Here is a 120,271-nt window from a genome sequence, read left to right as displayed (position 1 = left end):
CTTTCATTTTTTAACACAGCCCCCAAATACGTCTGGTGCCAGTTCTTACAGGTGCTGTTTTCTACTGTTTTATTTCTTGTGGACTTTTTCCTCAAAGGGAAAAAAGTTTTAAGTCAACTCAAATATACAACAAAAGACACATTGCCTTGTTTTATTTCAGCATTTAACCTTTTTGAATTATGCAAGAAAGTGCCACTTCCTTATTGGATGAATTTGTTTTTGGTAGGAGATTAAGCAATGGTGTCTGCATATGCAATACTACTGAATGGATATACTTGTCATGTTTGAATTGCAAACACAACCTCAACTGTGGGAACGAGGATGGTGCTCTGTGCAAAAGTTGTTTCAGGTTATTTTCCAAAAAAAAAAAAAATTTAATGGCAATACTTGAAGAAGTAAAGCAAAGACATTTATTTTTGTTTCCAAATTAATTTGAAGGCTTCTTTAAATAAGACATCTTGGTTTTGAGTCCTATTTCTCTGTTATGACATTTAACTTGAATAAAAACTGATTTAATTCAATTCATTGATGGAACACTAATGTGTAGCAATTAAGTTTCACAGTGCTTGGAGAGTGTTCTGGTTTCTTTTTTCAAAAGCAAAGAAAACATTAAAGCTTACAAAATTTCAGGATATAGTATTTCGGTCACATATTCCTAATATAGTTCTTTTATTACTCTGAAGTCCTGTGTGAATTCCCAGACTGCAATAGGTACCCATAATCAAATAAAAATGCAGATACATCCCAAAGTAAAAATGGGCTATTTTAAGACTACCCACTAATTTAGTGTCCATACTATTTGACCCTAATAAAAACTTTAGATGAGGGGACATATACAATATCTTGAAATTTCACAAAAATTAATATTTTCTTGGACTGGGCATCCATATTTTACATTTTTTTCCCTTAATGATAGGGTTGAGAACCAGCAGACTGGAAGGTGAAATGGTTCCACGGCCCCATCCTCAGCATCTATCTATCTGGGGAGAACAAAGGGAAACCTTGACTAGGGGACCTATTTTGCACATAAAAAACACTAGGAAGATTGAAAAAAATACATATATCCAGGCCCTGTCTGCCAGAGATTCTGCTTTACTTAGGCATCTGTATTTTTTATTTATTTATTTTTTATTTTTTTAATTTATTTTTTATTTATTTTTTTTGGGGGGTACACCAAGTTCAAGCGTCTGTTTTTATACACATATCCCCGTATTCCCTCCCTTCCTTGACTCCCCCCAGGCATCTGTATTTTTTATTTTATTTATTTATTTTTTTAGGCATCTGTATTTTTTAAATTCCACAAATGGTTCTCAAGTGCAGCCAAGGTTGAGAACTACTATCTAGGTAAAAATGTTTCATTTTTTTCCCCCTTATGGGCTGAATAAAATAAGTTACTCAATAAAAGAATTAAGTAGTGGTAAATAATATCAACAAGAAATTAAAAGATTTTCCCAATGGGAAAATCAAGAAACTATACAATGGATCTGTGTATCTAGAAATGTGAAAGAGTGAAGTATAATCAGTTCTTAGATATACTTCACAAGTTATCTTTAATGTAATGATGTTTGCAAATGATCTCATCAAGCCCAAAGGTAAAGAGATGACTGGCATTACCCTCATCACTGGTTTCCTATCTAAAGGTGATGAAATATCCAATAGCTTTTGCTGGTGTGAAGAAAATAAAAACAGATGGGGAAAAGTTTTTATCATGCTTTTAAGTAAGTACATTTCAAAATATTTTGCCTTTAAAAGTTAAGAGTCCCTTGGCTTCTCCTGTAACATACTTCACTTTTCGTTGGCATTAATACAAGTACTTTGGGGAGAAGGCTGACAAGTTAGAAAATGAAGTTTATAAATTCTCTGTGGATTTCATTTTTCTGGTCTATTCATAGCTTGATTAGCGTGAATAGTTAAGAAACTCCTGTAGCAAAATAAAATATTATACTTCACAATATATAAAGCAGCTGGCTAAATAATGCCACTTGTGTGACAACCTGAATTTTTATCATTGAAACTCTTATAACCAAAGTCACATCCTTTACATAATATTTATTTTGTATAGGATTTATCCACATACAATGACGTCAGCTTTAAAACAATTGACTGTTATTTGTATAAACTCATCTTATAAAATAGGTTAATACACAACACACCTCAGTGATTTAAGCTTATACTCTAGGAGTCAGAAAATCTTATTCTAACTCCTATTTTTGCCATTGTTTCACTGGGTTGTCTTAGGTAGGTTGCTTTACTGTTCTGTGCCTCAATTTCTTTACCTTTCATGTGATAAACGTCCTATTTCATAGATACATAAAGAATAACAAAAATTATTAAATACTTTGCAAATATAAAATGCTATATAAATGATAAATAGTAATACTGATCCACTCTAATATAAAATAACATAGAACTTTCCATTTATAATCTAAAGTTTGGTCCTCCAGTACCTACTGTTATCACCTTCCCAGTGAAACACATCTTATGCTATACTATTTTTAGTGGTTTTTCCATAGTTTAATTTTAGGACTCCAAATATATATAACCAATATGAGTGGAAATTCCAATACATCTTAGTGTGACTTGGCAAAGTAAATTTAATGAATTGAGTTGAGTTCATAAGTAACTGAAACACTAAACTTTTCATCCATTAAGCAGTAACTTGGCCACATAAATGCAGTAACTGTGTGTGTTCACCACTCAGACATACAATATTGAAAAATTTGTTTTTAAAAAGGTCTTAAGATATGATAACTAGAGAAGGAACCTTGTGAAGATGCGATTTGCTGCTCTAAGAGACCCTATGTTTACCAGCTTATAAGTGCAGGTAATAGAAGGAGTAATGAAGTGAGACTGTAATGCTCAGAGGGAATTTAAAAAATGACCCAGTCCAGGGTTTCCAGTGCTGGACTCCTGAACTCTGCAGAAGTGTCTTGGGAAAGGCCTGTAGGGAGCTTCAACCAGAGCGGCTCTGTAGAGTTTCCTTTAAATGTTGATCTTCTCTATGAAACAATTCATTTGAAGAAAGGGTCTCTTGGGTAAAAAAAAAAATCTTTTAATCCACTAACCTACTCTATTTTGCTTCCTTCAGACACTAGGCACAACTCAGTGGTGCTTTACTTTTCAAAACTTCATCCTGTCAACCAGATACTCTTGAGGACCACAGCCTTAGAAAGGTGTTCAGAAGCTGATAAAACAGCATTCTTGTAAGAGCAAACTTTGGTCTAACCAACTTCCATTATTTTCCTAACATTAAAAAAAAAATTTTGGCATAAATAAAGCTTATATTAACAGATTATACCCCTATGTAACATTTTCCCACATTTAAGAGCTGAAGAATTCAGTTTTCTTAGAAACCATTAATAGTTTCACTCTAGAAAAGAATTGGTCTCTGAAGTCTTAGATAAACATGATATGATACTGGAGTTATTATTTACAACTTACAAACATGTCATGAATGTTCTTTTATGATAAAATGATAGAACAGATGCGCTGTATAGCTTGGTGAATTTGATAGCTGTTTTGTGGGGACTGCTTGATGCTTGTTATAAACAGTTATGAGAAAGCATTATTTCTAGTAAGGCTCTACAAGTGCTGGTGGCACTGTGTTCAGTGGACCTTGCTGACATTCATGCTGATGTTTGCATGCAGAAGACAGTAGCATCAAAGAACATTTAGATCATAGACTAAAGTGCGTTAGAGTATTCACATGCAAGCACAACTTCGTTTCTATAAGTAAAGCTCAAATCAGGCATTTTTTCTATTGGCTCCAATGATTAAAAATCAGATTACAATTCTGAAAGATGTTATCATCCTCTGGTGAGACTAAAGAATGACAAGTGTTCCCTCCTTCATTTGGAACAATTTAATTGTTAAGACTCCTGATTCAGGAATGGTCATGGTGGGAGACAATGAACTCAACGCACATTATCCAGTCTTGAAGCAATTGGAAATTTACCATCAGGAGAATCTTGAAAAAATTCTCAGAATTAAGTACCATAAAACAAAGTGGTTATTCATCTATTTATAAAAAAAATTTAAAGAAATTAACCATTTTGGCCCACAAATTGCTATTCAGAACAATCATTAATTAAAGAATAAGATAAAATAACATTAAATGTATCTTGAGGTATGTCATGGCAGTTAAAAATACAGTATAATACATGGAGCCTCTATCAAAATTAAATTAAAACAAGCTTAATTGGGATAACTTGCCAAGACCTTTATGAAGGACATTTCCTTACTTGTGGTATTTAGATTTTATCTTTACAACTAAAATAATGCATCTCCAATCTGACTGTAATTTTGGAATGTTTCATAATTCATATAGGGGAGGAGCTAAAACTTAACTTTGTATTCTAGTAGAAAAATTTGTTTTGAAAACATAAAAACAAGCAAAAATGCTTAAAGAACTTAGGAGAATAACATATTCAAATAGTTTTATATATAAAACTTACAAATAAATAATGAAAACATCAACAGGTCCTGTAGGGACATTACTTAGCACTATTTGAATAACTCTAGTAGTTCAAGATATTATATGTTGTTGAAGATGATTAAATTCTCCTTCTTTCATATTTTCTAATTCTCATAGGCTTCTTTTTATAATTATTGCAGATTGGTGAGGTTTGACTTCACTTCTTCACCATTTTAGGGGACAATACAGGGAGAGACAGTTGAAAGAGGACTGTTTAAAATCAAAACCTGTCCAATCACCAGTCCCACCACTTAAACTTTCTGACCTTAATTTCCTCATTTGTAAATCAGAGACAGTACTATTTACCTTGCGGTGGGAACATGTGTGAAAGAGCACTTTATAAATAATATAGCAGTATATAAATGTAGGAAATTACTCTTAAGAACTGGTAAGAACCTTCAGTTTTCTTTTTTCTTTTTTTTTTTCCCTTTAGAGAAGAAGAGAGCTATATAGACAGATCTTCAAAAACTACCTTGACAGTATTAGTTTCTTGCTTTAAGAAAATGATGTCTGTATATAATCTCTGGTCAGCTTCTATTTAGAGATTTTTTAAAAAATACTACAGAATAATTTTTAACTTAATGACAAATGTTTCAAATATGAACGATTTCAAACATTTTAAATTTGTCTTCTGCCATAATTCTAAAACATTTAGGATATTGGAATAATGATAGGTCATTTTAGGTCTGAAGTTAATAGAAAGACTAATTAGTTTAGTCAGGTAGGGTGCCAGACCTTTAGATGTGCTCTTACCTGGTTCCCTGTGAATATTCAATAGTGGTAGTTTACATGTTTTTGAAACATCTTGAAATTATCTTATATAAAGTTTGGTTGTGGTAAATTTATTTTAAATATTTTCTTTGAAAAAAGTTCGCTAAGTAGATCTTCCCAATATTAAAAAAAAAGGTATCTCTGTAATAAAAGTAAGACGGTTAATTGTTCATACATCATGCCAACTCAAGCTAGGTCTTTTTTTCCAGTGCAGCAACAGATTTTAGGGCAACAAAGTTCAGAATGGATACAATGGCCTGTTCAGAAAGCATGCAGATGGTATCAGGTCATTTACTTTTAAGTCAGTCTGATAATTTGTTAACCAGACTCTGACCATGGGAAGAGAGATATAGGAAGTCACTGTAAGTTGCAGATATGCCAGGTCTGTTGGTTCACATCCCAGCTACCTGATGTTGGGCTTTATTTCCTTTTCTTCTTCTTCTTCTTCACTGTCATCAACCTGTTGTATGACCAGATCAGCAGACCCATCCTCTACAATCTCCACGTATGATCTATTCTCATCTTCACCCAAGTGCCATCTGGAATCCTTATCTCCATCTGATGGGGACATAAGATGCTGTTCAGCTTCCAAATCAATGGGGAGGCTGTCTATGCCAACTTCAGCAAGGCACTCATTACAGAGTCTGTAGCGCCTGGTTCCTTCCTGTACCACTTGACCCGTTAGATCAGTCACATGACGTTTGCATTTTCTGCAGATAAGTTTGCATGCCTGGTGAATCTGTGTAGAGATTTAAATGGTGATAAAAAAAAAGATTTTTCAAAAGCAGGGCAGTTTGATATTCTAAGTACCAGATCATAAATTTAAGATGTTCAAAGCCAAGCATTAATATTAAATTAACATCTAGTTATTAGGAAAAGATCACAGGTTTCGGTGATAAATTAATATCACAGAAATATTAAACACCAGCTTTCTCTAAATAGTCTCTACTATGTTTTTATGATTAATATTACATACTTAATAATTCCACATGTCCCTTAATCCAACAGTATTTTTATATCTGAGGTAACAAGGGACACATTCCCAGAACAATACAATAATAATTGCAAACACTTAGTATCTGCCATATACTATTCTAAGGACTTTACATATCTTAATTCAGGGGAAAATTCTCATTTCATATGAATATTAATATTTTTGTTATTTTGCTAGAGAAAGAAAAAAATTTTGTCCCAAACTTAAATTTATCAAAAAACATTTTTTGATATAAGGGTTATTGCCACTTTTACTAATGAAAGATCTAACAGCCAGAAGACTGGGCTACAAATTGGAAGGCGTGGGCTCCAGTCCTGCTTGTGCCATTTACTAATCTTGTCCTTTACTAACCATGTATCTTGAAGCAAGTAATTTAAAACATTATAAACCTGCTTCCAGGGTGACTGTCAAAATATTTAACAACTGCTAAGGTACGGGCACCACCCAAACAGAATAGAAGCCTGACTCTCAGAATGGACACTGGTTATAAACAACCACTATGGGGGTTCTGCTACGTATCAGTCTGTTATTACTACCTGCTCCCTTATTACTAATGGGAATACAACTCAGGTTGTGTGGACCAAATGAGTTAATGTGTGTGGAATGCTTTAGAAGAAGTTGTAATTGATGAATAATTATATATTATAGTTAGTAATAAATAACTTTGTTCAGAATGATAGATTATAGATTCTAATCTAAAAATTATTACACATAACTAACTATATAATGCTGAATTAATGTTTATGGCATATTCATTTAGATGAAGTCAGAATGGTATGAAAGCGGGCCACCAAACACAAATAGTCAAAAAACCCAAGAAAACTAAAGCAGCCTGGTAAAATATCTAAGAAAATGTATGGGACTTCCACTCATTACAATTATCTTCTGCGTAATCACTGACATATTAGTCAGTAAATGTTGAAAATACATAATTTGAGTGTACCTTTATTTCTCCTGAGATAATATCAGTATTATGGTTATCATATATATCGTTTTTTTCTTAAAATTATATTCCACAAACTTTTTTTTAAAGTTTTTATTTATTCATTTATTTATTTTATTTCTTTTTTTTTTTGGCTGTGTTGGGTCTTTGTTGCTGCACGCAGGCTTTCTCTAATTGTGGCGAGTGGGGGCTACTCTTTGTTGCAGTGCACGGGCTTCTCAATGCAGTGGCTTCTCTTGTTGCAGAGCACAGGCTGTAGGCTCATGGGCTTCAGTAGTTGCGGCACATGTGCTCAGTAGTTGTGGTTCGCAGGCTCTAGAGCTCAGGTTCACTAGTTGTGGCACACAGGCTTAGCTGCTCTGCGGCATGTGAGATCTTCCCAGACCAGGGAGCGAACCTGTGTCCCCTGATTGGCAGGCGGATTCTTAACCACTGTGCCACCAGGGAAGTCCCTATCATTGTTTTTATTACAAAGTTCTGACACAGATTCATGTTCCTCCCCCTCCAAATCCAATACAACAATTATGAAAACAAAGAAACTAAGTGAAACACTGTAATGTTAAAATTAAAAATATCATCATGAACTCATAATTTTAAAAATATATATCTTCTACCTCAGAAACAATCTAAAAAAGGATGCCCTAATAACAATGAGCACCTTGGGTGTCCAAATTTTGGTTTCTAATTTCATTCCCCACTAAAAGGTACCAAAGCTCCTTTGAGAAATGGCTGATTCCAGTTTTGTGGCAGGGGGAGTACAAGATGAGTCTAGGGCTCTTTTTGAAATTTAATGGAGTTGTGACAAAAGATCATAAGAGCCAGCTTCAAGGGTCCCCACTGCAAAATTGGAAAGTCTGAGTGTCAAAAAGAATGATAATTGTTATGGATCCAAACACAAGGAACCAATGAAAATTCATGAAACCATATGCTATTTAAAAAAACGAAGCCAGAAAAAATCTCATATATCATTTGAGGCTACTATTAAATCAACTCTTTACTTTGAAAATTGGTAATTAAAGGGAAATAATTAAACATTTATCTTGCTTCTCCTGTAGGAACTCTATTTCAAAGTAGCCAAATAGCCCTGGGTAATGAAGGAAAGCTTTATTTTATAGAATTTCAGCTAATAATATAGAAGGAAGGATAAAATTAGTAAATCATTCCACAACTCCAAGTAAAATTAATAATTTGGACAGAGATCACCAATTATTAATTGGTATTAATACTATTAAATGAATGGCTCATGGGGAAATGGGTAGTCATATAATACCAACATACTTACACAGTGATTCCTTTCTAATTACAACACAATGGTGGGATCACAGTATCATCACCCTAATCCAGTGATCAACTGTAACAATGTGAATGATGGGTCCACCAGATATTATGTGTCTCCTAATGTTACACAATATGAAATATACAATTTTGTCCTTGATAAAAGTATTTAACTTGCATCCACTAAGCCTTTAGATAAAACTTCTAGTTTTCAGAAAATGCAGGGGGGATAGAAGAACACGCTAAATGACACCATGTAGAAGCAAGCAGAGAAATCCAGAGGTAGGATATTTTGTAAAACAATTGGCTCAATATCTTCAGTAAGTCAATGTTATTTTAAAAAGGTGGGGGGGGGGTGCAGGGAGGGAACTGTGCTAGCTTAAAAACATCTTTAAGGGACAAAACAATGAGATGAGTTCTGGATTGGATTCTGGCTTGGACAAACCAGCTATAAAAGGTATTTCAAATCTATGGGTAGATTTGAAATTAACTGTATAACACATAAAATTTTATTGAGGTGGAAAGGTAGAGCTTATTCACTAAAGAAAGCAGCACATATAGAATGATATCATTTTGGTAAAAAAACCATAAATACACATGATAAGGTGTTAAGAATGGTAATATCTCGGTGGTAAAAATATGGTATTTTTATTTTCTTATTCTTATGTCTATTTTCTTAGCTTTTATAATGCATATTTATTGCTTTTGTAATAATAAAAGGTTATTTTAACTTTTAAAAATTTAGCTTCAGAGATTAATGAAGGCAGAGAGTTTGTCTGTTTTGTTCACTGCTGTATACCTAGCACTTAGAAAAGGGTCTGGCACACAGTAGGTGCTCAATATATATTTGTTGAATGAATAACCAGAAAGTAATGCATCAAGTGATCACTGCCCTTCAAAATTAAAAGCAGCTCATGTAAATGGAATAAAAGTATGAGTAATAGAACACAGATTTTGGAAAAAATTTTTGCTCTAATGTCACTACCTTATTAAACCACCAGAGCACTGAACAGAAAATTCCCTGAGATTTTTCTGACTGTTGACAGTTCAGTCCCCAACTGAGAATCGCTCTATTGCCCACCTCACGCGCTTCCTTGAGGAGACCAGAGAAACAGGAGAGACACTAGAAAGAGGGTGTAGTTGAGAGACGTCAGACAGCAGAAGTTAGACTGACAATCTACCAGATAAGCATTTAAGAATCACTAGTAGATGCTGAGTATCTCAAGTGGTGATTCTGACACAGACATTTAAAACATTTTAAAAGTTTACATTGTCGGGACTTCCCTGGTAGCTCAGTGGTTAAGAATCCCCTGCCAATGCAGGGGACACAAGTTCGATCCCTGCTCCAGGAAGATCCCACATGCTACAGAGCAATTAAGCCTGTGTGCCACAACTACCTGAGCCTGTGCTCTAGAGCCCATGGGCCACAACTACTGAAGCCCGCACGCCTAGAGCCCATGCTCTGTAACAAGAGAAGCCACTGCAATGAGAAGCCTGCAAAACGCAACAAAGAGTAACCCCCTCTCCCCACAACTAGAGAAAGCCTGCTCATAGCAACAAAGACGCAACACAGCCAAATAAATAAATAAATAAACTTATATGGAAAAAAAAAAGTTTACATTGTCTTTGGTTCTGAAAAGACCGAGATATAAAAATATTAGATTTTAAGTGAATGGAAATGGATATTCAAAAGAATATCTTTTACTTCAAGGTTTCAAAGGAGACTACAAACCTATTTTTAAAAATATATAAAATTATGCATTATGTGCAAAGTAAAAACATTAAGTTGGAAAAATTGTTTAATGTTGCAGAGTTCTGTGAAAAGATTTTTTCCTCAGTGAACTAGATTACCCTAAAGCAGATAAATGCACGTATTTCCTAAGAAGCAAAATGATGAAAAATCATATACATACTGTTCGAAAATGGCTACTTAGATGGTCTAGCCGGCTAAACCTTTTCCCACAAGCTTGACAGGGATAGGGCCTTTCTCCTGTGTGACAACGAAGGTGGCGCTTGAGGTCTGCCTTCCGCTTTACCACATGTGTGCAGTATGGGCACTTGAACCTCATCCTGGGCAGGTCGTCTGTCAAGAGACAGTTTGATTAAATCACTGGAAGGTTCATAATCGCAGTTCTAATAACATCAAGAATCCAAAAGGGGCTGATGAGTCCAATCTTGGAAAGGTAGGTGACGAGGAGAAGGAAGAAATTTTATAAAGACTAGATTGTCAATTGTAATCCTAAGTGAAGAACCATAACTTCAGGATTTGATATATTTACAAAGTCTGGGTAGATTTAGACTGTCTCACTCATCTTTTTATTTAATGGCATAGACTCACTAGATTTTAAAAGTAAAGCAGTAGTAGCAGATTTTAAAATTACAGACACAATCCCAAAGTATTTAACTTGTTTTATTTACACGTATTTATCCCCCTGCTCTTACTTTTCTTTTTTAAATTTTTTTTTTTATCATTCCACCTGGGCAGGATTCTGACTTAGAAGTGTTTAGTCATAATCCCACAGATGGTAGCTTCGCCCCACTGGCTCCTCAGCCAAGCACAGACACCAAATGTCTGAACCCCCTTGCTCTTACTTTTCATACAGTTGTACTGCTTTTCTTTTAAAGGTGAAAAAGTTTCAAGGATCTTTAATTTTTTGTTTTAAAACTCATACGTATTCAAAATGTTAGATGTGGTTGGAGGCAAACCTCATCAATTTAACCACAGTTAAATTCAGCTGTTCATTATTGAAGTTAGATTGAAATAGCCTAGAATTACGTGAGTGCAAAGCCCAAGAAAGGATTATAACTTTTTTGCTCTTCTAAAATGCAAGAAAGATCTCCCATTTTTCCTCTGTTATTTCTGTCTGCCTTGGTCAATGGTAGAGCTCCTCAGGATTTTCAGTAAGCTCTACAATGTGATACAGTTTCATGTATTTTCATGTTAGTCTCCTACAGGAAAATGTGATTAGTAAAAAATCAACTTGCCATTATTTTTAAATATGTTATCTACAACCAAATTATTTTCTAAAATGTATATGACAACCAGGGAAATGTGAATATTGATTGGCTTTTAGTGATATTAAGGACTTGTTAGTTTTGTTTAGGTTTGATAATAATGGTACTGTAGTTTTTTTTCTAAGACTATATTTTAGGGACACACTCTGAAATATGTTTACAGATGAAAACATATGATGTCCGAGATTTGCTTAAAAATGGGAGGGGTTGGAGGCAGAGATACAGATGAAATAAGATTGGTCATGAGTGGGACTGAGTAATGGGTGCGTGGGGGTTAATTATACTATTCTCTTTACTTTTATTTAGAGTTGGAATTTTTCTAAAATTAAAAAATTTAAATATGTAATCTAAATCTTATACTCTGCAAGAGTTTAATTTTATCATACTTTTCCTTTAAATTCACATGTAAACTATTAAGCAAATTTGCTAACATTAATTGGGGGGCATACTGGATACTATGCATTTCTAATCCCTGTTCTCTACTTTGAAACTATCAGCCTACATAATATCTCTGCATTTTACTACCATAAAAATGAGATGCCTCATGGTGTTGCAGAGTTATAGTATCAATGTTATGTGTTATATGTTAAGTTTTTTAAAATTATGTATTTATATCTTAATAAAATCAGATTTAGTTTAATTTCTTTTAGATACTGAGTCTGTGAACCTTTGCCAATATGTATGGTTGCTCTATTTAACTTTTCTGTATAAAAATACTCCTCCTGAGTGAATACTCAGAAAAAAAAGTAAGCTATTTGAAGTGAAAATATGATGTATAACTGAATCACTTTGCTGTACACCTGAAACTAATACAACATTGTTAATCAACTATGCTCCAATATAAAATTTTAAAAAATAAAATTAAAATATGTGTCTTAAGGATTGAACCATTTACAAAAGAGCTTTAAACATTTAACAGTAATCTAATCATCCACAGAGAAGCAGGTTTGGAAAATTATGGGTTTCTGACCCTCAGAACTCTATTGTTTTGACTTCATTAAATGTATCCAATATTATGTTTTAAAATTTGTGTTTTATGCATAGCTTTCATTAGAGAAGTATGACTTTAAAAAAATCACTTGTTTCTACTGCCTATAACACCAAAAAGTAAGGGCATGGATTGATTTATATCAGAGTCTTGGGGCATTGATTCTCTTTTTGGGTACCTGGAAAACTTCTTGATGTGACATCAGATCCTTGACCGTACTGATAGCCAACAGGAGTAGAGTCCACCTCCACATCCATTTGTGCCTGTTCTTCAGACTGGGAAATGTGGCCGGAAGAATCAGATGTTCGTGCTTCACGTTTGCTTGACTTATAATGAGCCATTTCAGAAGGCTGTGACAACCTCAAATGTTTGGACTTTTTAATGGAATCTTTCCTTTGTTCATGCTTGGCCAGAGGCTGTTGAGTATTCCTTTGGGAGGCAGGATGGTAATTATACTTACTCCAAGATTTCCCACTTATTACACCTGTTCCTTGATCTGGGCTTAGGTGAGAACGTGGAGAACTGCTTTCATCCTGCCAGCTGCCACTATAAAAAGAGGAGCGTTCTATACCATTAGAACTGGCATCTTTATCGGAGAGGCTGAAATAGCGATCCTTTTCTTTTTCACTAATGTCCAACGAAGACTTAATAAAGGTCTTACATACACTAATGACATCAGTCATCTGAAGGAAGCTAGCAGCTGACATCACTTCTATGACATTCTGACCCGTGAGAGAAAGCTTGCCGGAATAGACAAAGTCCAGGATAACTGTAAAAGTGTCAGGGGAGAAAGCCTGAAATGTCGCTGTGGTTGGCTGACTTGTCTCCTTGGAGTTCTGAGAAAGAAGCATTTTAAAGTAGCCGCTACTAGCAAATAATACATTTCGATGGGCTTTAAAGACCTTCCCTTCAACCAGAATACTGCAGTCACAAAATACATCCTGCCTGCGCTGCTCATTCAGTTGTTGCAGGAGGTGAGACTGATGAGAGGAGATCTCCATTCTAAAGAGGAAAAAACACAGTAGTTACCAAAATCAGAGTAACACTGCTTCTCTGAGTCAAGAAAAATGACAGTCAGAAACCTCTGTCCTTTTTCCATTAAAAACACTTTCTCCTTACAGAATGTCATCTCCAAGACACAGAAAATAAATTTCAGGCTATCGTGTAATACTCTACTCTTAGTTTTTAAATTTTTAGACAATTATTTGTTCAGTCACTGAACCTGATTGAGCATCTTCTATAAATCAGGCTTTCTGCTATATGGTGAACTTAGGCGTGATTCTTGCCTCCATGTAGTTTTTAATCTAGAGGCGGGTATCAGCATTAAACAAATACTCATATGAAGTTATAAACGACAAGTTAAGTGCTAAGATAGCGTGCTCTTAGTATAAAAATGTGAACTAGTTTAGATTGGGATGGAGAGGGTTAGGGAATACCTCTCTGCGAAGTCACATTTAAGCTGAGACCTCAAAGGTGACCAGGAAATAGCCAGGTGAAGAATGGAGAAGATTTCTGACTCCAGCAAAATGGTGGTCTAGAAAGTGCTGAAACTTTCCTGTCACAAATCTCCAGACATGCTGGCTAAAATATAGCCAAAACTTTAAACCTGTATGGCTGAGCTTGCAAGAAAGAGTAAGAAATCCCTAGATATCAGTGGAGAGGATGCAGAGCTGGGGCAGCAACATAGGTTCTGGTTTTTTTTTTATCAGTAACAGAAATTGGAACCCTCTAAATGTTCAACCTCAATGAAAAAGGACTAGTAAACTTTGCCCCTAAGTCCAGGGAAAAGGCAAAGAAAGTTTGTTTTTACAGGGCCCTCGCTGGGGAAAAAAAGTCCCTAGGTAAGATATCAAATGCAAGGTTGTGCTGTGTGAGGTTCTGGAATCCACATTCATTTTACCTGTTTGGTGCGGGGAAACCTCCAGCTGAAAAATTAACGTGAGGATTAGTCTGGGCTGATGGTGTCGGTGGGGACACCTTGCAGAAGCAAATGCCAAACTGCTCAAGAGGGAAGCTCTTAGAACCCAAGGTGGGTGGGAAATAAACTGTTAAACTGAACTCAAAGTCATTCCCCTCTCTATACAGAGTGGATCATTTTCAATATGGTACCACCATGATGTGTAATATCTCCTATCTTAAAAACTTCCCTTGATTTCACACCTACTTCTGGCTACTACTCCATTTTTCTGCTCCCTTCACACAAAGGTCACTGCAAGAGTTTTTTGTCTTGGTTTTTTCATTTGCTGTCTTCACTTCTCCCATTCTAATCAGGTTTTTATCTCCATCCATCAAAATCCATTTTTTGAAAGGTCGTTAGTAACCTGCACGTTGTCAAATCTAATGGTCACTTATTTGTCCTCATTTTACTGACACAGTGGATCACTCTTTTAATCCTGAAACACTCTTTGCACTTACTTGGCTGCCAGGACACCACTTCTTCATGGTTCTTCTCCTACTGCTCACTCCTCAGTCTCCTTTCCTGGTTCTTCCTTGTCTAATCTCTAAGTGCTTTGGGATTTAGAACATGCTACCTCCCAAAGATGGCACCTTGGCACAGTGAATATTTTGAACTGAAGGAGTCTGAGTTAACAGCAGAAGCAGAAAGGTCACTCTGACACCCCCTCCCTTCTCCACTGCAAGAGAACACAAAACCCTCAGGTGAGAGGTGTCCTCCCTACGCCCAAAGGAAAGGAGCCTCCTTATCTCAGAAGACAGAGGGATGCTGTGAAGAATCTGAACAAACAGGCTTTGCTGAGTGCTTGCCAGTTTACTAAATGTACCTCTTACTTCTTAATCTACCCCATTCTTCCACGACCGTCCACTCTTCACCAAGCCTCGCATAAAAATACTCAGGTCTGTCTCTTTGGGTCCTCATTTCCTTATGAAGCCTTTTGTGTCACGTAAAACTTATACTGAGTAAAACCGTATGCATTTCTGCTGCTGATCTGTTAGCTTAATTTTCAGACACGGCCAGGAGGGAGGTCAAGGAACATTTTTCCTCCCCTATAGCTGGAATGCCCCAAGCCCTAGGGCTCAGACCCCTCCTCTACTTATATCATTCCTTAGGTGAACCCATCCAGTCTTTGTTTTAAATACCATTTTTGAGCTTATAACTCACAAATTTACATATCTAGCCCCTGACCTCTTCCCTGAACCTCAGCCTCAAATATCTGTTTATCTGCATCTCTGCTTAAACATTAATAGGCATCCTGAGCTCAACATATCCAAAACCACACTCTGCATTCATCCTCATCCTTTTTTTAAAAAAAAAAATTTATTTATTTATTTGGTTGCACTGGGTCTTAGTTGCGGCAGGCAGGCTGCTTAGTTGTGGCTCCAGAGCTCCTTAGTTGTGGCACACAGGCTCCTTAGTTGCAGCATGCAAACTCTTAGTTGTGGCATGCATGTGGGATCTAGTTCCCTGACCAGGGATTGAACCCAGGCCCCCTGCATTGGGAGCTCAGAGTCTTAACCACTGTGCCACCAGGGAAGTCCCCATCCTCATCTTAAATCTGCCTTCCTATAGTCTTATCCATCTCAGGAAATGGTAGCTCCATTCAACTTATTCAGACCGAAAACATCAAGTCATCTTTGATTCTGTGTTGTCAGCTTTACCTTCAAAACAAAATCCAAAATCCTACCACTTCTGTCCACTACTGCTGGTACCACTCCAACGCATCACTTATTATTAATAGCCTCCTAATTAATCTTGTAACGTCAGTCTAGTCTGAATACAGCAGCCAGAGTGACGCTTCTAAAACATAAGTGAAATCATGTTACCCCTCTGCACAAAACCCTCAAAGGTTCCCTATCCAACCCCAGGTCTACTCATGACCTGAAAGGCTCTACACGATCTGCATCCTGCCCCTCCCAGTATGTCTCGGCCCGAATCTCTTCCGCTCCACCCCTTACACACCACATTCCAGCTCCAAAGACCTCTGCTTGTTCCCAAACATTCAAGGCATGTTCCTGCCATGCAGCCTTATACTTGCTATTCCTTCTGTTTGGAAATTCTTCCCCCAAATATACACATAGCTCACATTCTCACATTTTCTAGGTCTCTGCTCAAATGTCACCTTATCAGAGAGGCATTCCTTTACCATTCTATGTAAGCACCTCCTCCCACTCTCTATCCTCTTATTTGTTTACTCTCTGTTTTCCCTACTAGATTTAAGGTCCAAGAGAGCAGAGAGTTTGCCTATTTTGTTTACGTATATATCCCCAGCTCCTTGAACAGCACTTGAGCACACAAGAGATGCTCAACCAATGCTGTTGAATGAATAGGTCAAAAATATTAAAAGATACAAGGAAATTGTTCTTTATAAAGAAGAATCAGCAGGCATAACAAGCAGGGAATTAGAACCCCAGGAATTTGAGAGAAATAAAACTAAAATCTAATAGGCTATTAAATAAGTATGTTTAAAATGATCAAAGATAAAAGGTAATGTAGACTAATATAGTTAGAAGACATATCTCCCATCCCTGTTAAATGAGAACATGCTGCCTATGCTCTAGACTCAACCCTTAGCCATGCACCATCAGACACTTTCCACCTCATTAAATTATTGTAGTATAATTACATACAATAAACTGGATATTTGAAGTGTTACAATTTGATGAATTGAAGCTATAAAAAACAAGAGAACATACTGCATATTTCCATTCATGTATAATTTGACAGTGCACATAGCTATGGATGCTTTGTTATGCAATTGTGAAAAATGTAAGCTCCTTGAGTCTCTATCTCTTCTGAAGGTAACGTGGGATACAAAACATATCTCCTTCACATGGATGCTGTGAGAAATAATGATAAAAGAAATGTGTGAAAATTCATTTTTAAGCCTAAATAAAACATTGAAGGGCAAAAAAAAAGGTAATGTAGACTAACATATAGTTATGAGCACAGACACTGGAACCAGATAGCTTGACTGGAATTCTAGCTCTATCACTTAATAGCTGTGTGAATTTGGGCAATGCATTTAACCTTTGTATCGCTGTTTCCTTATCTGTAAAGTGGAACCAAAAATAGCACTTATTTCATAGGATTATTGTGAGGACTGAATGAGTTGATGTATACACAGCACTCAAAACAATGTTTGGCATGTAGTAAGTACTTCACACGTTAGCTATTCTCCTTTTACTTTATTATTATTATCCAGAAAAAAAAGAAAAAAAAAAAGACGTAGGTTTGAAGAGGAATCGAATGAATTTAACATATGAAAAATGTAAGTAATGAAATTAAAACACCTCGTGCTGCAAGATGAGTGCCCCATCTGCAGCCTCATGTCCACATTCCTGGCAGGAAGAAAACGAAAAGACAAAAAGGCAATTACCGGCCCAGTCTATCTTCTTTTTTATGAGAGAGAAAAAAAAGTTTTTCCAGATGCCACATCAAAGGGACTTACACTTGCAACTCAATGGCCAGAATCATGTTGCCTAGTTTTTAGGTGTGCACTCCCACTAATGGTATATATCTATTTCTACTTCTCAATTCTTGCCAACACTTAATATTATCAGACTTTTAAATTTTGCCAATCTTATGGATATGCAATGGTATGCTATTGCTTTTATTTGTATGGACTGAAGAACTTTTAATGTTTGTTGACCATGATTAAGTGAATTTCCTTGCCCATTACAATGCTGTTAAGTAATATAGCATAACAACTAACCACAAAAACAATGTTGTACAATAATAAGTATTTATTTAGCTCAGTGCCTGTGGATTGGATGGGGCAGCTTGTCTGAAGTGGCTGTGTTATTACATGGTCTTACTTCTTCCTCCTGGGACTAGTGGACCAGTCTGGGCAATTTCTTCTCATGACAATGGCTGAAGTACAAAAGCCCATGTGGAAATACATGAGGTCTCTTAAGGCTTAGGCTTGTAACTGCCACACTGTCACATGTACCACATTCTAATATAGTAAAGCAAATCACGTGACCAAATCTAAAGTCAATGGGGAAAAGAAATATCCTCTGGTCTGTTAGTGGGAAGAACTGCAAAGTCATACAACAAAGGGTGTGAATGTTGGTAGGGGGTGACAAACTGGGGCCAATAATGCTATGTACACAATATCCTTTCTTATTTTTAAAATGGGGTTATCTTTTTCTTATTGATTTATAGGTATACTTTATATATCCAACATACTAATCCTTTATCAGTTATATGCCTTGCAGATATCTTCTCTCATCTGTGGTTTGTCTTTTTAACTCCATTAAAGGTAGTTTTCATTAAAAAGCAGCTTTCCGTTTTAATATAGTCAAATTTATCAATCTGTTAAAGTGTTTTCTCTTTCTTATTTAAGAAATCCCTGTCTCAAGGACATAAAGATATTTTTTAAAGTTCTGTTTTTCACTTTTAGGGCTTTAATCTACTGTTGATTTTGCATATGGTATTCTAATTTTTTTCATATAGATAACCAATCCTTCTGGCACTACTTATTGAACAGTGAATCCTTTCCCCACTAATTTGTAATACTACCTCTGTTATACATCTAGTTTCCATAAATTCATGGATCTATTTCTGAGCTCTCTGTTCAGTTTAATTTGTCTATCTCTCTGCACCGATACTTCGCAGCTTTAATTACTAAAACCCTAAAATGAGTTCCCCCACCTAGGCCCTCTTCAAATAACATAAAAAAAAATTCTGATTGTCTCTTTGTTCTTCTATATAAAGATTAGGACAAGCTTATTAAGTTTCGCTTAAAAAATATCCTATAGGGAGTTTTTATGAAATTGAACTTATAGATTAATTTGTGGGAGAACTCACATCTTTATAATACTGAGTCTTACCATCCATGAACATGACAGAATTCACCACTCATTTAGGTCTTCTTTCATATTCTTTAGTAATGTTTCCTTATTTTCTTTAAGATCTTTCATGTTTTTTGTTAGATTTATTTCTGTTGCTTATAGGTTTTATTGGTATAGTGAATGAGATAGTAGGCTTCATTCATCTGCTGAATGAAAATGCTAAAATTTTACCATTAAGAATGATGTTTAGTTTAGGTGTTTGATGGGTATCCTTTTGTTAAAAATTGTTACTGTTGGACTTCCTAGGTGGCGCAGTGGTTAAGAATCTGCCTGCCAATGCAGGGGACACGGGTTCCATCCCTGCTCCAGGAAGATCCCACATGCTGTGGAGCAACTAAGCCCACAAGCCACAACTACTGAGCCCCCGTGCCACAACTACTGAAGCCCGTGTGCCTAGAGCCCATGCTCTGCAACAAGAGAAGCCATCGTAATGAGGAGCCTGCACACCACAATGAAGAGTAGCCTCCACTCGCCACAACTAGAGGAAGCCTGTGGGCAGCAACGAAGATCAAACACAGCCAGTAAATAAATTAATTAAAAAAAAGTTACTGTAAATGAGTGCTAAATTGTATTAAATGCTTATTCTGTAGTTATATGCTTTTTTCTCTTAATCTGGGTCTTAGTTGCCTAGGGCTGCTATAACAAAATACCATAAACTGGGTGACTTAAAACAATAAATATATATACATTGCCTCACAGTCTGGAGGCTAGATATGTGAAATCAAAGTGTCAGCAGGGCCATGCTCCCTCTGAAACCTTTAAGAAAGGAATCCTTCTTTGCTTTTCCTTACCTTCTGGTGGCCCCAAATGTTCCTTGGCTTATGGCAGCATAACCCCAATCTTTGCCTCTGTCTTCACAGGGCTATCTTCTCCCTGTGTGTCTTGGTGTCTTCCTAAGATCTCTCCTTGTATCATCAAGATGTCTTTTTTTTTTTTTTTTTTTTGGCACACGGGCTTAGTTGCTCCACGGCATGTGGGATCTTCCTGGAGCTGGGATCGAACCCGTGATCTCTGCATTGGCAGGCGGATTCTTAACCACTGCGCCACCTAGGAAGCCCCTAAGATGTCTTCTTATAAGGACCCTAGTCACTTTGAATTAAGAGCCATACTGCAGTATGACCTCATCTTAATTAATTACACCTGCAACAACCCTATTTCCAAATAAGGTACTGCAGATACAACATATCTTTTGGGGGGAACGCAATTCAACCAAGAACAGTCTATTAAAATGATATATTACATTCATGGATTTTTTTGGATGTTGAATGATCTTTGCATTCCCAGGATACACTAACCCAGTCTTTACTTTTATTTTTCTGCTTATTCAGAGCCTAAAAAGATAAATTCTCTGCTTTTTCAATTCTCCAATAATATTAGGTTAAACTGGGTAGTGGGTTGAATACCATCCCCTCAAAATTCATGTCTACCTAGAACCTCAGAATGTAACCTAGTTTGGAAAGAATTTCTCTGCAGATATAGTTAGGATGAGGTCATACTGGATTCGGGTGGGCCCTAAATCCAATGACTGGTGTCCTTTTAATAAGAGGAGAGGACGCATAAATACACACAGGAAAGAAAGCCACATGAAGTTAAGAGGTAGAGACTTGAGTCATGCAACCACAAGTCAAGGAATACCTGCAACCACGAGAAGCTGGCAGGATTCTCTAGAGCCTTCAGAGGGAGCGTGGTCCTGCTGACACTGATTTCTGACTTCCAGCCTCCAGACTGAGAGGATAAATTTCAGTTGTTTTAAGCCACCCAGTCTGTGGTACTTTGTTGCAGCAGCCCTAGGAATCTAATACAAACTGCACGAAATTGCCAATATCCAACTGTTTTTGACCAATAAAAACAGTAATTTCACTTAGTTGACCTAAAATTTTGATTACAGTGAATTGGTAAAAGGGAAAAATATTTATTTGAATATTAACAGAAGAAGCAGTAACTATTTAAAAGCTATTTTTTCTTTTTCTTTTTTTGATTCACCAATTGTTTTTGTTTTTTATTTTTTTAATAAATTTATTTATTTATTCATTTATTTATTTATTGGCTGAGTTGGGTCTTCGTTGCTGGGCACAGGCTTTCTCTAGTTGCAGCGAGAGGGGGCTACTCTTCATTGTGGTGTATGGGCTTCTCACTGCGATGGCTCCTCTTGTGGAGCACGGGCTCTAGGCTTGCCGGCTTCAGTAGTTCCTCAATAGTTGTGGCTCGTGGGCTCTAGAGCGCAGTCTCAGTAGTTGTGGCGCACGGGCTTAGCTGCTCCGAGGCATGTGGGATCTTCCTGGACCAGGGATCGAACCCATGTCCCCTGCATTGGCAGGTGGATTCTTAACCACTGCGCCACCAGGGAAGTCACTAAAAGCTGTTATTCTAATTGTTTCAGTGGACGCTTTTGTTTACCAGCCTCTTATGTAACTTCCCTTCAGTTTACTCATTATTCTATTACTACTACTCCCCCTATACACTCAATACCTTTTTCTGGTAATAGCTCCACAACTTTTCTTAAGAGGATCACCCCTTCACTTCTTTGGTTCTTTTTTTGTTTGTTTGTTTTTTGGCACACGGGCTTAGTTGCTCCGTGGCATGTGGGATCTTCCTGGAGCAGGGATCGAACCTGTGTCCCCTGCATTGGCAGGCAGATTCTTAACCACTGCGCCACCTAGGAAGCCCACTTCTTTGGTTCTTATGGTTTGGGAAATACTGACTCGACTGATCACTCCAGAGGTCAACTTATGATCTCGACCTTGCAAATCAGAGCACCGCATTTCACGGCCAGTTATCGGTTTGGGGATGGACACATCAAACAAGACCAGAAAAGGAGGTTCAATCAAAGCAAATCTTAGTGTTTTTTATTGGAGCAATTAGAAAAGAAGACCGCTCTTATGAGGATGTGAGCCTGGAGCTATAATAGATTTTCTGCCACCATGAGGAGAGAGCCTACATGAGAAAGGACCAACACTGAGGGAAGCAGAGCAGAGAAACAGAAAGGTCAGATCCCATCGACACCATTTTTCCCTAGACCAGAGGTTGGTCTTTTTTTTTTTTTTTTGGCTGCGCATGGTGGCATGTGGGATCTTAGTTTCCTGACCAGGGAGAACCTGTGTCCCCTGCATTGGAAGCATGCAGTTTAACCACTGGACCGCCAGGGAAGTCCTGGTTATTTGTTTCTGTAAAGGGCCAGATAGGCAATATTTTAGGGCTTGCGGGTGTGAGAATGTGATTTATAGTAAATATATATTTTGGACTTTGTCCATGGTTCCTGGATCACAGCTTTTCAAAAGCCTTGAAATTTCCTAAGCAGTAAGAGCAATGAGAACATCTTTTGTTATAATATTTGGTCTTTTGTCCTCAGTTCCTGAAACTGCATCAGAGCCATAAAGGTGAAATGGACATCCTGTCACTTATAACAAGCCCCTTTCAACCATAACTGAGCTTATGTTAATAAGGTGACTTTTGGAAGTCCTCTAACGAATGGGGGGGCAAGGCTGCCAGGGAAACCAATCAGTGGATTAGATTAATTAGATTGGAGCGTTGGAACTTTCAGGCCCACCTCTTCCTCTGAAAAGGAGAGAAGGGGCTACAGGTTGAATCAATCACCAATGACCAATGATTTAATCAACTGTGCCTATGTAACGAAGCCTGCATAAACACCGAAAAGAACAGAAGCTCCTGGATTCAGCATCTTGCCCTATGTATCCCTTCATCCGGCTGTTGATTCACATCCTTTAACACCCTCTGTAATGAACGAGTAGTCTAGTAAGTAAACTGGTTTCCTGAGTTCTGTTAGCCGCTCTAGCAAATTAATCAAGGAGGGGGTCCCAGGAACCTCTGGTTTATAGCCAGCGGGTCAGAAGCACAGGTAACAACCCGACTTGTGATTGGCATCTGAAATGGTGGCAGTCTTGTGGGACTAGGCTCTTAAGCTGTGGAATCTGATGCTACCTCCAGGTAGACAGTGCCAGAATTGAGGTGTGTTAGTGCTGAGAGAATTGCTTGGTTTGGGGGAAAATCCACACATGGTAGTGGGCCCTAGATCTCTCTCAGAACTACTCACCTTCACCACTTATATTGCTCAAGTCAGAGCACAAAAGCATCTAGATAATATGAGAAGGAATGGGCACGGTTGTGTTTCAATAAAGCTTTATTTACAAAAAAAGACACGGGCTCCTTTTGCCAACCCCAGCCCTAGACGCAGTCATGCCTTAAGCTATATTTATCTTTGGACTTTCCAGTTACTTGAGCCAATAGATGTCCTTTTCCTTAAGCCAATTTGAGTTGGCTTTCCTTTGAATTTGTAACCAAAGAATCCCAATTTATGTTATAGCTGAAGATTCTGAATTCTTTGATAACTTTCATCTAACTATTAGTGCAACTTTTCTTTAAAATCCATTCTTAACCCTGAAAGGAATCAAAGTTGGCTTCATAGAGGCAAGACTAATTGATGTCCAAGTCATTGCCAGTTCTTTTTCAGACATAAGAGTGTTACATAAACACTAATTCTATTCTTGAAAGATTTAAGAAAAAGTTAATTCCTTGGGGGGAAACAGATTTTCTTTTTCAGTTTAAGTTTCAATAAGAATTCGCTTTCCTGGCAATTTGTAGACATTTGAAGTGAGCATCAGTATTGTTAAGAGTTGCAAACAGCAGTCACTACGTACAAATTTAAACAGGCTCCTCACTGAGAGTTGATAGGGAGTGGGAGGACGTTAACAGAGAAAGGAAAGTGGAAAATTCTCTTTTTCTGACTGCAGAGACTTGAGCACTGCCTTTGACAAGCAGAAAAAACAACGGAGGACCTCTGAAAAGGCTGAGAGCTGTGGGGAATGACTTCAGCAATGGACTATGTCAAAGGACAGTCACACGACTCTTCCCTAAAGTGAAATACCCCAAGCTGGCTGCTGAATTCCTAGTGCTACATACTCTTGAAAATGTAATTTCAAGATAGGATTGAGAGTGAGTCCCAGGGGCTTAATGAACAGATTCCAATAAATAAAAGGGAAAAGGCAATTCACACACACACACACACACACACACACACACAGCCAGGTAACACACATAATGTCAGGGAGAAGAAAGAGAACAATCAAGGATGACTGCAAGCTTTATGGCCTGAGTACTGGCAAAAGGGACTTGCCATTTGTTGAAATGGGAAAGACTAGGAGAGAAACAGGTTTTAGGGGCTGGTATCTGGAGCTCAGTTTTGGACATGTTAAGTTTAACATGTCCTGTTATTTATCCAATAAGAGATAAAGACTGGGCAGCTGGATATGTCAGCAGAGTTAAGGAACTAGGTCCGGGCTGGGGATATAGGATCGGGAATCATCAGCATATAGATGGTATTTACAGTCATGAGATTAGATGTGATTCCCAAAGGAGGAGGCTACACAGAACAGAAATGAGTCCTTGGCACTCCAACATTCAGAGAACAAAGAGATGAAGAGGACCAAGAAAAGATACCTGAGAGGAACGCCAGAAGGATACATCCTAGAGGTGAAGAAAATGTTTCAAGGAAGAAGGGGTGATCAACTCTGTTAGTTTTGGTAAGATGAGGACGAAAAGTTGACCACTGGATTTATCAGTGGAGGGTGTGTGTGTGTGTGTGTGTGTGTTAGGGTGGGTTTAAGGGAAAATGGGATGAGAGAAACAAGCACACACAATGCTGTAAAGGGAAAGAGAATAAGGGAGAAAGGGATTGTAAGGGAAAGTGGGATCAAGGCTGAAGAAGAATTTGAATATTTTGGAAAGAAAAAAAAAATAACAAGAAATAAACTTCCAGATAAAGCAGGAAGGGACTGAGAACACATTAAAATGGTTACCATTAGAGAGGATTAGTAAGGGAGGGAGGAGAGGGTACCCTCTTTGCAACAGGGAGAGAGAGTGAGAAACTGTACAGATATCTAAGAGAAGGGGGTGGCATTGGGAGCTCATTACAGATGCCTTTGATCTCTAAGTAAAATATCACTATTTGTGAAAATGATGAAGATGGGGAAATCTGGTAGAATTACAGTAGTTAAATATAAAAATTATATCTGATTTTTAATCTACTCTGACTTATACTTTTCACTCAAATCACAAGATTAAAGTATCACAACATAAGCTAAGCTTAAACCATAGTAGATAATAAATATTCAGTAGATTTGCATTGGTGAAACTGTTTCATTGCTAGACTACAGCAATTGACAGGCAGGAGAAGTTGCCATTTTTCCTTAACCTACCCATCTATGGCTGAATAAGTTTGTTCTTTGCTCTTGTCAGGAAGCAGGGCTTTCACAACTAAGGCGACAGATTTTGGTTTCTGTACTGATCATTTTTACCTATTGCTTAGCTATCTAAGCCAACAACTGCCCTTTTGTACTCCACTCTGTTCTGATGGCTAGAGTCTGGGGCTGAGTGTCTGCAACCTCACGACCCAGGATCTTTCATCAGTTAACTTTCTGTGGGATATGCTAAATGGGTCACAATGGATATCAGAAGACAGAGGAAGAGAGACATCTTCAGCTTCTAGCTCTCACAGTTGCTGGTGTTTGTTGGAAACAGCAGCAGGATGGGATGATTCTGGACAGCAGCTCAGGCAGATGCAGAACCTTTTTGGTGGTTCCAGTTCTGACTGAGGTGGCAACTCTTCAGCAGATCTAAGACTGACTGTGTCTCTAAAGGTGCAGCAGGCAGTATATGCTTGTGGGCTCTGCTTTAATGGCTGGTGAACTCGAAGTCTTTGGGATTAGCAGCTTGTGATCTCTGAGTATCATTTCTTTCTTTCTTTTTGTTCCTCTAGCCCCCATGCTCGTTTGTGCTCTTCTAGGCCTTCCCACACCCCTGTATTGGGTTGGCCAAAAAGTTCATTCGGGTTTCTTCCATTGGATGTTACAGAAAAACCCAAACGACCTTTTTGGCCAACCCAATAATTTCCTGTATTATATTATCTCTGTCTGGAATATCTAGAATGACTCCCATTTTCTAGATAGGACTATATAATATTGGCGACAGAAAAGGTTCCAGGAAATAGACCCTCCAAAACAGGATTTGGGGATTGGTTTGCCGACTGAACTTGAACAGAGTGATCCCATGTGGATCCAGTGGAAAATGGAAATGTAGTAGCACTATGATTACCTACCTTACTACCTGTGTTTGCTTAGGATGAAGTCCTATTGAAGGCAATGCTTTGGGAGATGAAGTGCCTGCTGCATTTGATCACCACGACAGCAGTCATGACTACAAGGACTCAGGAGGCTAGCTGCTTCTGACTGTCCTGGAGCACTTATAGGAAGGAAATGACAAGCTCCAGTCTTTAAACTCAGCTGCAGTCACCATTACAGAACCAGAGAACTTTGACGATGGCCCTAAAGAAAGCTCTTTGTGAAGGCACAGGGCGCATACTGCTAAAAATTAGACCCCAAATATAATTGTGTGGGTTGCAAAACGACAACATAAGTTGTTTTTACATCCTGACCGAGTCTCTTATGTGATAGGCATTGATTGTGGAGGAGACCTTGAGACTTGGAATGGGGACATTTGAATATATTCAGACAATCTGAGAACCCTGAACCTCTAAATTCCCATGAACCTCCCTTGCCAGGGAAGCAGCAGCTCCTTCTTTGTCTGAGGAAACTAGCTTTCCCCTTCTTTCTTTCTTTCTTTTTAAAAATATTTATTTATTTATTTTGGCTGCACTGGGTCTTGCAGCAGGCAGGATCTTCATTGTGGCATGCGGGATCTTTTAGTTGCGGCAAGCGGGCTTCTTAGTTGCAGCATGCATGCGGGACCCAGTTCCCCGACCAGGGATTGAACCCAGGCCCCTTGCACTGGGAGCGCAGAGTCTTACGCACTGGACCGCAAGGGAAGTCCCTGCTTTCATTGTAGCCCAGAGCAAGAAAAGGTCCCGCAGAAGGTCCAGGCTAGAGTATAAGCTGCTCTGCTACATAGGCCTTAGGACCTAGCAACTCCAATGGTGTTAGAGGTCTGTGGCAAACAGGGGATGCTGTATAGAGCCTCTGGCAAGCCCCAGTAGGGGAATTATAGTCCTTAGAATTTGAGGGGAAAAATCCATGACCTCTTGTATTAGTCAGGGTTCTCCAGAGAAACAGAACCAATAGGATGAACATACATATAAAAAGAGATTTATTATAAGGAACTGGCTCACACGACTATGGAAGCTAACAAGTCCTAAGGCCTGCAATTGGCAAGCAGGAGACCCGGAGGAATTGATGGCATAGTTCCAGTCCAAGCTCGACGGCCTGAGAACCAGGACAGCCAATGGTGTAAGTTCCAGTCCAAAGGCTGGCAGGCTCGAGACCTAGAAAGAGCCAACGTTTCAGTTCAAGTCCAAAATCAGGAAACAAAACCAATGTCCCAGCTCAAGGCAGTCAGGCAGGAGGAAACACTCTCTTATTCGGGGGGAAGATCAGCCTTTTGTTCTATTGAGGCCTTCAGGTGACTGGAGGAGGCCCATCCGCATCAGGGAGGGCAAGCTGCTTTAGTCAGACTATCAATGGAAGTGTTAAGCTCATCCAAAATCGTTCTCGCAAAGACACCCAAAATAACGTTTGACCAAACTACTGGGCACACCATAGACCAGCCAAGCTGGCACATAAAATTAACCATCACACCCCTCTGGCAGGTATAACCATTCTGCTTTTGGAAAGACCTTTTGGAATGCTACCTACCAGGCACTCTTAGAGCTTGATGACTAACCACGGGGCAGCGAGTGGCCGTGCCTGAGCTGCCTTTCACGGGTGTTACTGACATACAAAGTTACACATTTGGGCACGTGCAGCTGCCCTCCACTATAAAGAGGAAGTGTTATGTACAGCATTGGACTGAAGAGGTCCTGAGTCCACAAGTAAGTCCATGAGCAGGCGGCAGAGTTCCTACAGCGCCTACTCTAGAACACTGCTGCCTTTCCTCAGCTCCCACATATGCACCCGTGGTGAGTTCCCTACAAGTTGACTGAGGAAGAAAAAGTTAAGGCCTGATTTAGAGACGGTTTTGCACAATATGCGGGCACCAGCTGGAAGTGGCTAGTTGAAACATCACAACTGCCATCAGGAGTGTCCCTGAAAGATTTTGGGAATGAAAATCTCCCCAGTAGTTGTCCACTCTGCATGGACAAAGAGATAGACAGAGGTATGATTTTACCCTGATTCGTGTACAACGGCTAACAAGTTGGCCAGACAGCCAAGGATTTAGAAAGAACCAGACAGAAGAATTGATGATCAAAAGGCATGTGGGGGAGATACAGGTGGATACACCTCTTGGAATGGGCACAGGGTAAGAGGCTTCAGTGTTTCATGTGAATGATTAATAAAGGGTACCCATTGCAGAGGAGGCTCTCGCAAATCAAGTGGACAAGATGACCTGTTCTGTGGATGTCAGCCAGCCTCCTTCCCTAGCCACCATGAAGCTTGCCATGTACTCCATCACCCAGAAGCAGCTTACCTAATAAAATGGTGAATAACCGACTGAATATTCCATTATGGCGCCATCTGAGAGACGATGCCCTGAGAGATCAGGGTGCTATCCAAATGGATGTGGTATATACTTTTAGCCACCAACCAACATAGATGCTATTTTTTCCATAGCTAGAATACTTCTAGAAATCAAGGGATGAAAGTGGCAGTGCCTCCTTTCACTTTTACCTCTAATAGCCCACTTATAGAATTCTTGCTGTTTGTCCCTGCAGAGGTCTTATCTCTCAAGACAGGAACATTGCTACCAGGGAAACACTGCATGCTTCCACTACACTTGACAATGACTGACCTAAAAGAGGAATTAACATCACCCATTTTGGGGAAACAATGAGGGTGTTTTTGTTTGTATGAAGGACAGGTGCATACTGGAAAGCAGACTCATGAATTTGTTTCGAATTTTAAATATGGGAAGAGTGGTATACATGGATGCCACGTAGCCAAAGAGGGTGGACTATATTGGTCATTTACCTGTTGTCTCTCAGTTAAACACCTGCCACGCTCTACTCTATTGTCTATGGATGCAACTGGAATTCTGCAAATGACATTTCCCAGGCTTCCTTCCTTGCAGCTGGCTTCCTGTTAGATTCTATCAGTAGGAGGCACTAACAGGAGATCAGTAAAAGGAAAAAAGTTTTCTGCTTTGGGCAGTGAAAATGCAGCAGTTTCGGGTGGCTGCTGGCTGTTGGCGTAGTGGCAGCAGGAGCAGGTGATTCTGGACTCCAGTAGACTTTCCAGCCTTTGGACTTTCCAACTCTGATAGAAGTGGTACCTCTTTGGCAGATCCATAAGCCTCCTTCCATTTCTATAATTACAGGTGGATGTCTGTTGTCTTTGGCCTGTACAGGACTACTTTCTTTTCCTCAGCATAAGATTCTTCTTTTTCTTTTGGGAACTGCCTTCCACAATTTGGTGATGCTGTTCATCTCTCTGCCTGTCTGACTCCATGGACATATGAACTAGACTGGTCAGTCTCAGTGTGTTATGCAAGCTAAGGAATAGAGGTCTCACTACATGAGGGCATGGGCCTTAAGGATCGCATAAGCCTAGAACTGCAAAAGGTTCAGCAAGTGGGAAAGCCCACAGAAGAAAGATGCTAACACAGAAGAAAGCTAGATAAAACTGTCTCAGAGAGAGTCCTGATGATATTATTTCAATTCCTGAATCCAGCTGTGCCCAAAACCAATGCTCCTTCTGGATTTTTAGTTACGTGAGCCAATAAATTTCCTTTTCTGCTTAAATTTAAGTTGGATTTCTATCATGTGTGACCAAGAGTCGTTTATTCCTAATTTGTGACACTCTCGAAGCCTGCAGCAATAGCCCACTCAAGAACAGTCTATTAGGCAGGGAGGACATATTTCTATAAATGGGAACATTAATAGAATCAGTGCAATTAAGGTCATCATATCACTAAAGCACAGTTTCTGGTGTTGTTATTTTGCAGGTATTTTTTTTCCCTTCGTAACCCCTAAAATCCTGGTATGTCTCCAGGCAAAGCTTCTTTCAACTTTGTTCATTCAGGGACTTCCCTGGTGGTCCAGTGGTTAAGAATCCGCCTTCCAATGCAGGGGATGTGGGTTCGATCCCTGGTTGGGGAATAAAAATCTCACATGCCATGGGGCAACTAAGCCTGCATGCACCACAACTACTGAGCCCACGTGCCACAACTAAGACCCGACGCAGCCAAAATAAATATTAAAAAGCAAAACAAAACACAAAACTTTGTTCATTCAGATAGTTGTGAGTCATTTCTTCTCAGGCCACACAGTAATTCTTATGATAGCTTTCATGATGTCAGAAGTCTTCCACCAGTCTCTAATCAACAGCTGATCAGTTTTTTGAAAGTGTTTCCCTGGTTTGAACCACTGTAAAATATCCATTTTAACATCCAAAGTTATATTTTTGTTCAGTACTCTTATGGTAACTTTAGCCTTAACACTTGTGATAAGTTATTATGGGTTAAAATCATTCAGCAGAACATGAAATAATGACAGAAAGTGAGACCATGGCATAAAAACAGAAATAGATTAGTGAGGCCTCTCAAACTCACACCCTCTGCCAAATCAGCTCTCCTTAGTGCTAACTGTATTGACTGGCTGAGTGACTATTTTTTAAATGCATTAACCATAATTCAGTACTGTATCAAATTCATAAATATGAACATATGTACAGATAAAGAGCATTATGATAAATTAGTGCTCAAGGAGTTATGTCTATGATGAAGTGTCTTTCATGTTCAATATAATCCAGGTTCTAGCTAATAGTAGGCTTTGAAATCCCAAACTTCCCGGAAACTATTTTATAAAAAAAGATTAAAGCAGTTGGCTCGAGATTGGGGCCTTCACATTCTCCTTATATGCCCAAAGATCCAGCTTTTGCTGAATCCTTACATGACCAAGTCTCTGGAATACAGACAAACCAGGGATACTACGCTAACAGAGGTAGAATATATTCGGGGTTATGTCATACAATTGCCGAAACAGGACATCTGGGAATATCGCTAAAGAAGCATCAAATCAATAACCAATCTTCTACTATCACATCCTATCAGTTAAAATCTAATAATTCCTCTGTTCTCATCTGCAGCATGGTAGTAGGTCATGACTTTACAATGTTTTGCTATTATAAATAATGCTGCAATGAATACCTCTACACACTGATCCCTGAGCACTTGTGAAGTAATCTGATTCCTAGAAGTAGAGTTGCTTTTAGTGAGGACGGACAGATTACCTTCCCAAAACACTATATCAATTTAAATCTTTACTAACATGATATGAACAGTGCCCTTTCCCCCCAACACTTTCATTAACTCTGGATATTATCTCTTTAAAGTGCTTCCCATCTACCCTTAGGGAAAAATACCAGGGAAATATCAATACTGTTATTGATATAGTCCTGGAAGTATGAGCCAATGAATTAGGCAAGATAATTAAAGTAAAATATCAATATTGGAAAGGATGACATGATTATTATTATTGCAGATGATATCATATATCTTTAAATGCAAAAATAAAATTGGAAATCTATCTTCTAAAGTAAAATTCTTGGGCTTTTGTCATGTTGGAATAACTGGTACTAGACTTGGCCTTCTGCTATAAACAATTAGAAAACTGGACAAAATACATGAAGAAATTGTCTTCAGACAATGAAAACAGAGCAAGTGAGACGATGATCTCTGAGACAAGGAATCAAATGAGGCAGCCTACTATCACTTTGGCTTTCTGGATTCTGATACAGGGAAGGGAAATCAAACTGGATTGAATAGACAGAGCTGGTGTTCAGGAAGGCTGAGGCATCTGGAAGTTGTAAGGCAAAGTACCAGAGGAAGTAACTGCACAGGCAAAGAGATTAATAAATCTGCACAGGTGTGTTCTAGAGTCTGTGCTGAACCCTAATCTACAAACGTGTAGGGTTAAACTACAAGAGTTCAGCTAAAGAACAATTGGGGAACTGTGAGCAGAAAAATTCCTAGAGGTCACACAGGGTTGAGAGACAATTAAGTTTAGACCAGCCAGAGTACAGATTCTTCACTGAACACCTAGGGCATTTAGAGAGACCCCAGAAGAGTAATACCTTAGTAGAAGGACTAACGTAACTCAACAGTAAAGATCACTCTAGAACTGCCCCAAAGCTCAAAAACGAGCTTCAAAATCAACAAGCTGATTCAGTTGCAACTTAACTAACAAATAAACCAAAATTCAAAAGTCTTTGAAGAAAAACAACAAAATTCAGATACTCAAAAACATATAATTACAATGTCCCTCATTCCATCAAAAATCACTAGGCGTGAAAAAGCAAAAAAGTCACCCTAAAATCATTAGAAAAATTGGTCAATAGAAACAGATCCAGAAATGAAAGAGATGCTAGACTTAGTAAACAAGGATGTAAAAAAGATTTAATATACTTAGTAAAATCTTATATTAAAAATTTTTATACTTAAGTTTAATTTAAAATTTAAAGAAAAATATGAAGATATTGAAAGATATAAAAATAATAAAAAATTCTAGAAACAAATATAATATCTGAAATTAGAAATTTGTTAGATGAGCTTAATAGCAGGTATTAGAAACTGCAGAAGGATAATCTGTGAGTATGAAGACACAGCAATGGAAATTATCCGAACTAAAATTTTTTTAAGCTCTTTTTTGGAATATAATTGCTTTACACTCTTGTACCAGCTTTTGAGATATTGAACTAAAGTTAAAAAAAAAAACTGACAAAAAATAGAGTCTTAGTGACATGTTAAACAATATCAAATTGGTCTAATATGTTTGTAACTGATGTTCCAGAAAAAGTGGGGGCAGAAAAAATATCTGAAGCAAAGAGGAGAAACATAAATATACTGTTTTAAAGTCCTTACAGTATACATCACAGGTCAACAAACCTATCTGGCCTAGATAGTAAATATTTTAGGCTTTGCAGGCTAGTGGTCTCTGTTGCAACTACTCAACTCTGCATTGTAGCACAAAAATATGCCATAAAAAATATGTTAATGAATGGCTGTGGTTGTGTTCCAATAAAACTTTACTTACAAAAGCAGGGAGTAATCCACCTTTGGCCTGAAGTCTGTAGTTTGCTAACCTGTGCTATATATGAAGTGGTACAATATGTGATAAGTGAAATGCATATGGTGATAAGGGAAAATGCATACTGTAACTCCTAGAGCAACTACCAAATATAAAACAGAGATTAAACTAATAAGCCAACAGTGGAGATAAAACAGAAAACTGAAAATGACTTAATATTCTTTTATTAAGGCACGAAAAGAGGGGAAAAAGAACAAAAAAGAGATGGCATAAATAAAAAACAAATAGCAAGATGGTACACGTAAATCCAACTATATTGAGAATTATATCAAATGCAAATATTCTGAACTCCATTTAAAAAGGAGATTGTCAGACTGGATGAAATACAATGACTCAAATATATGCTGTCTACAAGAAATGCACTTTAAAGATACAAATGTTAAAGTAAATAGAGGTAAAAAAGCATACTATTAATTGTAAGAGAGCTGAAGTGATTATATTAACATCAGACAAAGCAGGCTCAAGACAATACCAGAGCTAAAAAGATATTTTATAATCATAAAAGGATTAATTCATTAAGAAAATTTAACAACCATAAATGAATACATACCTAATAACACAGCTTCAAAATACATAAAGCAAAAACTGGCAGAAGTGAAAAAAGAAATACTGAAATTCATAATTATTATTGTATATTTCAACACTCCTCTCAGTACCTGGCAGAAGGAATAGATGGAACAATCAATGATGATATAAAACACCTGACCAAAACTATCAACCAACTTGACCAAATTGACATTTACAGAGCACTCTACACAATAGATCGATGGAATAGAATAGAGTCCAGAAAAAGACATGCAAATGTATTATCAATCGATTTTTTAAGTCAGATTCATTTCATTTTTTTTTTTTACAAAGGTGACACAGTAATTCAATGGGGGAAATAATATTTTCAGACAAATGGTGCCAGAACAACGGTATATCCATTATAGGGAAAAAATGAACCTTGACCCTTACTTTATAGCACATACAAATTCTAACTCAAAATGGATCATAGAACTCAATGTAAAAGTTAAATTTCTAGAAAAAAACATGGGGGAAAATCTTTAGGACCTTGGGGTAGGCAAAGATTTCTTAGGACACAAAAACCATGGACCATAAAGAAAAGTTGGACAAACTCTCCTCTTTGAAAGATACCATTAAGGAAATGAAAAGCCAAGCCATGAACTAGGATAAAATATTTGCAATAGATATATCTGACAAAAAGACGTGTATCTAGAATATATAAAGACGTCAAAAAACTCAATAATAGGACAAACAACTCACTGGCAAATGATTTGAACAGGTATTTCACTAAAGATATACACATTAGCACACGAAAAAATGTTCAACATCACTAATCATTAGGGAAATACAAATTGTGGTTTTACAGAAGGAACAATGAAATGTCATTACACACCCACTGCAATGACTAAAACGAAAAAGACTGACAGCATCAAGTGTTGCCAAGTATGTGGAGAAATCGGATCTCATACACTGCTGGTGGGAATGTAAAATGGTACAATCAATCACTTTGGAAAACTGTGTAGCAGTTCCAATAAACATACTCTAGGAACCAAGAAATCCATTCCTAAGTATTTACCCAAGAGAAATGAAAACATATATCCACAAAGAGGCCTGTACAAGAATCTTCATAGCAGCTTCATTCACACTAGCCCTAATCTAGAAAGAAATGTCCATCAACTGGTGAGAAGATAAACTGTGGTACATCCACACCACGGAATAGTAGTGAGCAACAGGAAGGAACAAGCCTCTGATGCACATGACACGAATGAGTCTCAAAAGCATTAGCCTCAACAGAAGAAGCCAGACACAAAAGAGTACATCCTGTGTGATTCCAGTCACATGAAATTCTAGAAACAGGCAAAACTAATCTAGAGTGACAGAAAGGAGCTTGATAATTGCCTGGGGCTGACAGTGAAACAGGGGAGTTTACTACAAAAAGGCATGAGGGAAAAAAAAAGATAGGAGGGAAGTTCTGGGTGATAGAAATGTTCTCTCTCTTATTTATGGTGATTGTTACACATGAATACATACCAAAACCCACTGAACTTATACACTCAAAACCAGTACATCTTACTGTACGCAAATTATACCTTAATAAAGTCAATTTTTAAAAACTCCCTAGAAACGAGAGAATTTGGGAAGATATCCAGTTATAAAATACACAAAGTGGGACTTCCCTGGTGGTCCAGTGGTAAAGAAATCGCCTTCCAAAATGCAGGGGCCGCAGGTTCCATCCCTGGTAGGGAAACTAAGATCTCACATGCTGCAGGGCAACTAAGCCCACGCACCACACCTAGAGAAGAGAAAACCCGCACACCACAACTAGGGAGAAGCCTGTGCGCCACAACAAAAGATCCCGCATGCCTCAACGAAGATCCCATGTGCTGCAACTAAGAGCCAACACAGCAAAAATATAAAGAAATAAAATAAATATTAAAAAATAAAATAAAATACACAAAGTGAACACACAAAAATGAGTAGCGAGTTATCAGATGCAATGGAAGGTTCTTCTTGCCAAATAGTTAAAATTAGGTATTTTAACAAGAAACATGCAGGAACTTTATGAAGAATATGATAAAATTCTGTAATGAGGATCATAAAAGAACACTTGAATAAACAGACTACAGCCTTAGCTTCTTTTCTGGTCTCTGCTTTCACCAGAGGGATCTGCTAAATTACCAGAGGGATCTGCTACAATGTAAGTCAGGTCATATCATTCCTCTACTCAAAAATTCCAATGGTTTCCCTCTCAGAAAGAACTCCAAAATCTTTGCCCTCGTCTAAAAGGGCCACGGGATCTCCTTTCCTCCCACCCTCTGCCTGCCCCTCGCTCTAACGTCATAGGTTTTGATGTTTCCCAATGTGCCCATGTACTCCTGAGAGCCCCTGTGTCAGGACCACTCCTCATCCAGATCGTCACATAATTTGTTCCCCAAATCTTGGCTTCAATATCACTACCAGAGGTTATCTTGACAAGTCCAATTTAGTATGGAAAGTTTCAGTTGATCACTATGGCTCAATAGCTGTTGTCACAGAAACTATGTCATATGTGACACAGTTTAGAAACCAGGGGAAAGGATTAAAAGGAAACATGACAGTTGTCTTCCAATTATGTGGAAGACGAAGTAGAATTATTCTGGTAGCAGCTCCAGTAGACTAGTCCTCTGGACTGATCACTAGAACATAAGTTCCAAAAGGGCGGTTTTGTTCACCTCAGCATCCCTAGCACAGGGCCATATGTCTGGCACATGGGTGCTCAGTCATATTTGTTGAATAAATGTTCAGTGTGGTTCTGAAAAGCAAAACGACTAAGGGGGACAGATGTTAACTCAATACAAAGACCAGTTTCTTAAAAATGAGACCTTGACGGGATTTTTTGAACTCAGGTGTCTTGATCTAGTGCCTTCATATTTATACGCAAGCAAACTAAGGTTTGGAAAGTTTTATGTCGATGGTTGTAATACTGCTAGTCTCAGTCCATTAGTGGGATTTGAATCAATTTAGTGGGTCACAACTAAGATTTTAAAGAACACAAAACAGAATTTAAAATATTACAGCTTATTGCAAATAGTAAGAATTCTTACATGAACTTTTTGTTTCAGATAGACAGATTAATATGCAGAATCCCAAGTATGTGTGTATTGGGTCAAGATGTAAAATGTAGTATTGCTTACTATGAGTTCTGGTGAAAATAAATTTTTTTTGAGAAGTACTGGGTTAAGCTGTTCAACAACAGAATTTGCCCCCTTGTAAAGTAATGAGTTCTATTTACAGTTGAGGTGGAGGTAGAATATCACTGATTTAGAGTGAATACACTTGGGGAGAGGTGGGGCTAGATGATTTCAGGAATTTATATTTTTTCTTTATTTTTGTCTATATTTTCCAAAATTATCATACATTCTTTTAAAAGTGATTTAAATATATATACATGAAACATATTTTACAACAGAAATTAGAAATTTAAAATGGAGATGAGGGCTTCCCTGGTAGCACAGTGGTTAAGAATCCACCTGCCAAAGCAGGGGACATGGGTTTGATTCCTGGTCCGGGAAGATCCTACATGCCATGGAGTAACTAAGCCCATACACCACAACTACTGAGCCTGCACTCTAGAACCCGTGAGGCACCACTAGCCCATGCTCTGCAACTACTGAAGCCCGTGTGCCTAGAGCCCACGCTCTGCAACGAGAGAAGTCAACACAATGAGAAGCCTGCACACCACAACAAAGACTAAGCCCACGCACAGCAGCAGAGACCCAACGCAGCCAATAAATAAAAATAAATTAATTAATTTTTAAAAAGTAAAAAATAAATAAAATAAAATGGGAGATGAGATGGTTTCTGTAGGTTTACACTTAGCACCATTTGTCCTGGAATCCAAGGCAAAACAAAAAACAAAAAAAAAACAGAGAAACACAAACAATTTATATGGTGCTCACATCATTTGCCCAGGAGAAATGAGCATTTTTCTGGCACTAACGTCTATGAGGAATCTGTATGTGAATTATTATGAGGATATTAAATGTCATTATAGAGAATATTTGGTCTAATATAATAAACTTCCCAATTGGTCTCTAGCCTTTTATCCTTCTCCCTTCAATCCACCCAGAAGTATGTTATCTTTCCAGATTCTTCTGTTTAAAATTCTTTTTTTTTTTTTTTTTTTACTTAGAGAAAAGAAACAGCTATGTCGGGCTCCCCGCAGTCCTTTCTGGTGTCCGAGGCCGTCTCTTCTGTTTAAAATTCTTTAGTGGCTCCTTCCTGCCTACCAGATAAAGTCCATATTTCTATGAACAGATTCAATACCCTTTGGGACCCAGCTGCTGCCAATCTATGCACTCTCATCTCTTACCAGCTACCTCACCGCCCACTCTTAAGCTATATGCTCTTCCCAGGCACACTATACCCTTCATGCCACCAAGCTTTTGCACATATTGTTGATGTGCTACAATAAAACCACCCTTCTCAGTCTGAGAAACTCTCACTCTTCATTCAGATTCAGCTCAAAAAGAGCATCCTTTGGGAAGCTTTCCTTGACTTCCCCAGGCTCATGTTTTTGTTTGTTTGTTTGTTTTTTGGCCACACCACATGGCATGTGGGATCTTAGTTCCCTGACCAGGTATCGAACCTGCACCCCCTGCATTGGAAGCATGGAGTCTTAACCACTGGACCACCAGGGAATTCCCCCCTGAGCTCATGTTAATTGCTATTTCCTCCATGCTCCATTGTACTGTATACATGTATGCCATGGAAATTGCTGGAATGCATTTTTTTTTCCTATTTTGATGTATGTTTCCCTGCTACACTGTAATATCCATATGAAGAGAGACCAGGTGTATTGTATGCCTGGCCTCAGTTTAATGTTTGGGATATGGTAGACATTCAATAAATATCTTCACCAGTGTCATTGCTGAACTAACAAAGGTTCTTTACATGACTTTCTTATATGTTGCCTCTAAAGTCAAGGACATCCTGGGACTTCCCTGATGGTCCAGTGAGTAAGAAAGAGTCCGTGCTCCCAGTGCAGGGGGCCTGGGTTTGATCTCTGGTCGGGAACTAGATCCTGCATGCATTGCACAACTAAGAGTCCACATGCTGCAACTAAGAGCCAGCATGCTGCAACTAAGACCTGGTGCAGCCAAAATAAATAAACAAATAAATATTTAAAAAATAAAAATAAAATAAAGTCAAGGACATCCTATAATTAATTCAACAAAAACATTTCAAAGGCAAACTAAGCTAATATGCTTTGAGTACATTGTTCTTTGGAATTTTATCTTGACATAGGGTTCAAGCTGATTAGCTATCACCTTTTTTGTGTGTCCCCATTGTGTACTATATATAACTTTACTGTGACACCTATCACACTAATTTTTGTGTCTTTTCTGTAACCTCTTTGAAGGCTGGTGGAGTCATACTCATTTTCTTTTTTTAATCTCCATTTATGGCACACAGTCTGGTCTATAATCTATTAAAAGTTTGTTGGTGATAAAATATATCTACTTTAGCCCCAAACTTAGCATCTTTTATTTATTTTTTTCTTTCTTTCTTTCTTTTTTTTTTTTTTTTAGTAGTTATGGCGCACGGGCTTAGTTGCTCCATGGCATGTGGGATCTTCCTGGATCAGGGATCGAACCTGTGTCCCCTGCATTGGCAGGTGGATTCTTAACCACTGTGCCACCAGGGAAGTCCCAAACTTAGCATCTTAATAGAAGCATCCCAGTAAAGTCAGCAACAGAACATGGATGCCCTCTATTACCATTACATATTATTTAACACTGTTCTGGAGACATTAGCCAATGCATTTAGACTTGAGAAAGAAACTAGAGAAAGGAGCACTGGAAAGTAGGAGGTAAAATTACCATTGTTTGCAGATAATACGATTGTGTACCTGGAAAATGCAACAGAATCAACTGTAAAATTACCACAAACAAAAAGAGTATTCACAGGGGGAAGGCGTTTATGAAATTAATGTTAGAAATCATTAACTTTTATACATACAAAAAAACCCCACACTAGGTAAGAAATATAATGAAATAAAAGACTCCTGTTTACAATAGCATGAAAAATATAAAATACCTAGGAATAAACTTAAGAAATGCACAAGACTCATGAAAAAAACCAAGGGACACCAGAGAAGACTATGGAAAATCAAACCCTTCAAAGAGGAAGATTCAACATATTAAGATGTCAGTTATACCTAAGTTATTTTATAATACAACATGATCATAATAAAAATACCAGCAGGTTATTTTAAGATCAATACAAGTTGATGCTAAAGTTTTACAGGAAAATAAATATACAATAGCCAGTTAAATTCTGAAAAAAGGAGAACAAAGACAAGGAGTTAGCACCAACAGATATTCAATCATATTATATATTGATACTTCATCAATAATTAAAACTGTGATGCTGGGGATAAAGAGAAGGACAGACCAGTGAAGTATACCATGAAATCCAGAAAAGTACCCCAATATACGTGGGAATTTAATATACGATGAACCTATGGTAAAAAGAGCAATCTACGAAGTGGCGTTGGGACAATTTTTAGCCTTCTGGAAAAAAAATTAACTTGGATTTACACCTCCCATCTCATTCAGGATAAATTCCATATGGATCAAAGCCTTAAGTGTGAAAATAAGGCCATAAAAGCGCCAAGAGAAAATATGGAAGATTTACAAACTCAGAGTGGGAAAGGCCTTTATAACCATGACTCAAAATACAAAAGCCATCAAATAAAAGACTGATACATTTGATTACAGAAAGATAAAACAAAATTCTGTATGGCAAAAAAGTACCATGAAAAGGCAAAAGACAAACGACAACATGGCAAAAATGTCTGTTAGAGAAAGGGCAATCTCCGTAATCTACACCAAGCTTCTAAGAAATTGGCATGAAAAGAATAACATAAGATAGAAGACCAAGGACCGTTCACAGAAAAAGAAATACAAATGTCCCTTATCATAGGAAAGGATGTGCAACCTCAGTCATGAAAATATAAATGCAAATTAAAACTACAGTGATGTTTCATTTGTCCTCTCTCAAAGGAGCAAAAAAATCCAAACATTTGATAATATTGATAAGACTGTGGGAAAGCAGGCACTTTCAATCTTTACTGATGGGAATATAAATTGGTAAGACCCCATGGAGGACAATTTGGCAGTAGTTCTCAAAATTATGAATGCATATATTCTCTGATCAAGCAACTTCACTTCTGGGAATTTATCCTACATGTATACTGGTACATGATCGAAGCGCCACATGTACGAAGTTATTCACTGCAGCACTGTTTGGAATAGCAAAAGACTAGAAAAAGGTCCATCCATGGGGAGGACAGTCATATGGAAAGATGGCCATGGTACATATATGACACCTATGACACATGATACACATAGCTAAGTTTTTTTTAAAAAGCAAGGAACAGAGAGTGTGTGTGTGTATACACACAAAATACAAGGGAAAAAAGCAGAAACTATGGAAGGATTAACAAGAAACTCAGGATGGTGGTTGCCAAATGGAGACGAGGTGGGACCTGGGAGACAAAGGCAAAGATGGGAGACTTTATATGGTACACTTTTTTAATATTTTGAGTTTTGAATCATATGAATACACACTCAAAAATAAAATTTTTAAAGTGTGTCAAACAAGTGGGTGAAATATTAACTATCAGTCTCATATTTGGCCAGATCTAGGTTGTAATTCAAGATTAAGATATTTTGGGAGCTCTCAGAGTACTTGAGTGTCTACTTAAGTCAAGATTCATGTGCTACACGAACAGGTGACAAGATGACATTCCATTATGAAACATCAAGAGGTTGTATTTCTTGGGGAAGAGAGAGAGATGGAGAGAGACAGAGAGAGAACAAACCAGATGAAAAGCTACACTATTGCAACTGTCAAGCTGCTTACTGGTCTGAACACAGTGATGACGGCAGGAATGGGAAGGAAGGAAAAGATACAAATGACTCGAATGGGAAATAAATCCATGGGTCTTGATGGCTGATTGAAAAATCCTCCTACATATCTTCAGAAAGCCCCACTGCAGTCCCCAGAGCTCTTATCATTCTTATTCTATTTGTCTAATTGTATCAAAGTGTACCACGATTTGTAATTGGCTGTGGAAGGCTAGAGAGACATAAAGAGAACACACTGATTTTTAAAGCACAGGTGTTTAGTAGTATCACTAAAAGAAATGAGGAAGCCAGGAGGAAGAAGGCCAGGTTAGAGAAAAAGCAATGACTTGGTTTTTTTTGTTTTGGGCATTTTTTTTAAAATAAATTTATTTTTTATTTCTTTTTTAGGCTGGGTTGGGTGTTTGTTGCTGTGCATGGGCTTTCTCTAGTTGCAGCGAGTGGGGGTTAGTCTTCTCTGCAGTGCGTGGGCTTCTCAGTGTAGTGGCTTCTCTTGTTGTGAAGCACAGGCTCTAGGCACGCAGGCTTCAGTAGTTATGGCACACGGGCTCAATAGTTGCGGCACACAGGCTCAGTAGTTGTGGAACACGGGCTTAGTTGCTGGGGCATGTAGGATCTTCCCCGACCAGGGATCAAACCTATGTCACCTGAATTGGCAGGTGGATTCTTAACCACTGTGCCACTAGGGAAGCACAAAGACTTAGGTTTTAAGTACATGGTGTTTGATGTGGGTGGGAAATCAGCTGGCCGTGGCCAGAGGGCCACTGAAAATGCTAGTCTGAAGTTCAAGAGGGGAAAGTCAGACTTGAACATGGAGATGTGGGAAATATCTGCAAATAGAGATGAAGGGGCTCAGAGGAAACACAGGCTGAGATGAGAACCAGGAGGATTGCTCCAGCTGTGGAGCAGAATGGAGAAGAGAAGCCAGAGTTACAGACAGAGAATTACAGGGAGAATCAGGAGAGCACGTGACATGTACACCGAGGATGGGGAGCTTTAAGAAGCAGTGAAGGGGTCAACACAGTAAGAAATGCAAGGGCCACAGCATTAATAACAGTCGCAATGTGCACTGTCTCCTGAATCCCGACACATAACAACCTGTCTGGTAGATGGTATTCTTAGCCCTATTTTACAGAAAAGGGTATTAACCCAGGGAATTCCCTGGCAGTAGTCAGGACTCCTTAGGACTCTGCGCTCTCACTGCTGAGGGCCCAAGCTCAATCCCTGGTTGGGGAACTAAAATCCCATAAGCCACAGTACGGCCAAAAAAAAAGGAGGATGTGTGTGCATATTAACCCAGACAGTGACTCTGAAGCTGCAGGATGTAACTGATGAGCTGTACTCCTTCACCACTGTCTGGGGGTGAGCTGGGAGATCAGAGTTCTGACACTAGTTCTACCACTAAATTAGCTATATGTCCGTGGACAAGTAACTTTACCTTTCTAGGCTTCATTTCCTTCTCTGCAAACTGAGGGTATTGGTCGAGATAATCTCCAGCTCTTATGTGATATGAGTCTTTGATTAAAGCAGAATGGAAGAAATACATAGCAAGATAGGCAATAAATAAAAAATTTAGCCATAAGTGAACAGGGAGACCAGGCCAAGAAAATCAGAATGTTGAATGTTTTATACAGTGGCTTTTCAAGCAATAAACCCATACTCTGATATATAAAGTCTATAGTTGCAAAACTCTACTTTTTATCTATATATTTAAGTTAGGATAACATCAAGAATTAACATTTTTCATACCTGGAAATTTATAAATGCTGCTCTTGAAACCCTGCTTAGTTGATTGAATGGAGTAAAAAAGGGAAGATTCCAAGTCAAACACAGTCTGTGTATGAAGGATTGTCCTGTAGAGATAGAAAAGAGCTATTTACAATGAACTTTTGTAATAAGGGACAGAAACATCTGCTAACGTACATAATAAATATTTATTCAAATGAACTGTATGGGAGCATTTATCAGGTATCATTTTTTAGCATGTAAAAACAGATCATCCGTCAACTCGATGCTTGGTGATGACCTAGAGGGGTGGGATAGGGAGAGTGGAAGGGAGGCTCACGAGGGAAGGGATATGGGGATATATGTATAAACACAGCTGACTCACTTTGTTATACAGCAGAAACTGGCACAGCAGTGTAAAGCAATTATACTCCAATAAAGATCTGAAGAAAAAAAAATGTGGAATGGGCACAGGAAAAAAAACAGATCATCTGGCACAGAATATTAGTTACTGTGAATCTACCTACCTATTTACAACCCAAGCCTTAAAATTAAAATCTTCAAGAAAAGATATCCAAAATTAAAATATATTATGGCAAACTGAAAGACAACATTCTTTTTAACTTTGAAGATAAAATAAACTTCTTAAGACAACAGCTATTCAAAGGCAGGCCAACAGATGAAATACCAAGGCAGTGACATATGTTCTATTATCCTTTTCCTGCAAGTGGCATCAATATGATTTGCAAGAAAACCAAACAGAATAGCTTTAAAGATTCAACTTGAAAAGTTAAACATTTCTTTAAAACTCTATGGTTAAGAGGGAAGTGGGGGGAAAAGTCCTACATATGTTCAGAAAGCCCCACTGCAGTCACCCAGATCTTTCATTCGATTTGCCAGATTGTACCAGAGCGTACCCCTATTTGCAAGAGCAGCTGTAACAACTCGTGTTAAAAATGTTTCAGTTTCTACTATATTCCAAACCTTTTCCGTTACCAAAAAAAAAAAAAAATCTGTTGAACTATTTTGTTCATTGACCATGAAATTTTGTTAATGTAGAGACTGTTAAGGCTTTATGTCCACAGGCAGTGGAAAAATGAATTTTATGCTTTTTAAATCAAGCTAAGAATTCCTGCCAAAATAATTTTTACTAAATTAATGAAATCACTTTTTTAAATATGGGTTTTTTTCTGATTAGAAAATATTATATATTTATAGAAAATTTCAAAAATGCAGGCAAGCATACAGAAGAAAACAAAATGAAATAACTTTTAAATGAGCATCCTGAAAACACCACCAGAGAAAAGAGAACTGCTCAAATATACTTTAGTTAGTAAAACAAATGCATTAGCTGCCCACTCATGAGGCAGTCTAAATTCTGGCAACTTAAGCCATTCAAAACACTGCCGTTTAAAACACTGACCTAAAAGTTTATAAAAAATTTTTCTGAGCAGCAACCAAAAGAGAAAATAGCCAAGATGATCTGAGTGTTCCATAAAGTGTAATGTGATTTCCTCTTATGATTGGCAAAGTTTATTAAAATAACAAGTCCCACGGTCTCTATAGCTGGGACGAATGGGACATTTTTACAAAAAAATTTTTTTAAATAAAGGGACAAAAAACAAACAGAGCAAAAGGTGATGGAGTTGCGAAGCAGCAAACCTATGATAATGGGTTATCAACACTTTTTATGTGTTTACATTTAAAGTACAACAAAGAATAGAATTGGCTATGAAAGGGATTTTAAGAAATACCCATAATTAAAACAGCAGGATCTGATTTAGGGGTGAACTAGGATTCTGTAGTTGGGGGAACAAAAACTAACTTTTGAGAACAGCTCCTCCCGACCCTAAAAGCTCATCTACCCCTGGCTCCAGTGAGCGAGGAGGCACTCTGTAAAGGGTATTCCCTTTGAGCACTAACCAGCACTGTCCAGTGTACTGGGTCTGTACAGTGGCAAGCAAAATTAATTCTGGGGCTTTTTAAGAGAACTGACTTCTGAACATAGTCTGTACCCAAAACAGTTTATGCATACTTGATGACGTCATTTTTAGTGATAACCACCAAGTTCTATCCTGGCAGAAATTAGTTGAGTAGATTTATGTATTAACCCCCTGTATTCTTTCTAACTTCCTTGTGGAAAACTTGGAAGTCCATTTCCCAGACTCCTTTACAGTCACGTTTCCCCATGTGAAATGGGGTCCATTCATCAGATGTTCTTACGTGAGATTTGGAAGGCAGAAATGAGGTGGGAGCCATCTTTCTGCTGTTCTGGCTGTGAATGCTGGCAAGCACATTTATGGAAACACTGAGTTTTTGGCAGCATTCCAGCGTCCAGAGCCTCATGGCTGTCAGGAGACAAGTTTGGTGGAGACAGCCGTCACCAGCTGGTGGGTGTTCAGGGGCAGTTTCAGAATAGCAATTTCTTGACCCTTGAGTTGCAGCGAGCAATGTTATCTGGAACTCAGAAGTGCCAGTGGTGGCCTCCTGATGCCCTCCCCTGGAGGGCCTATTTGGCAGTCTGGTCCTGGGAATAATTTCTGAAGACCCAGTCTAGAGACCACCCCTCCCAGCCCTTCCAGTGATTCTGCAAACGAATTAAAATGCTAGCGTGGTTTCTTTCCTGTAACTGGGCCCAGATGACATATTAGCACATCAGTTGCCTCAAAATGTAAGCAGAAGGTTGATTAGCCTGTCTGTGAGCAGCAGTACTGGGCAGTGTGCTTCGCGGTACAGGCTCTGAAATCAGACTGTCTAGGTGCAAATTCTGGCTCTGCCACACATTAACCTTCCTGGGAAGTTAACCTTCCTGTGCCTTAGTTTCTTCACCTGTAAGATGGGACTAGTAGTAATACCTATACCTTCTAGAGTTATGGGACACAGTAAATGAAAAGATAATCTAAGTAAAGTGCTTACAACAGTGGCTGCCTTATAACAAGCTCCTGAGAGAAGTTAGCTATTATTACAGTAATAATAGTAATCACTATTATTAATTATACAGACCACTTTAAAACACTGTTTTAATTAAGTAGAAAGTGTAAACATTTTAGAAGTTTATCACCACACATTTTTTGTGGCCTAAAGAATGCTACTTATACAAAAGGGGACACAGAAAAAAATTTGACTAATTCCTGTATTTGTATACCCAGAGAGAGAGATCATTTCAAAACTACACTGTACCTGAGGATAGCAAACCTCTACTCTAACTAGTCAACTAATTAGATACTCTAACTAGTTATTGTAAACCTCACCCTAAGGAAGAGTTATTCTCTTTGTTTTTCATTGAAGTATAGTTGATTTACAATATTGTGTTAGTTTCAGGTGTACAACAAAGTGATTCAGTTATACATATACATAGATTCATTCTTTTTTAGATTATTTTCTCATATAGGTTATCACAGAATATTGAGTAGAGTTCCCTGTGCTGTACGGTAGGTCCCTGTTGGTTATCTGTCTTACACACAGTAGGGTGTGTGTGCTCATCCCAAGCTTCTAATTTATCCCTCCTCCTCCCCCCCCCCCAATCCCCCCCCCCTACCCTGGCCACGTTTCCCCTTTGGTAACCATAGGTTTGTTTTGGATATCTGTAAGTCTGTTTCTGCTTTGTAAATAAGTTTGTTTCTTTTCTCTCTTTAAAAATTACATTCCACACATGAGTGATATCATATGATATTTGTCTTTCTCTGTCTGGCGTACTTCATTTACTATGATAATCTCTAGGTCCACCCATGTAGCTGCAAATGGCATTATTTCATTCTTTTTTACAGCTGAGTAATATTCCATTGTATATCGGTACCACATCTTCTTTATCCATTCCTCTGTCGATGGACATTTAGGTTGCTTCCATGTCTTGGCTATTGTAAACAGCGCTGCAATGAACAAAGGGGTGCATGAATCCTTTCAGATTATGGTTTTCTCCAGATATATGCCCAGGAGTGGGACTGCTGGATCATATGGTAGTTCTATTTTTAGTTTTTTAAAGAACCTCCATGTTGTTCTGCATAGCGGTTGTACCAATTTATATCCCCAACAACAGCATGGAAGTTATTCTTTAGTAACAATTTTTGCCATTTTTCCATTTCAGATGTTACCTCATTAATTATGCTCTATGAACCAGGGTGTTTGTTACTCAGGTTTCTTTTTCAGCTTCATTTAGAATATAACTGACAAATAAAATTGTAAGATATTTAAAGTATACATTGTGGTATCTGATATACATATACATTGTGAAAGGATTCCTCCCATCTAGTTAATTAATACATCCACCACCTTACATATTTACCTTTTTTGTTGTTGTTGTTTGGTGAGAACTTTTAAGTTCTGCTCCCTTAACAAATTTCAATTATACAATACAATGTTATCAGCTATAGTCACCATGCTATACATTAGATCCTCAGACCTTATTCATCTTATAGCTGAAAGTTTGTGCCTTTTTACCAGCCTCACCCTGCTTCCCCCACCCTCCAGTCCCTGACAACTGACAACTACTTTCCTACTCTCTGTTTCTATGAATTGGACTTTTTTTTTTTTTTTCAGATTTCACATATAAGCAATAACATGCAATATTTGTCTTTCTCTATCTGGCTTAATTCATTTAGCATAATACCCTCCAGGTCCATCCATGTTTTCACAAGTAACAGGATTTCTTTTTTCTCATGGCTGAATATTATTACATTATATACCTATAATCCTATTATATATATAATAATGTTTATATATCACATCTTATTTTTCCATACATCCATTAACAGACACTTAGGTTGCTGTGTTATTCAAAATTTAGGTTGTTTTTAAAATGTTATCACAGAGGAGATTTTGTAAGAATGAGATGTGTATAAGATTTGCAGTCTCAAAGTTTAAAATTTTAATGTTTAGGCTTAGAATACTATTCTTTTTTTTTAATATATATTTATTTATTTATTTATTGGCTGCTTTGGGTCTTTGTTGCAGTGAGCCGGGGGCTACTCTTTGTTACGGTGCGCGGGCTTCTCATTGGGGTGGCTTGTCTTGTGAAGCACGGACACTAGGCACGCGGGCTTCAGTAGTTGTGGCTCGCGGGCTTAGTTGCTCCGTGGCATGTGGGATCTTCCAGGACCAGGGCTCAAACCCATGTCGCCTGCATTGGCAGGTGGATTCTTAACCACTGCACCACCAGGAAAGTCCCTAGAATGCTATTCTAATGTAGGTATTAAGAAGGTCTTAGATAAAATGATGGCCTGGATTGGTTTGTAGAAGTGTCTTCTGATAATAAAAAATACATTGTAGATTTTGGAATATAGCTTCCCCCAAATATTCTGAAATTGTAAGAACCTTGTGTTGAACCTTATCTGACAATGCCAGTGAGATAGAGGGACCTGAAGCCAATACAAAGGTGTCTGTTATACCCTTGATGGTTCAGATGCTGCTGAGAGTCCAGGACTCAAAGCAGTGGAAATTTACTGAAGGGTTAGAAAAACAATTGAAAGAAAGAAACTTCATTCTTTGATTCAATAAATACTTTTACACTGTTCTGAACTTCATACAGCTATACATATTTTCTTTTCCTTATTTTTTTAAGAAAAAATCTTTTATTCTATTTTCATGAGGTCAGATATTCAAACTGAAATGTGAAATGTATTCATTCAATATCTATTTATTGAGCACCTGCTCTATGCCAGGCTCTCTCTGGCCCTGGGAATACAAAGATGATGACATGTCAAAGATCAGTGCTCTAGAACAACTCAATGTCTATCAGCAGAGAGAGAGAGTCAGAAAAAGAGAGAGAAAGAAAATACTCCTAGTAGAAGAAAAGTATAAAACCAAGGAAGAAAATGACTTTACCTGGGAGCGTCCACAAAAGTTTCCAAAAGGCAGTAACAGTTGAGTCTTGAAGGATGAGTAACAGTCCAGATGTGAAAAAGAGGACAAAAGGCATTCTAGACAGAAGCACCAAGGGCAAAGGCACAGACAGGTATTAAACAGCATGACCTCTTCAAGAAAAAGTTTGCTATGGCTAGAGATTCAGAGTCTGTGAAGGGACAATGGATGATAAACAGAGAACAGTATGTAGGTGCCAGATCCTGAAGTCCCTTCACTTTTGTAGGTTTGGGGCACTTTTGAAGAATTTTAAGAAGAGTGACATGGGCCTTCCTAGGTGGCGCAGTGGTTGAGAATCCGCCTGCCAATGCAGGGGACACAGGTTTGATCCCTGCTCCAGGAAGATCCCACATGCTGCGGAGAAACTAAGCCCGTGTGCCACAACTACTGAGCCTGCGCTTTAGAGCCGGTGAGCCACAACTATTGAGCCCCTGTGCTGCAACTACTGAAGCCCATGCGCCTAGAGCCCGTGCTCTGCAACAAGAGAAACCACGGCAATGAGGAGCCCACGCACCACAGAAGAGTAGCCCCCACTCACCGCAACTAAAAAGAAAGCCTGCTCACAACAACAAAAAAGACCCAACACAGCCAATAAAATAAATAAATAAATAAACATTAAAAAAAGAAATAAATTAAGACAAACAGCAGTAATAAGCACATGGAGATATGTTTAGCATCAGTAGTCATTAGGGAAACGCAAGTAAGAATCATAATGAGATATGACTCACATCCACTAGGATGACTACTATAAACACACACACACACACACACACACACACAGAATGTGGAGAAATCACAGTCTTCATGTACCACTGGCTGGAAGGTAAAATGGTACACCCATTTTGGAAAACAGTCTGGCAGTTCCTAAATGATTAAACAGAGTTACCAAAGGACTCTGCAATTCCACTCTAGGTATATATGCCCAAGAGAAATGAAAACACATGTCCCCATAGAAACTTGTATACAAATGTTTATAGCAGCATTATTCATAATAGTGAAAGAGTGGAAACAACCCAAACGTCCATCAACATTTGGGATAATGGATAAACAAAATGTGGTAGATCCATACAATGAAATGTTATTCAGCCACAAAAAAGGAATGAAGAACCAATTACCTGTTACAATACGGATGAACCTTAAAAACCTCAAGCTAAGCGAAACATGAGGGTCACAAAAGACCATATATTTTATGATTTCATTTATATGAAATGTCCAGAATGGGCAGATGAAAGAGATAGAGAGTAGGTTAGCGGTTGTCAGGGATTAGGGAGATGCAGGAATGGGGAGTGACTATTAACGGATATGGGGTTTCATTGTGCAGTGGTGAAAATGTTCTGTAATTAGAGGGTAGTGATGGTTGCACAACTTTGTGAACACACTAAAATACACTGAATGGTACACTTCAAAGGGCAAATTTTATGGTACATGAGTTATATCTTTTTTTTTTTAACCTTTATTGGAATATAAGTGCTTTACACTCTTGTGCCAGTTTTTGAGGTACACCAAAGTGAATCAGCTATATTTATATATATATCCCCATAACCCCTCCCTCCCATGACTCTCGAGTTATATCTTAATAAAACTAAATAGCTAATATTTTAATGTTTACTAAGCATTTTACACTCGTTATCTTATTTCAGTCCTCACAATAGCGTCATGAGGTAAGTGCTGCTGTAATTCACATTGCACAGATCAAGAAATGGAGGCACAGAGAAATGAAAAGAAAATCTTCTCCAAGATGGCACAAGGAGCAAGTGAACAGAGACTGGAATTCAGGTTGACTGACCCCAAACCAGCACTCTTAAGTCTTGTACTTTTCTTCTGAACATAATGTATGCAAAATGCCTAGCACCATGCCAAGCATGCAGTTGGGGCTCAATAAATAGTAGGTATTATTGTTATGATGATCCAATTTGTAAACCCAGAAGAAAATCCAAGACAGCATGGAGGAAGAGAAATAGTGGGAGATACAGGGCCAGGGAGATCAATTTAAAGGCTTAATGCAGTTGTCAAAGCAAGAAATAGCAAGGAAATAAATTAAGGCAGTGGAGACAGAGTGAATAACGGAAGTGATAACAGGAAACTTTCCAACAAAATAGGAATTGTCCTATAAATTGGGGTCAGTTACAACTTGATTAATAGTTACACCTACAAAGCATTAACTTAACTTGTATTGATAACTGTACTCCTGAGTCAACAGGAAAGGTTTAAGTTATTCTCAAAATATGTGATTGTCATGGAAATGGGTAATATATTTCAAATTTTTTCAGTATGTTGACCTCATAAGTTGAAACAACTAGTTGTACTAGTTCATGTAGACAGTCAAAATTCAATTTAAAACATTTTAAATATCTGTAAGCATTTAATATCTATAATGGTCCTAAGAATATTAAAGAATTAATGATACCCATCAAGTTCAAAGATCTTTAAAGGTGGATGAAGAAGACAATTACTTATTTTAGGAATGACTAAGTTCAAAAGTCTTTGGAATAGAAGGAAAAGACATGAATTTCCACAAGTAGATGAAAGATTTAGGTAACCAGTGTGACTCCAATTAAGGTTGTAGGCTATAAGACCATCTTTTAAAAGGTACATAGTTTGTTTTTTTGTGCCTCTTTTTCTTTTCTTTTTTTTTCTTTAAGAACTTTTATTGAGATATGATTGACATACAATAAACTGCATATATTTAAAGTGTACAATTTGATTTTTTTTTCTTATTAGTAATGTATATATGGCAGTCCCAATCTCCCAATTCATTCCCCGCCAACCCCCTCCCCTGTGCTTTCCCCACTTGGTGTCCATATGTTTGTTCTCTACATCTGTGTCTCTATTTCTGCCTTGCAAACCGGCTGATCTGTACCATTTTTATATATTCCGCATATGTGTTAATATACGATATTTTTCTGACTCACTTCACTCTGTATGGCAGTCTCTATGTCCATCCATGTCTCTACAAATGTCCCAATTTCATTCCTTTTTACAGTTGAGTAATAGTCCATTGTATATAAACGGTACATAGTTTTTAACTAAGAATTTAATGTGTCCCATCAGGGTCACCAATACAAATCTCATTAGCCTTCTTAGCATAAATGTCTGGGCCATAACGAACTCCAGCAAACTGGCATGGTAACTGTATGGATAAATGTCTTTTAACACTGGAAAGATTCAGGATTAGATATGAAAGCGTTTAAGAAAATCAAAACCATATTTGGGCAAGTCTCAATGAGAAGATGGCATTTACAGTCCAAAGGAGGCGTGAGAGTCATTTGGGCATCTGGAGGAAGGGTGTTCCAGGCAGATGCAACAGCAAGTGCAAAGGCTCTGAGGTGAAGCAGGCAAGGAGGACTGGAGGAACATCAAGGAGGGCTGGGGAGAGCAATAAGAGATGGAGTCAAAAAGGAAGGACAGATTGTGAGGCAGGTAGGACATCATGGGACCAGTTCCTGTAGGACTTCATAGATGACTACTTAGGGGCCTTTGGCTTTTGGTCTGAGTAAGATGGGGAGCCACTGATGAATTCTGAGCAAAGAAGTGACAAAAACTTCCCTCAAGAGGATCAAAAACCTCGCAGCAAATCCTTTAAATATTATAAACATATAGTTAGGTCACTGAAAAGGTTGAGCCTATTAGACATAAATTCCATTTTATCCAGAAAATAAGATTTAAATGATTTAGGATGAATCAAGTACTACCCTATCTTACAAACTTTGGGGCTCAAATCATTATCGACAGCAGAGCTGGTGATTTCAAGGCCATGAGATAAAGTCTGGCAGAGTGCCCTCATTCACGGGGTCGGAAATTTACACGACTTGGAAGAAGGCTAGGTACTCATGATGCCTCCTTCTGCCATTTTACAGCCAAACCCAAACATGCCCATTTGGACAAGGGTGGTAAGTTAGATTGTCACTTCCCATTAACCGCTTGTGTGGCCAGGGAGGCGCCCAGGAATAAAGGTATCTGATCCCTGGTTACCAGTGAAGGGCTCTTGCTCCAGGGGTCCCACAAACCCAACCATACTTGAGGCTTGGGGAGGATGGGAGAAGTTTGAGCCTTGGTTCTTCTGAGGATTTTAGACTTGTTTCTGCTAAAGAGCAGTGAAGGTTTTTAGAGCGCGGGAGCGATGTGACTTGCTTACTGGAAGACTCTGGAGGTGACTTTAGGAGGAAATGAAGAGCAAGAACAGGAGGCAAGGGCGCTGGAAGGCTGCCACCGGTCACCTCCTGGCTTAACGCTTAAATGCTTAATGTGTTTCCTCACCTAGAAAGTGGAAAAATCATCGGCCTGAATAGGGGCTTGTTTTACGTGAAATTAAGTAAATAATTCATAAAGGCGAAAGTACTCTATTTTCTAAAGTTCTGCAAATATAAACGTTTATTAAGAATAGAAGTAATACTCGTGTGTAGTTTAAAAGCCCCATAGGTGAGAATCTACCGCTTCCAAACACGCCTTGGACTAAACCTACCACGATGTTATATACCTACTATATCTCAACTTAAAAAGAAAAAAAAAGAGAGAGGAGAAAAAACAAAAAACAAAAACACGCCTTTGAACGATATAGAGCCTGGCTACTGGCACAAGCAATAATAAATAAGCGCATTTGAAGGGGAAAGGGCCAAACCGCTATTAACTTACAAAAGATGCCGTCTGCATAGGTAGAAGGTGCGTATGTGTGGGTTCGCCATAAAACAATAATTATAGCACAATATTTGTTAGGTATAGCAAGTCTGCCTTGGGTTCTAAGCCCGAATCTGTCGCATCACGATATAAAACCAAACGATGGAGGATGTACGGAGAAACTCAGACTACTGCCCAGGCAGCTACCTTCCAGCGGAAGCGCCCGGGGCCGCAGGGGAGAAGCCGGGACCTCGGCCGTCCCATCCGCCGGGCAACCCATCACTCGCCGCGCAGCCCGAGCCCGGCCGGCCTCCGACCCTCCGGCAGTCCGCGGCGCCCGACGGCTCCAGACACGCCCGGCACCGGCGCCGCGCCGCCTTCCCGCCGCCGCCGCCAGGAGGCTCCGCGCGCCTTCCCGCCTTTCCCCGCGCCGCGGCCGGGCCGGGCCGGGCGGCCAGGCGGGCGCGGCGCTCGGCGGGGGCGGCCGGGCGGGAGCGGGCGGCGACGGCGCGGCCATTGTCCCGCAGCCCCTCCCGGGCGCGCAGGCGGGCCGGGCCGGGCGGCCGGGCAGTCCGGGAAGCGGTGCGCCCGGCCGCCGCCCGCCTCTCCTCGCCGGCCGCCGCCCGCAGGCCGGGTCCTCGGCGCCGGCCGGCCGCGCCTCCTTTGTGACCGTCTCCAGCCCCTCGGAGCCGGCGCGCCGCCGCCGCCGCCGCCGCTGCGCCCGGGGCTGCAAATGGCGCCCGCTCGCCTCTGCGCCTCCCGCCGCTCTCCCGGCCCCGGGGACGTCTGGGGGGCGCCGCGCCCGGGCCGCATCCCGGGGCCAGAGCCCGCGGCGCCTCGCCCGCGCCTCCGCCCGCAGCGAGGCTCGCGGGCCCGTCCCGGGCAGCCCCGACGCCCCGCCCGCCCTCCGCCCGGCGCCGCGCGCTGCTGCCACTTACCGCGGGCCGAGGCGCACCGGCGGGTCGCGCGCGCGCGCGGGCCGGGGTAAGGCTCCCGGTTCTCGGCAAGGGAAATGCCCCCTTTCGAAGCCGTTCCTTTGCGCCCTAAAACAAGTAGCCCCAACGTGAGAGAAACAAAAGGTATTTGCTGACGTGGGCGTTGGACAGAAACGCCCGAGGGCTGGGGACACAATTAAAGGGGCAACGCACAGATTTCAGGCACCAACCAGCAGCTTCGCCCACTCCCCCTGCCCTTGCCTACACCCCGCTGCACCCTCCAGAGGCACCGGGGTGCCCAGATCCCCTAGCAGTTGACTACGGAATCATTATTTAGTCAGGAGCTTAAATTTTAAATTGTACTTTACGTTGGGAAAGGCGCCTCCGGAGGGCAGAAGGGCTGGATTTCTAGGATCTGGGGAATTTGGTTTAGGAAAGAGGGAGGGACTTAGGCGTGCCCACAATTACTGTATAAGTACATGTGACATTATTGTACTTAAGTTTAGCAACGTCAAATGGAAGAGGTCTGCATAGAATTCCTCCCTTTATTGAAGCACTCGTTTTAGTCGCGGATAACCTTTTCTAAATCTCTGCAGGTCACAAGCATTTTCTTTGAAGAGGATAACCCAAGAAACTGAGATAAGAGAAAATAATTCTTGGTTAAGTTAAGAGAAAATATAACACTCGTAACAATTGCAGGTTTTGTGTTTTCAAATACAAAAATTCATTGTACACCAAGCCTTTCTTCTGACATATTTATATCCCTAATATTTAGAGTTCAAACGTCAGGTTATACATTTGCTAAAATCTTAAATCACTGAATTTTCATTGTTACTAAGGAAACAGTTCCATAAAGTAAATTCGTTTTCTAGTTCCTTATACTGGGGTCAGGTACTGAAAAGTGCTGTGATACAGTAAAACTGAAAAAAAAGACTCAACATTTCAAAACATCTAGCTTTTGATGGATTTCTCTGTTATGTCAGACTTAGTTATACTGGACAAAGTTTATTACTTTGGTTTCATGATAATTAGCTATGTGTTCTGAGGATCATACTCTCTACTAGAATACAAAATATTCACAGCTCTCTCTTAATGTCACTTCTGTATTACTCTTGAATTGTCTTGCTATTTAGTTGCATTTCCTCACATTCTGAACAGGTAATTGAAAATGTGTTTGAAAACCACTAGGTATCAGGAGTGTTGGATGTACTCAAACTGTTTTGCTAGCATCCCCATTGAGAATTCTCCCAGAAAGACTTAGGCATTGTTATAGCAAAAGTGTTTTTTGTGTATTTGTTTGTTTGTTTGTTTTGGGGTTTTTTTTGCCTTAATTAATTGAAACATCCAAAAGAGTTCTACAAACTTGTTCCACGAGAGAGCACATCGGATGGGTGATAAACTCTTTGTTTCAAGGAAGAAGTGATGGGAGTTTTTTCCCTAAACTTCCCCCTCTAGCTTCTGAAACTCACTTATATATTTGGAGAATTCCTTACGTTATGAGTAATTGGTGGGAGGTAGAATCTGCCTTCTGCAACAGAATCTGGAAATGCTAGTGACTTGCATTCCCAGAATCCCTTGCAGCTAAGACAATGGCCATGATCTATACTTTGAAAATCAGATGCACCCGCCAGGGACTTTGAAGAGGGAGCTATAAGAAACAGGAAACTCAAAGAATCTTTTCTGGCAGTGGTGACAGTTGCAGCAAGATAGTATCTCCAGGTGCCATAGTGGCAGTGCCACAGTGGCAGTGTCCGCTGTCCAGTGCCAGTGCTATCAGTGGTGCCAACTGCCATGGCACTGCTGAGAACAGTGTATCCTCACCAGACCAGTTCTATGGTATGACTTGGCTGTTGTTTCTACCTGGTTAGCATAGGCTCCAACCCCTGTGCTTTGGTCTTCCTGTGATTCTGTGAACTTTTAATACATTCATTTCTGTTTAAATCAGCCAAGGCCAGTCACTGTGCACCTAAGAACCCTAACTAGTACAAAATGTTGAAAGGCATTTGGACATATGGCCTGAAGCTTAATAGATAAAATTGTTGGAGATAAAATGTTGTCATCAGTGTTATATAGATGGGAATGAAAACCATGGATACAGATAGAAGAAGAGAACATGAAGTAAGAAGAGAAGAAACTTAGAACCAAGTATCACCACCATCATCATCTAGTGGCTGGCTAGAGGAAGGTGAAATTGCAAATGAGTCTAAGAAGTGACTAGAGTGGAAAGAAGAGATATGGGATAGTGTGGTGTTACAGAAACTAGAAGAGTCTAATTCAAGAAGGGAGAATCAGACAATAATGTCAAATACTTCTCTTGGCAGTCTAAGAGAAAATATCTGTTAGATTTAACAACTTGGAAATCATTGACTTCAGAGAACATTAAGCTTGAAAGAAGGGAGCAAAATCCAGATTATCGGACAACGTGGTGATAAAGAAATAGAGATGGTGAGAATAGACAGCTCTTGAGAGATTTGGTTATAAAGGCGATACTGCAATTACTCTTGGTGTGTAACAAGCCAACCCAAACATAGTGGTATAAATCAGAGACTGTTTTATTATACTCATGGATTCCATGTGTTGCAAGAAGAGGGACCTCTTCCAGAGCCTGAGAGTGGGCTCTTGCCTAACACTCAGAAATGAATTGTCTGAGGAGACACACGTGCTGACAAAGCAAGAGACTTTACTGGGAAGGGGTGCCTGGGCGGAGAGCAGCAGGGTAAAGGAATCGAGGTGAACGGCTCTGCCACGTGGCTCTCAGTCTCAGGTTTTATGGTAATGGGGTTAATTTCTGGGTTGTGTCTGGCCAATCATTCTGACTCAGGGTCCTTCTTGGTGGCGTGTGCATTGTTCAGTCAAGATGGATTCCAGAGAGAAGGATTCTGGGAGGTTGGTAGGAGATACGGACTGGCATCTTCTCTTTCCTTTTGACCTTTACTGAATTCTTCTGGTTGGTAGTAGCTTGTTAGTTCCACATTCCTTACCAGGACCTCCTGTTGTAAGATAACTCATGCAAGTAGTTACTATCTTGCCTGGCCAAAGCAGGCGGTTTTAGTCAGTGGTTCCCCTAACACATGGGTCAAGAATTTGACAATCATAGTTGAGATGGCTTGTCTCTGTTCCACAATGTCTGGAGTCTCAGCTGGGAAGGTTCAAATGGCTGAGGGTGACTTGAACTGCTGGGAACTGGAATCATCTGGAGGTTTCTTCACTCACAGATCTAGTACCAAGGCTGGTGTAGCCAAAATTCAGCCTCTGTACCCTGGTAGTGAATTGAATGTCAGAGATAGAATTTTGAGTAAAGTAGAAAAGAATAGCTTTATTGCTTTGCCAGGCAAAGAGGGCTACAGAGTGATAATGCCCTCAAAACTGTGTGTCCCAACCTGAAGGGGTAGTGAGGAGTTTTATAGTGATGGTTCAAAGAGGATGGTGTGATCAGCTTGTGGACATTCTTCTGATTGGTTGGTGGTGAGGCAGTTGGGAGCTAGTACCATCAACCTTCTGGTTCCGACCTGTCTGGGGTCTAAGTACTTGTGGACAGCATACAGTTAGCTTCTGGTGGGGCTTTTAGTATCTTCAAAACAGCTCAAAGATATTGTTATGTATAGCCCTGAGGAGGAACCAGGACCCTGCCCCAAGGCTGTTCTGTTGTTTCTTGATGCTCCTCCCTTGTCTTCGCATTCCTTCCCTTCCCTGGTTAGCAACTGTTTGAACCTGCCCATTGGACTCAGGTCATGGAGGCTGAATGAAGTCTATTTCCTGTAATCAAGAAATAGGGGACACAGAAGGACTTCTGTGCCCAGGAGCCCCACAGGGTCTTCTGTGTTTCACTGGGAATACTTGAAAACTAGGCTCAGCTGTGACTGTCATCTGGAGCCCTACACTTGGCCTCTTCATGTGACTTGAGCATCTTGCAGAATGCTGTCTGGGTTCTGAAAGGGAGTGTCCCCGAGAGAGCACACCAAGAGGGGGTATTTCAAGAGAACTAGGAAAGAACTGCTCCATCTTTTATACCCAGCTACAGAAGTTGTATTACCTCACTTGCCGTATTCCATTGGTTAAAGTTATGAGGAAATCAATTAATGCCAAGCAATTAATGCCAACTGTAGCTATGTATTTTAACCTATATAAGGAGAGAATTCACCTAGAACGGGGCCCAGAATTTTGGAGCATTAGGTCATCTGGGTCTGCTGGCTCAATAAACCTGAGTTCTCCAATCCTCCGAGTGTGGTGCTTGGTTTCTCGTGGGATCAATTTCTGCAACATTTTTGGAGGCCCTAGCGAGATTCCAACCACACCAGCCCCTTGCACCACCAGACTGGTGGCTTGGTCAGGTTGGGGCAAAGGAGCTCTGAGACAAAAGAGGCGGCACGCCACCTGACGGTATTCCAGGTTCTCTTTTGGACTGATACTCCGACTCTCTGGAGACTGGGCCCCAACCAGACTCATTGGAGGGATGGACCAACTCACCAAGAGCAGACACAGGATAAGGTAAGGCCCCGGGGTACTGAACCCAGTCAGGTCCAGTCTCCGGATGGAAGAGGAACTTCATCACCCCCTAAGATCTTTGGTAAGAAGACCGCCAGTTAGAGACCTTCCCAGAGTGGGGAGGCGCCCACCAGTTAGGGACCTTCCCAGAGTGGGGAGGCACCCACCAGTTAGGGACTTGCCCTGAGTGGGGAAGCACTGTGATAAGCTCTGGTCTGAATGTGTGTGTGAGTGTATGTGAGTGAGCGCCCTGGTTCGTCCTCGCTTCAGGACAATTGTGTGGCTCCATGGCCTTCGTGGCCACAGAGTCTGAGCGGGCCCAAACCTGTGGTTCCGTGGTGACCTTATACAGCTCAGGGCACTATCTGCTTCTGGGGGACCCAGTCCCTCCCTGCAAGTCAAATTCAAGTCGGGATTCTATACCACCCACCAAAGCTAGGAGGCACCTAAGTTCCCCAAGGGGATGCAGCCAGGTGGGCACATGAGGGGTCTTCTCTTCAGAGGGGGCACCCATCCTTGTTTGTCTCTGCATCATCAACACAGGGTGGGATACACGGAGAGGAAAAGAATAATTGCTCTGTGGTGACCACACCTGTGGCTCCCCTTACAGGTCAGACAGCAACTATCATTGGGGCCACAGGAGATAAGACTGCTCTCTCCTTCTGTAAAGCTAGCTTGTGTCAATTTGGGGGCCACTTGGTGACTCACGAATTCTTGTATTTAAGCAGTTTCATCCAGGAAGGACAACACAAAGCAGGCTATGCCATAAAACAACAGATGAAATAGTAGAAGCTGAGACCTTGCCCCAGGGGTGGTCAGCACAACGGGCTGAACTATGGGCACTCATCCAGGTGATAAGGCATGCTGGAGGGAAGCGAGCCAACATCTACACAGGCTCAAGATATGCCTTTGCTACTTTACATGTACATAGAGCCATCTATAAAGAAAGGGGACTACTAGCAGCAGGGGGAAAAGAGATAAAAAAAACAAAGAAGAAATCCTTCAGTTGTTAGAGGCAATTTGGAAGCCCTCCCAGGTGGCAGTCATCTATTGCAAAGGCCACCAAAGAGGAACTGACCCAGTCAGCAGAGGAAATCAGGCGGCCAAGGAGGCAGAAACCCAACCAAATCCTATAGTGAGCCTTGAACCAAACTCCAAAATCCTCTTGGCACCAGAATTGCCTTCATCTCCAAGGTATACCATAGAAGAAGACCAATGGGCTTTAAATGAGGGAGGAACTAAGGGGAAGGAAGGCTGATGGAAGCTTCAAGACCAAAGGCTCTTTGTTCCTAGTGCTATAGCCATTCAGCTAGTAAAGTAACACCACGAGAGGGAAAACTGCGTTAGAAAGTCTACTGAGCCACTACTATTTCATTCCTAAGCTCCCAACCCTGTGTGCCCAGATCAGTGCTAGGTGTGTGACTTGTGCATGAAACAATGCCAGCCAAAGACCAAGACCCAGCCCAGGGATACAAACAGTTGGAACGTTACCCTTTGAAGATTTAGAGGTGGACTTTACTGAAATCAAGCCTTGCCATGGCTATAGGTATTTGCTCCTGATAGTCTGCAGCTACTCAGGATGGGCTGAGGCCTACCCCACGCACATTGAGCGTGCACGACAGGTAGCCAAGGCCCTGCTAAGAGACATAATCCCCAGATATGGGCTACCTCTCTCCATAGGGTCTGACAATGGGCCAGCCTTTGTGTCTGAGATAGTCCAGACCTTGTCCAAGACACTGGGAATCAAATGGAAGCTTCACACCGCTTACAGGCCACAAAGCTCAGGGAAAGTTGAGCGCATGAATCAGACCCTTAAGACTATGTTAGCTTTACTCTGTCAGGAAACCCAATTACCCTGGATTGACATGCTGCCCCTAGCCTTGCTCTGAGCCCAGTGCACCACGAAGTCCTCAGGCTATTCTCCCTCACCCCAGTGGTAGGGAGACTCAAGGGAGACCCCCAACAACTAGCTGAACTGGAGATGTCACAAAACCTCCAGGCCCTGGGAAAGGTCTTTCACCATATTACCTGAGAAGCCCTAGAAAGGACTTCCATTCCTTTGGGCAATTGAGTTCATCTCTATCAGCCAGGAGATGAGGTATGGGTAAAAGAGTGGAGAAAAGAACCACTTCAGCCAGTTTGGACTGGCCCTCACACGGTCGTCCTGGCGACCCCTACTGCTGTTAAAGTTACAGGAATAACACCGTGGATCTGCCACACCCAGGTGAAGAGAGCAGCACCTCTAGAAGAGTGAGAGACCTGGACTGCAAAAGCTCATCCGAACCAGCCACTTTGGGTCTTCCTACGGAGACAACCAAGCCCAGTCTAAGAGCTTCAGCCCTGCTCCAGTCACTCCAGGGCTGACTGGTCTATGCACGGCGGAAGCTTGAGGAATTGATGAGGGACATCTGAAAATCAGGGTTACAATGACATCCTGCCTTGTAGAGACTAGTTACACCTTCTGGCCCTGAAAGGTTATCAACCCATGGGTCTAGATGATCAAGAAGTTGATGCCTTATAAAGATTTTTAGGGGCGTCAAGAGGGGGGAATGATGAGGAAAAATTTGGAGTTCACAGCTTTATGCCTGCTCGCCTTTGTTTGAAAGCCCTTTGCATGTGACCCCTAGCAACTACCATGCTCTGTAATCACCTGTAACCTATGGAAACTGAGTAGCCAATCAATTAATCCAATCAATTAATGTCAACTGTAGCCAACCAATTAATGCCAACTGTAGCTATGTGTTTTAACCTATATAAGGAGAGAATTCACCTAGAACGGGGCCCAGAATTTTGGAGCATTAGCTCATCTGGGTCCGCCAGCTCAGTAAACCTGAGTTCTCCAACTCTCTGAGTGTGGTGCTTGGTTTCTCATGGGATTGACTTCTGCAACAAAAGTAGTCACAAGCCCACCAAGATTCAAGGAGAACAGGATATAGCTGCCATCTCTTGATGGGAAGAATGTCAGAGAATTTGGGGCCATGTTTTAAAGCTATTCCAGGCAGAGAGAAGGGGTATTAGCTAGAAGGGGATATACATAAAAGACTTTAAAATGTGACGGAAAGCGTGAAGATGAGAGGGAGATATTGAATATACAGGAGGAACAATTAATAGTGGCTGAACCTCTGCAAATTCAGAGAGAAGAAGATCAAAATCTTAAATAGAGGAACAGCCCCTAGATCAGAAAAGTGATAACACTGCTATCCCCATTGAAATTGGGGGGGGGGGGGCCGGGGGGCAAATAGAAGAGTATGGATAGGTGTGTTGGTTTAAAAATGCCCACATATTCCTTGACACTGCTGCCTTCAAGAGGTAGATCCTAATTCCCCTCTGCATGAGTGGGAGCTGGACTTAGTGACTTGCTTCTAAATAATAGAATAAAGCAGAAATGGTAGTGTTGGATTTCAGAGTCTTGGTGACAAAAGGCAAAGCAGCATCCTGCTTTTTCTTTCTGTCTTGGATCAGTTGCTCTGGGAGAAGCCAACTGCCTGAGGATGCTCAGGCAACCATGTGGAGATGAACAGAGGCTTTCTGCCAACAGCCATGTGAGCTAGCCATCTTGGAGTGCATCCTCCCACCCTAGACAAGCCTTCAGCTGACTGCAGCCCCAGCTAACAGCTTGACTGAACCCTCAGGAGAGACCTTGAGCCAGAACAAATCAGCTAAGCTGCTCCTGAATTCCTGACCCTGATAAATCTTGTGAAGTAATCAATGTTTGTTGTTTTAAGCCATTACGTTGTGGGGATAATTTGTTATGCAGCAATAGACAACTTATACAGATCACGGTGCTTAAAAGTCCTACCATAATAAAAACCTAAAAATATGACTTTCAAACTGGACAGTGGATCAAAACTGGAAGGACTTGAATGTGAGTGTTAGTGAAATCTTGAGCCTTTCAAAAAATAGTAGCGTCCTGATGGACTTTGAGGAAGCTGTAAATGAGGACTTAAAGGAAAGTCATAAAAATCTTATTGGACACTGAAAGAGATGGTGTCCTTGTAATGTATTGGCAGAAATTTAGCAACAGTATTGCCTGCAGTAAGGTGAAAAGTAGAAAATATACCTAGTGAATTGGGCACTCTAGCTAAGGAGATTTCCAAGCAGAGTGTTGAAGGGGTCACATGGTATCTTTTTGCCACTTGTAAAATATGAAAGGAGAGAGATAAATCAAAGCAAGTCCTATTAAACAAAAGGAAACCAGAGCTTGCTGGTTCTGAAAAGTCCCAGCCTCTCCAAGTGGTAAATGATGCTAAAATTAAGAAATGGCTTCTGAGAACAGATTAAATGCCAGAAAACACAGTCTAAAGATGAAGTCAAGGGAGTAGCTGTAAAAACCTTTGTTAAGATCTAAGAAAGATCTAAGGTGGTACCTCAGAGCACTGTTCAGTTAGATTTTAAAAGTCCTCTAAAGGTTTAAGAATGTGACTCATGGGTCCTCTCAATCAAACAACATAATTCTAAGAAGTTTAAGAGCATTGTTCCTCAGCAGAGGGCCAGGATAGAGAAGGACTTATCTTGAAGAGCTTTGTGAAGGTGCCTTTTGTTTAATGGAGTGAACCCTAAGAAGATTCACAAGAGAGCCACATTTTTAAGAGACTGTTCAGAGGAACACTGTCTGCCTGGACTGAAAGAGTCAAAGACAATACAAAATGAAAAAAAATATCTTCTGACCCCTAAAATTCAACTGGTAGGATGCAATCTGTGAAAACTATGCAGTTGCGCACATGGACTGTCCTTCATGCAAAAGAAAGAGAGACTCAGAGGGAAGAACCAAGAGCCCAGAAGGTAGAATCAAAAGCCATGGAGGATTATCCCTAGGCTTTGAGTCCTAATCAAGGAATTTCCAATATTTGCCCAGCTGGATTTCAGAATTGCTATGGACCAGTGATTCATTTGTGCCTGCATTTCTGCCCTTTCTGAATAGGAATGTCTATAGGGGTTATCTTATACGTACCCCCATTGCCTGCTGGGTGTGTATGAGGTGATAATTTGTCTTTTTAGTTCATGGGTCTTCAGATCAAAAGAAGATGTACTTGAGGAGCTGTACTTAAGAAACTACACCCTTAGGCAGATGTGGATTAGAGTAGTCAGAGACTAAATGAGATGGAATTTGTAACCAATCCCTGAAATATGAACTGGAAATTAATGAACAGAAATAAAGGGAGTATATTTTCTGAATTGGGGGAGTGGTTTATTGATCATTGTTTCATTTGAATTCTGTTTGACTAAGGGTGACAGAAAACCCAAAGTAACAATGCCTTAAACAAGATGGAAGTTTTTCTGTCACATAAAGAATCTGGAGGTGGATTATCCAAGGCTAATATTGGAGCTTCATCCTATGAAGCCCTAAGGGAAACAGGCTATCTGTTCTACCATTTCTACAGTGCGGCCCTCATGCTCCTATTCTAAAATGGACCTCCAACTTCACATTCCAAGCAGAAGGATAGAAAAATGGGAGAAGAGGAATAAAGAGCATGTACTTGTTGTCTCTGAAGGAAGATTGTGTAACCTGCCACACCACCCTTTTATTTACATCCCATTGGCTAGAACTTAGTCTCACGGTCACATCCAGTTGCAAAAGAATCTGGGAAATATAACCTTTAAACAAGGTAGTAATGTGTATAGCTACATGTTCTATTACCAAAGAAGAAAGAGAGAAAAGATATTGATGAACAGCTAATAGTCTTCTATAGTCAGTATTGTTATGTATAGAGAATAGAATCCACTCTAGGTAGTTTAAACAAAAGGAGATTTATTAGACAATATTAGATGCTTATGAATCTCTAGGTGGTGCAGGGAATCATGTTTAGTTGCTGAAAGTTCAGGACATTAGCAACCAAGAGAAACTGCCAACTACACCACATGGCTATAGTCATAGAACTCCCAATGCTGCCTCTTCCTGATACTATGACATTAGGAATAGACATGGCAGTCCCTGCCAGAGCTGCCCTAGAAAAACCAAGTGTGCCTTCAGACTCTGCTTGCAAGAAGAGCTGATCTACCCATGAGCATAGCTTCTGACTCACATTTCTCATTTCCTCCTTTCCAGTCTCATGTGGATGCATCTATTTGAACTATATACCTTCAAGGGAATCTGAGAAATATAGTTTTTAGCTTTCCAGCCTATGCAATATAAGAATGCATACTAGAAATTGGGTCTTTTGTAGAGATGTGGATGGACCTAGAGTCTGTCATACAGAATGAAGTAAGTCAGAAAGAGAAAAACAAATATTGTATATTAACACATATATGTGGAATCTAGAAAAATGGTATAGATGAACCTATTTGCAGGGCAGGAACAGAGATGTAGATATAGAGAACAGATATGTGGACACAGGGTGGGAAGAGGAAGGTGGGACAAATTGGGAGATTAGAATTGACATATATACACTACCATGTGTCAAATAGATAGCTAGGGAGAACCTACTGTATAGCATAGGGAGCTCAGCTTGGTGCTCTGTGATGACCTAGATGGGTGGGATGGGATGGGGGTTGGGAGGGAGGTCCAAGAGGGAGGGGATATATATACATATAGCTGATTCACTTCATTGTACAGCAGAAACTAACACAGCTTTGTAAAGCAACTATACTCCAATGAAAAAGAAGAAGAGGAAGGGGAGGAAGAGGAAGAGGAAGAAGACATACTATAAGGGGACTGGAAAGTATGTTTAGTGAGCCAATAATACACAGTATATGCAACAGTCCTTCATTTTGTATACTAGTTATTCACACAACCTTTGCATACTTAAACTTAAAAAAACAATAGCAATGAAATATTCCCACTTACTATAATTCAACTGTCATTATAGAAAAAAAAATTCTCACCCTGCCTGTGAGAGGGAATACCCAATGTCTCATCAGGAATTGCATCAATCTTTGGGAAGTGTTCATATCTTATCTGTTCAGTCATAATATGATATTCTGTAATCAAGAAAGAAAATGGGTGTAGCTTTTACAGTCCTATTGCTGAAACTAGTCACAAGGCAATGGTTGGTATTTATACTTTCCTTCTTCTCCTCCCTATTCTATGTTCCATATTCCATAATATCTTTTGTCTCTTAGGATCTTTTTTACCTTAGATCTATTTTATTAGATATTAGGATTATTATCTTCTGGATTATTTTTATGCGTATATGCCTGGCATAGCCTTTTCTATCCTATTTTTAACATTTCCTTTTCTCAAGAAAAATATATGCTTTGGTAAATCATATTGTTGGATTTTTAAAAACTGGTCTGAGAGTCTTGGCCTTTTAGTTTTGAATTTAATGCAATTATATTTATTGTATTTACAGTTAAATTTGGATTTACTTCTGTCATATATTTTTATTCTTTTCCATTATGGTTTATTACAGGATATTGGATATAGTTCCCTGTGCTATACAATAGGACCTTGTTATTTACTGTCATATTATTTTGTATTTTACATTTGCTTCATTTTATTTATTTTATGCTATTGTTGTTCTTCCATGTAGTCCATTGGCTATATTGAGTTTTCTTCTGCTGATTTAAAAGTTACATATTTATATTTTTGTTTGAATTATTATATTATATTATATTTTGTTTGAATTATATTTGTGGTTGCTCTTAATTTATTACCTATATTCATGTGGATTTTTAAATCCTTTTGGATAATTAAATGTATCAATATATATTTCTTGTCCTTAACAAGCAAGTACTTAAGCACACCCTCATGTCTCTTTTTCTTCACACCCCTCCAATATTGATATTTTTATAATGAATTTTTTTCTTTTTGTCTTATGTGACATAAACCTTTTTTCTTTAAAGACAAAGATAAACTTTACCAAAATATTTAACACTCTTATTTCTTCTATCTCTTGGAGCATCTCCTGGATTTGTTTCTCATCCTGAGTACTTTCTTCAAGACTGTTTTATTTATTTTTAAAAATTATTTATTTGTTTATTTATTTATTTACTTATTTGGCTGTGTTGGATCTTAGTTGCGGCATGCAGGATCTTCATTGTGGCATGCAGGAATCTTTAGTTGTGGCATGTGGGATCTAGTTCCCTAAACAGGGTTGGAACCCAGGCCCCCTGCATTGGGAGCATGGAGTCTTAGCCACTAGACTACCAGGAAAGTCCCCAAGTTTGTTTTAGTATATGTGCTGCCGAAGTGAGCACCCCAAGATTGTTTTAGATGTTTGTCTTTGTGCAGCAAAACATCTAAGGCTTTGTGTGATGGAGAGCATGTTTATTATGCTCTAATATTTGAATGACAATTTGACTGGATATAAAATTCTACAACCAGAGTTCTCTTCCTTTGATACCTTAAAACATACTGCTCTTTTCTTATCTTGCATCCAGTGTTGCTGCTGAGTAGTATGATATCAATTGCTCTTTCTATGGAGGCCTCTACAATTTTCTCTTTGTCTTTGATAGTCTTACATTTTACATTTGATATTCTTAGATTTTGTTATAATGTGTCTAAGTGTAGATTTTTCCTTAATGCTCCTGTTTGGCACTCTAGGCCCTTTTAGTCTGACACTTTTGATCCTTCTTTAATTCTGTGAAGGTTACATTCATTATTTAAAATATTATTTACTCCTCTCCATTTTCCCACTTCCTTCTGGGACCCCTAATTTTCTAGATGTTGGCATTTTTACTCCTATCCTCCATGTCTCTTGATTTTTTATATTCTCTTTGTCCTTTCTTGCTATTTGATGGGAAAGTTCTTCAATATGGTCTTGAAATTTACTATTTTTTTTGTCACCCATATCTATCCTTCCATTAATTGTATTTCTTGTGTTTTTTCTTTCAAGTATTACATTTAAATGCTAATATTTCTTCTTGGCTCTTTTTTATGATTTCTCATTGTTGCTTCATATTGTTAATATAATCTATTATCTAAGTATATTTATCATTCCTATTTTAAAATTTTGATTCTTTTATTCCAATATTTCTTAGGTTATATTTACGTAATTGTGTGTGTGTGTATGTGTGATTTAGTTTGTTGTTTTTTAACGATGGTTGTATTTTGGCCTGTGAGCTCATGTTACTCTGGGGATATTAGCTACACTGTCTGCTAATGCTTCTCACACTGTGCTTCTCAAACTGTGGTGAAGAACCAGATTGCTTTTGTTACCAATCTGTTGCAGGCCTATTTATTATAAAAGACTTTTTAAATGCCTATTTTCACTTTCTGTACTTATTATAGACCAGGGACATCCATCCTTGAACCGTACTTAGACTAGTATTGTCATAATGCATATTGGGAAATGGTATTGGTTCAGGGCGGTTTATTGTTTTAGACTTTCCAACTATTCCCTTCTTTTACTCTGAGAGGATTATATATCATCACCCATTGGTATGTGACTTTCAGTGCCTCTCTGGAGATGGAGTGTATTTCCCTGCTTCATTGTTCTGGTTTGGTTTTGTGACTGGCTTGGACCAGTGGAATATGAGCAGAGACGGCATGCCTGGTCTGAGCAGGAGCTTTAAGAGGCATCCTGTGTTTCCACCAGCTTTCTTGTTCTTCCACTCTGCTACAAGAATAGTGTGACCCAAATAGCAGCTGCTCTTAGGGCCAGCCTTTGCCCTAGAGTGAAGCACATGGAGCCACAGAAGCTGACCTGCAATTCACCAACATGTACTAAGCAATAAATATTTGTTAGTTGTTGTAAACCATGGCAAACTACAGTCCGTGGGCCAAATCCAATCTATTGTCTTTGTAAGGCTAAGATTTTTTTTTTCATTTTTGAAAGGTTGAAAAGTAATCAAAATATGCATACATGTCAATTAATTTATGGCAAAGTAGCCAAGAATATACACTAGGGAAAGGACTGTCTATTTAATAGATGCTGTTGGGAAAACTGAACAGCCACATGCCAAAGAATGAAACTGGATCACTATCTCATTTGATACACAAAAATCAACTCAAAATGGATTAAAGACCTGAAACCATAACATTCCTAGAAGAAAACTCATAGGCAGTAGGCTCCTTGACATAGTTCTTGGTGATTACTTTTTGGGTTTGACACCAAAAACAAAGGCAACAAAAACAAAAATAAACAAGTGGGACTACATCAAACTGAAAAGTTTCTGCATCACAAAGGAGACAATCAACAAAATGAAAAGACAACCTACTGAATGGGAGAAAATATTTGCACATCATTTATCTGATTAGAGGTTAATATGCAAAATATATAAAGAACCTATACAGCTCAACAGCAAAAAGCCAAACAATCTAATTTTAAAATGGGCAGAGGACCTGAATATACGTTTTCTTTCTTTTTTTTTTTTGGCTGCATCGCATCTTAGTTGGAGCACATGGGCTTTTGGTTGCAGTGCATGGGCTCCAGAGTGCATGTGCTCTGTAGTTTCAGCAAGTGGGCTCAGTAGTTGTGGAGTGCAGGCTCAAAAGTTGCAGTGTGTGGGCTTAGTTGCCCCCATGGCGTGTGGGATCTTAGTTCCCCGACCAGGGATCAAACCAGCATCCCCTGCATTACAAGATGGATTCTTGACCACTGGACCACCAGGGAAGTCCCTAAACATACATTTTTATTTAAAAAAATTTTTTTTAATTAATTAATTTGTTTTTATTTTTGGCTGCGTTGGGTCTTTGTTGCTGTGGGTGGGCTTTCTCTAGTTGTGGCAAGCAGAGGCTATTCTTCATTGCAGTGCATGGCATTGTGGTGGCTTCTCTTGTTGAAGAACATGGGCTCTAGGCATGTGGGCTTCAATAGTTGCAGCACGCAGGCTCAGTAGTTGTAGCATGTGGGGTCAATAGTTGTGGCACATGGGCTTAGTTGCTTCGTGGCATGTGGGATCTTCCCGGACCAGGGCTCAAACTGGTGTCCACTACATTAGCAGGCAGATTCTTACCCACTGTGCCACCAGGGAAGTCCCTGAATACACATTTTTAAAAAGAAGACAGAAAATGGCCAACAGGTACATGAAAATGTGCTCAACATCACTATCATCAGGGAAATGCAAAACAAAATTCACACCTGTTAGAATGGCTGTTATCAAACAGATAAGTGTTGGTGAGGATGTAGAGAAAAGGGATCCATGATGTGCTGTTAGTGGGAATGTAAATTGGTCCAACTACTATGGAAAACAGTATGGCATGTCCTCAGAAAATTAAAATAGAACTACCATATGATCCAGTAATTCCACCTTTGGGTATTTACCTGAAGGAAACAAAAACATTAACTCAAAAAGACACATGCACCCCTGTGTTCATTTGCTGCATTATGTACAATAATCAAGACATGGTAGCAACCTAAATGTCCATCAATAGATGAATGTATAAAGAAAATATAGTATACATATACAATGGAATATTATTCAGCCACAAAAAAGAATGAAATCTTGCCATTTGTGACAACATGGATGACCCTGAGGACATCACGCTAAGTGAAATAAGTCAGAGAAAGATAAATACCATATGATCTCACTTATATGTGAAATGTAAACAAAACAAAACAAATGAGCTCATAGATACAGAGAATAGATTGGTGGTTGCCAGAGGCAAGGAGGTGGGGGATGGGCAAAATAGGTGACCCCCAAAGGTACAAATTTCTAGTTATAAAATAAATAAGTCAAGAGGATGTAATGTATAGCATGGTGACTATAGTTAACAATACTGTATTGTACATTTGAAAGTTGCTCAGAGAGTAGATCTTAAACATTCTCATCACAAGGAAAAACATGTGTAACTATGTGTGGTCATAGATATTAACTAGACTTACACAATATATACAAATATCAAATCATTATGATGTACACCTGAAATGAACATAATGTTATATGTCAATTATATCTCAAAAAAAAGTAAAAGAAGAATAATATTTTGTGACACGTGAAAGCTACATGAAGTTCAAACTTTAGTGTTCATACAATTTTATCAGAACACAGTCATATATTCATTTACATATGTCTCTGGCTACTTTCATGCCACAAGGGCAGAGCCGAGGAACTGCAACAGAAACCCTATGTCCCACAAAGCACCAAATATTTACTATCCAGCCCTTCACAGAGAAAATTTGCCAGCCTCTGTTGTAAGCCACAGAGATTTTGAGGTTGGTTGTTACCTCAGCAAAAATGACTAATATAGTCAAAATGAGTTTAAGGAAGGACAGGGGAGTAGCCCTGGAGAAGGGAATGCCAGGCACCACAGAACTACTCTGGATCATTCCCATTTGCTGTCACTGTGGCCATGCAGCCCTTCTGAGCTTTTACCTTGCAGTTCTTGCAGAGAAGAAGCATTGGGATGAGGTGGACCCTTAGCTTGTAATTCCTTAGCCTTGGGTATTTGGAGGAGAGGCTGGAAGAGAGAACGCCCACATGCTGTAGTCAGCCCACTTCCATCTCTAATCCCCCAGCAGGACTTGGCACTGCCTCGATATTAGTCTGTCCATACTAGTAGCCTGGGTTTTTGCTCTTTGCACTGCTGCCTGAACCTGTGGAAAATATCTTTATTTCTCTGGGCCCCATTCAAAATTGGCAGTCCTTTGGGTTACTTGGCAAATGGATCAGAGCAACACCCAAATGTGCTATATGTTGTCTCCAGAATTCATACTCGTACAAGTGCACTGTCACTGCTTCTGCTTCTTCTCCTTCTTCTTCTCCTTCTTCTTCTCCTTCTTCTTCTCCTTCTTCTCCTCCTTCTTCTCCTCCTTCTTCTCCTCCTTCTTCTCCTCCTTCCTCTTCTCCTTCCTCTTCTCCTTCCTCTTCTCCTTCCTCTTCTCCTTCCTCTTCTTCTTCTTCTTCTTCTCCTCCTCCTTCTCCTCCTTCATCTCCTTCTTCTTCTCCTTCTTCTTCTTCTTCTTCTCCTCCTCCTCCTCCTCCTCCTCTTCTCCTTCATTGAAGTAGGCTTGACATACAGTATTACAAGTGTGCTTCATAATGGTAGGTGTTGGAAGGTGCAGCAAATTACTTTTTTACTTAAAGGAGCTATCCTTACATGCCGTAGGCCACTGGAACCTAGAATGTTCACCGAGGTGGCAGGCTCCTGAATTATCATAGAGCTTACCTTGCATCCTCTAGCCTATATGTGTTCAACCAATGCATCTAGATACTTGTTCTTTCTCTTCACCAGGTCCTATTGCTACAGTGTCATCACTGACATTGCAGGCATCTTGTATGACCACATTACCCAGCATAACTTGTTATATGGAAATCTCAGGGGAGGGCTAGCTAGACCACCAGCCAGGAATGGTGATGCCTGTGGTTGGGCTCCAGGATCCAGAGCTATGATAGATCATTCCAGCCAAGGGAGCTGCAGAGAGTCAAAGATGATTTCTGAACCAAATCCTTGGAGAAAACCCAAGGTTAAGCCAGGGAAACCAAGTTCAAATAATGGATGGGATAAATATGGGTGTTGGAACAGAGTAGCAGCAAAGTAAGGCATGAGCCCTCACATATGAATATCTTGGTTGAGTGTAGGACTCTCCGATTAGTCCACTTTTCTCCAAGGCCTGTAATGTTCCATTGTCTTCTAGATTCCAGTTTTGCTAATGAGTTGTCTGATGTCAGTTCAATTCCCTTTCCTTGATAAGAAAACTGTTCTTGGGACTTCACTGGTGGCACAGTGGTTAAGAATCCACCTGCCAATGCAGGGGACACAGGATCGATCCTTGGTCCGGGAAGATCCCATATGTCTCGGAGCAGCTAAGCCCGTGTGCCACAGCTACTGTGTCTACGCTCTAGAGCCCATAAGTCACAACTACTGAGCCTGTGTTCCACAACTACTGAAGCCTGAGCTCCCTAGAGCCCACGAGCCACAGCGACTAAGGCCACATGCCAAAACTACTGAGCCCTTGTGCCTAGAGCCCGTGTTCTGCCACAAGAGAATCCATCAGAGTGAGAAGTCAGTGCATCACAACAGAAGAGCAGCCCCCGCTCCCTACAAGAAGACCCAACGCAGCCAGAAAAAAAAAAGAAAGAAAGAAAGAAAGCCCAACAACACATGTAAGACAAACAAAACAACAACTAACAAAAAAAGAACACTATTCCCTCTATCTGGAAGCTTGTAAAAATTCTCTTTGATCCTTGGACTTTGGAAATTTCACCAGGACTAGCCTAGATGTATGTCCTTTTTCATTTGTCTCTTTCCACTCTCTCCCTCAGTCATTTGACTCCAACCGCCTCAGTCTGACAAGCCAGTTCCTGCCTCAGGGCCTTTTACTCTCTCTTTTTAAAATTGTAGTGAAATATACATAACATAAAATTTACCAATTTAACCATTTTTTTGGTATACAATTCAGTGGCACTAAGAACATACACAATGTTGTATAACCATCACCACTATTCATTTTCATAACTTTTCATCATCCCAAACAGAAACTCTATACCAATTAAATAGTAACTCCCCATTTCCCCTGCCCCTCAGCCCCTAATTATCTCTGATCTATGAATTTGCCTATTCTAAGTACCTCATCAGGACCTTAGACTACAGGTCTCAGTTCCTTTGCCAGCAGCCCAGAGAAGCCTTCCTTGATCACCTCACGAAAGCATCACTCCCCCATCCAGTAAGTCTCTATGCCAATACTCCAACCTTATCACCATCTAAAAATTATGTTGCATGTGTTTTGTTATTGTCAATCCCCCCCAATTAAAATATATGATTCATGCTTGTCTATCTTGATTAGTGTTGTGTCCTTAGCATACAGGACAAGTCTTAGGAAGTGTTTGTTGAATGAATGAGTGACAGTGGAACATAAGGTGTGTTTTTTTCTCCAGTGGGCTTAGAGCAAACAGTTGGCAAGCTGTGATCTCTTTGCTGAGGTATGTGGAAGTGTCCTTTCTGTTTGCTGGAGGCCAGCAGGAAGCATTGAGCTCACCCCAGCACGACGGCTTCCTCCATGCTGCCTGCATCTGAGCAATACAAGCTTCTTCCAGAGCTGCATGCATCAAGCAGGCATCAGTATCTTTGCCCTGGCTGCCTCCTGGGAGGAAACCCTGTCTTCCAACCTTGCATCCTTTGACCTCTCCCCAAGCTGTGTTCCATTTTGCAAATGCTGATGGTCTATGCCTTCTTCGCAAGAACTCAGGGTCTTGGATGTACCTGAGATCTCCCCCAGACTCCAACAGGGTCAGTTATCGAGTGGTATAGCTGTCCCAGCAGAGAGTTGGAGAAGGTGGAGGAGAATGTATGCATTCTGATTTGTTCCCTTAAATGCAAGAGAAGGAGATGGAGTTAGAGGCAGCAATTTTGTGTAAGACACAGCCTATCTTATCTATGCCACAGATGGTAATGAGCAACCATTACTGATACTCCATTGATCGTTGAAGCAATTTTGAATTATAGACGCTTTGTTACACTCTCAAATTAGCAGAGGGTGGTTTTAGCAAAAACCTGGCACAGGTATGGAACAGTTATGAATATGAACATTAGCTGTCATGGGTGTCTTGGTGCAAAATAGGTTAAAAATCTCTGTCCTAGAGCCCCAACTCCAAACTTCTTACACTGGCTCACAGGATCTTTCACATTCCTTACCACCCCCTCCAGTCTCCTCTCCCCCAGCCTGTGGAGCCACCTCACTTACACTCCCCCAAATGTAATGTGCTTCCTGTTGCCTCTGTACATGCTTTCTTCCCTCCATCTGGATTTTACTACTCTCCACCTTCATTTGCCTGGAACAATTCTGTTTTCCTTTAAGACTCAGTTCAGATATCACCTGTCCTGTGAAGCCCTATGAAATCCCTAGAGGTACGTGCCCCCTTCTCTCTGCTTCTCTGTGGCCCCAACAAACATCTCCATTACTATCCTCACAAAAAGTTTTCATAAGTTCTCCTCGGTACGTTTCTTTCAACTACTGAGGCCAGGAATTGAACCTGGGTAGCCTGGATAAAACCCGGGGATCCTAACCGCTCATCCACCAGGGGCTAGAGGCTAGAAGAAAAGTGGCCCTAACTCTTTCCCCCCATTTTAAAGCAAGAATGTTTCAAGGAGGCAAAAACTGTGAAAAACAGGTACAAAGTTTATTATTAGAGAGACAGCACAGTATATGGGAGAGCACACAGAGAAACAGTTTATTTATTTAAGACAGAAGCAAGGCAGAAATACATACCTAGAGAGAAAGGGTATGGGCATCCTCTCTGATGAGGAAGAGTGCAGTAGGTCAGCAACTAGGCAGAGAGCTACATATCCAGAGAGGAGTGGGGGCGTCCTGAAGAAGGAGTGCAGTAAAGAGGTGATTTAAATCACTTATATAAGACAGTCCTTCTGGGTCTTTGTTTACCTCTGGCCAATTATCTGGTTTCTTTTTTCACACCTGACTGGTCCTAGGACCCTCCCCAAGATGCATGCGCAACTTTTTGCTAAGATGGATCCCACCACAGAGGCCTGTGGGTGCATGTCCGCACATTATGGGTTGGTGCCCCTCCCTTTTTGATCCTCAAGGAGCCTTCCTGCACATGTGCAGACGGGAAAGTTTTCCTTGACCTCAAGGAGCCTTCCTGCACATGTGCAGACAGGGAAGTTTTCCTTGACCTTATCTCTTTACTTCAGCAGAGCTTAGCTTCTGCCACTAGCTTTGTCCTTGGAGTGCCTGGGTGAAAACAAAGCTTCAGTTTTACTCCACTTGACAAATACCAGCTGTCCAACCTAGGGGCCCATCTATCTCTTACCTCAGTATGACTCGCTGAAGGCTCAGATGGTGGTTAGCAATTTTTAGCAATAAATTATTTTTAAATTAGAGTATTTAAATTAAGGTATGTACATTTTTTAGACATAATGCTATCACACTCAATAAACTATAGTAGAGTGTAAATATAACTTTTATATGTACTTGGAAACCCCCAAAATGCATGCGACTCACGTTATTACAATATTTGCTTTATTGTGGTGGTCTAGAACTGAACCCACAATACCTCCAAGGTATGCCTGTAATAGGAAAAGTTGAAAATAACTCTAATGTCCATTGATAGAAATAGTCAAGAAAGTTATGATATACATATACCATGGAATCCTATATCACTGCAGTGAAAGATCCCGCATGCTGCAACTGAGACCCGATGCAGCCAAAAATAAACAAATAAATAAAATATTTTTTTAAAAAAAGAAAAGAAAAATTTAAACATAAAAATTCTTCTCTGCCCTTTGGCCTCCCCTCTTCCCTTTCTGTGCATTGTATATGCACATTATGCGTTGACCAAACCTCCCCCATCAGCAGGAATACCTGCTCAACTATAAACAGCAACATTCTCCCAACATCAACAAGACAACTCCTTAAAAAAATAACATTCCCTCTTGATCTTGTAAAGGGTCACATGACCCACCATGACCCACATGGCGCTTAAATCTGGATTACGTAAATTGTCAATAATACGTCATTTAATGTACAGCCGTCTGTCTCAAAAAACTTATATAAACTATGTCTTGACTTCTAATGGGTGTAACAGTTCTCAGAGCTTTCTGAGATGCTCTTCCTGGGTTATAATCCTCAAATTCGGCTCAAATAAAACTTTCCAATTCTTTCTTAGATTGACTGATAAACTTTTCATTGACATGTACTTGGCATAGTCAAGGCAGGATATCAGAGACACCCGCCAGGGGACAGCTGGAGGCTACCCAGAACCGGCGCTCAGTACCAGCATGGACCCATTGTGCCCGGCCGGCTTCTTGGTGCTCCTCAGGTGTGCCAGTGAGTGCTCCTGAAGTTCAGATCTCATTGTTTGGGTGATATCCTAAAAATTTTATTTGAGCTGGTTTTCACTGAAGGCTTGGAGTATTAAGGTGAATTTCCTAGGCAGGGCTTAGGGGGCTGGGCAAGAGGATCAGAGAAACGTAGGCAGCTGGGTTTCTGATAAATTTGGCTTAAATTGAAAAAAAAATGAGTTGATATATAGTCTGAACAAAACTTCTGCTAGTGAAATCAGAGACTAAATTATTCAGCTCCAGAGAATAGAGGGACATTTCGCTCCTTCTGGCCACATGGCATCCTCAGGCGACTGAGGACCTTGTGATGTGCAGCGGTCCCACAGGGAACCTCACTACGACCATTAAGTAAGTACTGCTCATCCGGGGGGCACCATGGAGGCTGATCACCTAGTGCTCTGAGCACCCATGATGGTTTAAGGCTGTCACTGGGAGAAACCAAGCCACATAAAAGAAGTTGAACCCACCCAAGGGTAACCGCTTGGGGAGTTAGACTCAGAAGCAGCACACGTGCGATCCAACACACTGTCCTCAGAAAATTGTTCAGATGATGTCTCATACCTGAATTAGATTATGAAATTAATACTGGGAAATTGTGTCTCAAAGGCCAAAGAGTTCCCATGCAAACAGCCACCTATGGGAATACCAGCTGGGTTTATGTATGTTTGCAAGTACTTAATTGGGAACCAAAGGAAATCAGGCCCTGAAATGGCCAAGCTGGGGTTCTTTCGACACGCCAAAACAATTCTGAGCATGCAGTAAAAGCCAGCAGTCATCTGTGCCTGCAGGGTCTACTGGAAACAACAGTGGTAAGTGTTTTTTCTTTTCTAAAATTACATTAGCAGGAAAAATATTTGTATGGACCCTTTGAATTGGGGATATATCTAAATTGTTAAAATTTTAGAGAGTTGGTATGGGGAAGCCCCAAAAGGCTTCAAAATTCCAAAAGAGCCTCATTGAAAGATTTGTTGTAGAAAGCTAATGAAAGTAATGATACAAAAGGTACCTAAAATTTTAACTACTGCTCTTTTCTATCCTTTATTCGAGTACTCATTCTAGAAATCTTCTGAATTGACTTTCCACTCAGAAGGCACTATTAAATGGTTACCTTTAGAAATGGAGCCACACAAGGCTGTATGCAAGCCTCTTCAGATCAAAAGCCAAACTGACAACCATATTAGAGAATTTCTTAAACCCGGGGAGGATCCTCAAAAGCGTTTGTAAATACATAGCAAAATGGAAGGCCACCAGTCTGATTAAACTGACTACAGCTGATATTTGGAGCTTAATAGGAATTTGGGGAGGCCTTCTCCCTTAAGCTAAATGAGAGAAAGTAAAACATTCCAATTTAGGTAAATGGGTGTGTCAGTTATTTGATGTCATTGAGGTGGCCACCCAATTCTTTGAGGAAAAAAAGTGTTCATGTTTCACAAATCTAGTCTTTACAGGACCAGAGGTGTGGCTGCAGAAATAATCCAAAGCCCGCCAATCCCCGACATGTACACATTGCAATATTTATACTGGATAAATAACAAGGATCTACTGTGTGCACAGGGAACTCTACTCAATATTATGCAATAACCTAAATGGGAAAACAATTTGAAAAAGAATAGATACATGTATATGTTATTACTGAATCACTACCATTCCCCAAACCTCCCCTACTTATTTTAAGACGCTTGTAGGTATTGAGGGAAAAAAAAATTTTTTTCTGGCCTTAAGGCAACAAAGTCATCCTGGGAGGAACTTACCTTTCTCCTTAAGCCTTTGAGATGCAAACATTATACCTGGTCTTCTCTAGGAACTCTTATCTCTGCCATCTTTTAAAATGCAAATTTTGGGAATGGGAGTAGGTAATTTGGAACTTGACTTGTCAAGGACGAATAGAAATAGAAGTGTCTTTCCCACAAATGTTGTGAAAAGGGTTTAGCCATCTAGACAGGGAACCTTGATTTGTCCTATCTGCCAGAAACCCAATTTGAATCCAACCTCTTTTGTAAGGGATGGGTTTTGCATTGCTGTACCTGACTCATGGCTGAAATTTTGGAACAGTAACTATGAGGTCTCTGTGTTTGTGTATTTGTACATATCTATATGCATGTTGTAGTAGCGTGGCATTGCCAAAATTAAATTGTAAAAGAGCTGTAATTGGCTTAAAGGAAGTTAAGTGCTTATACAGAAATATGAATGAATCTGGCCAGAATGAATGTTGGGTCCACATGATCTGGGAAATATTCAGTATTGAACTGAGGTCAGCTCCAACTCCAAGCGTCTGACATTATTTTATTTTATTTTTATTTTATTATTATTATTTTTTGGTTGCTTCAGGTCTTAGCTGCAGCACATGGGACCTTTGTTGCAGCATGCAGGCTTCTCTTTATTTGAGGCGCACAGGCTTAGTTGCCCTGCTGCATATGAGATCTTAGTTCCCTGACCAGGGATCAAACCTGCATGCCCTGCATTGCAGGACAGATTCTTTAACCACTGGACCACCAGGGAAGTCCCCAGTATTGAATTAATATCTGCTATTGAAGCTAGCTTAAGCTTGTTGGTTTGATTACTATAGACATGTCTTTAGCGTCATCAATGTTAAGTATAATACTTCTGTTGTACCTATGTTTGTTAGAGATCAAGTAAGACCTTATTAGATCTATTGCAAATGTGTTGGCAAGGAAAATAACTTTATGATGAAACTTTAAGTAAATATGAATGAGATAAGAGCTTTTTGGTAAACTCTATAGGAATAATTATGTTTTGGAAATGCCTACCTAAAATAGTCTCCAGATTTTTGTAACCTGCAACTAAATTAAGTTAAATGAAGAGAATTCATTGATTATATGGGTCATTTCAAATAGGACACAATATTGGGACAGTGATTGCTGGGAAAATCTGTTTACCTACCTTTACCTTCTTAGAAGAGGAAGACTAAAGCATAAGCTTGTCAATCAGGAAATGCTGGTAGGATAGTTTACAATTACTTGCTTCTTGGTTTTCACTAAAGATTAAGGTTTTAAGGTTAAGAATGACAAAGGAAACATTTCAGTATACAAGGAAAGTAGGATGTATGTTCAGCAAAAAAGGTATGAGGAATGAAAATGCATTTTGTTAAAAGAAAAAAAAAAGGTGGTTTTATCTTAGAGCTGTTTCTTTCTGAATGGAAAAGAAAGTGTGGGAATGATTAATATGGATCCAGAAAGTTGTGGAAGGTGTGTGGATGAAGAACACTGAGAGTTAGGTGCACCGTCAGGATTAGCTAAGATAAGATTGAATATAATTAAGAAAGTTAATTTTAAAGGCAAGGTGGTACAAAACCTGAATTTAGTTTTCTCTCTAAGAGGACAAAGTTTTCTTAAAATATCTAACTGCTTTTGGTAATAGATTGTTAGTTTCTTTGTGTTTAAGTGACCTGTATTTGCCATTGAGATCTTTTATTATCACTGATTGAGTGAATAGGTATTGTTTCACAGTGACCTGTGATTCTATTTGACCAAGTATTTTAAAACTCTTTGGGACTTCCCTGGTGGTCCAGTGGTTAAGACTTCGCTCTCCAAAGCAGGGGATGCAGGTTTGATTCCTGGTCAGGGAGCTAACATCCCACGTGCCTCATGGCCAAAAAAACAAAACATAAAACAGAAGCAATATTGTAACAAATTCAACAAAGACTTTTAAAAATGGTTCACATCCAAAAAAAGAAATCTTAAAAAAAAAAAAAAAACAACTCTTTGATGATTTCGACAAACTTCCCAAAAATCAAATTCAAAATGAAGTTCATTTGGCCTTTAGCTAACTTTGAGGTTTTCCAAAGGGTCCCTGGAACACCTCAAAATACTTATTTTCTCTCCATTTCAGAGAGAGCAATATTAAACTATTTAGGCTTATTCAGTATATTAAATTCCATGGGAAGCATTGTCAAATGAATGATAAGCCTTCTCAGATTATACTGTATGGATAAATGTTTTTAATACATATATTCTAAAAATTATATGGAATTCCTAAAAATCTGGTATGTCCTGAAAAAATGTCACCAGTCATAATTCTTGTTATTGTAACCAAGTTTCTTTATTGATTACACTGTGTCAGGTGTTTGTGACTTTTTAAAATTTTATTTATTTATTTATTGGCTGTATTGGGTCTTCATTGCTTTGCGTGGGCTTTCTCTAGTTGCAGTGAGCAGGGGCCGCTCTTTGTTGCGGTGCACAGGATTCTCAGTGCAGAGGCTTCTCTTGTTGCAAAGCATGGGCTCTAAGCACTTTAGTAGTTGCAGCACAAGAGCTCAGCAGTTGTAGCTTCTGGCTCTAGAGCACAGGCTCAGTGGCTGTGGCGCACAGGGCTTAGTTGCTCCGAGGAATATGGGATCTTCCCAGACCAGGGATCAAACCCATGTCCCTTGCATTGGCAGGCAGATTCTTAATCACTGTGCCACCAGGAAGTCCCTAACTGTGACTTTTAAAGTCTTTTGTCATTTATAGATAATTATTGTTGTACTCTGATACTTTGCAAAATGCTTCACCTTCAAGAAGATTCAAAGGAAGAACTTTTGACAAGTACATATCGTACTGGATAAGATGGAGCTATATGTAATGAGGTGGATAGAACTACAATCTGTCATACAGAGTGAAGTAAGTCAGAAAGAGAAGGACAAATATTGTATTCTAACTCACATATATGGAATCTAAAAATGGTACTGATGAACTCAGTGACAAGAACAAGGATGCAGATACAGAGAATGGACTGGAGAACTCGAGGTATGGGAGGGGGCGGGGGGTGAAGGGGAAACTGAGACGAAGCGAGAGAGTAGCACAGACATATATATACTACCAACTGTAAAATAGTCAGTGGGAAGTTGTTGTATAACAAAGGGAGTCCAACTCGAGGATGGTAGATGCCTTAGAGGACTGGGGCGGGGAGGGTGGGGGGGACTCGAGGGGGGGGGAGTCAAGGAAGGGAGGGAATACGGGGATATGTATATAAAAACGGATGATTGAACTTGGTGCTCCCCCCAAAAAAAAATTTAAAAAAAAAATCCAATTGGAGTGGCTGATGGCTTCATAAAACGCTAACAAAAGGATTGGTTACAGAGTAAACTGGTGAATATGGTTATAACGTTTGTGGTTTTCATCTGAAATGTCACTGGTTTTCATCTATGTCTTCTAGATATAAGGAAACCTCTCAATTATACCCATAAGTAGAATTGAAACATTTATATTTTCTCTCTACCTGATCCCTCCAAAATTTGGAAACTCTTATGTTCCCAGCAGGTGTATAAGGAAGACCACCTCCTAAGAGGTGTGGGAATCTCAAGGTATTTTGGGGACCTCGAGAAGAGAGGAATTCTCCCAAATCTATAGATATCACAGTCAAAATCTATGACACTCCCTTGGTATGGCTTTCCTGGCCTTTTAAAGTTCAATCTGAAATGCTTTATGAAAAGTTCCAGCACAGCTTAAAAGAGTGTATATGGTCAATTAATCAGATATTTGGTAGAAATGAAGGTAATTTTAGAGACAAAATGGATTATGTTTCAGTGAATGTTGAATTCTAGTTTTGTTGGGACTTCTCTGATGGCGCAGTGGTTGAGAGTCCGCCTGCTAATGCAGGGGGACACGGGTTCAAGCCCTGGTCCAGGAAGAGCCCATATGTCGCAGAGCAACTAAGCCCGTGCACCACAACTACTGAATCCTGAGCACCTAGAAACTGTGCTCTGCAACAAGAGAAGCCACCACACTGAGAAGCCCACGTATGGCAATGATGAGTAGCCCCTGCTTGCCACAACTAGAGAAGCCCAGAGCAATGAAGACCCAAGGCACCAAAAATAAAAATAAATTTTAAAAAAATTCTAGTTTTGTTCATTGAGGTCTATATTTACTGGCTAAGACACACTTCCCAGATAGCTCCTTGTAAAGTTTAGTAATTATAAAAGGGTATTCTAAGTTTGTTTCTGAAGTTTATCACAGTAATCTAACTTTGGATGAAGATCAGATTCGCCATGACCTGCAAGCAGGAGATTATTCATACTGGAAAACACATCAGATAAAGGACTCAGCAGTCACATTGGAAGGGACCATATCAGGGCTCTCCTGAATGAACTGAATCTCCTATTTTTGACACCCAACTTCAACTAAGACCAGTGCTGCCAGTCTAGGATGGGAAGAAAACGATATCTGAAGTAGACAGCTATCCCAATATCTTGGAGCAGGCTTCTGTATGACTACTTTGACAACTGCTCATTCTTTGCTTGTGGGCCAGATTTACTTCTTTGGCTTAATCGTATGCAAGTTTCAAAAATCAATCCAATTGCTGGATTTACAGCCAATTACCAATGTCCAGTACACCCAGGTTGCCTTGGTGGATTTCACCTCTCCAAGGCTCTAATTGAATGGTCTTTAGAAATTTTATTTTAAAGGAAAGAAAGTCTAGCACCATGCAAGATCATGTTACCGTCAATATCACTAAGTGGGACCCATTTTACCCTGCCAGTTAATGATGTCTTTTCTGGCCATAAATAGTCCTTTATGTAAGATATTGAATATTGGGTAGCTCCTAACAAGACCCAGTGGATTTATGGAACAAGTTTATGACTTTGGCTCTCCCCAGGTTGCTTAGGGAGGCACAATTGGTTTCCCTTGTGCTCAAAGTCACTCACTCACAAGCAGCTTTGGAAATAGCCCCTGCCAATCTGTCAATCTGTCTTTAGTGAAGGTATGCTGGTTTCTATCAGTTTTCCAATGATATGGCCATTTGGGCACAATATTTGTTAATTCATCTTATGACATAAAGTGCCCTTTTCTGCTCTGAACAATCCTCTTCCCAGTTTAGGGAAAATACTAGGAAAAAATTTGATTCAGGGGGATTTGGGCTTAAATCCTTGCTAATGACATTTTTGCTCCTACCAATTTAAATTACAGTTTGTGGAACTTATAGTTTCTTGCTTTTCACACCGTGTGTCATCTGCTGATACTAGGATAATGATGTCTAAACTTGAAACTACAGATCACCTCTGTAGTGCTTTATAAAATAATGGGCCTATGGGAACTCCCTGGTGGTCCAGTGGTTAGAACTCTGTGCTTTCACTGCAGGGGACTCAGGTTTGATCCCTGGTTGAGGAACTAAGATCCTGCAAGCCTCACAGCACAGCCTCAAAAAAAAAAAAAAAGGAAAAGAAAAAAAAGTAATGGGCATACACAATGTACATGTGAGGAGAATTGGCTTAATGGCTTAAGTTCCTTATCGGACAACTTAAAACTGAGCATCAGTGCTTACAGGACATTCTGTTACTATAACCTCCAAAAGAAAGCGAACCGGGCTATTAGGACCCGGCATCGAGGGACATGATGGACACTGGCGCAAGGAAGCAGCCACCCTAGCTTCGAGGGACCTAATATTTGATCACCTTGTGCTTTCTATTGAAAGATCAATGATCAACAGGGGGAAATTGTGAAATAAAATTCATATTTATGGCAAGACAAGGAAAATGTAAACATAAAAATTCTTCTCTGCCCTTTGGCCTCCCCTCTCTCCTCACTGTGCATTGTGTATATGCAGCATGCATTGACCAAACCTCCCCCATCAGCAGGAATACCTGCTCAACATTCTCCCAGCATCAACAAGACAACTCCGTAAAAGATAACATTCCTTCTTGATCTTGTAAAGGGTCACATGACCCACCACGATGGCTCTTAAATCTGGATTATGTAAACTGTCAATAATACGTCATTTAGCTCGTTTTCCTAGGCCCCCGGCTTGGGGCGCCTTCCTTCCCCATAGCGGGACACCTGGCTTCCGACTTCACCTTCTCGCCCCCGCCAGGCGGTGGAGGCGATGGGCCGGGAGGGCCAGAGCCGGGCTGGCTTGATCCTCGGACCTAGATGAGCTTCCAAGGGCCTCCCGGTGGGTCAGGGATCGGGCCGGGGTTGGGCCCGGCGCCGAGGTGTGGGGGCTTCCCCCGTGCCCCCCGCCCTATGACTTCTGCGCAGGGATGGCCTACTGTGCACCTCAGGTTGGAGTGGGGCTGGTGCCCCAGGCGGCCTGGAGACCCCTCAGCCCGAGGGCGAGGCGGGAGCCGGGGTGGAGAGCAACTCCGAGGGGGCCTCCGCGGAGCCCTGCGCCGTCCCCGCTGGTGCCGGGAAGGTGGACGAGGAGAAGCTGGAGCCGAACCCCGAGGAGTCCCAGGACATCAAAGCTCTTCAGAAAGACCTCGCACAATTTGCCAAGCTCCTAAAGCAGAAGAGGATCACCCTGGGATACACCCGATGTGGGGCTCACCCTGGGGGTTCTCTTCGGGAAGGTGTTCAGCCAAACAGCCATCTGCCGTTTTGAGGCTTTGCAGCCCAGTTTGAAGAACATGTGTAAGCTGCTGCCCCCGCTGCAGAAGTGGGTGCAGGAAGCTGACAACCACGAGAATCTGCAGGAGATATGCAAGGCAGCGACCTTCGTGCAGGCCCGGAAGAGAAAGCGGAAGAGAAAGCGAACGAGTACTGAGAACCGAGTGAGAGGCAACCTGGAGAGCGTGTTCCTGCAGTGCCCGAAGCCCACCCTGCAGCAGATCAGCCACATCGCTCAGCAGCTCGGGCTTGAGGAGGATGTGGTCCGAGTGTGGTTCTGCAACCGTCGCCAGAAGGGCAAACGATCAAGCAGTCACTATTCTCAACGAGAGGACTTTGAGGCTGCTGGGTCTCCTTTCTCAGGGGGACCAGTATCCTTTCCTCTGGCACCAGGGCCCCATTTTTGTACCCCAGGCTATGGGGGTCCTCACTTCACTACGCTGTACTCCTCGGTCCCATTTCCTGAGGGTGAGGCCTTTCCCTCGGTTTCTGTCACCACTCTGGGGCTCTCCCATGCATTCAAACTGAGGTGCCTGCCCTTCCCAGGAATGGGGGCGCAGAGGAAGGGGGAGAGTTAGGGAGAGAATCCTGGGGTTTGTACCAGGGCTTTGGAATTAAGTGCTTCATTCACTAAGAAAGGAATTGGGAACACATAGGGGGGGCAGGGAGTTTGGGGGAACTGGTTGGAGGGAAGGTGAAGTTCAGTGATGCTCTCTCTTGATTTTAATCCTCACATCACTCATCACTTTGTTCTTGAATAAAGAAGCCTGGGACCTAAAAATAATAATAATACGAATATGTCATTTAATGTACAGCTCTCTGTCTCAAAGAACTTAGGTAAACTATGTCTTGACTTCTAATGGGTGGAACTATTCCCAGAGCTGCTTTCCAAGATGCTCTTCTCAGGTTATAATCCTCAATTTTGGCTTGAATAAAAATTTCCAATTCTTTCTTAGATCAACTGATTAATTTTTTGTAGACACAGGTTGGTGAACACCTGGAGATTCAGGAAGAGTGATACACTCAGAGACGGCATGGAAGCTCCGCACCCCTTCCCACATACCTTGCCCTATGCATCTATTCCATCTGGTTGTTCCTGAGTTACACCCTTTTGTAATAAACCAGTAATCTAGTGAGTAAACTGGTTTCCTGAGTTCTGTGTTCTGCTCTAGCAAATTAACTGAACCTGAGGAGGGAGGGTCATTGGAACCTTCACTGTAGAGCCAGTTGGTCAGAAGCACAGGTGGTAACCTGGACTTGAGACTGTCCTCTGAAGTGGGTGGGAGCGGGGATCAGTCTTGGAGGACTGATCTGATGCTATCTCCAGGTATTGTCAGAACTGAGTTGAATTGCAGGACATCCAGCTGGTGGTGGAGAATTGCTTGGTGTGGCTGGAAACCCCCCACATCTGAATTGATATCAGAATCGCAAAGAATAAGGCAGGGTTCCTGCCCTCCTGTAGCAGGAATTTGGAGAAAAGGAAGTCCATTGGGACTAGGTCTAAAAAGAGAAATAAATTTTCACCAGAGTGAAGTGTATATGGGTGTGTGGAATGAGGAAGAGATAAGAGAGCAGAAGAAAAGGAGAGCAAATGCAACATGAAAGGGAGTGGTGTTTTTAGGGGAGTACCGCAGATGGTGCAAGTGGGAGAGTGAGGTCACCTTTGAAGATGATGCCAGTTTGGATGCATTAGCAAAAATATGACTCCCTTGAATTAATATTTTTATAATTCTTCACTGTGATTGTTTTAAGTATTTTTTAAAGTCTGATAATTTTAAGTAGTATATTCTAGTTGGTAGAAGTATTGTCCTTACTTATGCTTACTTTTTTTCAGATCATGATCTAGACCTATACTATCTGATATGACAGTCTCTAGCCACGTGTGGCTGTGGAGCACTCAAAACATGGCTGCTCCAAATCAAGTCGTCCTGTACGTGTAAGCTACAAAGTCCTGAGACTTACTATGAAGAATGTAAAACATCTCATTAATAATTTCTTATATCGATTACATGCTGAAATAATATTTTGAGTATATTGAGTTAAACAAAATATATTATTAAACTAATAATATTAACATCAATGTTATTTAATCTTTTTTCTTTTTAAATGTGGCCACTAGAAATTTAAAATTTTTATTTTTTAATTAACATACAGTAAAATTCACCCTGTTTGGTGCACAATTCTGAGTTTTGACAAAGACATAGAGTCACATAACTAATACCACAATCACGACACAGAAAATTCTCTCACCCCCGAAAAAAACCTCCCTTGTGCCAAAACTTAGTAAACTCCCTCCACCCTCCATCTCCTGGCAACCACGGATCTGTTCTTTGTCTCTATAGCTTTGCCTTTTCCAGAATGACATATAAATGAAATCCTAGAGTATATAGTCTGTTTTTAAATTGTGAGGTATATATGTATGTGTGTGTATATATATATATATATATGTTTTTAACCATTAAACGGTAATTTTTTGAGTCTGGTTTCTCTCACTTCATATAATTTATCTGAGATTCATCCATATTGTTGCATGTAACTAATTCCTCCCTTCTTTATTTCTAAGCAATATTCCATTGTACGGATGTACTACCCATTTATCTGTTCACTAGTTGAAGAACATTTGGATTGTTTCCAGCTCGGGGCGTTTATGAAAAAAAGCTGCTGTAAACATTCACGTATGGATTTTTTGTGTGAACCTAAGTTTTCATTTCTTTTGGGTAAATACTTAGGAAAATACTTAGGAGGGTTTCCAGGGCATACACTAGGTGTGCATTTAACTTGATAAAAACCTGCCACTCTGTTTCCCAAAGTAGCTGTACTGTTTTTCATCCCCACCAGCAGCATATGAGAGTTCCTGTGTTCTGCACCCTCAGCAGTGCTGGGTATTGTCAGGTGTTGTTTTTGTTTTTAGCCTCTAATAGGTGTGGGGTGGTTTTACTTTGCAGTGGTTTTCATTTGTATTTCCCTAATGACTAACGCTACTGACCATCTTTCCATGTGCTTACTTGCCATCCATATACCTTCTTTGGTGACGTTCAAATATTCTGCTCATTTTTTAAAAATTGAGCTGTTTCTGATGTGTTTCAAGGTTATTTTTCAAAGAAAGCTTCAGCCCTGCCTCCAGTCTGTAGTTCCACCTTCATGTTGAGATGTGGTAGGCGTTGCCACTTCATCTTCTTGTGTTTTAAAGCGTGTAAGGGACCTTCGATCAACATCACAGAATTCCTGCAATCCAGATATTCACCGGAAAAGTTATCTTTGAATGACTGGCTGCTGACAAGCCCTTGCCAAAAGCCTGGTTTGTATGGTCGCTCAGAGGGTCAAAGGAATGTGCTATTTGTTCCTCTAGATTTTATGAACTCTGTCTCTGAATCAAGCTACATACTTAGACAATATGAGTTTATGATTTAGTGTTGTGAAACTTTGGGTTTATTGATGGTGCATATTAGAAACAGCCCTTGTGAATTCTATAAAACTGCAGATAAAGAATTTGCCCATATGGACTTCCTAGGTGGCGCAGTGGTAAAGAATCTGCCTGCCAATGCAGGGGACATGGGTTCGAGCCCTGCCCTGGGAAGATTCCACATGCCGCGGAGCAACTAAGCCCGTGTGCCACAACTATTGAGCCTGTGCTCTAGAGCCCGTGAGCCACAACTACTGAGCCCATGTGCCGCAACTATTGAAGCTCATGCGCCTAGGGCCCGTGTTCCACAACAAGAGAAGCCACTACAATGAGAAGCCCACGCACCACAATGAAGAGTAGCCCCCGCTCTCAGCAACTAGAGAAAGCCCGTGTACAGCAATGAAGACCCAATGCAGCCAATAAATAAATTAAATAAATAAATAAATAAATAAATAAATAAATAAATAAAAGAATTTGCCCATAATATTTTTTCGATATCCCTTTTAGAGGGAACTGTTTAATAAATTCTTTTTAGAGTTTGGTGACAGAAGAACTTCCTTTCTCCCGACAAATAGCCATTTTCCTATTATTACACAATGAGAACTATTACATTTAGCAATCTTTCTGCCTATATTTTTTGGCTGCTAGAAAACTCAGAACTATATTTAATATTCAGTTATACTAACGACCTTTAGCTTTAATTATCCTTCCACTCTCCATGGTTTTTCACTGGTCCTTTATTGAGACCGTATTGTTCCAGTTACTTTTGCTGTACAACATCCATCCCAAACTTGCTGGTATAAGACAACAACCATTTGGGAATTCCCTAGCAGTCCAGTGGTTAGGACTCAGTGCTTTCACTGCCATGGGCCGGGTTTGATCTAGTTCTTAGTTCCCTGGTCTGGGAACTAAGATCTGGCAAGCCTCGCTATATGGCTAATAATAATAACAATAACTCTAAAACAACCATTTTATTGGGCATATTGGTTCTGTGGGTTATGAGTTGAAAGGGCACAGTAGGGGCTGCTCTTCCCTGCTCCACCCTGTCCCGGGCCTCAACTAGTGACTAAGAGCTAGGAGTTAGAATGGCTGGTGTTGCAGGAGTCGCTCCAAAGGGCTTCTTAATTCACATGGCTGAGCCTGGGCTGGAAAGACTGAAGGCTGGGTTCAGCTGAAACTGTCAAGCAGAACAACTGTGTACATGGCCTCTCCATGTGGCTTGGCTTTTCACTGCACGGTGGCTGGTCCATGGGACAGCAAACCCAGAGGGAATGTCCCAAGAGCCAGCATACCAAGAGAGCTAAGTGGAAGGCACATGGCCTTTCCTAGCCTCCGAGCATCACTTCTGCCACACACTACATGACAGAGCAGTCGTAAGCCCACTCAGATTCAAGAGGAGAGTGTAAAAATCCCACCTCTCAATGAGATAAGTATTGAAAAAATTAAACGCCACTTTCAAAAACTACAGGCATAAACAATACAAATAACAAACTCATGGCTGTTCTTCAGTCAAAGAGATCTAAATAGGTGTCTCAGCATTATCCCTGCTCCAACTACATGGCTAGAAGTGGGGGAGACACAAGGTAGGAGAGGCCTCTTTGGCTCTCTACCATCTTCCCATGTTTGTTATAGAGCCTTTTTTTTTTTTTTTTTTTTTTATTGGCTGTGTTGGGTCTTCGTTGCTGCACATGAGCTTTCTCTAGTTGCAGTGAGCTGCGGCTACTCTTCCTTGTGGTGTGCGGGCTCCTCATTGCCGTGGCTTCTCTTGTGGAACACAGGCTCTAGGCATGTGGGCTTCAGTAGTTGCAGCACATGGGCTCAATAGTTGTGGCTCACGGGCTCTAAAGCACAGGTTCAATAGTTGTGGCACACAGGCTTAGTTGCCCTGTGGCATGTGGGATCTTCCTGGGGCAGGGATCGAACCCATGTCCCTTTGCATTGGCAGGCGGATTCTTAACCACTGTGCCATCTAGGAAGCCCTAGAGCCATTTTTTAATTGATTTTTTAAAAAAAATTTTTATTGGAGCAGAGTTGCTTTACAATATGTTAGTTCTGCTGTACTGCAAAGTGAATCAGTTATACATATATATATTTCCATTCTTTTTAAGATTCTTTTCCCATATAGGTCATTACACTGTATTGAGTAGAATTTCCTGTGCTATAGAGTAGGTCCTTATTAGTTATCTATTTATGTATAGTAGTATGTATATGTCGGTCCCAATCTCCCAATGTATTGATTTTTTTAATTGAATGAAAGATTCTTTAAAGTCTACAGTGCTTTACAATTTTCAAAATTTCACACACATGATTTCATATAATCCTATAATAATCCTTTTTCTCCCCCTACCCCTATCTTGCCCCTCCTCCCTTCCCTCTCCCCACTGGTAACTGCTAGCTTGTTCTCTACATCTGTGAGACTCTTTTTTAAAATAAATTTATTGATTGATTGATTGGCTGCGTTGGGTCTTCGTTGCTGCACACAGACTTTCTCTAGTTGCAGTGAGCTGGGGCTACTCTTCACTGTGGTGGGCAGGCTCCTCATTGCGGTGGCTTCTCTTGTTGAGGAGCTTGGACTCTAGGAGCACAGGCTTCAGTAGTTGCAGCATGTGGGCCCAGTAGTTGTGGCTCATGGGCTCTAGCGCATAGGCTCAATAGTTGTGGTACATGGGCTTAGTTGCTCCATGGCATGTGGGATCTTCCTGGAGCAGGGATTGAACCGATGTCCCTGTATTGGCTGGAAGATTCTTAATCACTGCGCCACCTAGGAAGTCCCATTTGTGAGTCTTATAGACATTTTTACAATTCATCAAAGCTGCAAAGCAAAGGGGGAAAGCTAGCTAAAATTTGACATATTACTAATTTGGTAACAAGATTATTTGGGCCCCAAATAACTTTTTTCAAAGGACTTTAAGAAGCTATTATTTCAGTCATGAAACATTGATGACAGACACCTTTCTTTTTAATGACCATGAAAAGACATCTTTTCCACGGGAATAATAAGTTCAGCAAACACCTGAAAAGAGACAAGTCTAACAGTCATTACTCCTTGTCCTCTTCTTCCCCCATTCCCTTCCCTTCCTGAATTATTTGGGAGAAATTCCTTATTAAGCACCTAAAATGTGCTAAGTTTTTTTGTTTTTTTTTGAGAGGGGTGGTTGAGAGTTGTTGTTGTTGTTGTTGTTGTTGTTGTTGTTTGGGTTTTTTTGGCTGCATTGGGTCCTCATGGCTGCGAGCAGTCTTCTCTAGCTGCGGTAAGCAGGGCCTACTCTTAGTTGCGGTGGATGGGCTTCTCAGTGCATTGGCTTCTCTTGTTGCAGAGCACAGGCTCTAGGCTCGCAGGCTTCAGTAATTGCGGCCCATGGGATTAGTTGCTCCGAGGTGTGTGGGATCCTCCTGGACCAGGGATCGAACCCATGTCTCCTGCATGGGCAGGTGGATTCTTAACCACTGTGCCACCAGGGAAGTCCTAAAATGTGCTAAGTATTATTGCTGTCATTCAAATAATGTTTCAAAGCACAGATTCAGCAGTTAATTTAATAGTGTGATTAAAATACAACTTTTCAGGGGTGGGCAAACTTTTCTGTAAAGGGCCAAATAGTATTTTATACTTTGCAGGCAATGCAGCTCTTCTACAATGATTCAACTCTGCTGTCATATGGAAAAGCAGCCATGGACAATTTATAAATAAATATGCTCCAATGAAACAATGTATGGAAACTTATACTTGAATTTCATCCAGTTTTCACATGCCACAAAATAGTATTCCTCTTTTGATCTTGTTTCCACCACTTAAAATTTAAAAACCAATTTTAGCTCATGGAAAACAACAGTCAGTGGGCCAGGTTTGGCCTATGGGCTGTAATTTGCCTGCCCCTGCACAATTAAATTTAAAAAGCAGGGTACACATTCAAAAAATGGGCAGAAGACCTAAATAGGCATTTCTCCAAAGAAGACATACGGATGGCCAAAAGGCACATGAAAAGCTGCTCAACATCACTAATTATTAGAGAAATGCAAATCAAAATGACAATGAGGTATCACGTCACACCTGTTAGAATGGGTGTCATCAGAAAATCTACAAACAGTAAATGCTGGAGAGGGTGTAGAGAAAAGGGAACACTCTTGCACTGTTGGTAGGAATGCAAATTGATACAGCCACTATGGAGAACAGTATGGAGGTTCCTCGCAAAACTAAAAATAGAACTACCATATGACCCAGCAATCCCACTACTGGGCATATACCCAGAGAACACCATCATTCAAAAAGACACATGCACTCCAATGTTCATTGCAGCACTATTTACAATAGCCAGGACATGGAAGCAACCTAAATGTCCATCAACAGATGAATGGATAAAGAAGGTGTGGCACATATATGCAATGGAACCTTACTCAGCTGTAAAAAGCAATGAAACTGGGACATTTGTAGAGACATGGATGAAGCTAGAGACTGTCATACAGAGTGAAGTCAGTCAGAAAGAGAAAAACAAATATTGTATATTAACACATATATGTGGAATATAGAAAAATGGTACAAATCAACCGGTTTGCAAGGCAGAAATAGAGACACAGATGTAGAGAACAAACATATGGACACCAAGTGGGGAAAGCAGGGAGGGTTGCAGGGGAATGAATTGGGAGATTGGGATACCACACAGTACACTCTACATATATGCAGTTTATTGTAGGTTAACTGTATCTCAATAAAAGTTCTTAAAAAAAAAGCAGTGTACAGAATTGTATTCACAGTATGATTTCCTATAACTTTAAAGAGGAGACTTACACATAAAGAAAAAGCTGAAAGTAAATTTACAAAATATGGGTTTTGAGGGTTTTTTTTAATGCTTCAATGGTTGATTTTCCTCCCTGCAGTTTTTGGTAGTTTCAGATTTTATTGATAAGAATACTTTAATGATGGAAACAAAAGTTTTTGAAAGGATAAATGTAGTAGTATTCCCCTTAACAGCACATACACCAAAAATCAAGAAGAGGGGCTTCCCTCGTGGCACAGTGGTTAAGAATCTGCCTGCCAATGCAGGGGACGCGGGTTCGAGCCCTGGTCCCAGAAGATCCCACATGCCACAGAGCATCTAAGCCTGTGCGCCACAACTACTGAGCCCATATGTTGCAACTACTGAAGTCTGCATGCCTAAAGCCCGTGCTCCACAACAAGAAAAGCCACTGTAATAAGAAACCCGTGTGCTGCAACGAAGAGTAGCTCCCGCTCTCCACAACTACAGAAAGCCCATGCACAGTAACAAAGACCCAATGCAGCCAATAAATAATAAAATAATATAAAATAAATTTATTTTAAAAAAATCAAGAAGAGGGCTAAAATTAGAATGAATTCTGTGGTGTTGGACTGGGATTGGATTTATCTGTCTACATGTCAGTCTGTCTCTCTGTTTATCTGTGTATCTATGGAAATGTGCACTGAGAGGGCCTGAAAACAGCAACTCTTCATAAGCAATGAGCACACCTAACATCCAGATCTTGGTTCTCCATTAAAAAGAACCGAAGCTCCTTAGAGAAGTATCTGATTCTGGGGCAGGGCAGAGACAAAGGACACGATGAGTCTGGAACGTCTTGCATAAGAAAGAAAGTGTTCAAATAACTATAGGGACACATCAAATGGATACAAAAGTTGGCTTCAATGGGCTTCCACTGGCCAAATCTAGCACAGTTTGAGTATTGAAATAAATGATTGCAACAGATGATAGCCCAATAAATAAAACAGGAAGCCATGAGTCAGTATGACTTAATAAAATAAATAGGTGAGGGAGATTCAGAAGTACAAACTTACCGTTGCAAAATAAATGAGTCACAGGTATGAAAGGTACAGTGGGGGAAATATAGTCAGTAGTTATGTAATGTCTCTATATGGTGACACATCATAACCAGACTTATCCTGGTGATCATTTTGAAATGTACAGAAATATTTATTCCCTATGTTGTGTAAAAGGAACTAACATAGTGTTATAGGTCAATTATATGTCCAAAGCAAACAAACTCATAGAAAAAGAGATCAGATTTGTGGTCACCAGAGGGGGGAGGGGGAGCTTTAGGGGGGAGGGGGGTGGGGGTGGGGAATTGGATGAAGGCAGCCAAAACGGACAAACTTCCAGTTACAAGATAAACTAAGTGCTAGGGATGTAATGTAGTGTTCGTATATAACACTGCTGTATGTTATATACGAAAGTTGTTGAGAGTAAATCCTGAGTTCTCATCGCAAGGAAAAATATTTTTTCTATTTCTTTAATTTTATATCTATATGAGGTGATGGATGTTCACTGAACTTATTGTGATAACCACTTCATGATGCATATTAGTCAAATCATTATGCTGTACACCTTAAACTTCTGCAGTGCTGTATGTCAATTATATCTGAATAAAACTGGAAGGAAAAAGTAATGGATAAAATGTTAGCGCTTTGATGAGAAACGGGTGATGTATGTAGTTTCAAAGTATCTCCCTATATAATACTTTACAAATGGGAAAACTGTAACTTTACAGTGGAGAAGCCTGGCAGACATCATTTTAATCAAGGATCAAAATGAACAGCTTCATCAGTAATGAGACAAACTGACAAAGTGGGCCACTGGATGTGATGCTTTGAGGAGAACGCAGCATCACTTCTGTGAGCGTCCTGCCTAAACCCAGAGCCTGAATCTAGTCGAGATGAGACACACCAAACCAAAGCGAGGGAGCGTCTACAAATTTGCTGGGCCGCACCCCACTCGCCATTCACCCCACCCCCACCCCCACCCCCGGACGCCTGCCGCTCCATCCGGCGGGCGGCCTGTCACTCGCCCCGCAGCCCGAGGTCAGCTGGCCGCCGACCCTCGGAGAATCCTCGGCGCCCGACGGCTCCAGACACGCCCGGCACCGGCCCCGCGCCGCCTCCCCGCCGCCGCCGCCGCCTCCAGGAGGCTCCGCGCGCCTTCCCGCCTTTCCCCGCGCCGCGGCCGGGCCGGGCCGGGCCGGGCGGCCAGGAGGGCGCGGTCATTGTCCCGTGCAGTCCGGGAACCGGTGCGCCCCGCCGCCGCCCGCCTCTCCCCGCCGGCCGCCGGCCACGTCTCCTTTGTGACCGTCTCCAGCCCCTCGGAGCCTGCGCGCCGCCGGCCCTGCGCCTCCCGCCGCTCTCCCGCGCCCGGGCCGCATCCCGCCGCCGCCGCCCGGGGCCAGAGCCCGCGGCGCCTCCGCCCGCGCCTCGGCCAGCAGCCAGGCTCGCGGGCGCGTTCCGGGCTGCCCCGACGCCCTCCCGGGAGTCCCACTAAATAGACTTTTTTTTTTAATTGTAAAACGCATATAAAATGTTTAATTTTAAAATACAATTCAGTGGCCTCAAGCATATTCAGTGTTGCGCAATCATCACCACTATCTAGTTCCCAGAACTTTTTCATCACCTCAAAGGGAAACCACCCATTAGCAGCTATTCCCTCCCCACCCAACTGCCGGCAGCCACTAATCTGCTTTTTGTCTCTTTGGATTTGCCTATTCTGAGTATTTTCTATAAACGGAATCATACAATACGATGTCCTTTGTGACCGGCTTCTCTCACTTAGCATAATGTTTTCAAGGTTTTTCCATGTTGTAGCATGTATCAGAACTTCATTCCTTCTAATGAATGGATAATATTCTGTTATATGCATACACCACATTTTGTTTATCCTTCATCAGTTGATAGATGTTTGGGTGTTTCACCTTTTGGCTATTATGAATGGATCTGCTAAGAATGTTTGCGTACAAGCTTTTGTTCGAACACCTGTTTTCAAATTCAGTTCTTGGTATAACTAAATAGACTAGTGCTCCCCTTCTAATGGAAAACACGGCATCCATCTGCAGTTTTCCTTCCATTGAGTCTCAGAATTCCTGGAGCTGTATAAGGCATGCTCCTGAAACATTTCCTATCTGCCTTGACTTTCTTGGTATAGGAGACATACATGTCAATATACCTGCCCTCTCCAGGGCCCCTTCTCAGGGACTCTGCCTCTCATGCTATCATCACCCACGGTAAATTTGCAAATATCATCCCCGATCCCTTGAACCCCAATCCTCCTCTCCAACCAGAGCCCTCCTCTGCCCAAGTTACCATGTGACCCAAGGGAACTCATCCTTTGCTGGGCAGAAACTGAGGTGTTTTCCTTTGGAGGCTTTTAACTGAAGGACGGGTGGGGGCTGCAGCAGTCATTTAGAGCTGATGAATGGGCAGAAAAAAGCTACGCTCAGAATGGCTGGGGAGCCTCACACAGGCACAGCGAGGTGGACGAGGACCATGGACAAGGACCATAACAGCCTCAGTCCTGACTTTCTAATTCCAGGTGATCTACTGACTTCCTCTCCTAGGACACTCATAATGTCACTCACTTTACTCTTGAAATAAATCCTCTTGAAACTGTTCTCAAACTCTAGTTTGCATCAGAATGCCTCTAGGGATGATGCTGATGTTGCTTGTCCCAGAACCATACTTTGAGAACCATTGTCTTAATTAAGCTTGCTTGAGTGCCTGTTCCTTGAAACCAAAAGTGCCCTGACAAAGAGAGACACTTGGATGTCTGCTGCTGATGAATTCATGGGTGCCTGGGAAAGCTGACATCCCAGCTGCCTCCAGTGTTCACCATTAGAGGCCGTCCAGATGGACTTATTCATTTATTTGGCCACACCACACAGCTTGCGGGATCTTAGTTCCCCAACCAGGGATTGAACCCGTGTCCCCTGCAGTGGAAGTGCAGCATCCCAACCACTGGACCGTCAGGGAATTCCCTATCCAGCTGGATTTAACCTCTCTTGCTACTGCCTGTGAGCCACAGCTGTGCTGAGAGTACATCAAGGAAGCGCAAAGGTACACAAATACAGGGCAGTCAGTGTTCCTGCCCTCCTAGTCGGTCTCAAGCTTTGGCATCAGATGTTCAACACAGTGAAGTCTGAGCTCCTAACATCTCACCAAGATGTTGGATCACGCTCATTTAGTTTCTGCCTGTAGCTCTCACACTGAAGGCTCAGGCATACTTCGTTGGGGCTGAGACAAATGACTCTCTTTTCTCCTGGTCAGATCCTTCCAGCGACTGATTCCCACCACCCCCCAAACTTCATACGCATCAGCTACACCCCTCCACTGACTCTCATACATACCAGATGTGTTTAAATCCTAGTGATGTTCACAGATGGGTTCATACATGCCAGATTGGTTTAAATCCTGGAGATTCTCATCAGATTGGTGGAAACTACCTCACCTCCATCATCCCTGCATAAGGAATAACAGATCTCACATTCCATCCAACATTCTAGATCACTAGTGGGCAAACTCTCTGTAAAGTGCCAAATAGTAAATACTTTGGGCTTTTCGGATGAAAGGTATCTGTTGCAACCACTCAACGTTGCCACTATAGCGCAAAAGCTGGCATATACAATACAGAAAGGAATGGGTGAACTTGTGTTCTAACAAAACTTTATTTACCAAAACAGGCAGCTAGCAGATCTGAGCCAACCTTTGCTCTAGACAGTAACATTTTTTGCCTATTACTAAATGAACTTAATGAGTCTTCAAACAGATGGAAAGTGTATTTAGTGTTAGCAGTTCTATATTGTCATGAGGGAATCTTTAAAATCTATAGGCTATAAATGCTTTTCTCAAGAGCTGGCAGTGAGCCCAAACAATCTTAAATAAACCTGCCTAGACATTTTTTAAAAGGGAAAATTATATCAATACATTGCTAAAACTGAACAACTTCCTACCTTCAGAAGATAAATATTTGAAACTGTTAAGCAGAAATAATTTTTAAAACAAAAACATGCACATGACAAAGATTTATCTTAAAAATGGAATGCCAAAACAACAGAAATGAGAAGTCAGATCTAGAGTATATAGATTATATCCACCAATTTATTACTTTTATTCTGTCTTGTTTTTAGTTTTATATATATATAAAGTAAATATAGCAAAACAAAACACAATGTGGACAACAATGAATCATACAAACAGATCTAGTACATAAATCACTATAACATAGAGACCAGTTCAGTTCCAAAAAGCAGAAAGTTTCCCACTCCTTAAAAAAGGTATCAGTTGCTATTGTTTTAATGGTCAGGGTCATTTCCAACTTTGCCTTTTTTTTTCTTTCTTTCGTTCTTTTTTTTTTTTTTTGATAACAGTTTTGATAAGTGCCTTTGTTAGAGGAACTAATCCACTTAGAAACTTGGTAGTCGAAGATAAAGTCAGTTTCTGTTTTTCTAAGAGTTGTTAGAAAGTGTGTGCCTATAGAGCTAAGAGCTTAGAACGGCTGTGCCTCTTCTGATTTTTGTGTTATCTGCCATCGCTTTTGCTTACTATTGCATCCTGCAATACCCACTCATCAAGGGGTGGTCAGTCTTCTTTCACAGAATCTAAAACAACCTGGCTTGGACTACTCTGCCCAGAAACTGTCTAATATAAGGAAGTGATTGGTCCTAACACCAGGGGACAGAGAGGTGGGAAAAGATATTGATGTAAGTGTCTTCTGTTTAAAGCTCTTTTTAATAGTTCTCTTTATTTGGAGGGGAGGGTTCTTAACTAATATTATATTCATAACATTTCATGTAAAATAACTGACCTGAGAAAACCAGTTAACTAAGTTTAAATGATGAAGGACTATTAACTCATTAATGTGAGTGGCTCAATCCTCAATGTATTTCATTCATTCTAAAGAAACTATTTTAACCTTAGCCGTTGTAAAACTTTTAGGTTTCTAATTTGGGTCAATTTTAAATCTGGGAGATACAGAAAATAGTTAAATTACATTTGTTTCTGAAGACAAAATGCGTAATAAAGGAACAAAAGACTTTTCCTTGAACCCAGATGAGGCTGTTCCTATTCTAAATTTGTCACTAGGGTGTCTTAATCTGACTTTTTATAAATCAAAACAAAAATTTAGTTCGAGACTCTTTTCTGTTTACCCCCAGGTTGATTTAACCAAATTAAAGATGATTTGCATTAATTTTAATCCCAAATTTGATATTTCATTAACAACTAGGATCACTGCCTCTAGGTATTTTCAGATTGTCCAGTGGCTAATCTGTTTTAACTTTTATCATAGACTTTTTTTAAAATTTATTTATTTTATTTATTTATTTTATTGGCTGTGTTGGGTCTTAATTGCTGTGTGCGGGCTTTCTTTTAGTTGTGGTGAGTGAGGGCTACTCTTCATTGTGGTGCGCGGGCTCCTCATTGCCGTGGCTTCTCTTGTTGCAGAGCATGCACTCTAAGCGCATGGGCTTCAGTAGTTGCGGCACATGGGCTCAATAGATGTGGCTCACGGGCTCTAAAGTGCAGGCTCAATAGTTGTGGCGCACGGGCTTAGTTGCTCCACGGCATGTGGGATCTTCCTGGATCAGGGCTCGAACCCGTGTCCCCTGCATTGGTAGGCGGATTCTTAACCACTATGCCACCTAGGAAGCCCTATCATAGCCTTTTAAATAAAATTAGCTTTTGCAGCAGATTTATTAAAATCCACTGAGTTAAGAAATACCTAAAATACATTTTCACTCAATACCATAATATTATATGGGTTGCTGTCTTAAAAATACATGGGTTTTGTTTTGAATATGACCATCCTTGTCACCTTCCCTGAATCATACCCAATTTATATTTAAAAAATCAGCTAGAGAGGTTGGCAAAAGTAATTTCAAGATACTGTTGTAAATTTTTAAATTTGAACGTTTTTACAAAATGAATACATTAATATCAAACACCTGATACATAGTAAATAAGTGGACAATAAAATATTGATTTGCCTGTATGCATGTGTGTGTGTTGGTTGTGATTTATGTTGCTTCCAACATGTGTGGGTATTGTAGGAAAAGAAATTAAATTAACTCCCTCATGTTCAACATGTGATGTCCCCCCTCCCTGTTTAAGCATTACAAGAATTCAGGCCAGGATCACACAAAGCTACATGAGGCTAAAACAGCATTTTCCTCTTCTGTGGTTTTAGTTTGATGGGTACCCAAGGAAACAAACGCTATCTACAGATGGTCTTTGCTGCCTGCCCAAACATGGTTGTTTGTTATCAGCAGTGGCCTGGCAGGATCTCATTTCTGACCCTAACTAGCTGTGGTGGGAACTAAAAACTAGCCATGTCATCTCTCTGTCAAATCTCTCTGGAGGAGATTATCTCTAAAGTTCTTTTCATTACTCAAATCTTTTGATTTAATGGTTCTATTCCATATCTATCTGGTCTGGGTGTTAACTCATTTACATGGCCAACCAAGACCCAATCCATATGCAATGGTGCTCCTCCACATCTGTCACAGTAACAATACCTTTCTTTGAACATTATTACGGGGGTGGAGATAATGGGAAGTTATTTGTAGTTGTTGTTGCCTCTTTTCAGATTTTTTTTTTGATGTGGACCATTTATAAAGTCTTTATTGAATTTGTTACTATATTGCTTCTGGGTTGTTGTTGTTTTTTCCCCTATGTTTTGGTTTTTTGGCCACAAAGTATATGGGATCTCAGCTCTCTGACCAGGGATCAAACGCGCACCCCCTGCACTGGACTGCAAGGGAAGTCGCTGTTGTTATTTCTTAAATAAGAAAACCATAGCATCTGATGCATATTTTCTAAAGACTAGGATATTCTGAAATGTTTGTAGTATTTCTATATACCTGATAAAACCTGTAATTTAAACACCGTTAATGTCAAAAGCCACCATGTTTGAAAAGGCAGGAAATGTCAGAAACTATTTAAGTTGCTTATAAATTGTAACCAAAAGCGGTAAGTATACTGGACGGGAAGGACCACAATAACAGTAGCTTAGACAAGAAAGCCTTCTCTGAGGCTCTAAGACTGGGATGGATGATGCTCTGCCCAAGCACTTTCAGGACACCCTGTCCTTTCCTTGTCCCAACTGTCACACCCCAAACCATGCTGTTGAATTGTTAGCCTCCCTGATTACACACTGCAAGTTCTGTGAGGGCAGGGACTGTGCCTGTTCCTTGATGTACCCCTAGTGCCTGCCACATAATAAGGACTCCATAAATAATTATTGAATAACTGGTGAATAAATAACCGGCTGTCCTCACCTTTTGATCTGCGAGGAGCAACAGAAGCAGGCAAGGGTAGCATCACCTCACACAGTAATAAGAGGCACCATTATCAAGAGGCTAGTGTTTGGTGGTTGCCAGGTGGACATAGGTTCCCATCAAAGTGTGATTGATGAGATCCCCAGAAATTTCCATTCAATGATGTCCCCACAGTATGTCATACTACACCTGCCTACTCTGAGCAGCGCCAAAGGACACAAGACATTTTGATGGGACCATTTATCCATCTCTTACAGATACCTCAGCAAAATTTGCAGAGTGTATTAATCACAAGTAGCTAAGCACCAAGAATAAATACTCTTCAAGGAAGGAAAAATGAGTTGGTGTGGGCTATATTTTTAACAGGAAATTCCTCTGGCTATACTTTATAGGAACTAGGTGCCGTATCTGTTGTGTAATTGCTCAGCATACTGTTTGGTAATGGATTAACAAAACCTTTTCCCCTCCTGTGTGAGAATTTAACCTTGGGTTAACTTTCTAGCTCTGTTCCCCTGGCAACCTAATAAAGAGTGGTATATCAACCATGTTGCTAGGCAACATTACATATGGTAGAAATGACCCCGAATTGTATCCAGACTGGGAGAACTACAAATGAGAGGAAGCCACAGCTCCGGGCTTCCCTAACTACAGTGACTCTTGGAAGAGACACGTCTCTTGTGGGAACCCTGGAAGTTATTTCTGTGGAGTTGTTATAAGAGATACTTGCTCCCATGGAACAAGAGGATTTTAAGCCAGAATAACTTCCATGCTTGCCTGATGTGGGTCTGTCTCCTTGCATCTGAGCCCCAGAGACAGATGCAGGGACTCCGACGGAGGAGTAACATCTGGCTCTGCCCTGCTGGTGAGCCGTGCTTCCCATCCTACGTCCTTCTAAGTGAATCTGATGTGGCAGTTTATGAGTTTGAATGTTTCTAAACATTCAGTTGTGCCTAAGTAGACTCCTGGAGGGTACTATGTTACTATTTGCTTGCTTTTTCTGGTGGTAGTAGAAGTTCCACAGAGACTATGGATAGTAGAAAGATGTGAAACTGTCTGGCATGGTCTGCTGCTTTAAAAAAATCCTACTCATAATTTCAGAGTCCGCAGGACAGATAATCCGTATCCATTACATGTCACCAAGACATACCTCAAATTGATACTTAAAATCCCCAAGCTTGTTACTGCTAAACCTTCTTCATAATCCCAGTCCTAACCCCCCACTGATTTTTAATATGCTATTGACAGAGGACCCAAAAAAATCAAATGATGGACATAAAAACTGTTTCCCCAAACCACAGTTGTCCGTGAAGAATTGGCAAGAGTAAAATTATCCATCTGGAGGGTCAGAACAGATGCTAAATGTCCTCCTCAAGTTATGAAGGTTCCATATCATCTGATCACAATGGTGCGAGTTAGTGTCACCTTTGAAAACTAGGACATATTAGAAACCAACCAAACTACCCCTGCCAAACAGATAACTTTCCATTTGTCTCTACAGAAGCATGACTTGAAGAAAAGAATTCCAATTTTCAGAGCTTTAATGAAAGGTTTGAGGAACACAACAATATCTGGTGGAAATATGGAACAAAAACCAATGAAAACATTGCCTACCATAAGCAAGTGAACAAAGCACCCCCTTTTGGGGGTTAAAAGATAGCATGGCCACTTGAAAGCACGAAGTAAGCTACAAGGGACGGACAGTGACAAGAAGTACAGTGGTAATGCTCAGAACAGAGCGTCACAGGGACTGCTCACCCACCCCGTCCCCTTACCCCTCCCCACCCCGTTACAGCAGACCTCCCAGAGAGAGTTCTATTGTCAGTACACGAAGGACACACAAAAAGACCCAGATGTCCAAATGAAAGAGGAGGAATTCAGGTGACCAAAGGCCATTCCAGTCTCCCCACCGCCCTCAGAGTCAGCGCAAGCAGCCCTGTCTGTTGCATTTCTCTCCGTGGGGTTTATCACAACATCCATTAACAACAACAAAATAAAAAAACCCTTGGTAGTATTCTGAACCTCCAGAATACTCAATTTCGCAACATTCTGCAGACCGCTAGGCCAACAGCTTTCTTAAGGGATATTCAAAGTCTAGTGACCACCAAAATATTTACATCAGAATGGCCTCTTTCTGCCAAATGACCAGAAGCCATGATGCTCTATGTCATTTCTAAATGTATTACAGATACAGGCCTTATTTACATTCCTTTCCAACACTTGCTATGAAAGCCTGTTCCCTTCCCCCAAGAGAAACAACTTCCCAAGGGTGCCATTTTTCAATTCCATTACAAGAAAGAACTTTGTTCCCATCCATGCACTACATGTAATACTAGATAAAAAGACCCCTTTGTGAACTTGGACTGAATATGCCAGAAAGATGCCAAATATAAACTAAATCACTAATGGTCTGCGTTGAGCCCAATTGTGAATTTACTCATAAAAATATCACCAACGCCACAAATTAAACCTCAGAGACACTGTGCAGATTATAAATACTGACCACCAAATGTGAACATAAATTTAAAACTGAGGACAGTTTATGATCTGATAGTCCACACAGAGGAAGTATCTCCTTTAAAAGTGATAGAATTCAGTGACCAAATCCAGTTATTCCCAATGCCAATACACAAACTTCAAACAGCCAGTGTCTCCAGACATTGCCAGATATCTATACTCTTGGGGGGCAAAATCACCCCCAGTTGAAAATCACTGTCTTAGAGTAAAATCTCTAATGTAAAATGTTTTATTTTGCACCCAGCGATATGAACAGGTTATGGGGTCACCAGAGAGGATCACTGCTCTGCCAGAGAAAGCAGGCAGAGAGTTGAATGGTGAGGTAGAAAAGTCATGTTAAAACATCAGAAATACTTTGAACGGAGAGAGCAAAAATATCAAACATAACTAACTCCCTGCAAAATATATCTTCTACACCTCCATTTAAGTTTCCCTTTTGCTAAAGCCCTTCTTTTAAAACAATACTAATATTTTCATTTCTGGTAAGAGAAGTACTTCTGGTCCTTGAAAATTTTCAATATGTAACTCTTGATCTGGAACAATAATTTTCTAATTATCTCTTTTAATAGACCAGTTTTTACACTTCTAATCTACTGCAGGCCAATGTGTGGTCCTACTGTGTGGACTGGGATCCAAGAATTCATGCAGCAGCAGCTGTCTCGGGCCACAGCTTCAGCGGCACCAGCCTAACGTCCTAACTTCTATTAGGAAGTACGGTTTAAACACCTTCTGAACTCTTTAATGCTAACATTCATTTACAAGCCAATTTACAATTTTTTGATTATCTCTTTTTGTTCTAGAGGCAGAAAGGAAAGTGGATTTTTTTTACACCTTTTGAAATACAAATACAGTAAAATTAAAGGAAGAAAATCCATTTTGGATACTTTAACATAAGATAAAATTATGAAAGTGCCTTAAATATCTTTAATCCCTCATATTTCCTGCTCTTTAGCCTTTTAAAGAAGTACAGTCTCTTTTGTTAGAATAATTGTATGGCTGCAAAGGATGAAAAGCAGACTGGTTTTAAAAACCTGTTCTTCTACTAACCTTCCCTTTCCCTCCAGAGGATCTTTTAAAAGGTAAACAATTTAGGCATATAACTTGCTTATATGGGCTTACCCTTTCCCTCCAATTAAAGTTCTATTCACAAACGAAGCAAAAGCATGTCAGTGGTGGCTGCATTTCCAAGTTACACAACAATGGCTCTCAGAAATGGCTAGAAAACGCAGGGGAGCATTTTGAGTTTTGCCCAAATGACTTGTTTTACTATCATAAAACAGGTTATTTGTGTGTGCAGAATTCTCAAATACCAAGTCAGACAGGGAAACCACCCAGACCTGGGCTCTCAGCCTCCCTTTATGGGGCTAACTTAAAATTTAATTCAAGGGGCCAAGTCATCGTGCCATAAGGAGCCTTTCAGTTCATTTCTATGCTTGTCTGCACATAAATACCCCCAGCCTTTAAAACTGCAATCTTAGATTTAGAAAGTACCTTTTACAATCATATAGCCAGATGGCCCTGCCTGCCTTATATCAAGGAAGCTTTCTCCTTATTACTTCACCAGAGAATTAAAGTATGGAATTCATTAGGAGAGGCTTGGCAGAAGTAAGATTGATCTCAAAACTTAATATATTCTTGCCCACCTTTTCAGAGAAAGAGGATGACGACACAGGAATGCAGAAGACTGAGACACTATGAAAGAAAGTATGGAGATTTTCTCATCTTTTCTCCAAACCAGAGTTTGGATGCCCAGCAGGCAAAACGGGAAGCCCCAGGGCCAACCTTGATTCACTCAGAAAGCCAAGGGCAGCACTAAAAAGTCATTAGTCCTTTGAGTCACAGAATTCAACCTCCACCACATGGTCTAACAGAAATACAAAGAATTAACTGTGAAAAAATGTTCCTCTTAGGGTTCCACAAAATTGGCAAAGGGTGGCTTTCAATCACAGAATTAGCAAGAACAGATTCTAAACCCTCTTCACCAATTTACTGCTACGTAAGTGTCTCTCCATCAGAAAAGCTGGGCCGAATTTGGGGTCTGTCGTCAGAATCCTCTCCGGCGGGGTCGTTTTCCTCACCAGACTCCACGCAGATTGGCCAGTCGTTGTCTGTGTCACTCTTTTCTTGGCTCTCGGACGAAGCTTCCACCAGGCTGAGGTTGATGGGCATCAATTCATCATCCTCCTCGTGCGCGTCTGTAACGCAGGTGCAGCCGTCACACAGCCCGAAGCGCCGCAGCCCCTGCGACAGGTGACTCGTGAAGGTTCTCCTGCAGCCCTTGCAGATAATTGGCCGGTTGGATCTATGGACCTAAAATCACCAGCACAGTCTAAGTCACAGAAAAGGGGTTGAGTCATGGCCTTCAGGGCCCCACGAGACATGGCCCCTGGCAGACCCTCCAGCCTCATTTCTCACCACTCTCCCCATTGCTCTCTCTGCCACAATCTCAGCCTCACCAAGGCCCTTTCCACCCCAGGGCCATCGGACACGCGTGGAGCGTGCCCTCTTCCCCACTGCCACCCCTCCCCCCCCTTACTAATGCCTTTTTTTTCCCCTCTGGCTGTGCCTCTCAGCTTACAGGCACTGAGTTCCCCCACTAGAGACTGAACCCATGCCCTCAGCAGTGGAAGCTCCGAGTCCTAACCACTGGACCACCAGAGAATTCCCAATAATGCCTTTCAAGGAAGTCTTCTCTGATGCTCCAGGCCAGATTAGGTCCCCCAGCTATATAGTCTCACCTATACGTCTCCCTTTGTTTTATTTCTAACAAATCACTGGTAAAATTCACTAGACTGTAAGCGCCAAGAGGTAAAGGGCTATCCTCATTCATGTTCCCTGTCCTCTGTCACATTTGTTACTATATCCCTAGAGCCTGGCAAGTAAAGGGCACTCTGTGAACTGATTAGGATTTTAGGCATGGCTTCTTATGTATGTTGGAATGTTTAGTTATTAAGAAGGCAGATGTGCCAAATAGTGTATTCCCCAAACATGCCAACAGATGCTTCACCCTTGACTTTTTCTTTAATAAATGTGCTTCTTACTTACGAAAAGAGCTTTGCATACTAGGAAAGAGAGCCTCATCTCCTACCCCATGTGGCTCCTCGGCCCCTTGTGAGGGCAGTGGCCCCAGGGGTCCCCTCTGTATAATACATATCTTTCTAATGCATGCACGCTTCAGGAACTCCAGCCAATGGGGGATCTGTGAATCAGTCAGAGCCTCTCTTTCAGAGAGCTCCAGATGCAGGATACACACAAGAGGCAGGGACAGAGAGAGGCTGATGCAGGAGAAGGACCAACAATGATACCCAGGTTGCTGGAGCTGCCGTTACATCCTGGCCCATGTCCCTGATTCCCCTGAGGTCTCCTGGGCTTCCTGTGCTAAACCCCCAGTACCTGAGCCAACCCGAGTGTGTACATGACCCTTGCAGCCTGATGGAGGCTTTGAATACCACCTCTTTGGGCTACAGTAGACGGGACCTTGTACAAAGTGGAGAAATAGAGGGAATGAGGATTCCAACCAATGAAACTTCTTAGAGGCACCCAGGGACCCATTGTTGCCAAGATGGACTGGAGATATAATTTGAAGAAAAAAAAAGACAAACAAAAACTTAAGGCCTTGGGATAAGGCCATTCTCAGACAAGTGTGCTGCGTCCAACACTGAGAGGAAAGGCAGTCAGTAACTTTGTACTTATCTTAAATCTGTATTCTTTCAAAACCGTAATTCACATACCATAAAATGCATCCTTTTAAAGTATGCAATTCAGTGGCTTTCAGTATACCCATAAGGTTGTACAACCATCACCACCACCTAATTCCAGAATGCTTTCATTACTCCATAAAGAAAGCCTGTGCCCATTAATGGTCATGTCTCTCCCATTCCCACAGGCCCCGACCACTAACCTACTCTCTATCCCCACGGGTCTGCCAACTTCATATAGTCACATAAATCACATCACATAATAGGTGGCCTTTGGTGACTGGCTTCTTTCACACAGCATAATGCTTTCAAGGTTATTCCATGCGGTAGCATGTATTGGGACTTCATTCCTTTTTACGGCTGGATAATAGTCCATTACAGGGATATACCACATTTGTTTATTCATTCATCAGTTGATGGACATTTGGGTTGTTTCTACTTTTGAGCTATTTATTATTCATAATAAATAATTTGGCTATTGTTCATAATAAATAATAATAAATACTGCTGGCATGAACATCTGTGTGCAAGTTTTTGTGTGAATGTATGTTTTTAGTTTTCTGAAAACATCTATACCTAGATGTAGAATTGCTGGGTCCTAATGGTAACTTTATGCCTAACCTTTGGAGGAAATGCCAAACCGTTTTCCACAGTGGCTGCACCATTTTATGTTCCCACTAGCGGTATATGAGGGTTTCAGTTTCTCCACATCTTCCCCAACACTTTGTTATTACCTGGCTTTTTTAATTATTATTATAGCAATCCTAGTTTGTGTGAAGTGGTATCTCACTGTGGCTTTGATCTCTATTTTCCTAATGACTAATGATGCTGAGCATCTTTTCATGTGCTCATTGGCCATTTGTTTATCTTCTGTGAAGAAATGTCTATTCACACCCATCATTTAATTATTTGTCTTTTTATTGTTGAATTGTAAGAGTGCTTTATATATTCTGGTTATTAGATCCTAGCAGATAAATAACTCACAAAGCTTTTCTCCCATTCTGTAGGTTGTCTTTTCACATTCCTGATAGTGTCTTCTGAAGTCCAAACCATTTTTATGTTGGGTTTTCCAAAGACATTGCCTTGCTCAAAGATGATCCTAAATGGCCGCTCTAAATGGCCTGACTGCTTTTAGCAGGTGGGAATCACCCACTCACATGGGAGACAGAATTCTAGGCAGCAGCCAGTGGGCGGGGAGGTCCCCTTGGGCAGGGGTCCTCTTTGCTGCCCACAGGTAGCCCTATAAATGGCAGTATACCTCTTCCCCACCCTGGGGTTCTGAGATTGGGTGGGAAACTGAGGATGCAGCTTACTTCTGGCATCATATCAGAGGGAACAGACCCACAATCCCCTGTCTCAGCCCCAGTGTTCTCTGCCTTTGGACAACCATCCCCAACTAGGATCTAAACTGTCTTGACTCTCCTCCTAAGAAAACTAGTCTGTTACCATATAAGTTTTAACTTTCTCTAAGTGCCACCAACCCAGCTGTAATTTAGTAGCAGAAATACATGTTTAAAATTCTCTGAAAATACCCCAGGGGACAGAGACGTGAAAGACAGACTGACCTTACCCTTACATTAAGCAAATGTCATGAACCACCACCACCTCCACCCCCACCCCGCCATCCTGAGAGAACCGCCAGCTCCGACACTTACGCTGAGTGCGTGGCTCCGCAGATGCTCCTGTCGAGTGAACCTCTTGCCGCAGGTCTCACAGGGGTAGGGCCGCTCCCCCGTGTGCGAGCGGATGTGCCGCTTAAGGATGCCCTTCTGTTTGGCAGTGTAGGGGCAGAAAGGACACTTGTGCAGCTTGATGGGTACCACCAGCACATCACCTGGGGAACCAAATGGTACTGTAAGCAGCAACAACACTGGCCGTCCTCCAATGGATGGGATCTAGAGCAGGGGAATTCCACCCACCCAGGTGGAGAGGGAGAACCACAGCTCCACCCGCAGCTAACAGCAAGACACTGTCTGCAAACGCCAGCTCTGTCTGGCTCCCAGTCAGCCAGAGGGGAAAGTGGGCTTCTGATATAAGGTTGCAAGGAATGCTGTAAGGCATCAGCTTTCAAACTTCTCTGTGGCTCACAGTGAGACACACAGCTTATGTTACAACCTTAGAACACATATACCTTCACGAGGACAACCTGAAAAGCTTCCCAAAATAATATTCACTCTGATAATGCCGATTCTCTTTGATTTCATTTTAGGACCATGATTGAGACGCTGTTATAGACTGAATTTCATCCCCCTCAAATTCATACATTGAAGCCATAACCTCCAATGTGAGTATATATGAAGATAGGGTCTTTAAGGAGGTAAATAAGGTTAAATGAGGTCGTAAGGATAGAGCTCTAATCTGGTAGGACTGGTGTCCTTATAGGAAGATAAAGCAATGCCAGAGATGGCTCTCTCTCCTTACTCTTGCACAGAGGAAAGGTCATGTGAGGACCAGCAAGAAGGCAGTCAGCTGCCAAACAGGAAGAGAGCTCTCACCAGACACCAACCAGGCTGGCACCTTGATCTTGGACTCTGCGCCTCCAAAACCGTGACACAATGAATTTCTGTTGTTTAAACTACTCAGTCTGTGGTATTCTGTTATAGTTGCCGCAGTTGACTAATACAAACCTCCTGAATTGATTTAATGACCCTCAAAAGTTTGAAAAAACTATTATTATGAGGGATCAGACCTCTGGACCAAGAGTCATGCTTTCTTCGACAGTAGCCCCTAAGAATAGCTTCCAGACGTGTGTAGAAGTGGTTTGCTATGATGCAGACCCTACACAGTCTGGAGTCCATATTAACTCTATATATCTGAAATCATCAAATATCTAAAAATTCACTTAAATCTTTTTGGAACTCTTTTTTTTTTTTTCACCTTGTTCATACAACCATTGAGGTGACAATGGGATTATCACCCACATGTATAGAAACTGCTCCTTTCAAGTTTCCTGAGTTACCCTGTTTGCGGTATTCTGAGACTTGTTTCCTCTATCCATGCCCTTCAGAATTTTACAGACTTTGATCACATCATATTATATACAGAGGCACTAGTAACTCAAGCTTTCTGGGCACAGAAACCTGGGTTCAAGTTCTGGCTCTGTCACTTACCAGCTGTGTGACCTTGGACATCTCACTTAACTTCTCTGTGCTTTACTTTACTTATCTGTAAAATAGGGATAATAACAATTCCCACCTCATAGGATTGGGGTAAGAATGAAATGAGGTAATACCTAAAACCCAGCAGCCAGCACATAGTAAGCGCTCGCGAATGCTAGCCATTTCGGTCACAGCATCATCACCTGGCCAGGCTCCTGTGGTCTCTCTCACCACAAGAGTAACTCCTTTTCTCTGGGACCGTCTCAGGACACCTAACTGGGCTTTACCTTCCCTGAGATGCTGCCAGAAGTATGGCAAGCTGAATGTCAAGTGAGAGCCCAACATCATTCTATGTAAGGGTGGAGATTATTCTCTTCAGTTTCTAGTTTCCACCTTGATAAGGCCTGGGAAATGTAAATGTAAATTATACATTTTGCATAATCTATAGTGACTCCAAATCTCTTTCCCAGAAAAAAAGCAGCAGCTCATGGCTCAACACAGCATATGTATAGTGGGTCATTTACTTCTCTATCACACTGGTGCTGAGATGCCAGTTTCCTGCTCACTCCTCTGGAACTGTGGACTCTCCCCATCATTTATCCCCTTCAACCTGGCATTGTACTATCACCTCCTTCCTGATTATAAAAACATTAAGTAAAATGGGTCCAGTGTTAGTCCTTGGAAAAAAACAACTGTTAACTATTTCTCCATCAGAAAAGTATGAATTATTGCATCACTTTCCTTCCTCTCTTATGATCTGACTCCTCCAAAAAAAAACAGTTCACTTCAATGCCTATTACATGCGAGGCACTGTGTCAGCGTGCATCTTTACCAAGATAACCTGTTTCTTCCCTCTAGAAGTTAAGTCTAGCTGGAGAGAAAGACATGGAAACAAATTCATACAATATAATATAACACATGCAAAGTTCAAAGTGATAAAGAAATGTAGACAAGAAAGTAATGAATTCTCTCCTAGAGTTCAGAGAAGATTTCACAGGAGAGGTGACCTTTCAGCAAGGTTTTAAAGGATGAATAGGAGTTCACTGGGAGTTCGAGAAAGAGAAAGGTACCTCAGGCACGGGAACAATACATGCTTTGGCACAGAGTTAAATGAGAATACGGAATATAAAGTGGGGCGGAGAGGGATGTGGAATGAAGCCAAGGAAAGGGCAAGAACCTCCTTGTGGGATTCTCTGGTGGCGCAGTGGGTAAGACTCCCTGCTCCCAATGCAGGGGGCCTGAGTTCGATCCCTGGTCAGGGAACTAGATCCCATATGTATGCAGCAACTAAGAGTTCACATGCCACAACTAAGGAGCCTGCCTGCCACAACTAAGACCCAGCACAACCAAATAAATAAATAGAACTTCCTTGTGAAGGTCACATTCATGCATTTATTCAACAAATTTATACAGAGCACCTACCATGTGCCAGGCTCGTTCTAGGCCCTGGGGATATAGCAGCAAACAGAGAAGACAAAAATCCCTGACTCTGCAACTCATATGTTAAGGAACAGGTCCTTTATTCTCTAAGCAGGGAAGGTACAAGGTGAGACTTGACTTTTAAAGGATCCCTCTGGGGATAATGCAGGGGAAGGATTTAAGAAAGGCAAGATTAAAGGCAGGAAGTTCAGGTGGGAGGCGATAAGGGAGGACACGAGTGAAAGCCGTGGCTGTGGAGGTGGAGAGGAGGAGAAAGGTCAGGGAAGTAAAATTAACAGCACTCAATGACCACGTTGCGGAGTAGAGAGCGGGGAAAGAGAAGATTCTAAATGACACTGCTTTTGGGGGAGCTGACTTGGTGGGTGATGGTGGAATAAACTGAGGCAGGTAACACAGGAGGAAAAGCAGGTGCAGGATGGATGAGGAGATCCATTTGGATTTTACGATGTGTGAGGCAGGATCAGAGCATTCACAAGGGGAACACCTGGGTTAGACAGATAAATCTGGAGCTCGGGGAAAGAAGAGAAGAATACAGTTTCGAGAGTCCTCAGCAGGTTGGAGTGGTTGCCTTAACTGAGGCCTGGCTCTCCCCGAAGCACCCTGCTTCCCTTAACCCACGATCTTCACACCCTGGGTCAGAGGAGGGTGGGTCTTCCTTGCACTTCACTGTCATCTTCAGACCACCGTGCCTCCCTCCTTCCTTAACCCTAAGGTCTTTTAAAGCTCATCCCATCCGATGATACTGCCACTCAACCTTCTTATGGTCATCCAGGAGCCCCTAGGTCATCCCCTCACCCCTTGGAGATCTGATCACATTGCCTTCAGGCACGACTCCTGGCCTAATTCTTGGTGTGAATACTGAAATGACCTTTCCAATCCCCTGGCCTCTCGGTTCCTGGACCTCTTTCTTCCAAAGACCTTGTCCTCCACTCTACCTCAGCCACCCAATACCAAACGAAGAGCTCTCGCAACTCTGCCTGCACATTAGAATCACCTGGGAAGCTTGAAATGAAAGACAATACTGATGTCCAATCCCCATCTCAAGCTAATGGAGGGGTGGGACCGAAGCATCATTCTTTTTAAGCTCCTTATTGGAATATACTTGCTTCACACTCTTGTACCAGCTTCTGAGGTACACCAAAGCGGATCAGCTGTGTTTATACATACATCCCCATATCCCCTCCCTCCCGCGACTCCCTCCCGCTCTCCCTGTCCTGGCCCTCTAAGGCGTCACCCATCATCGAGTGGATCTCCCTTTGTTATACAGCAACTTCCCACTAGCTATCCATTTTACAGTTGCTAGTGTATATATGTCTATCAAGCATCATATTTTTAAAGTACCCTTCCCAGTCTAATTACAAACAGGAATGAGAATCATGGCCCCATACCTAGATAGCGCCAAGAACTGTATTCACTCCATAACTCACATTTCAAGCACTCTGCTTTCCCATCACCATCTTGTATCTTTCCAGCTCACCCCCTAGGTGTTCCTTCTCTACTGGGACATCCAAGCCATGGACTATACTGCCATTTTACTGCTCTTCCCTTCCTTCCCCAGCTGAGTGCCCCTAGTCCATCAATGAAATCACTCCTTTGCAAACACCCTCAGCTACCTTGGTCCACTATCTCCCTCTATCTGCATTCATCCAGTTCAGTATAACTCTCTGCCTATCCTGTATGTGAAACAAGGCAAGCTAACATCACTGGAAAAAAATACACAACTCTGTTCCATTCTCACTTTAAATCCATCCGACCATCACCATCTGACTATTATAATATCAAAAGAGCCCTTGGTTCTGCCCAAGCACCCTAAGTATTTCCCTGGTTCATTCACTCTCCCACTCTTCTCAGTGACTATTTCACACCTTCCCTCTGCTCATATCTCCAAACCCATGTACTCCTTTCTCACTTTCAGTTGCTGTCCTTGCTTATTTCATTGAGAAGGAGGAGAAAGCAGAAGAGAACGTCTACATGCTCCCAGCCGTCCCCCAACCTCCAATATGAACACCTCTGATCTGCTTTCACCCGTTACGATGAATGAATTGTCCTCCCTCCCGTCCAAGGTGAGACCATCCCCTCCACGTACACATGGGACCCCCACCTCTCCTCGCTCTATCCACTGTTCCTCACTCTTCCATTACCATTTATCCTCCTCTCTCCTGGGTCATTCTCATCAGTAAATAAATGCTTTTAGATCCTCCACCTTAATAAAAACCTTAACCTCATATCCCCCTTCAGCCACAGACGCATTTCTTTGTTCCCTTCATAGCAAAATTTCTTAAAAGAAGCATCTATCCTCACTAACTTCACATCTACGTCTGAGTTCTCTTTTAAGCCTACTCTGTTTGATCTTTTGCCCACCACTTCATTCAAACTGCTCACCAATGCCCTCTCCATTACTAAACCCAATAATCAGTTCTCAATTTGCCTATACACAGTACTGGACATAGTGTTTGTTTGGCTGTGTTGGGTCTTCATTGCTGCGCACAGGCTTCCTCTAGTTGCTGCTAGCGGGGGCTACCCTTTGTTGCAGTGTGCAGGCTTCTCAGGGCGGTCGCTTCTCTTGTTGCGGAGCTTGGGCTCTAGGCGTGCGGGATTCAGTAGTTGTGGCTTGTGGGCTCTAGAGCACAGGCCCAGTAGTTGTGGCACACGGGCTTAGTTGCTCCACGGCGTGTGGGATCTTCCCGGACCAGGGATCAAACCCGCGTCCCCTGCATTGGCAGGCGGATTCTTAACCACCGTGCCACCAGGGAAGTCCCCTGGACGTAGCTGATTTCTTCTTTTTCTTGGAACAGTTCCTCCTCTTGGCATCCGTCACTCTTTCTTGATTCCCTCCTACCTCACTGGCAGCCCCTTCTCAGTTTCCTTAGCTGGCTCCCTTATTTTTCTGATCTCTAAATGCTGGAGTTCCCCAGGGCTCAGTCCTTAGATCTCTTGTCTTTTTCTTCTACATCTATATGTTCATGGAACATACAAGTTTTAAATTCCACGGACCCATTAATGACTCCCAAATTTATATCTCAGCTCTGATTTCTCCCCAGAATTCTAAACACACAGATGTAATTGCTTACTGCACATCTTCACTGGGATATCCAACAGGCACCACAAACATAACATGTAAATCAGTCACTCAAGGGACTTCCCTGGTAGCACAGTGGTTAGGAGTCCACCTGCCAATGCAGGGGACATGGGTTCGATCCCTGGTGTGGGAAGATCCCACATGCAGTGAAGCAACTAAGCCCGTGAGCGACAACTACTGAGCCTGCATGCTGCAACTACTGAAGCCCGTGTACCTAGAGCCTGTGCTCTGCAACAAGAGAAGCCATCGCAATGAGAAGCAACGAAGAATAGCCCCCATTCATCACAACTAGGAAAAGCCCGCACACAGCAATGCAGACCAAACACAGCCAAATAAATAAGTAAATAAAAATTTTTTAAAAATGAAATCAGTCACTCAAGCTAAAATCCTTAAGGTCAACTTTAATGCCTCTTTTTCTCATACCACTCATACAAGCCATTAGCAAATCTGGTCAGCTCTTCCTTTCGGAGACAGTGTAGTCCTAATCCAACCACATCTCACCTCTCCACTGCCGAGACCAGCTCGTCGACTCGAGGTGAGTGACGGGTGCCTCAAGCTTGAAGAAAACACAGACACAGACTGAAGAGAAAAGTGGGACCGGGGGCTCAAGACCTCTCCGATCAAGAGCCCTGCTGACTCATCCCACATTGCTTTTATTGGTTTCTCGGCTAACATTCTCAGGTTACTCCCATAAACAATCAAAGGCCTCACATGACTGGGGCAATGATCTTTGTTTGCCTCCTGGGTCCGAGTGGAGCAGGTGTGGATTTGAGCTGGGCGTGGAGAGCAAAACAGCCCTGGGGGCAGGAGACTTCTCTCAGATATTAGGGGTCTGTGCCCCACCCCTGTTGGCCCCTCTGCGACTGTGCCTGTCTTAGGTTGTTCCTCCCCTGAGGAATCTTACCCATCTCTGGCTAACCAGCCATCCTCCAGGGCCAAACAGGGTGATATGAGGTGTGCAGTGAGAAAGGGGCTGCGCCTCTAGAGACGGCCAACCCTCTGCCTATGCCCCCATAGTCTCCATGCCCCGCACCCTCAGCTCCTCCACTGCTCAAGCAGGACATTCTGAATCCCATCGCTCGGTCCACATACGTTAACATTTTCAAGGTTTCAGAAAGGCTCCTGAATGTCTTCCCACACTCCACTGCTTCCACACTGATTCAATGAGCACATCTCTCATCTTGGTTACTGCTGTCACCTCCCAAGTGGTCCTGCTGCTCTCACCTATGCTCCACTATAGTCTATGCTCCCTTATAGCCAATAGGAGGGCCAGGGTGGAAGCAAGAGGCCCACTTAGGAGGTGACTGCACACAGTACCTACAGGGATCCTTTTAACCTAGGTCATCTCAAGTCACTCTCTGCTGAGACCCTCTAGTGGATTCCCTTCTAAGAGCAATATTCAAAAGCCTTCTCATGACCTTCAAGGCCCTACCTGGGCTGCCCTCACTCAGCCTCTCTGACCTTAACCCCCAACACTCTCTGCCTTGCTCACTCCACTCCAGCCACACCGGCATCCTTGCTCTTCCTTTCGTTCACGCGCCATGGGTGATCCTACACCTGGGCCTTGGCACCTTGCTCTTCCCTCTGCCTGGAATGTTCTCCCTGATATCTCTACAGTTTGCTCACTTAAAGGCAACCTGTTAGAAAGGCCTTCCTGGTCAACACTAAATAAAATAGCATCCCTTTCACTCTCTATCAACTTTCTCCCTGCTTTAGTCCTCTTCATACTATATATGCACTTATTTGCTTATTGTCTGACTCCCTACACTAGAATATCAGCTCCATGGGAACAAAGACTGTCTTTTGTTCACTGTGATGAACAGTGCCTGGCTTATAGGAAGTGCTCAATAAATATCTGTTAAATGAATGAATGAACAGGAATGATCAGATGTTGAAGAAGCAAGACAATGACGGAATGTGGACACACTGACCTTAAACGGCCCCATGATGAGGCTGAAAAGGAATAGGCAGAGGTAAGAGGAATGGATACTTGACACAATGTTCATCGCAGCACTATTTACAATAGTCAGGACATGGAAGCAACCTAAATGTCCATCGACAGATGAATGGATAAAGAAGATGTGGCACATATACACAACAGAACATTGCTCAGTCATAAAAAGGAATGAAATTATTTGCAGTGAGGTGGATGGACCTAGAGTCTGTCAGAGTGAAGTAAGTCAGAAAGAGAAAACAAATACCGTATGATAACCCACGTATATGGAATCTAGAAAAATGGTACTGATGAACCTAGTGGCAGCGCAAGAATAAAGACACAGACGTAGAGAATGGACTTGAGGACACACTGGGGGAAGGGGAGGCTGGGACGAAGTGAGAGAGTAGCATTGACATATATATACTACTAAATGTAAAACAGATAGCTAGTGGGAACCTACTGCACAGCACAGGGAGATCAGCTCAGTGCTCTGTGATGACCTAGAGGTGTGGGATAAGGAGGGTGACAGAGAGGGGATATGGGGATATATGTATACATGTAGCTGATTCACTTTGTTGTACAGCAGAAACTAACACAACATTGTAAAGCAATTATACTCCAATAAAGATATAAAAAAAAAAGAGTAATGGGTACTTGTGTTGTCAGAAGCCAGAGGAAGAAAGAATCTCAAGAAGGAAAGAGCAGAGTTAACTACCGGAAGTGGTCAAGTAAGATAACAGCTGAAAAACACTCAGTCAAGTAAGATAACACATGAAAACCACTCACTGGATCAGCTCTGGAAATGTATAGCTGACCTCATGACAGTGGTTTCAGGCTGGGGAGGTGGTGGTGTCAGACCATAGCGGGCTGAGCGAAGAATGGGAAGTAAAACAGTGGAGGTGGCCAATATAGATGACCTTTTCAAGAAGTGATGGGAGGTGCTGGAGCTGGGGATTGGAGGTCCAGGGGAGGAGAGATTATAGGAGGACCATATGCTTGGACAGTGTCTGCTAGTGTCAGAGACAAGCAACGTGAACACAGAACTACTGTAACAGCCTCCTGACCATCTCCCTGCCCTGGTCTCCCATCTCCACATCACCTTGTGGTGAGGCCAAATTAACCTCTCCTGTCCACTCTCAAGCTCAGAAGCTACCAGAAATTCCCCTGTGCCTACAGATAGAAACTAACCTCTTAGTATTTAAGGTTTTCCATGATCTGATTCCAATTGCTCCCTGTGTCTTCTCTTTTTACCCTCAGATGGCACGTTTTTCAAAAAATTGAAATATAGTTGATTTGCCATTTTGTGTAAGTTTCAGGCGTAGAGCAAAATGATTGTTATACGTATACATTTTTTTCAGGTTCTTTTCCATTATAGTTATAACAAGATATTGAATATAGTTCCCTGTGCTGTACAGTAAGTCCTTGTTGTTTATCTATTTTATACGTAGAGGTGAGTACTCAGATGCCACTTTCATAAAGCCTCTCTGATCTACCAGTAGGAAGCCAGTTCTGCTTCTGGACTACTGTGAAACTCACACCTCCATCTGTCTTCCAGCCCTAGTATCTTTCTCCCAAATGGTGCCATTTACACACATCTTAACTCCTCTGAGACACCATCAGTTCTTTGAGAGCTGGGGCTATATCTGACTTATCGTTGTATCTTCACAAGGAAGGTGCTCAAATATTTGAGCAAATAAATGAATACCCAAACAAATCAGTCCTACTCTGTGCTTTGGCACTTGGAATAAATGTACCCTGAAGCCATGTGAACAGAATCAAAAGCTGGCAGACAACAGGCATGGCAAGCAGCTGGGGTGGCTGCCATCCCACAGGCCCCTGTAGTTGGAGCGCTGTCTTTATAGATGGACAGATGGACTTGAATGAAGGTGATGTAGAGCTGAATTACTGTTTCTTGATACTTGTGCTTACAGGCAGAGGGGTTGAGAGAGAAAGCCAGTGCGCTGAAATCCTCTATCCGCTTGTACTGCCTTCTCAGTTTGTTTTATGAGTGAAATGAAGCCAGCCCGGGTTGCTAGTACTAGCTGTGACATTTACCAGCTCTGTATTCTTAAGAAACTCACTAAACCCTCTGGGTCTCAGTTTCTCCACACTTCCTCTACCTAATTCATGTGGCATTAGGAGGGGCTGAAGGATGGTAAAGGGGGCCACAGTCTGTGAAATGTTACTATATACACATAAATTAGATTTCAACAAGTTCCCATAGTGTAGTCACTGAAAACAACCACTACCTTTTTTTTTTTTTTTTTTTTATATAAAGTCTTATTTTAGTCTCTTGCCATTTTCTATTGGATTATCTGTATTTTTCTTTTTTTTTTTATTTTTTTATTTTTTTTTATTTTTTGGGGGTACACCAGGTTCAATCAACTGTTTTTATACACATATCCCCGTATTCCCTCCCTTCCTTGACGCCCCCCCGTCGAGTCCCCCCCACCCTCCCTAACAACCACTACCTTTTACATGCTGGTTAAGCCAGTGTCTCTGAGGACCAGAAACCATATTTTCAAGTTTTTCAAGTCTAGTTTTAACCAGATATATAGAGCATTCTTGATTTTTTTAAAAAAAGAAATTTAGATGCAGGAATGAAGTAATTTCATTAAAAACTGTTAAAATGAAGGGGAAAAAAAAGAAAATTTAAAATCTCCAAACAGACTCAGTTTTCCTAGGTCTCACCTATGTGTACGTTATTAAATTTTTGTTTGATTTTATCTTGTTTCCAAAAAAAGTCTCAAGATAGCC

The 120,271-nt window shown here is 40.9% G+C and overlaps 2 protein-coding genes and 1 pseudogene across 3 annotated transcripts in view; 1 reads left to right on the top strand and 2 right to left on the bottom strand.

The window, feature by feature from the left end:
* Positions 1-5,300: 5,300 nt before the first annotated feature.
* Positions 5,301-55,014, bottom strand: ZBTB8A (zinc finger and BTB domain containing 8A). Its single transcript, XM_057704089.1, has 5 exons — positions 54,868-55,014; positions 43,484-43,587; positions 12,639-13,462; positions 10,371-10,540; positions 5,301-5,984 (listed from the first exon to the last, which is right to left on the bottom strand). Exons 3-5 carry the CDS (start codon positions 13,459-13,461, stop codon positions 5,649-5,651), a joined length of 1,329 nt encoding a protein of 442 aa, XP_057560072.1. The 5' UTR covers position 13,462; positions 43,484-43,587; positions 54,868-55,014; the 3' UTR covers positions 5,301-5,648.
* Positions 55,015-59,636: 4,622 nt separating this feature from the next.
* LOC130855272 (POU domain, class 5, transcription factor 1-like) lies at positions 59,637-85,865 on the top strand (annotated as a pseudogene). The gene is made up of 3 exons (XR_009054286.1): positions 59,637-59,822; positions 76,832-76,952; positions 84,698-85,865. The product of XR_009054286.1 is annotated as a POU domain, class 5, transcription factor 1-like (transcript).
* Positions 85,866-106,255: 20,390 nt separating this feature from the next.
* ZBTB8B (zinc finger and BTB domain containing 8B) overlaps positions 106,256-120,271 on the bottom strand; it is a 15,881-nt gene continuing 1,865 nt past the window's right edge. The window contains exons 2-3 of the mRNA XM_057718486.1: positions 109,617-109,795; positions 106,256-106,573 (exon numbers count right to left, since the gene is read on the bottom strand). Of these exons, the coding sequence (XP_057574469.1) occupies positions 106,256-106,573; positions 109,617-109,795 (497 nt within the window). The remainder of the gene's footprint in view (positions 106,574-109,616; positions 109,796-120,271) is intronic.

The sequence above is a fragment of the Hippopotamus amphibius genome, chromosome 1, assembly GCF_030028045.1.
Source record: "Hippopotamus amphibius kiboko isolate mHipAmp2 chromosome 1, mHipAmp2.hap2, whole genome shotgun sequence".
Lineage (NCBI taxonomy): Eukaryota > Metazoa > Chordata > Mammalia > Artiodactyla > Hippopotamidae > Hippopotamus > Hippopotamus amphibius.
Note: the sequence above shows the minus strand (reverse complement) of the source record. Positions and strands in the feature narration are given on the sequence as shown.

Excerpts from the sequence above, each read along its gene's own strand:
- ZBTB8A (XM_057704089.1), bottom strand. The coding sequence starts at position 13,461 with ATGGAGATCTCCTCTCATCAGTCTCACCTCCTGCAACAACTGAATGAG. Across the intron at positions 10,541-12,638 it reads CACATCAAGAAGTTTTCCAG|ACGACCTGCCCAGGATGAGG; the intron begins GTACCCAAAAAG and ends GTCTCTTGACAG. Across the intron at positions 5,985-10,370 it reads TAAGTAGCCATTTTCGAACA|ATTCACCAGGCATGCAAACT; the intron begins GTATGTATATGA and ends ATCTCTACACAG.